General features: G+C 37.1%; 5 protein-coding genes and 2 pseudogenes across 6 annotated transcripts; 5 read left to right on the forward strand and 2 right to left on the reverse strand.

Moving 5' to 3' along the window:
- The first annotated feature begins 20,640 nt into the window (after positions 1-20,640).
- Positions 20,641-22,254, forward strand: LOC143632216 (WRKY transcription factor 22-like). The gene is made up of 3 exons (XM_077100786.1): positions 20,641-21,038; positions 21,408-21,518; positions 21,819-22,254. The coding sequence occupies exons 1-3, from the start codon at positions 20,641-20,643 to the stop codon at positions 22,216-22,218; spliced, it is 909 nt and encodes a 302-aa protein (XP_076956901.1). The 3' UTR covers positions 22,219-22,254.
- A 2,257-nt stretch (positions 22,255-24,511) lies between these two features.
- Positions 24,512-26,705, forward strand: LOC143632217 (probably inactive receptor-like protein kinase At2g46850). Its single transcript, XM_077100787.1, has 3 exons — positions 24,512-25,306; positions 25,395-25,478; positions 25,615-26,705. Exons 1-3 carry the CDS (start codon positions 24,514-24,516, stop codon positions 26,703-26,705), a joined length of 1,968 nt encoding a protein of 655 aa, XP_076956902.1. The 5' UTR covers positions 24,512-24,513.
- Positions 26,706-26,799: 94 nt separating this feature from the next.
- Positions 26,800-30,810, reverse strand: LOC143632218 (3-methyl-2-oxobutanoate hydroxymethyltransferase 1, mitochondrial-like). The gene is made up of 5 exons (XM_077100788.1): positions 30,359-30,810; positions 28,800-29,006; positions 27,914-28,060; positions 27,640-27,693; positions 26,800-27,093 (listed from the first exon to the last, which is right to left on the reverse strand). The coding sequence occupies exons 1-5, from the start codon at positions 30,770-30,772 to the stop codon at positions 26,854-26,856; spliced, it is 1,062 nt and encodes a 353-aa protein (XP_076956903.1). The 5' UTR covers positions 30,773-30,810; the 3' UTR covers positions 26,800-26,853.
- A 481-nt stretch (positions 30,811-31,291) lies between these two features.
- On the forward strand, positions 31,292-37,821 carry LOC143632233 (uncharacterized). The gene is made up of 11 exons (XM_077100800.1): positions 31,292-31,357; positions 32,482-32,749; positions 34,047-34,183; positions 34,271-34,442; positions 35,478-35,716; positions 35,802-35,902; positions 36,256-36,328; positions 36,405-36,473; positions 36,554-36,661; positions 36,731-36,856; positions 37,617-37,821. The coding sequence occupies exons 1-11, from the start codon at positions 31,292-31,294 to the stop codon at positions 37,809-37,811; spliced, it is 1,554 nt and encodes a 517-aa protein (XP_076956915.1). The 3' UTR covers positions 37,812-37,821.
- A 3,247-nt stretch (positions 37,822-41,068) lies between these two features.
- On the forward strand, positions 41,069-42,357 carry LOC143632235 (late embryogenesis abundant protein Lea14-A-like; annotated as a pseudogene).
- An 18,133-nt stretch (positions 42,358-60,490) lies between these two features.
- Positions 60,491-90,778, reverse strand: LOC143632236 (U11/U12 small nuclear ribonucleoprotein 59 kDa protein-like). The gene is made up of 8 exons (XM_077100801.1): positions 90,633-90,778; positions 62,015-62,252; positions 61,840-61,923; positions 61,682-61,747; positions 61,475-61,547; positions 60,955-61,343; positions 60,680-60,720; positions 60,491-60,542 (listed from the first exon to the last, which is right to left on the reverse strand). The coding sequence occupies exons 1-8, from the start codon at positions 90,776-90,778 to the stop codon at positions 60,491-60,493; spliced, it is 1,089 nt and encodes a 362-aa protein (XP_076956916.1).
- A 5,828-nt stretch (positions 90,779-96,606) lies between these two features.
- Positions 96,607-100,489, forward strand: LOC143632220 (delta(8)-fatty-acid desaturase-like; annotated as a pseudogene). Its single transcript, XR_013153491.1, has 3 exons — positions 96,607-96,729; positions 99,010-100,382; positions 100,426-100,489. The product of XR_013153491.1 is annotated as a delta(8)-fatty-acid desaturase-like (transcript).
- Positions 100,490-144,179: the final 43,690 nt, after the last annotated feature.

Consider the following 144,179-nt stretch of genomic DNA (forward strand, 5'->3'; position numbering starts at 1 on the left):
GCGATGAATGAGAAGAATGAGCTTATCCCTTCGCGTACGGTTACTGGTTGGAGAGTATGTATTGATTATCTGTGATTGAATAATGCTACCCGGAAGGACCATTTTCCATTGCCGTTTTTACCGATCATGCAGCCTTGCGTTTTCTCTTCCAGAAGAAAGACGCGAAGCCTCGTCTTATACGGTAGATTCTTCTACTCTCCGAGTTTGACATCAAGATCAAAGATAAGAGGGGTGCGGAAAACGTAGCGGCCGATCATCTATCCCGTTTAGAAGATCCGAAGAGAGAAGAGTTGCGTGAGGAGGAGATTGGTGACACATTCCCTCACGAGTCGATCGATTTTGTTGCGGCTGAGAAGCAAGGTATGACTACGCAACAAAAGAGGAAGTTCTTCCGGGATGTGAATAGATATGTGTGGGATGACCCGTTTTGTTTAAGATTGGTGGTGATCGGATTCTGAGGAGATGTTTGACGAAAGAGGAAGGTTGAGATATTCTTAAGCATGTTCATGAAGGGTTGACTGGAGGTCATCATGGTGCACATGCTACAGCACAGAAGGTGTTTGATAATGGGTTCTATTGGCCCACTGTTGTTAAAGATGCTAAAGAGTTTGTATAGCTTTGTGATGCGTGCCAAAGAACAGGTTATATTTCATCCAAGAATGAGATGCCTCAAAACCCCATACAAATTCTTGAAATATATGATGTTTGGGGCATCGACTTCATCGGACCATTTCCCACATCGAACGGTAATAAGTAGATATTTGTAGCTATTGATTATGTGTCGAGGTGGGTGGAAGCCCAAGCATTGGCCACGAACGATGCACGAGTTGTTGTAAGGTTCCTCAAAAAGTTGTTTACTCGTTTCGGTACTCCGAGAGCTATTATTAGTGATCGGGGAACCCATTTTTGTAATACCGTCATGGAGAATGTGTTAGCTCGTTATGGGGTTACTCATTGTACCTCTACTGCCTATCACCCTCAAACGAATGGTCAAGTCGAGAATGCTAATCGAGGGATGAAGAGGATTTTGGAGAAGACGGTTGGGGTAAGTCGGAAGGAGTGGTCGGAGAAGTTAGATGATGCGTTATGGGCATTCCAAACCGCGTACAAGACTTCGTTAGGTACTACACCATTTATGCTTGTTTATGGTAAGTCTTGTCATCTTCCGGTTGAGTTGGAGCATCGTGCTTATTGGGCGTTGAAGATGGTGAATGTCGATCTTATCGAGGCCGCGAGGAAAAGGTACTTTCAGATTCATGAGTTGGAAGAGCTTCGGGATGCGGCATATTCTCGATCGTTGAACATCAAAGAAAAGACGAAAGCTTTACATGATCGACGGTTGAAAGACGGAAAGGAGTTCAAGAAAAGCGATAAGGTATTATTATTTAACTCTCATTTGAAGTTGTTTGCAGGAAAGTTGAGATCAAAGTGGACGGGACCGTACTTGGTGAAAAAAGTTTTTCCGTATGGAGTGGTAGAATTGGAGAATCCGGATAATGGAACATCTTGGAAGGTGAACGGTCATCGCTTAAAGCACTATCTTGGTGGGTCGGAGGAATCTATCGAGATGGAGGAAACGCCTCTCGATCCGTCACACTGAATTGTCACACATGGATCTTGAGTAAAAACTAAAGTGTAGAGTTTGTACATTCTTTCCTATTTTATTTCCATTTTATTTTTATTTATCATTGAGTCACTAACGTTGTTTTTTGTATCTTTTATTTGTTGTTAAGTTTTAAAAGTTTTTAAGGAAAATAGTGTGAGATAAAAGATCCCCTTGAAGTATAATGAAAAGTTCAAGTGTGGGGATGGAGCAGCATGAGCCGTATACTTTTATGATTATTTATTTGCTGCTTTTATATATTGGTTGGGTTGGTTGGTCTGGTTATATACTTTGAATGATTAATATCTATCAAGTTGATAAGATGAATGCTTAGATATTGTGTGTATTGTTGCTGTTTCCGTTTACTTTGTTGCTGAGGGAAAGGAGATACTGGTTGCTGAGCACGTTCGGAGTTGAAGGGCATTTATGGAAGAAAACTTTAGCGTCATACTTCATGCATACTACCAGCTAAGTCTTTTCCTTTTTACTTTGTTTTTATATATTTAGTTTTTAAAATTTTTGCTTTGTTTTGTTTTTATTTATTTTTGTTTTTTTTAGGGTTTGTTTTGTTTTTAAATTATTTGAGTCGTGTTTCCGTTCCTACATTGAGGACAATGCAAATTTTAAGTGTGAGGATGGGAATATATATGGTTTTTTTCGTTTATAAAAAAAAAGTTTTGAAAAATGTCCCTTGATTTTGTTTCTTTTTGCGTATAAATGAGAGATGAGGATACTTATCGAGAATCAGTTTTTCAAACTACTAATAATAAGATATAATTAAAGAACACGCACTTAACTTGGGATGTGTCGGTAGGCTCAGCCTTTTGAATGAAAGGGCAGTTTGATAGTTGGTTTTTAACGATAAAATATGATTTTTAGTGGGATACATGTTAAGTCTGTATAAAATATGAGATGAAAGGTCGGGCCATACTCAAGCCTCATTTTTAGTTCGATTGTAGAAAATTATGAATTTTAAAGAAATATAAATACGCTATCATACGATGCTTGGATAGGTTTAAACGTTAAAGTATACCGTGTAGCATGTGATATAAACTTAAATCTTGCACTTCTAGTTTTAGTGGTTAACACTTCATAGGCGTATGATTTTATAGCCTTAAATCCTGTGTTGATGGGATGCCTCGGGTTCGGAAACCACGGGTCTTTTTACGGTTGTTCATCTGGGTATCTTCGGATATTTAAAAATCATAAAAGCTTTTAAGCATAAACCCGCAGTTTACTACCATTACACTCACTTACATCAATTACAGTGAAGTAAAATCTTGATGATCCAGTGATCATCCCGCTGTTAATCATACGTGGTCCTATTACTTGTGTCCCATACCGTTAAGAACAGGATCAACTAGAGACACGACGTATGTAAGCCGACGGATGGAAACTTGTAAAATCACGTGTGGTAACGGGTCCGGGGCATTGCTTGATAACGGGTGTATGTCATGTAGTGGGGAACACTAGCTAGTTAGTTGAATAATTGAACCTTAATCGTATCTAATGGCTTCTTGGGATACTTTGATGTTTAAATTTAGGTGGATAAACAATATCCTTGATCATCTTAGCTGTTCATGATAAATGTGCAACAATGTTTTAATCTGCTATTATGAGGTTTAAGTCAAGTTGGGTTGGTTTAATCCGGTAAAATCTAAAATAAAGCGGGTCTTGACTGTGGGTTCAACTAGATTATACACATAATAATAATAATAATAATAATAATAATAATAGTTGGATCTTACTTGTCCCGGTAAAGACAAAGGCATGGGTGTAAGTGGACAACAATATCGGTGATCGCAGTTTTTGTGTTGTTCTAAATTTTAAGATAACCTATATGTTTTTAAGACTGTATTTCTCCGATTCTGATCCCGTCGCAATGAGACTTTTTCAGGGACGAAAAAAGAATAAGTGTGGGGATATTTGATATAACGTTTAATATATGTTAATCCCGTGTACATTTTATTTAATATTTTATTAGTTTTATTCGGTTTTGTGTAAGATTTGTATACTGCTAACATATTTTTATATTTTAGGTTTCGGGTTTGAATTCCGGAGAAAAGAGGGCGATAAACGAGCAAAAACAAGCCGAACCGGAGAACCGAAGGATCAGGAAACGAACTGACTGAACCAGAAGAGAATCGGACCGGCTAGGCCAGGCGCCCCCCCCCCCCCCACACCTGCTGGGGCGCCGCGCGACCGGGGTGGTCAGGCCCGTCGCGCGGCGTGGCGGCCTTAATGTCAGCCAATCTCCAGAATGTTCCATGAGTTAACCGTCTTAATGTATTTTTGGACACATGTTGCATATATAAAGACCCCTAAACTCACCCTTAAACATACCCTGAAGTTCCAGACGATTTTGGTGAGTTCCATGGAGTTCGAGAGCAGATTTTGGCAGCTTTGGAGTCGAAAAATCAGCCGCTGTTGCGCGTATTGGTTGAAGATGAAGAACACGGGTTTTATCTTTTGTTTCTTTCATTTTCGTTTATTTTGTGCCATGAATTCTTATTTGCTTGTTTTGTTTAAATCTAAGATGCTAGGCTAAATTGCATTAACTGCCTAGGTTAAGATGAACTTACTTTGATATTTTGATTTGACTTTGGGATTATTATCGTTATGGTTTATGGTTTAGTAAAAGATTTATTTATATTTGATTGATGCGTATGAATGCTTAGGATTGTTTGATAAGTTTTATTCAATAGTTTTCCTTGATTATTGTTTGTCATATGAAAGGATTGCTATTAGGTCAATTACTTCGTGTTTTTGATTATTTTATGATTAATGTCATGATAAGGTCATAGGAATAATATTGTCAAATAAACCTAAGTGTACGGCTAACCTAAATCTGTAAAGTGCTAGGTTATTGATAAGTCTTTACTATTTAATCTTGCTAGATTTAGTTCTTCGTAAGGAGTCGTCTAGGGTTGATTATTTATTATTGTTTATGAAATCAATTAAATATAGTAAATTTCCTTTGATTTCCGCACTGTAAGGTAGGATTTCATTATAAAGGAACTAAATTATAAATAATTGGGTGACCGTAAGGAACTTGATTTTTAAAACTGGTGTGCGTTAAAACTTGATAGAAATCCATAGTTGTCTCTTGAAAAGGGTCAGGGGTCCTGTTCGGGTTTTCTTTTAAAGTGTCTAATTTACGATTCCAGTCCATAACTAAATATTTTCCCGAGTCAATTCATTACTGAAATTTAGGGGATTCTAGCCTAGGTAGTTTTCTTATTACCATCTTATTTTCATAACAAACTTTGCTTTCGTTTAAATTACTTGTTTTCTTAATTAGTTTTTAATTATAGTATTAAATTAGTATTTTAAATAAAAACCCCCCAAACAAATATAATTAATAAGTCGTGTTTTGTAGTCGAGTCTAATTAGCTAATAAACGTAATTTGGAGAGTCTCGTGGGTTCGATATCCGGACTTACATAGCTTTACTAGAGTCGATCGGTTCACTTGTCGGTTAGTAGTTTTGTGGAGTTTTAGAGAGTCTAAAGTAATACTTCGTGTTTATTTTTAGTTAATAAATATTAAACTACTTCAAGCACATCACACACCCTAACCTAAGGCGGAAATGACGAGGCGTGATCCGATTGCTCAGAGCTCAAAGATACTATCATGAATATAAATGACAATATCTAATTAATTATTTTATTTCAAAGAATATACACAATATTCAAATATAACAAAATATTCCCAATAGATAAATATGATTTCCAAACAAACTTAAGTGATGATTTTCTTTGTTAAATCCTAAGGTCTTGTCTATGTGTCCAAGTTCAATCTTCAATACAAAGCAACCTGCATATGCGTAGAAAATAAAAGAGTTTGTCAACAACACATGTTGAGCTAGATTATCACCAGATTTTCACACAACAATAATAAATATGATAGATAAATGAAAAATGATAAATGTTAAATACGCAAACCAACCTATGTGGTAATAATCAATCAAAGTTTAACAAACCATATACACAACCAAAGTCTTGCTAGTGTGCCAATGAATCGTTGCCAAGCGAATCAGACATTGATTACGATGACTAAAATTGTCGGTTTACCTTCGCCAAGCGAATCGGACTCCGGTTTCTAAGATGGTCGTATGATCATACTAATGAGCATCCTAAACAAGGGAATACGGTGGACCTCTCCGAAAATTATAGAATATACAAATAAGAAAATAGCAATTAGCAAATAGCATTTAATTGATATACACACAATGATTATGTTTGCGAGTTTGGGTATATATATATATGATAGAAAAATATGATAGGTACGCATATGTCCCCAAAACATTAGAAAACAGTAGATAAAAAGGGGAATGATCATACTCACCTTAGATTAATGACAAGCGATAATAAATGCGATTAAACGAGCTAACGAATAAGCGAGTCGTCCACTACACGTTAAATGTTACAAACAATCAGAATCTGAATCCTTGATATATGATAATACAAGTAAAAATGAACTCGTGGCTGCTGGAATCAATCCAAACGGACGTTTAGAACTTTAGTTATATTATATTTAAGATTTAAGCGAGCTGGTATTGACCAGAATCCGAACAACGAGACAGAAGTCGGGTTTGGTCAGTAGCCTTAAAATTTTGTTACGAGAATAAAAGTCTTCTGGACCGAACGTTGAATCCGACCAGAAGTATGAGAAAACGTAAAGTCAAACTAGTTGACTGATTTGCTCTTTAACGAGTTTTAAATGAATTGACCAGTCAACACCCTTCAACCATCGAAATTGATTGAAGGTTATTGACTAGGAAATATATATGAACGATTTTTAAGTTTACAACTTACTCAGTAAGTGAAAGAATCAACCACAACGAAAAGTCAGAGGTCCAATTATAAGCAAAGTCAAACTAATGAACTTGTATCTTCAACAAATAAGCAAACACCGAAGGATTTGGGGATGAGCAGAAGGTAGGATGGCTGAGAACTCTCTCTTAGGGTTAGGGTAAAGTTTATGGCAAATATTAGATGATTTGTTTATATAAATACACTAAAACGAACTAATTAAGGTTACTTTACTCGTTTAGGAAACCGAATATGTATTTAATGACTAAATCAATGAAATAAGTTGTAGATTTCGTTCTTGATCAAGGGGTTATATATATATATATGGACATGTATTTTAGTTATATTAGTTTTTCTTGGGGCTTAATTCACTCGATAATGTCCTAAAATAAGCAATTTCAGGCCAAAAACGAACTAGGAAATGATCAAAGACAAAACGAACATGTGCAGATCCTCCATAGCGCTACGCGACCAAGGAGCTTCCCTATCATGCAGCGCCGCGGGTGCAAGGGTACCAACTTTCATTTTTGACAGATTTAATCCTCTAAGTTTATGTTTTGATCAATAATTGAACTTGTTAGGTGATAGTTAAGAATAAAACAATATATAAAACATGGAGGGCTTAAAATGAACTTATGAAACTTAGGAACTTATAAATATTTGATTTTCATTAATAATCAATATCTAAAATATTTCCGGGTCGGGTTTATCTTCCACGAATACGGGTTTGAAAAATCCGAGATGTTACATTGCACTACCTAAAAGAACTGAAAATTTCACAGTTTGTTGTGATGCTTCCAAATCAGGATTGGGATGTGTAGTAATGCAACGTGGAAAGGTTATTTCTTACGCCTCCAGACAACTGAAGAAGCATGAAGAGAATTACATAACACATGATTTAGAATTTGGAGCAATAATTTTTGCCATAAAGATCTAGAGATATTATTTGTATGGTAGTAAGTTTTCTGTATTCACATATCATAAAAGTTAAAACATATATTTTTGGGTAGAAGGAGCTCAACATGAGGCAAAGACACTGGATGAAAATTCTTAGCGACTATGATTGTGAAATCCAATATCGTGAAAGCAAGGCTAACGTAGTAGTCGATGCATTAATCAGAAAAGAGCATGAGAAACCTAAAAGAGTACGAGCTCTAAGGTTAGAACTTCAAATCAATCTAATTGACGAAGTGAAAAATGCTCAGAAACAAGCAATGGAAGGAAATAGCATTGCTGATGAGAAAAGAAATGGTACCATTGATCAACTGGTCAAAGGAAATGATGAGATTCTCTGAATGGGAAATAGAATCTGGGTAGCAATTATAGGAAATCTAAGAGAAAGGATTCTCTAAGAAACTCATAAATCCAAATATACGATGCATCCTGGAAAAGTTAAAATGTACCAAGATTTGAAGAAAACCTATTGGTGGAAAGGAATGAAAAAGGACATAACTAATTATGTCTCAAACTACTTAACTTGTTTGCAAGTTAAACTGAACATCAAAAGCCATCAGGATTACTTCAACATTTATAAATCCCAGAATGAAAATGGGAATTAGTAGCAATGGATTTTGTTACTAAATTACCTACAACAAGAAGAGGTAATGACACAATCTGGGTGATTGTAGATTAACAAAATCAGCTCATTTTATATCAATGAAGGAAACTTTTAAAATGGAACAATTAGCTAAATTGTTTGTAGACAAAGTTATCTCGTTACATGGAGTTCCATTATCCATTGTATCTTATTGGGATAGACGTTTTACTTCTCATTTTTGGAAAAGTTTTCAATTAGCTATGGGAACAAGGTTAAACTTGAGCACAACAGACCATCCACAGACTAACGGTCAAAGCGAAAGGACTGTAAAAACATTGGAAGATATGCTAAGGGTATCTGTGATAGATTTTGGTGGAAATTGAGATGACCATTTACCCCTAAAAGAATTTTCCTATAATAACAGTTATCATACAAGTATTAATGCTGCCCCATTTGAAGTACTTTATGGACGAAAGTGCAGAACTACATTGTGTTGGGCAGAAATAGGATGAAAACAATTATCAAGTCCTGAAATTATACAAGAAACTACTGACAAGATAAATCAAGTCAAGTAAAAAAATAAAGACTGCACGAGATCGTTAGAAGAGTTATGCGGATCATCAACGCCAACCATTAGAATTTCAAGGTGGAGATAAAGTGCTACTAAAAGTATCTCCATGGAAAGGAGTAATCCGATTCGGTAAGATAGGAAAGTTGAGTCCAAGGTTTGTAGGACCATTCCAAATTATTAAACGAATTGGACCAGTAGCCAATCAGCTAGAATTACCATAAGAAATTACATGTATGCATGATGTATTTCATGTAAGAAACTTAAGGAAATGCTTAGCTGATGAATCATTAAAAGTACCCCTTCAAGATATAAAGGTAAATGGAAAGTTGAAATTCATTGAGAAACCTTTACAAATTGAAGATAGAAAGATCAAGAATCTCAAGCATAAAAGAATAGTTCTGGTCAAAGTGAAGTGGGAATCAAAACGTGGACCAGAATAAACTTGGGAATTGGAATCATAAATGAAACAGAAGTGTCCACACCTATTCCAATAGATCTGAGGATGATATTTAAAATAAGGAGGGGATACTATAACAAACCATAAAATTATAAAAGGAAAAGTGAAGAAATAAAAACAAGTGAATTCCATCCCACATTGGTGGAGGAAAGAATATGGAATGCTTCAACCTTAATATAAATAAGAATGTGAGTTCTTGTCCGCATCGCTAAATTGTAAAACTTGTAAGCTCCTAATAAGAAAAAGAGCTTATATGATAGTATTCTTATATGACAAATCACACCTAATGGTCCTAGCGGAGGATGCGAAGGGGAAAAGTGCGATGGGCGCAATGTGACACTTTGACGGCGCACTTTGCACTTCACACGCTCGCATCACCGCTTGAGAGCCGCCTTAATGTTTTTGAAAACTAGTTTCTTCGCGCTATGCGAAGCATTATAAGTTACCCGGAAAATCTTTTGTCCTTTGCGCAACGCGAAGAACCCTTCACACTACGCGACATGATAGTCATACAAGAGTGGCACATTACCTGCCACGTGGCCTAGCTAGCGCTGACTCGACAACCTTAATCTTTCTTCGCGCTACAGGAAGTGATTGATTATGTTGGTTCGCGCTACGTGAACTAACAAATTTTCAACTATAAATAGGATGGAGATCCAGACTTCTTTTTTCACACACTTTTCACGTCTCTCGATCTATTTCTCACATATTAAAGTATTGGTATAATACCCAAGTAGTCTTAACGATACCCTCTCTGACTGAAAAAAAAAACTTTTATACGCGAATCCAAAGGCTCTGCCTGAACAAGTTAAAACATTGTGCTATTGTGTAAAGTTTCTAGTATGATGATTATTGTTATGATTATGGGGTTTGTACTAACTTAAATATACTATATTGTGCTTAACCTAGGTGCTTAATATCAGGAGGCTTCTTAATTGTTAACTTTCAAGGTGAGACATTCAAGTGTTTGTACAACTCACATTTGCATGAGACAACTAGTTTTCCAATACTGTCATGATGATTTTTAAACGTATAAAACTCATGACAGATAGTCTAAATGTTTTCAAATATATTTTCAAAGAATTTTAATTACATTACAGTGATTAAGTGTCTGTAGACTTACGGGATGGTTACTATTGTTATTGTGGGGTTTTGTATATAAGGCTTGCCTACTGGGCTATTACACGTTACTTATTGGACAAGTGTTAGCCAGCAAGTAATATGGTCACAGTCACAGATACGGTCGAGTGATCAGTACCTTTTGGTAATTTGTAAGCAGGCAGATGTAAAAACATCTTAATGATGTAACTACAAAAATGTGTCATTTATAAGTACTCACCAATATTTGTTGCTGATCAAATATTTTTAAACATGTTTCAGGTGACTTGTTAGAGACAAAGGAATGATGTATGCGGGCTTCCAGCTTAACTAAGTGGCTTATCACCACAATAAAGAAATGTGTTTTGTAAATTAGGGTTTATCCTTATAAAACTTATGTTTGTATAAAAATGTGTTTTAATCCCAGTTATGAAATAAGAATCATTGTGTTTTTATCTCTGATTATTTTTCCTAACTACGATCCTGATGAAATATTCCCTGCAAATATTTTAATAAACACCGATACCACCACTCGATGTTCACGGCTCCCCTCCCAGGGTATAAGGGTTGGGGGCTGTGACAGTAAGGATCCAGACACATGTATAAATAACATGAATTTCAGGAGACATTTTAGGGATATATTATCCCATGTAAACTTTGGTTTCGGGGTAATTGACTCAATTAAAGAATTTTATAGATATGAGCGTATTCACCTTTGTTTTGATCAGCACTATCACTAATTTATGCTTTGAGTTACCTCGGTCCTATAGTACAATAATAACATTGTATAAATATCTAGAGTAAAAGATATAGCTTCAGATTTTTAGCATGTTTTGCATAACCTTTACCTTGATAAATCATTTATTTGTATAAAACATTTGGGCCCTTAGTCCCCTTTGTTTATTTATCATTTAAGTGTTGCATTGCTTCTTTACAAAGAAACGTACATGCTAGGTTTCTTTTTAAGAAGAAACGTTAATTTCACTACACCCTTTGTATGTACATATTTATGTTTCTTAATTATACAACAACAACAACAACCAACAACCATACCCAATATAAATCCCACCAATAGCAAAGCTGTTAGCAGGGTCTGGGGAGGGTGGGATGTAGGCAAACCGTACCTCCATCCCAAAAGATAGAGAGGTTGCTTTCAGAGAGACCCTCGGCTCGAAAACCATATGCATGGGATCAATAATAATAGAGATATTAGTTGTGAATACTAAATATGTGTTATAGTAATAATAGTGATAATAGTAATGAATAGACCAATAATAGTAGTAGTAGTGCTATTAGTAATAATAGTGATAATATTATAATGAAAGATCAATACTAGATATGTGTTATAGTAATAATAGTGATATTAGTAATGAATACTAAATGTGTTATAGTAATAATAGTTGTACTAAATATTGAAATAGATCAATAATAAAAGTGATATTAGTAATGAATACTAAATATGTGCTATAAATACTAATTTGAGGAAAGGGTATTATAGTAATATATCTCTTTTCACTCGAAATAAGGTAAAGAAACACCTCCTATGATAGAATTATAATAAAAACTCTACGTTTCTCCTAAAAGTCCTTAGCCTTAATCCTACATCTCCAAAAATTCCTATCCTCAACCATGTCCTCGGAGAGGTGCAAATCTAGCAAATCATGCCTAATCCTCTCGGCCCAAGTTAAGCCCAAGTTAATTTGGGACGTCCTCTATCCCTCCTCCCCTCTATACTAATAGTTTCTACAGATCGGACAGGAGTCGTCTTCTCTATTCTCTTCACATGCCCAAACCATCTCAATCTCCCTTCTCTTATCTTATCTGAAATGTTAGCAACCCCTAATCTCTCTCGGACAACATTATTTCTTATTCGGTCCAATCGTGTGTTGCCACACATCCACCTTAGCATTCTCATTTCAGTACCTCTAGCTTAGGCGCATGTGACTTCTTGATGGCCCAGCAGTCTGTTCCATATAACATTGCCGGTCTAACCGCGACCCTATAAAATTTACCCTTTAGCCAGTTTGGGAATCTCTTGTCGCACAAAACTCTTGTAGCTGCCCTCCATTTACTCCATCCAACTTGGACACGGTGGGCCACGTCACTATCTATTTCCCCGTCACTCTGGACAAACTATCCTAGATATTTGAACTTCGTTACCTGCGGAACCACTTGGTCTTCGATGGTGATCTGGATCTCCTCATCGTTGTTTCTCCCGCCAAAGTTACAATGGAGGTACTCGGTCTTTGAGCGACTAATCCTTAGACCTTTATTTTCTAAAGCTGCTCGCCACTCCTCTAGCCTCATGTTCAGATCTTGTTTTCTCTCAGCCAGTAAGACAATATCGTCTGCGAACATCAGCACCAACGGACCGTCTCCTGAATTGACTTTGACAACTCGTCCAAGATTATTGCGAAAAGGAATGGGCTGAGTGCTGAGCCCTGATGAAGGCCTACCTCCACCGGGAATAAGTCGGTATCCCTCAAGGGCGCATGCATACTTGTTGTAGTGTTGGCATACATATCCATAATCATCTCTATATATTTCCATGGGACTCATCTGGCCTCAAGGCTATCCCAAAGCAGTCGACGTGGCACATTGTCGTACGCCTTTTCTAGGTCTATGAACACCATATGTAGATCACGCTTCTTCTCCCTATCCTTTTCCATGAGTCTTCTTAGGAGGTGTATTGCCTTTGTAGTAGATCACCCTGGCATGAAACCAAATTGGTTCACCGTAACCTGGGTTTCCCGTCTAATTCTAGTCTCTGTAACTCTTTCCCATAACTTCATAGTACGGCTTAGTAGCTTGATGCCTCTATAGTTCCCACAACATTGGGTGTCTCCTTTGTTCTTATAAATAGGTACTACAACGCTGCTCCTCCATTGATCTGGCATCTTACCGGACTTGAAGATCCTATTGAATAAAGTAGTTAACCACAAAAATCCTTCCTCCCCTAGGCACTTCTACGCTTCGATAGGTATGTTGTCTGGGCCAACTGCCTTAGTGTTTCCCATCCTCCTTAGTGCATTCCTCACCTCTTCCTGCGTAATACGTCGGCAGAAGCAATTATTCTGTTGTTGTCTTCGTAGGCGTGTGTTGTCGTTTTCTTCTTGATAGGCCCTCTCACCGTTAAAAAGGTTCTGGAAATAGTTTTTCCATCTTAATCTGATGTCCTGCTCTTTAACTAGTACCTGCCCATCCTCACTCTTTATAAACTTCATAGCCCCTAGGTCTTTCCTTCTATGCTCCCTTGCTTTGGCAATCTTGAACATATCATGTTCCCCCTCTAGTGTTTCTAAATGTTCATATATCTGTTTATAGGCAGTGTTCTTTGCCTCCGACACTGCCTTCTTTGCCTCCCTTTTAGCCTTTTTGTATAACTCCTTCAATCCCACTCGCTCTTCCTCATTCGTGCACCTCATAAACTCCCTAAAACTTCCATGTTTGTCCCGAATCTTTTCTTGAACGACCTCATTCCACCACCACGTCTCCTTATGCCTCCCTGTCTTTCCAGTTGTAACCCCGAGAGTGTCCTTCACTACTTGGGTAATCTTTGTCTCCAATTCTTCCCACATCTGGCATGAGTCCTCTTCTGCTCTAACCGAGGTCATCGATATAAGCTTATCCTTAAATAGTGACAGGTTGTCGTCCTTTAGATTTCCCCATCGAATCCTAGGTGTACCTTTTCTCTCTCGCTCAATCAACTTATTTCTAAAGTCTATATCTGCTACCAGTAATCGATGTTGAGCCACAACTGTCCCTCCTGGAATCACCTTACAATCCCTCCACCAACGTCGGTCTCCTTGCCTCGTCAATATGTAGTCGATCTGTGTGTTTCGTCCCCCGCTGCTAAAGGTAATCAAATGTGATTCTCTTTTCTTAAAGAACGAGTTTAAAATACCTAGGTCATGGGCCACTGCAAAGTCCAGGAGATCTGTGCCAGATTCATTCCTATCACCAAACCCAAAACCCCCGTGGATGGCTTGGAAGCCATCGCTATCCTTACCTATATGACCATTAAAATCACCTCCTATGCACATCCTCTCATCCCTAGGTATGGTCCTTACCACCGCGTCTAAGCAATCCCAAAAATCTATTTTTTCCCGTTCTCCTAGTCCAACATGTGGTGCGTAAGCGCAAACTACTGTCACTACTTCCACACCTAGGACTAGTCTTAACACCATAATCCTATCATTATGCCTTATCACCTCCACAACACTATTGTGTAGTTCCTTAGCCACTAAGAACCCTACACCTTTCCTAGCCCCATCAGACCCCGAGTACAACAATTTGTATCCATTACACTCGGCCCCTTTATGCCCTTTCCATCTAGTCTCCTGCAGGCATGCTATCTGAACCCTACACCTTTTAAGCACATCTACCAACTCCAACAACTTACCACTTAGCGTTCCTACATTCCAGGAAACCAAACGCAGTGTGTGTCCCCTACCTTTTTCCTTACCTACACCCCTCCTTTCCGGACATGGTCTCAAGTAATAATCATGGCTTCTATGGTCTATGGTTTTCGCTAATCACACAATGCCAAGCAATAGCCACAAAAAAATGTAGGTCACACGTCAAACGACACACCCAAAAACACAAACGACCCCCTAAGTGGCAATAAAGAGTATGTTTTAATAGATACTATTTAGAGTTGTTGTTAATCTAAATGGTAGATTTTATTAAAACTTTAGCAACAAAATCCTATTCTAAGCTTCAATTTTAACAAGTATTTAGGTTACACAGTAATTGGTTTACAACAAAAGTGCAATGTGTGTTATCGAGGCCGGAAACGGTGGAATGTTGGTGACCGGAAACGGTCGGCCGGAAACTCCTTAGGTTACACCGTAATTGGTTTAAAACAAAAGTGCAATGTGTGTTACCGAGGCCGGAAACAGTGGTATGTTGGTGGCCAGAGACGGTCAGTCGGAAAACTCCTCAGTTTGCCGGAAGTCAGCAGCTTTCAGTGGCCAGAAAACCGAGATCCCTGTAGTTTGAAGCCAGAGGGTTGACCAACGGTGGCTGGAAAACCGAGCTCCCGGTCAATGGTGGCATGTTGGTGGTTTAAGGAGAACCTGTGATGAAGATAGAAGAGTAGGGGAGAACACTTACCTGGTTCCCGGCGGCTCCAACGATGGCGTGTTGCAGGTTTACGTTGAAAGTACAGGGAGGAGAGTTTTAGAGAGAGAGAAGAAAGACTAAATCTAAAAAGAAACATTATTGTGACTATAACCTTGGCTAATGAAAAGATATGCTTAAATTATGTTTGATCAAGGTATGGGTATAACCCCCCCCCCCCCGACTAGGGTCTAAATCAATATAAAAATACTTATGCAGAACCCCTACCTTATGCGGGTACTTTGGTGAAATGCCTAAGCTTTGAGCATATAACACTCTTACTAGTCATCGGGTATTAAGAGAGAACAATGTTAGAACTCCTACCACTTTGCACGTACTTCGAAAAACGAACACGTCGGATTGTTAGAATTGTGACATGAAACCCAAGACTAACTAGGTGATTCGGAAGATGTTTTGGGATGCTAAAATGCAGAGCCCGATCACCCTATTTAATGGCCAAATTTTGGGTCTGGTCGCATATTTCGATGGAAAATAGAACACTCCACGCATAGAGCTATGGGTTAATAAACTGCAATTGATTATTTTCATCCATCGCGTATCACGATGGATGGAAGGGTTTGGCCGTCGCAAATCGCGACGCCGCCCACTAGGGTTGTGTCATCAACCCTAAATCTGCCACATGGCTTGTTACGTGGTGCCATGTGTTGACACGTGGTTGGGCACGTGTCACACGACCGTGGTGACCACGTAGGGTATCGCGACGGTCCTGAATTAGGTCCATCGCATAGCGACACCGCCCGTGCGTTGGGTTGTGTGTGACTCCCATTGCGAGCTTTTTTCTAGTCCATCACGTAGCGCGGTGGGTCCAGAAATAGGATTTTTCATTTTTAGTCCTTGATCTTTTTTATTTTTTCAAAATTGGCCTGAAATTTTTGAAATGTTCAAAACGTACCTTTAACGAACTCGAACGAGATCCAAACTTGGAGTTTTTCAACCTTGCTTCTTTCTTGTTTTCTTGATGATTTAAGTATATCTATATGAATATGAGTTTCGTTCTTGAATTCGAGGTTAAACCGAAATTTCGAATTTGGGAAAGATAAGCTTAAGTGTGTGTATGATGGTGTAATTTGTGGTGAAATGGCTATTTAAGGTTTAAGGATGAGTATTTATACTTACAACCCTCCTTAAGCCCATTAGCAAGCTCTAGCCCATTATTAATCCCATAAAATAAAAAACTCATTAAATATTTCCCTTATTTAATATTAACAACTTGTGGTTTAGGGATGTAACACGTACAAATACACTACAAAGATTACGAGCAATAGCGACGTCGCTAAAGACCTCAGGTGCTGCCATTAATACTAATAGCAGCGACAAATCACGTCTAATGTGTTGTCACCGTTAATGTGTAATATGTCACATCTCCTTGCCTCCTTCACTATGGCAGCCGCCGCCACCACCACCATCCACCTCCAAACTTCAAGAGAGGGGGGGGGAGAGAAATTTGGGCCAGAGAGGTCAGACCAACTAATCTTCTTCTCCAACATCTAAAACCTTGTCATAAACCCTAAATCCCTAAATCCCCATATCACCAATCACACTTCAATAAATGGACAGAGATCAAGTTCGAGAGCTATTAACGAAATAGAAGAAGGTCGCTCTTGAAGGCCACCTCTACGTGTACGCGCGCAAGCATCACCAGGCCTTTACATCGGTATCCAGAACAACGTCGATGTTTAATCGGCGTTAGTAAAGGTTCAGTTCAAACAAATCGAATTGATTCTCGATAAAGTCGATATGGGCGGCCATAAGGAAGAATTAGAACTTGAAATCTCAAATTCGTTCCAATCAAATCCGAAATCAAAGCAGAGGAATCTAACGACGAAGCGGGCAGCGTCAAGCAGCAGTGCGTTGGCTCTAGTGGTTCTGTGTAATAAGTCCATGTTTCCAGTTAGGGTTTCATAAACCATCGCGGAGACTCCTATTGCGAGGTGAGCAGACAATTTATTAAAGACAAATGTATATCTCTCTTACTCCGAAAGTTTGGAACTGGGTGGGGGCAGTGGTGGTCAAGGTGGGTGGAGATGGTATGGGCGTTGGTGGTGGTGGTGTGTGTGTGTGTGTGTGTATTGATATATAATGCTTTTGACACATAAGCAGTCCAAGTCATTGTTTTTTCTATATAACCAGCCATATATATCTTTAACAAACTAACGGAGTTAGTAAAAAGCTTGGTGAAGAAAAACAGGTTTGAAGTTGAGACTGTCGTGATATATTTATGATGTTGATTTTAACGCTGACCAATGAATTAAAATTAAGATCGTTAAAATCCAATATTCCTTATCTATAATATATATAAACGAAAACCCAAAAATCCTATGTGTCGCGATGTGGTCGCTCCCCCCTTTTATGGAAGCCACCAGATTTCTTGATTTTTAAATGGAGGCCTCTCATTGATTTAACCCAAATTCATGGGTATGGGTCTTACCAAAACCAGATAGCTCTTAAACGGGTTATATCATCTCATTAAATTAAAAATTAATCTTACCAATTATTTGATATGAAAATCCTACAAAATAGGAATATACTAAAATTTAATATCCAATTTAAAAAAAAGATATTATTTATAATTAATAAAAAATTTTATAGTAAAAAACATAAGCGGGTTATGGGTCACCAAATCCAGATAGCTTTTAAACGAGTTATAACATATCATTTATTTATGAAACCCTTTTATCGTCAAACCCTAAGTATATTATTAACTTTCTTACAATAAAGAAAATTAAAATCCAAAAAATAAATATTAAAAAAAAAAATGTAAAACAACCATTCTCTCAAGCCATCAGATTACTTTATTTGTAAATGAAGGCTTCTCACGCATTTGACCTGAATTCACGGGTAAATGTCTCACCAAACCCAGATAGCTCTTAAACGGGTTATAAAATCTCATTATATTAAAAAATAATCTCATCAAATATTTGATATGTAAATCTTATAAAATAAGAATATACTAAAAATTAATATCCTATTTTATTTTAAAAAAAATATTATTTATAATTAAAAACAATTTTATAATAAAGAAAATAAACGGGTAATGGGTATCATTAAACACAGATAGCTTTTAAACCGGATTATAACATATCATTTATTTGTGAAACCATTTTATCATCAAACCTCAAGTATATTAATTATTAACTTTCTTACAATAAATAAAATTAAAATCCAAATATACATATATAAATATTAAAAACGAATAATGTAACAACCCCATAATACGGGAGATAAAATCTAGTATTAGTATATTTCCAATGAGCGGAGAATGTAAGGATAATTTAAAAATTAAAAAGATCCCACATCGGACCGTCACGCGTTTATAGTAACCATTTAGCGTACGGCTGCTAAGACGAGGTGCCCATTTTGTCTTAATTTAAAAAGCTTTATTCATGTTTTTATTTTATTTTGTCGGCAAGTGACAATATTATAAAACTACTAGAATACACGTCGTCACGAATCAGAATGCGACAAAGGAGTGAGATTGTCAAAGTGTAAGGGGCCATTTTGACTTTTTAAAAATAACTAATAAGTAACCCTTTGACATTTTCAAAAGTCAATCTCTCTCTAACTGTACAAAGACAAAAATACAGGCCCTAAAAAATAATAAATAAATGAAATTACATTCATTGTGATGTTGATCTTGTATTATTGCATTTTGGTGTTTGAAGTTTTGCTTTTTGAGTTTTAACACGAGTTTTACATCAACTATGTGCTCTTGTGCCGTTTCGCGTTTATTTGTTTATGAATACAACTAAAACTATTGTGGAGTATATAAGATGTTATTAATTCAAGTATTTATGGGTAGTTGCATTTATTTACAAGATGCTTTAGTATTTGTAGTTGTTTTTGTGTGGAGCAAAATTTTCTTCTTTGCCCTTGTTTACTGTTCTATAAACGGACTAAATTTATTGGTATATTTCTAAAATGGCAGGGGTTACTATAAGCAGTCTATTTTAGGATGCCAAATCAAATATTAGTCTTGTGCATTTTTTTGTATAAAAAAATATGGCAGTCAAATTTAGTAACAAACCAGTTAAATTTGTCATCTCATATTGTGTAAAAAAAATAGGAATGGCGGTATTATATTCACAACAAAACGAACTACCAAATGGCGAGAACGAAAACAGAAGATTATAACTACAAATTTAAAACATAAAAATATCACCAATTGTTCCAATCAACTCCAAGTTTTTTTCAATCTCAATATATACCACCCAAAGAAAGCTTCGAATCTTTATGTTCTTCATGATTTGAGTTGGGCTTGCGTTATTCTTGTTAAAGATCTTGTCATTCCTTTCTTTCCATATACACCAAATCATAACCTGAAAGATAGCTTATGCTAACTTGATTGTTTGTTATCTCGCCCCAACCATAAGTGGTAGTTCCACGTATCACTACAAGAGAAGGCAAAGTTGGAAGGAAACTTGCATCATCGAGTTATATGATGCCATACCGAATCCGCCCTAAGTGCTCGGCCATCTTTAATTTGATTATGGAAGAAAGTAATATAAAAAGAAACTATTTAAACTTTAGAAAATAATAGAACTATTTAAAAGCAAGATTTCTCCAAACCCAAGCTTTACAACTAATTACTTATCAATAAATATTTTTTTTAAATATAAGAGCCCTTCAAGTTTAGTAGGTTTTAAAGCCTTGATTTTTGATAGGTTATTGAGTCGCCACTACAAAATGGTTCAAATAGAGTATTATAAACAGATAATAGGAGCGTGCATAAGTTTTTAGCACATATATTAACTAAGACATCTAGATAAACTTTGCAATGATTATTTATAATCATCCTCGCAACTTCTTTATCGTTGGCTTTTGGATATTGCTTTGATCCAACTCTCAAGCTAGACTAATAATGAATAACATCCGTCGTATCTACTGACAATTAAAAAAAACATAATTTGGTATTAAGTTGTGTGACTGGATGTGAGAAAATTACAATCGGCAACTTATTATGGGCCGAATTAGTTGACATCTACAAAAGATATTACACATTTCGGTTTACATTCTTACCAACACAAAAACATAATTTCCATGCTTAGAGTTTAAGCACGGGTATTACACTCTAAGCACAGGTATTACGTTTTGTAAACTTAAAGTGTCAATATGAAAGAACCAAAAGGTATAGTATTGATTTGTAGCAATAGTTAAAACCTTTGGACTTAAATATTATTTGTGTAAAAGGATAAAGCAAAAGAAATCCCAAACCCTAATTCTTGTGAAGGCCAGCTGCCTCTCTCTCACAAATACACGCTTTGATTTTCATTTTATTCTACTTTCTATATTTATACTAAAATCCAAAAATAAATGTAACAACTTTCTATATCATATTCTTATTATCATCTCACACATCCTTTCTTCTCTCACTACAAAAAGTCAGCGCCTTCCTTTGTCTTCATCTTCCTCTCCTTTTCACATGGATGCTGATTGGGACCTTCATGCGGTGGTCAGAGGCTGTTGCTCCGCCACCTCCACCACCGTCACCACCGCCGCCACCACCACAACTGGGCACCTAGATGATTATACTCCACAAAAGTCAACGCTTTATGCACAAAATTTTAATGGTTTTTTCCCAGATCCATTCATGAATAATCTTTACAACTACAATATTAATAACCTTGACTTTCAAAATCAAGAAACACCACCACCACCACAAAGTTTTCAAATATCACCTTTTTCTTTGCTAAGTGGACATCAAGATCCACCATACAACCGCCAGAAACAAGATAATAAGTTTGAGGTAAAGCAGCAATCTTTGGGCATCTCTAGATGTACAACTGCTCATGCACAGAGTAAAGCAAAGATCAAGAAAAGGTAAAAGGAAAAAAAATATATTGCTTTTTTTAGCTATTTTTCTTTAGTTTCTTTACAAAACATTTGTGGGTCTTTATTCATTTCTATAATTATAAAAAACCCTTGAAGCAAATTGTTTTTCAAGCAACATTTATATACTTTTTGTGATATTTATAATTTTACATACTTTTTTCTTTGCTTTTTGGAGAGTATGTTAATGAACAATATATATTGTGTGAAACTACCCACATGCAGTAAAATAAGCTTTTTTTAGTATATTGAATTCTTGATTCATTATTTTTCCATAATCTTTAGAAATTGTAGAAATAAATGCTTTGATTATAATGTTTTTATGTTTAATGATTGTATTTTTGTAAAAATATTTTATAGGAAGAATCAGATTAAAAAGGTTTGCCAAGTGCCAGCTGATGGATCATCTCCTGATTTGTGGTCATGGAGAAAATATGGTCAAAAGCCTATCAAAGGATCCCCATACCCAAGGTTTATATTCTCATTCTCCCCATTTTTTAAAGTATTTTTGCAACCTTTTATTTATATCTTTTAAAATATATCTGCAAGTTTAATTTATATATTGTTTAGGCTGACCTATATAATTATATTTTAACATGAAAAATGTATAAATAACCACACTAATAATTATTATGCTATATCACATTGTTATACTGTAATAAATAATAATAATTACTCTAGTTAAAAAAATATAGTGGAATTATAATTTAACTCATTTATCATGGTCAAATTTGTTTGTATTTGATCCTAACATATATTCGTTTTTAATAGGGGATATTATAGGTGTAGCATATTAAAGGATTGTTTGGCCCGAAAACAAGTGGAGCGTAACAGATCCGACCCGGGTATGTTAATAATCACCTACACGGGCGAACACACCCACCCGATGCCGACTCAAGTTAACTCATTAGCCGGAAGCACCCGCAACAAAACCGCCACCACTTCCGGTGACGATAACAACGGAAGCAAACCCACACCGTCACCGCCAATTTCACCGGCAGCCGGCATACCTCCGGCGACAGAAAAAATCGACGAAATTGAGACCGATGATGATAACAATTTCGATGCATTCGATGGGTTGGATGAGCTTGTTGGTTCGGATGTCGGTGACATGTTTCTGTGGCTGTCGAATAATTTGGCGGCCACAACCACAGCCGCCGGCGGGAGTTGACTTTTAGCTTTTGACTTTTTTATTTAACTTTTTTTTTTACTTTTTTATTTATTCGTGTTTTTTTTTTTTAATTCTGACAAAGTGAAACATGAATTTGACATGGAAAAGAGGGGGTATTTCTTTTTGTAAGTGATGCAGGCTTTTGTCATAGATGATGATGTTAAAAGTATTTTCTTGTTGTACAAAGTGCATCAGCTGTTGTACAATGTGCAGAGTTTGTTGTAAAGTGCGTTTACCTCTTTTGGTAAATAGGGTATGTTTTCTTTTTCCGGATCAAACCATAAGTAGTATTTATGTAATGTGACAGGAGAGAATAAATAATTAAACTTTGGCACATGACACAAGCTACTGCCCCAACTCCACAGCCCAATAAATGGCCCAACCATCATAATTCAAGCTCTAAAACACCCATCTTTTGAAGAACTCGAAGCCCACCTGGTCTCTCGTTCCACCTGACTCAGGCTCGAATCTTATTGGGTTTCAACGGGTATTCCGAACCAAATACAAACCCGATGGTCAAATTGATCGACTTAAGGCACGAGTCGTTGCCAAGGGTTTTCATAAATGACTAGGAATATTGATTATGCCGAAACCTTTTAGTCTCGTTGTTAAACCCGCTACTCTATGTCTCCAACTAGAGCCTTCGTCAACTTGACAACAACAGTGTTTTTGGCTCCTTTCCAGAGGATGTCCAATGTCCATATGGCCCAACCCCCGGGTTCATCATCCGACCTATCCTCCACATGTTTGCAAATTAAACAAAGCTATTTATGGCCTTCTGTAAGCCTCACGGGTATAGAATGACGAGCTCAAAGCCTGGCTTGACTCTTAACATTTCCATCCCACTATCTTCGATTCTTCTCTTTTTATTTGCACCTCCGGTCCATCTCCCATCTATATTCTTGTCTATGTCGATGATACTTTAATGACTAATCACCGACCCATCTTTTCCTATCATGAGACTAGTTCGATCGGGAAATTCGGGATCGGTACTACCGAGCACATCCCCAAAGGATACTGCCTATAATTCAAAGGCAAATTGGAAATAAATAATCCAAACTTTTGTGTATTGACCGATAATAATTCCAACTTCGAAAATCAGTATCAGCGGTCCCAACTTTCAACTATTTTTGTCTCAGTGGTCCTCCATTAAAAAGCACTTAACACCGTTATGTTTTTTACCTAAGTTTCAAACAAATATTTTAGAGCTTTTGATCGGAAGAACGATACGATTCAACCGATGTAAAACTTATCTCATCCAAGCGACGAAACAATGTGTCAATTCGGATGTCTGAATTTCCAATTAACAAAAATCAAGTCATTTGAATCACCGTTTCGAGATAAGTTTTACATCAGCCGAGTCATATCTTTCTTTCAATCAAAAGCCCTATAACATCGATTTGAAACTTGGGAAAAAACATAGCGGTGTTAAGTGTTTTTTAACGAAGGACTATTGAGACAAAAATACTTGAAAATTGAGACCGCTGGTAGTGATTTTTAAATTTGGGATTATTATCGGCCAATTCACAAAAGTTGGGATTATTTATTTCCAATTTACTTAATTCAAATCATTTTTAAATTATGTCTCAACATCTCACACAGGGAATGATCACTATTATATATGGAATGATTGATGAAATCCTCTATTCAAATTGTACATCTGTGTTATATCAGGCTTTTAATTAGTTTTTCATCGTATTTATATTCTGCCCATTGTAAATGAAAATATTATTACAATTCATCCCTCGTAAGCTATCAAACCAAAGTTTGAATCTAGCTTCCACTAGTTTTCTGTCTTTTAACTTTTTTGAAGGTCACCCGCCACCACAATCGATTATTAATGTATTTCTGTAAGTTTTCCAATAACATGTCCTAATTACCAAAAAAGGATCGAGAATAGTCTATATTCGATTTTAACACGATTTTGTATACCAAAATCTATTTTGTTAACAAATAGTACATTCCATAAAAAAGGCTAATTCACACGTCTTTTGAATCATATGATAAGTTAAATAATAGATAAAAATCCTAAAAAGTAACCCAAATCTCGAAAATTAAGGCTTCAAATCCAATAACTAAATACTCGAGTCATGAATAAATGTGTCCTCAAGCTCACATGGCGATGAAAACCCATCACACAATGCAACCCGGTACACCGTTTTACAGACCATATTTCTCCATCTCACCTTCCAACATAATATTATTATATAATATGTCAACATATATTCATATACAACATTTATATATTTATATGCATATACTAGAATCTTGACATTCTTCAATAGTATTAACAATATGATCATCATCATTGTTTTCTTATTGCTGGTGGTGCCACCAGCTGCGAGTGGCGGTAGCCGCAGTTGCCCGCCCGAAAAATGCGGAAGCATTGACTCTATACCGTACCCGTTTCGCCTAGACAACGGTTCGGGTTGTGGGGATTTGCTTTCGGATGCTTTTTGGCTCTCTTGTGTTAATTCAACTTCATTGTTTGTTAGTATTGGATTATATAAGTATCAAGTTCTTCATTTTTTCCCGGATGGTGGCGGTTTGTTAGTGGCTTTCGGTAATGAGAGTGCTCGTTATTCGTCGTTGTGTCAAAGGTATTATGATCTTAGGTTGTTTAGGTTTCGGGCGAATGATTATTTTGGTATATCAAAGGATAATGTGGTTGGTTTGTATGGGTGTGGGGATTCGTCGTTGTGTCGGAGTGATTGTGGTGGTTGTCGGGACGCTAACACCACCACTACCGCCACCACCTTTGCAGATAGCGGGTGTTGTTACTCGTTGTCTAAAGATCGTGGTGGTGTTTGGCGGGTGGGTGATAGTTTCACGGTTTTCGAGGAGTTCGGATGCAAGGGTTTCTCTTCCTGGGTTGGCTCAGGCTCAGGCTCAGGCTCGAGTTTGGACAAGAGTGATATGAAGCATGGTGTTAAGTTAGAATGGGCGGTTCCCAGTTCGTTGATCAAAGACGTTTGTGATTCAAATGCTCGAATTGTTAACACGAGTTCGGTGATTTTTGGTATGAGGTGCGAATGTGTTGATGGGTTCATAGGCGATGGGTTCGCTAAGGGGACCGGTTGCTTGAAATGTGAGTCGTTTTCTTAGTTCTTTTTGCGAATTTTAGTTTCCAAAGTTGATTATTATATAGTTTAATGCAAGTTTTCATACTTATATAGATTGTGTTAGGGACGGATCGGTCGTGTATGGCAAGACGTGTTATGCTAAGCGACACGGTAGAGGTAAACAGATGCTTATTGCGGGTACGTACCTCGTATATGAATGGTTTTTTGAAAATTCTATCAAAGCCAGCTAAACTGTACCGTAAACATCCCTAGAATATTCTATATGAATACCGAATTACTGATGAACTTAATGTGGCTACCTTTTAACATACAGGAATTCTCACATTAGCCCTCTCGCTCGTAACATTAATTGCGTTCTTCTGCTTATTAAAACGCCAGTCCAAGCCAGGAACCGCCGATCACGATCAAACTCGAAGCCAAAACAGTGCTTCACTAAAGAAAGCATGCAGAACTAATTTATTTACTCACACGGAACTAGAACAAGCCACAAAAGGATTCTCCGATGATCAAAAACTCGTCAACATCGGGCCCGGGGGCACTATCTACACGGGCACCCTTACAGACGGGATCGAGGTAGCCATCCACAAAGTACATTGCACAACTGAAACTGACCTCATTCATGTTTTGTCGCGTATCAAGGTTCTATCAGAAGTTTCCCACACAAACATGGCCCGTATCCTCGGCTGCTCAATCGACTCGGGTTACACCCCACTTGTGGTATTCGAGCACCCGGGAAACGGTACGCTCGAACAACATTTATGCCAAGCTAGAATCGATGGTAAAATCGGTCTCGAATGGCATAACAGATTAAAAATTACTGCTCAAATATCAAGTGTACTCGCATACCTACAAACCGAGATCTTCCCACCCGTGTTCCACCATGGTCTACAATCCGGGTGCGTTTTGTTAGACCATGACATGTCGGTAAAGCTAGTCGGGTTCGAGTTATTGGACCATGGTTCAGACACATGCAGTTCTGGTTCCGGTTCCAATTCCAACGCCCCATTTTCAAACAAAAACGACGTGTACGCTCTTGGTGTGATGCTTTTGGAGATTTTAGCAGGCCGAAAGTCGGCTGACCTCGCCACTGTGGCGTCAAGGAAGATTAGAAACGGGAAGGTGGAGGAAGTGGTGGACCCAATGTTGTACTACCACGAACAACCACTGTATAGAAAAGAGCAGATGGGCATTGTGGCGGATGTTGCCACCCGGTGCTGCTTGTTTGGCGGTGATGATGGACGGTTGGGGATGCATGATGTAGCGCGAGAGTTGGTACATGTAACAAAAGAGAGCGCTGATCATGTCGGTAGTAAAAGGGGGCCTGCAGGGCTAGAAGAAACGTTTTCTAATTCGAGTCTTTTGCAGATGATATCATTGTCACCGGACTCGATTTATGCAGCATAAGTGTAATAACATTCCAAATGTTTTTGAGATTATTGTGTTTAAATGCTATTATTCAAGATAATGTGAATGTAATAATAACTGTATAGCATGAAGTTTAACTCCACAAGACTGGCATTCTAACTTAAAACTAATGCTACAATTCTGCAGTTTAAATCTTCTTACATGCCTCAAGGTTGTCAGCCGCCTCTGCCGCGGCGGCGGCAGCCTTATCCAATCCCATTTTTTGCAGTTCCTTCGAAAACCCATCAACCTCGGCCTGATTGATTTTGTACGGGCTGTAGGCCACCCCTGGAAATGAACGGTTTTCGACTTCTTGCTTGTAGTCTGATAAAGCTTTGTTTATTCCTTCGCCTATTTGAGCAAACTGCTTGCAGAACTTTGGAGTAACCTATAAAAATAATGATTGGCTCATTAAAATCTCGAATCGAGACAAGCTTTAACGAATGAAGCTCGCTTAATAAATGAGCCTGAGCTGCATATACTGAACTTGACTAGGCTCCTAAGCCTATTATTAGCCTATTATTTATACAAATATAATAATGCTTATATAATAATAAATGTCATAATAATATTACTAGTTATTAAATGTATAATTATGATAAAAATAAGTAAATAATATATCATATTATTTATATAAAATTACAGTTATATAAAATATAAAAGAAAATTATATATGCAATACAAAATAATCAAATAATAAACGAGTCGAACCCGAGCTGAGCTCGATCATTGGATATAGAGCTGGAGGCGAGCCAAAGTTGATCTGTGTTGAGTTAAACGACCCTAACTCGAGCTCAAGTTTGGCTCGTTCACACCCCTGCTATACAAACACACAATTGTAAGCTGAAAACTTGTCAGAAATGGCAAGTTGTTTGCAACTTTCATAATACGGAGTAAAACGAATCAAGAATATAGTTTTATATTTGATGCAAACCTTTGCGTGATGTGGATGCTGCATCATTCCCAAGAGATCATGGTAAACAAGAACCTGCATCAATTAATAGATAACAATGAAGAGCATCCATAGTTATTGCTCAAAGGTTATTTTATCCACACGCAAATTTTAATAACATATACATTTAAAGAAGAGAAAATCACAAATATATTAATTTTCTTATATGTGTTAAACTTATATAACCATTTTCTAGTTGTGCAAGGAACTTAGGGTTTATAATCAAATTAATCTATCATCAAGAAAATATATGAACCTGTCCACTGCAAAAAGGGCCCGCCCCAATACCGATGGTGGGTATTTGAAGAACAGAAGTGGCGGCTGCAGCCACTGGTGCAGGCACACATTCAAGAACAACAGAGAAACAACCGGCTTCCTGTAATGCTAGTGCCGTCTCCACAACCTACAGGTCTTATGTCATTTGGAATGTTTACATGTATCAAAAAGAGGTACAGTTTGACTTTTGAGGTCAAACATGGACTTTTCTGGCTTCAAAATTGATATGGCTTCTTTTAACTTCGAGAGAATGTATGAAAATCTGCCAAATTATTTAATGGATTATCAAATAGGAATATTTTTCTTGCAATATGACAACTGGAAAGTCAAAAATGGTTGACTTTTAAAGTCAAACATGCACTTTTCCAGCTTCAAATGATATGTGGCTTCTTTGATCTTTGACAAAATGTTAACAAAATCCACTAAATTATTTAAACAAATTCTACATATGGGAATATTTTTCTTGCAATATGAACAACAACCCGTGTCAGATTCTAGGAAACTGAAAACAAAACGTTTGACTTCAAAAGTCATATTATGCATCCTTTCTATAATGTCAAATTATAGCCTACAGAACAGATAAACATCTATTCAATCACTTGATCAAAATACATTTATACGTCCCAAAAGCTGGTATATTTGACTTTTGCGAACAAACGATGTTTTCCGTCATAGAATTTTGACAAAAAATATAAATGTCAAGTACACTAATCTGTGAAATAGATTCTACAACCGCAAAACGTTTAAATTATTATTAATGAGAAAAGTCGAAAAGCCATATCAATTTTTGACCACGGAAGCCATAAGTTTGACCTCAAAAGTCAAACTGTACCTCATTTCTTTATATCAGATGACAACTTGAGGACCTTGACAGCACTGAGAACATTCCTCCCTTGAGGTCTAAATCCACCAAGAACGCTAATGGCTTGAGGGGTCAACCCTACATGCCCCATTACTGCAATCCCGGCTTCAACAATGTGTTTTGCAGCCGAAATTCTTGACGGTGCACCCCCTTCCAGTTTGGTTGCATCCATTCCGCCTTCTTTTAATACTCTGACTGCTGTATCAACGGCCTGCGCGGAAGAAAAATAGTGATATTAATTATTCTTCATATGAAATACAAGAAAATCACTCAAATGTATAAATAATAAGGAAACCATGGTTTTGACTTTTCGGGTTCTTTAAAGCTTGGCCTTGACCTTGACACATGCGTATTAAAGATTAAAGATTTGATGCTATTAAAGATTAAATGAAAAAGAAAACCATGATTTTGACTTTTCAGGTTCAGATTTTGGACTTTTAAAGCCTGACCTTGACACTAGCATTCGACTCTTTCATGTTTTATTGATGTTTTCTCTTAAGCCATTAGATCTCTGAGTCAACTCTAGTATATTACAATAGAAATTTACAAAAGTAGTCATGGCCTCTATTGTCAAATCAGAACAAGTTTACACATCCATGACAATGATCTGGAGTATCACTGAGGTTTCGTATGTCATGATGGCATACGCTAATCTTTGGTCGTGTATCTACTTTAACTCACCTAAACCCTAAATGTTTTCATTATATAACGTGAATCAATACACAAATAACAATACACATACGAGTCTATACAAGATATAGTGTCATGTATCACATCAGTTTGAAGTCATCATTAATGGGAAAAGGCATTATACGTGATTAAAACACAATCAACCAAACAATTATTTTTGTGATTTTCTCGTATTATTTCGACCTCAAAAGTCAAACATACCGAATTCAAATTCAAATATCACAAGAGCGGACCCTATGTCTTTGTCAGTGGTCATATCTGTCTTTGTCAATCAAATGGCATTCAACCTATATGACCCACTTGACCACTTTTTTCCCTATCAAACAAACCATATAACACGCTAACAGTGTCTGGATAGTGCGTTTATGTTCTAAAGAATATGTAACTTTGACTTTTTTGGTCAACAGTCAAACCAACAACCAAACCTTAAATAGATTCATGAAATACTTAAACCTTTGGTCATGTCTCTACCTGAACTCAGCTAAACCTTAAATTAAATATATTCATTCTATAGATGAATCTATGCGAGATATGGTGTCATGAATCACATTAATCTTACATATAGTCAAAAATGCAGTTTTGCATACTGAATTCAAATCTCACAAGAATGGGTCCAACTTGCTTGTCGGCCCATATGACCTTTTTGGCCCTATCTCTTTGCTAGTCGTCACATCAGTCAATTTCTTTGTTAGTCAAACACATAATACAGATAGTACAATACTATTATTCGGCCCTAATATGGCCCACATGATCATTTTCGCACTAGTACCCAGTATACTACCATACGACCCGTTTAACTACTTTTTCACCCTGTATTCCAACAAACATACAACTTTGACTTTTTTAGTCAAAGGTCAAACCAAACCACACTACCTGTTGAGAACTAGACTCATAAGTCCCAAACGCGAGATCCCCAACAAGCAAGGGCCGTTTCGCCCCTCGCGCAACGGCCCGACAATGCACCAGCATCTCCTCCAAACTAATCGGCAACGTGGTGTCATGACCATGAACCACCATCGACGCCGAATCACCCACAAGCGCAATATCAATCCCGGCACTGTCCAAATGCACCGCCGACGGGTAATCGTAGGCCGTCACCATCGTAATCGCCTCACCTTGCTTATGTTTCTTCCGTAGGCTGGTTAATGTCACTCTCTGGTCAGGATTTTGAGGCTTTGGGCCGCCGTAGACGGTGCTTTCTGGTACGTTGCTCATGAATTGTATGTAAGCGGAGATTTTGGAAGTGGGTTTTGGTTTTGAGAGTATTCTGTTGAAGATTGCGGCCATTGGGTGGGTGGGTGGGTGGGTGGTGGAATGGTGGTGAGTGGTGGTGAAGTTAATTTAATGTGGTGGAGATTACTAATTTGATGTTGCAGGTTCTGAAACATGAGAGCTAACCCTGTGTTCCCAAGTTTAAATTAAAGATAGAAGAGAAAAATGGGAAATTAAGATAGAAAGGAAAGGAAAGAAAAAAAAAATGATTTCGTGTTTCCGAGTTTAATAAAAAGAAGAGAAAAGGAAAGAATATTAATTATTTTATGTGTTCCCGAGTAGAGAGGAATAGAAAATAAATTTACATTTTTACCAATTTTGTAGGTTATCTCTTTTCTCCTCTCAATTTCTTTCCAATTTGGAAAGAATTGGAAAGAAATATAAATACACTAAAAACCTATTGTCTTCATTTTTCTTCTTTTCTCTTCTTTTCATTAAAAAAACTTTGGAACACCAATTTTGTTTATTTCTCTCCAAATCTTTTCTCACCTCTCGTTAAATTAAACTCTGGAACACAGCATAAGTGTTATGTAGATGTTGGTGGGCTACATAGGTTTGGTTTGGTTTGGTTTGGCTTTGATTGGTGAGTTTTCTAGTTTGGTATTTAAACCAAGTATAATCCAAACAAAACTCTAGTTTGGCTTTTAAAAATATTCTGAAGTTGTTTGTTTTTTTTTTTGGAACGACAACTAAGTAATACCGGGTATTTCATATGTGGCTCTCACTGGCTAAATGTAGCCTGAGCCGGCCACAAGTCCGGACGGACGGAGCCCCTCAGTTTGTTAGGTTAATGATTTTTTATTCACCCTTACCTTCTATTTTCATTCACAACCCAACCGGACCTAACTATTTGTTAAAATATTAATTTCTTTCTCATCCACCTATAAACCTAAATTTTCAACTCTCATTAACAACCCAACCAAACCAATTTTCTTTTATTATAAAATATAATTTAAACTTTAATATAAAGTAAAACAATATAATATAAACTGAGAATTAAATATAATCGAATCCGTACTTGTTCGTGCAACAACCGAACCTTCAATGAAAAAATAAAAAATAACCGAACTCGTTTCAGTTTTAGTGTGTTATGTTTTAAGTATGATACTCTAATTTTACTGTGTTTTATTAGCAACATGCTTGCTTGATATTTTATTATGTTTTAAATATAAAATAAGAGGCCAAGTAATACAGTTTCTCATTTAAAATTGAATTAAATCAAGTGTGTTGTTTGTGTCAGACTCAACCGACTGCCGGTCGGTCCAACAACTAAGTTGTGAGATATTATTGAATTTCCTTTTTTTCTTTAATCATTTGTACTCAACCGACTAAGTAACTCCCAATGGGAGTGATCTAAACAAACAATCATTTAATTTTTTTTTGTAACTGTCAACAAATAGGGAGTTAGGTACACTGTACAGGGTGAGTTAATGACAAAAGACACCATCAGCTGATCCAACGAAATCGTACGAAGACCTTAAGTTTCTCAAAGTTATTTTTAGTTTTAGGGAAACCTCAACCGTACGAGGGCTCACTGGTGGTAAAATCGAAAGCCTTAGAGATAGAACCGGAGATCATACTTCCTTCGTTATGAAAATGAGTCAGCTCAAGTTATGTTATTTTAAATTAAGCCTTTTTACCTAATTTGATTCGAGGTTTTTAAATAGCCAAGTAGAAATAGAAACACGATAGGTATATGAAACTAATAATAAAATAACAACTAGTCCCGTGAAATTGTAAAAAAGTCAAAACGGATAAGTGACAGGTTGACTGACTATCAGTATTACTCAAACTCTTCCACCTTCCAACAACTCGCCCTAAATCTAAACACTTGCATCATCAGATTCAGATCCACCATGAACCACCACGTCACCGGACCTTGGTACTCCGTTCCGGACCTCCGTCTTCGAGACCACCACTTCACGGTCCCACTCGATTACTCCCACCCTCAGTCTCCTAAGATCTCCGTCTTCGCTCGCGAGGCTGTTTCTGGTCATTCACTGCTTTTATTTATTTATTTAGGAATGAATAATAATAATAATAATAATAATAACAATAACGTACATGCTAAGTGATTTCTAAGTTTGGTGCTATGCTATTAGTTAATTAATACCTTCTGGTACTTGAGTTTCTTCATTTTTACTCTTTGGATTCGTTATCATACGTGTTAGTTGAAAATTTAGTCACTAACGATTAATACGGATTAACCGGATTGAATTGTGTATGTCATTTTTCATAATTATGCACACACACAAAATTTTACATATAATTTTTCTAAATAAGTATAATCGTTTTAAAGATTTGACCAAATTTGTTAGGTTTTGATCGAAGTTTGACCAATTTTGACTGGTAACAATTTTTGAGGTCTGATTAGGATTGTAAACGAACCGAACATTTAGCAAACAGTTCGTGAACTGTTCGACGGGAAGTTCATTTACGTTCATTCGTTTAGTTAAATGAACAAACATGAACAGAGGTTGTGTTCGCTTATTTGTGTTTGTGAATGTTAGGTATTGTGTTTGTTTACCGTTTGTTTATGTTCGTTAGTTATAGGTTTCTTTTATATTTTTATAATAGTTTATTTGTAATAACAAACATAACATTTAAATTTTATAATTTTATTCTTTATGTTCAGTTTGTTTCGTTAGTGGTTTGTTTTATAAAGTCATGCTTTTAACTAACAATAAATCTAACTTGTGCTTCGTTGGCATTATCAAAATAAAACCGCCGATTGGGGGATGATAATGCTTATGATTATTATTATTATCTCAAGTGCTTAACTTTATACTTAGTTAAGGTGATTATGTCAAATGTTTTGGATTAAGAACGTTATATTTCTCTTTTTTTCTTAAATAGCACATTTTCATTTGTGTTCGTGAATTGTTCGTAAGCAAGTTCAATTCCTTAACGAACGAACACAAACATGATTTTCCATTAGGTTAGCGTTCATGAACCGTTTGTGAACATGTTTAATGCTAAGCGAATGAACATGAACAAGGCTTCGTTTAATTCGGTTCGGTTCGTTTGCAGCCGTACCGCGCCTAATCTCAAATTTTGCAACACAACTGATCTTACTTTAACTACAATCCCAAATAGTTTGACATTACATCAGAGTTTTCTTATTATTCTAATTATAAGTTGAATTTTGTGTAAATTCATAAGTTCTATGTGAAAAACTTGTTGAATCTTGATTTTGATATAAATTTTGAAGCTTGAACAACTATTAGAGTGACAGTGTGACAATTAGGGTTTCAAGTTTTGCTTTTTACATAAACTGATGGAAGTGCAGTTGGAAAGGAAGATCAAGATATGCCATACCTGTTATACTTACAAGGTGGACCGGGTTTTGAATCACCAAGGCCAACTGAATCTAGCGGGTGGTTGAGTAAAGCATGTGAAGCACACCGTGTTATTCTATTGGATCAGGCATGTTTGCTAAACTTTTACTATTAAATAGACACGTTAATATGTTAGTTTAACTTATTTACTCTCTTTTGATGTGATCAAATGCAGCGAGGAACAGGGTTGTCGACTCCTTTGACCACATCATCTATGCTTCAAATGAAATCTGCACAAGAGTTGGTTGATTACTTGCAATACTTTCGGGCTGATAATATTGTGAATGATGCTGAATTTATTAGGAAACATCTTGTTCCCGAAGATGGTCCTTGGAAGGTTTTGGGTCAGTTATAATAACTGTTTTTGTTCTTAATGTTTATTTTATATTTAGCAGTGTAAATTGCACAAAGAAGTAATGTGCTTTTGTTGGATTTCTATTTGGGGCGCCACACTTTGTTTACACTCACAAAAGGCTTGAACTTTTAAAAAGTTTCCGTCCAGGGCATTCTTGTAACTTAACCAGCTTCTATCTGGAAACCGCCACGTCAGCAATTAAGTCAATATGGTTGTCATTGCCATGACACCATGTTGACAAGGTGATCTGGCCAGCCAATACCCCCCTAACAAAATTTTTAGTAATTTGAATCTTCTTATTAACATATTCTAAAGTTTTATGTTTTCTAAAATGGGTAAATTTGAACAATACTAATCAAGTTTTCCCAGTGTCCCACTAAAGTCACTCGAAGTTTTTGTTTTTCCAATTTACTTTCATTAGGTGTTCCAATCCTTTGCAATTATTTTTATAAATTTTAATGTTTATGAAAATTAAGTGAGCTAAATGAAACGTATATTAATATTTGTTACCATTTAGTGATGATTTTTTTTTTCCAATTTGACTTAAGTTTTAACAATTATGAAACCTGGTTATTATTTAGTGAATTCTTTTCTTCACTGTTATCTTCTTCTTCAAGTTAGTTGAAAAAAAATATCACTTACTAGAAATCAAGATTCATATATGTTTCATGGGTTTGGATCAAATACAAATGGCTTTAATCCTGAGAAGTGTACAAATAACTAGAGTAATTATGTTAACACTAGAGTAATTATTATTACACTATAACTTTTGAACTAGAGTACTTATTACTACACTATATTACGCTGGATTTGAACATATAATGAAAGTTATGTGACTTTAGATAAACAAAAGATATCTGAGTGACTTTAGTGGAACACTTGGTTACTAGTTGGTAAAGTTTTCCCTTTTTGAAATTGCAAATTAAGTGTGATTAGAAAGCTGACCATGGCTAATCGCCATTTAGCCGGTGGAAGTTATTGCATTAAAGTTTACACTATGTATTAACAACTATCTATTTCCATGCATAGAGTTTTGGTGGCTTTTGTGGAGTAACCTACCTCAGTTTTGCACCAAAAGGGCTGAAAGAAGTCTATCTAACAGGTGGAATCCCGCCAATCGGTGATGGATGTACAGCAGAGGCGGTGTACAATGCTTGCATCGGTCCTATCATCACCCAAAATGAGAAATACTACAAGAGATACCCTCAGGATATTGAGATTATTCGTGATGTTGTAATTTATTTACAGGAGTCCGAGGGGGGCGGGGTGAGTTTTATAAACAATTCTAAAACTTTTTCATATTAAAATATATATCGCATTGTCTCTAATCGTGTGTTTTTGTATATTATAGGTTCCTCTTCCATCTGGTGGTTTATTAACCCCTCGAGGCCTACAACTCCTTGGACTTACAGGCTTAGGGTCTAGCACGGGTTTTGAGCGCTTGCATTACTTGTATGCCTTTATTAACTCACTTCTGTTTCTTAATACTCTTGTATGTCTCTATATAAGCGCATTGTTTGACTTATTAACTGATTAACTGTTAATCAATGAGTTCGGTTCGGTTTTTTTTTTGGATTTGCCATTTGGGCTCAATAAATTGGCCCCAAAAAAGTAATGAATTTGAGCCTGAAACTTTGGGTGCGTAATTTTTTTTTAATTAATAATTAGTTGATTACTGCGCATTTGGGCCTAAAAATTTTGGGTTAGGCTCGGTTATGCCAGTTATTTTGGTCACGAAATGGTTTTTCTTGGTTGCATGTGCGGCGTGCGCCCCTAGTTTTTTTGATGCCGTGTTCTTTGTTTAGGTTCGAAAGAGTGTGGGACCCGGCCATCTTTCCTGGAGCAAAGAAACAAATCAGTTATTACTTCTTGAACGCGGTAACAACATGTTTCCTTTCGTCTCTACCTTTTATGCCTGTAAATAGTTTTTTGCTGACACGTCACTCATGTACAGTTTGAGGCGTGGCTTTCGTTTGATACAAACCCACTGTATGCTCTTTTGCACGAGTCTATATATTGTCAGGTGAGTGCACAAAATAAACAAAATTCAATTTATTATTTGATAATTTATTGTTTTAACTTTATCTTGATTGTAACGCAAAGGGGGCTGCATCACGGTGGGCTGCTCACCGAGTAAGGGTAGAACATGAGCATAAACTTGATGCTGTAAAGGCTGCTAAAGAAGGCCGGCCTGTTTATCTCACGGGAGAGGTATTCAAGAAAACACTTTTATTGCAACATGTTTAAATTTAAAGGCATTTGACCGTTTGCTTGGTTCAGATGGTGTTCCCATGGATGTTTGATGAAATTCATGCTTTGAGGCCATTTAAGGAAGCGGCTAATTTGTTGGCTGAGAAGAAAGATTGGCCTCCTCTGTATAACAAATCAGCATTGAATAAGAACACGGTATGCATTTTCTAGGGATAATTTCTTCTCTCTCCCAAAACATGGTGCAATATCATGTTTATCCAACAATAAAAAATCATAATATCAAATACGGGTGTTCATTACTGCTCGAACTGTCCAGCCTGAACTCCAGAACCACATTAGACAGTTTGAGATCCAAACGGTTCGGTTTTGACTATTTCTGGTTTGGAACTTGGAACCGGTTGTTTAACTTTCATTATTTATACATGATTTTTTTTTTCATTTTTGGAACATATAGTTATATGTATGTGTTACAATCATGAACTATTTTTATCATTTTAAAAGCCGATCTAGCCGACCCACCCACCACACCGGATCGGTTTGGTTTGTTGTTTCCTGAAATCGCAGTTAGCGGTTTGGCCTATAATTTTCAAAAAGACCGGGCCACATAGGACCGTGAGAACACTCCTAAATTATCAAATATTCCCATTTTCAAATTTATGACATTCATATCTTTCCTTTAAAACTTGCATTAGGATATGAGAATTTGGAGTGTCAGGAGATAGAGAAGGGTATAATGGTCATATTATAAAATGTATACATTGAATGAAAGTTAGTATTTTGAATGGGTGCCTTTGATATTAGTTTTTTTTGTTAAATATGACATTATGATATCATGCAAGTTTTCACTTTTCGGGAGTACATATGAAATTGCCAGGTTTTTCTATATAAAAATGTTTTTATATATTTTTCTGGATTTTGATTTCTGAATTTGATGTAATTTTGAAAAACTGGACAGGTGCCGGTTGCTGCTGCAGTTTATTATGAAGATATGTTTGTTAACTTCAACCTGGCAATGGAGACGGCTGCAGAGATAGCAGGCATTCGGCCCTGGGTAACTAATGAATACATGCACTCGGGTCTACGTGATGGCGGGACTCATGTTTTAGATCATCTGATGGGATTGTTAAACGGCAAGAAGCCGCTTTTCTGAACCCAAGGTTTTGACTTATTTATCCGTTTTTGCTTCTAGTTAAATAGTTCCATACTAGTCGGATTTCTAGTTGGATCGTGTGACGCTCCCTTGGGCCAAGTTTTTTACAGTAGAATTTTGATGTTCTGTTTGAGTTCCATACAGGCTTGTATTTGTGTTTTGCACTTCCGTTTACATATCTAGGGTGTAAATGAGTTGTATAATATATATTTGCTATTTTAAATAAAAGTTATTATATTTATATTGCTCGTTTAGGCTTGCGAGTCCAGTCAAGCTAGGTGTATAAAGCTCAAGCTCGAACTCATTAAAGCCCAGCTTGATATGAGCGCAAACAAATCTCAAGTAACTAATGAGCAACTCATCTCGTCGTGCTTGTATCCTTGAGGTCTTTCTAGGGATTTAATGATACGTAAGAAGTTGCGGAGAGGTAGCAAGTTCTCTTCAAGAAAACATGACTAGTGAAGCTATCCAGGGATGAAACTCAAACAGGGAAGTTGAGACCAATGGAACCGGGATCTGGACCGGTTAAAATTTGTTTACTACCGCTTTTGGCCTTGGGACTGTAGTCTATACGGACTTGGGATTATGTATTTTGTAACTACTAGCTTGGGGTGTTGGGTTTTAACCAACTGGTTGTGGGTTCTAGTTTCACTTGTAACATGGTATAAAAACTGGTGTATAAAAATAAGATATTAGCCGTTTAAAAAAAAGTATTTTGTAGCATGTCGTTTCTAAAAAATCTAACAGAAAGACTTAATATATAAATCAATTTTTATGTATATTCATATAACAATAATATTTAAAATGTAAACATGTAATACTTTTATAGGTAATAAATAGTATGGATGAGTTTGTTACCATACCGGTATCGAATTTCCCGATTTGAAATTTTCCAAAAATTTGATACCGGTACTGATACCGGAAATCCTCAGTTTGGTATGGTACAGGTACCGGTACCAATAACTTAGACAGAAATTCGGTAAATACTAGTGCCGGTGCATGGTGACATTTGTCCATCCCTATTTCCCTAGGTAATGGATTCGTTTAGGTTCACACTGGTTAAACCTTAGGCCTCTAGCTCATTTCCTCAAAACTCTAATATAAGCATTAGCTTGACTCATACTCGTTAGGCTTTGCTCGATTCAAGCTTTTACCCTTAATTATCATCAAATGATCTGATTGTCCATCTGGATTAATATGAACTTAAGGGTAAAACCTAAACTTAGCTTTGTGGTGAGAGCATCGTCAATGGGATTCGTTGAACCCCACAGAAGCCAATCTGGACAAGAAATGGCTAAGATGAAATATATATATGACGTGCCAGAGAGAGGGTTTCAGTAAAAGAATCACTCGTGGGGAGAATAGTCGAAGAAGACCGTGCTTTTGTGAGAGGGGAAAACGAGAGAAATGACTCTTCATTCGTGGGAGGAAAAAACATATTGGTTCCTCAAGTACCTTGAGGATAGCATCCAACATGGAGGAGAGTAGCGGTCGTAAGCCCCCAGGCATATGCTTAGACCATTTACAACCAGCGTTAAAAAAACATCTAATCGGTCTTTCATCGACGGGAGGCTAAGGACTACCTATTATGAAGTGGGTCCTTGGTTGGTTTTTGGGTATTTGGTCTGCGACCACATATGGTCTCCGAGGAGGGTCTGTGATGGAAGAGCATCCGGCTCATTAAATCGGTCCAACCCAAATGTTTTTTGTTATATATAAATAGTGCAATTAGGTTTATTGTTTAGATAACTGCTTATGATGAATTAAAAAATTGTAAGTTTTTTTAAGCTTGCTGACCTAATCATTCTGTTTTGGTTATTTTGATCAACACCATTTTATTCTTAAGCCATTTGGGTAAAATCATTGAATCAATATCAGTCTAGGTATTTATTTATATTCTTTCCTTTTTTTTAATATAAATAAACACAAGTTCATGTTTTAGATTTCAGTATGTTTGAGATTTATTTTATTAAAAGTAAAATCGGGCATAGATAGTTCTTTTTGCTTCTAAATACATACAATGAATATATGCATATTTGCTGTTTTATTAGGGTTTAGGAGACTTATGAAATTATAGAAAGAGTAAGAAAAGGCAAATAAACCAGATTTATCAATGTTCTTTTTATTTAACTACTATGTACAAGTTTTTATTTAGTTCTCGAAACTTTATAATACACGTGATTAATGGAAAAAGAAAACGAATATTGGTTTTTATTAATCTCAACTATCTCCTTTTGGTCATTGCCGGTCCCAACTAACGAATTGGCTATTGGCTGCTGACGGTCTCAACTTTTAAGGTATTTGTTCCCAACAGTCGCCAACTAACGAAATCCTAACATCGTTAGTTGCAGGTCGCCGGAAAAACGTTTTTGTCGAAAAAGTCACATTTTTTTCCCCAGAAAACACCACCCGAGCATTGCCGCGAACCACCACCACTTGAGCGCCACCAACCGATTCCGACGATGATTCTCGGGTTATGGCGATCTAGTTAATTAGGGCTTTTACTAGAAAACGGTTCCTAAAGGTCTGATACAAAGTTACAAAGATATTTGGGGCAAAAATGTAGAGTTTTCCAGGAAAAAAAATGTGAGTTTTCCGGGAAAAAGCGTTTTTCCAACGACCTGCAACTAACAGCGTTAGGATTTTGTTAGTCGGTGACCATCGGGAAGAAATAAGCTAAAAGTTGAGACCGTTAGCGGCCAATTCGTTAGTTAGGACGGACAACGACCAAAAGACGATAGTTAGGATTAATAAAAACCAATATACCGGAAAAAAAACATGTCCTAAACAAGATATACACCTATATATGTTAAGTGTCAGATCTTTTCAAAACCAATTGCATGTTGAGAATCATAAGAGAGATGTTCATTTCACTTCAACGAAAAAAAGTAAATACCTAAAAACATTATGACAAATGACTTTGTATGCATAAATATGCATACTATAAATGTGCAGCCAGTGTCTTTGACTGATTTGAGACTTTTGAGTGTATACATTTAGGAAGGACTATCAATATTGTGTAACACATTAGTTTGTGTATATGTTTTTAATATCGATTGATATAAAGTAACAAACTTTTGTAATTCTAATTTATAAAGCAACACGTGTCTAATTATCACCATCCACATCCAAAAAATCAATAACAAACATATATATATATATTCAACAACAAACAATCACAACCAATTCATCATCTAAATCAACCAACTCATACCTTTTCATTTTTTTTCTCTAATTCCATAATCACCACCGGAGAGATGGCTGGATTGGTAGACAAGGCCAAGGAATTCGTGGCGGAGAAGGTCGCCAACATGAAGAAACCGGAAAGACGTCGATTTGAAAGACATCAGCCGCGAATGCATCACCTACAAAGCCGACGTCAATGTCACAAATCCTTACAGCAATGCTATTCCTATATGTGAGATCTCGTATACATTCAAAAGTGCCGGCAGGTTCGTCTGTTTTGTTCATGTTGTTGCATGCATATATGAACGTTGTGGATTCTATACATATTTGCAAATGTGTAGATCGAATGATCGATAGATCGCAAATGAATATGATTAATCCAGACAAATTGATCATGATTTTTTGCTTTTGATCGATGCGTTTATTATATATTCATTCAGATATGCGATCGTTAATGCTTGAGTCCGCTATTTTTGGACAAAATGATGATGAAATCAATGCATCATTCTTCGAATATGACTGATTCAAACGAATGAATCACGATTATTACTTTTGATCAATGCCTAATCCTTTCAGTATGATTAGGCCAAGAAACAAACAGAATGTTCAATGAACTGCTCACAAGCAGTTTGGCTAGAAGTTTGTTTATGTCCATTTATATAATGAGCATGAATAGTGTTTTTTGTTTATTTTAATTAGACGAATGAACACGAACACATGTTTCATTCTTTAGTTACGTTCATTTACGTTCGTTTATTTCCGTTTGTTTATGCTTCGTCTATGTCCATTTGTTTGTGTTTCTTTAACCAATTCAACTATGTAATTTCATAATTTTTTTTAAAAAATATTGTACACGCACTGGACTTCATTTGGTGTTTGTTTATGAATTATGTTCATTTGTGTTTTTTCGTTTATGTTCATTTTTGTTTTTCATCTACGTTCGTGTATGTTCATGAATTGTTTGTTTATGTATAAATAAAAACCAAAAATCCAAACAAATTAGTCACAATTATTACTTTTTTATCAATGCGATTCTAATATACAATTTCAGATCCGTGATTATTTCAAATGTGCTATTTTTTATGAAATCATGGTGATTGCCGAAGGCTCCATCCCGGACCCTGGCTCGCTAAAGGCGAATGGCAACACGATGCTAGACATGGGGGTTAAGGTGCCGCACAGCGTTTTAATAAGCCTTATAAAGGACATTGGTGCTGATTGGGATATAGATTATGAACTAAATATCATTCTCACAGTTGATCTCCCAGTCGTTGGTAACCTCAACATCCCGGTGAACAGCGTTGGTGAGATTAAACTACCTACGCTATCCAGTTTATTCGGATCTTCAAAGACGGTTTAACGATTAATGAGAATATCCATTATGGATTTCATGGCCATATGATACTAGTATATGACTATACTATACGTATACATATACGTTTGTTTTTAAATACTTTACAGTGTGTATAAATATACTTGAATTCCAAAGGATGATATGTAACAAAAATAATTCTCTTCTTCCTTCTGTTGGAAAATCTTGATCGAACACATAAACACGAGATTGAGCAAACTCGTTCGGCTCTTTTATTGTTAATCAATGAAAAGCACACAAATTATTATAAGCCCTAACCGTATAATTATACTAAACTCATTCACATCCTAACCCAACTCAAACTCTATTTTAATAATGGGATTTTTACATATACCCCTTGTTAAGAGGCCTTATTACATATTTACTTAACCCTTGAAAGTTAATTACATTGTAAAGCCCGGAAATTTTCGTTAATCGGCTTGATTGTTTATAAAAGTTTGTTTAAAAGGGGGGTTTCATCTTTCTAATTTAGGGGCCTTGTAGTACGTTTTAAAAGTCCATTTATCCATCCTTTTGCTCACGACATCACCTCTCATAATTTAAAGGACTAAATTTGTATGTAACACCCGCTAATTTCGTTTGGTTGTAGGGTTTGTAAAATATTTGGGATTTAATCTTTCAACTAGATGGGCTTTTTAGTACTTCTTAAAAGTCCATTTACTATCTTTTGGTTCAAGTTATCACAAATTGCAAATGGAAGGGCCAAAATTGTAAATTCCTAAACCTAAAAGAACTTGGCCGTCCCCCCCCCCCCCCCTCACTCTTGCAATCGGCAATTCATGCCGCCACCACCACCATCGATTTTGCTTCACTCCAGCCATAATCAAGCCTTCTCCCAACTAATTCCAGGTTAGTACCATGTCAAGGAACTTCTTTTTCACCATTAAATCGTTTATTGGACCCTAGAGATGTCATAAACATGTTGAGGTTTGAGTTTTGATGATAACGGTTTGCTGACAGATTCGTACTCGCTTATTGTTTGGTCTGTAACTCAATGATAATTGATTGTTTTTGATCGATTCTTGTTTCCATGATGTTATACTTTGAATCTAGCTTCCAGAAAGGTTGGACGAGATTTGAATGGTTTTTATGATTATACAAAAATATAGGTCAAAGCTGATTCAGGGAAAAATATTCTGGTCTGTCTTTCCGACACCATCATTCCCTAATGGCAAAGCCAAATGGGTTTGTTCCACTTCTGGAACTTAGTATTATGAGTTTAGGAGACAACTCAATTGGCCTTGAATAATTTGGGTAAATGAGTTGAGAGAACCATTAAAATACTTTTTGTTGCGCAATCTGCTAACCTGTTGGTACCTATCTGCAATGAATGAATTATTGTGAGTTTTATATGCATGATTAAAATATAATAAAAATTGTTTGAGAAACATAATTCATATATTCTACTATGGTAAATTTTGTAGAATTTATTTCTAAGTTTTACTTACTAAATAAAATCCGTTTGTACATGCTATAATCAGTCTTGCAAACTGCTTGATCAGGATTTGAATTATATAACAAATGCTTGATGTTTTGATCATGGTGTGGCATAGGATGCATGTTAGAACAACTTGGAACCTACCAACATTAATTGAAATCACCAACGAGTCGTCGGGTCAATTTTGTGTTTGTGTGTCCATACGTGAGTCTTAGAGTCTTGTGTTATTGAACACACTCTCATAACATAAACACTTGTACTAGGTATCTGTTAACGAGTTAAGTGCATTCCTTTGACTTTTAAGAAAAATCTATCACACACGACACCAGGTGAGTGCATAATGCCCATTTTTACCTTTTTTACGTTTTGGGCTAGCATACACACCTTACTACGATTTTACTCGTTTAAATTATTTGGACGATATTGTATAGTTTTACCGGTATTTGTATATTTCTAGAATTATGTATAAGTTATATCCTATGCCTAGGATATTTGTAGTTTGAAGATATTATTAGGCCTTGTATTAATTCCTAGACTATTCATTATTTATAGTTTACGCGTGATGATATTAGTCGGTTGATCGATTGGCTAAGATTTTTATTATTGATAGTCTACGCTTGAGGATATCATTAGGCTCGTTTATAATTATATATTTATGAAAAATATATATAATATCGATAGTCTATACTTGAGGGCATTATTACGCCCGTTTATAATTATATATTCCTGGAAACTATATATTATTTATAGCCTACGCTTGAGGAGATTATTAGACTCGTTTATAATTATATATTTCTGAAAAATATATATTATATCGATAGTCTATGCTTGAGGGCATTATTAGGCCCTTTTATAATTATATATTCCTGGAAACTATATATTATTGATAGCCTATGCTTGAGGATAATATTAGACTCGTCAATAATTATATGTTCCTGAAATTATATACTAAAGGCTATGCTTAAGGATGTTATTTAGTTGATTGATTGTTTAAGATGTATGTAGACATGTCTATCGATGTGTATGATTTTGATAAACTGTGACCGGGTCAAATATATTACTCGAGGAAGACTCGGGGTGAGGAGGCCCGTGCTGCATGTTTATGTTGAAGCGGGTCAAATATATTACTTGAGTCCTTAACTTTGTGTTTCGTGACTTGGGATGAGGAGGCCCGCCGTCTTGCTAAACCGTGATCGGGTCAAATATATTACTTGAGGAAGACTCGGGGTGAAGAGGCCAATATCACGTGTTTAGGTTTTGTTAAACCGTGACCGAGCCAAATATATTACTCGAGGAAGACTCGGGGTGAAGAGGCTCGTGTTACGTGACTATGTTTTATTAAACCGTGACCGAGTCAAATATATTACTCGAGGAGGACTCGGGGTGAGGAGGCTTGTGTTACGTGATTTTGTTTTGTTAAACCGTGACCGAGTCAAATATATTACTCGAGGAAGACTTGGAATGAGGAGGCTTGTTACGTGATTTTGTTTTGTGACCGGGTCAAATATATATCTCAAGGAAGACTCGGGGTGAGGAGGTCCGTGTTGCATGTTTGACCGAGGAAAAAATTATTTATTTATTTATTATTTTCTCTAAAAGTTTGTATTATTTACTTATGAATTCCTCTACTATTTTTATATTTATAAATTTCAAACTGATCTATAGATGTTTATCAAAGCGTAAACTCACTCAACTTAAGCTGACTTTGTGTGTATGTTAGATTGATTTTCAGATTGAGAAGTTGGGGACTCCTGCTTGGACGTGCTCGAGATTACCTGGATGGTTGAAGGCATATCTAGTCGGAGAATTAATAATGCAAACTGTTTTCTTTTCATTTATTATTACACTTATCTAAAATTTTGATTTTTGGGCATATTTTCTGGTTTTGGGATTTGGTACTTGGTTATTTTTCCGCTACATGTAACTCTTGACTGGTTTTTAATAAATCGAAATCGTTTTGACTTTTATGTTTGAAAATTTTGGATATGATGACCAATTGTTTGACTCCCGGGTTTTGGGGTCTTACATACATATTCCCCCCTACTCACATGAAATTATCCAATTACCCTCTTCTATTTCCTATTGAACAACGGATCTCCTTCGGTACTCCTCCCTTCGCAAATCCTAGACATCGTACTCACCTATCGAACATTGCTCTCCTAAGGCGACGATCTGCAGCACAACATCGAACACACTGTTTAGGAATCCATTGCTTGGGATTTTCAATTTGGCAATTGGCTGTTTCCTCTCTTAACGATTTTATCAAGTTCATCCTCTTTGTATATGCAATTTCATATGAACTTTGTTTGCTGAAATCGATACAGCTCTTAAATTAGTCGAGCACAAGGTTTGCAACAAACATGTAAACCTAGTATTGTTTTAGGTATAATTATAACAAACATGTAAAACAATTGTGAGTGCCCCTAAAACGGATTCAATTACCATCTTAAAGGTGTAATTATACCAAGAAAGCTTGGGTGGGTAAAAAATCGACGAATCAAGTGCTAGGACAAGTCAAATAATTAAAGGCAAGCACTAGGAAGAATTGAAAGTCAAAATTGGGTTCAGGTGCTAAAGGCACGGGAAATTAAAGATCATAAGTAAATAAGGAACGAGGATGAATTTAACCATGGAGATCAATCTCGAAGGACAAACAAATTAGATACAAAAAAGGGGGTGAAGCTATAAATCCGCTATATAGTAATAATTTTAAGAATTTCGAAGGTCTGCAAGGATTTAAACGCTTAACAGTTTGACATTAGGGGGGGGGGGGGCATTGTATGAGATTTATAAGTGTGGAATTATCAATAATTTATGATATGAATTGAATTGGGGGTACCAGGTTTTTATAGGATCATGTGGGGAATATTGTGAAAATATGTAAAGTGTAGTTCTGTTTCATTGTATGTCAGCTCCTCGCTAAAACAACTTTGTACTTTGTTTATTATGAATGAATTTGTGTTGTTAGTAATAGTAAAACTATTAAAAAATATATATAGTTCACTATTAATAGCTGCAGTATTGCAAATAAAGAAAGGCTACCACAATTGTTTTAGTTTGTAGATATGATGAATATATTTGGCACTTTTTTTTTTCATTTTGGCGTTCGTCAAAAAAGAAAAGAAAAACTTTAAAAGATTTCAAAAGGTGGAAAACTGGTGGCTGAATTTATTAGCTACAATTAGTTTTAGAACCCATGTATTACACGGAATTTGCCAATGTGCAAATTAATACAATAAATTATTTGAAACAAATAAAAAAGACTAAATAGAATTTTTAGAAACAATACAAATTTTAATTTTTAAAAAAATACACAAAGGAGTGGGATCTTGTCAATAATAACATTAAGCAGTGTCTTCGAAAGTTGCAGATGGTCACTTTACTGCAGCAATAAAGGTGTTATGCTCATCCGGTGTTGCATCATACAATTCTAATACCACAAAGGCTTTAGAGGCTAAACATCTGTACAAGAAACCCTCAGCTATGTCGAACATGACATATTTCGAGCCTCCTCTTATGGCAGAGGTTGATAGTGTCTTTGGTTGCATTAAATCGTTTCCTAAAGGAACTTCGTGTGGAAGGGACGGTTTGAGAGTGCAACATATTTTGGATGCTCTTTGTGGAGAAAGGTCGGCTATTTCCATTGACCTCATACTACAGTAGTTAATTTATGGTTAGGATGGAGATGCCCGTCTACTTTGGCGGAGTTTGTCGCGTTAGCTCCTCTCACATCGCTTTTAAAACCCGACAACGGGATTCGACCTATTGCAGTGGGTCCTATACGGAGGCGCTTGGTTTCTAAGGTTGATATGAAAAGTGTTGGCAAAGAAATCACCAAACACCTTAATGATTTCCAGCTTAGAGTTGTCGGGTGGTGCGGAGGCCATATTACATAACGCCAACTGGCAATGTTGCAAAAGTCATTATGCGGACCCTAGGCGGCCGGCTTGGGAGTTTAGAGTAGTCGGAGTACTCAGGGAGCACTCAGACATGGTATATAAAGAAAATTAATTGTTGGACATTATATATTTGTCAAAATAAGCATAATTCACTTCAAAAGGGTACTCTAGCTGACTTGGCAACTTTTGAATGACTTTTAACTGACTTTTAGAGAACCCTAGCCCGCCTGGCACGACTCTTGACCGCATAGCCCAACTTTTGTCCGACTTTTTACCAACTTTTAGAAATTCATAGCTCGACTAGCACGACTTTTGACCGCCTTGCCCGACTAGTTCAACTTTGACCGCCTCCGACTAATCCAGGCCGACTTGGAAAAAGTATCCAAGGTAGGGGTCCGAGGACTGACTAGTCGCCGACTAGTCGGCCTTGGAATTCGACTTTTACAACACTGCCAACAGGATATTGAGTGAACGCCACACTGATGGGTCTCTTGCAACGCTTACAGTTGATTTTTTAATGCATTTAATATGGTGGATAGATCGGCTTTACTTCACGAGGTAAGGATCAGATGCCCTTCTGTTTCCTGATGGGTGGAACTTTTATATGGGCAGCCATCAAGACTATATCTTGGGGATGATCATATTTGGTCCACCACAGGGGTTCAACAAGGAAACCCATTAGGACCACTTGTTTTCCCCCTTGTTTTACACCCCCCCTATACATCAGATTCGAGACAATTGCAAGCTTCTTCTTCTTCATGCTTGGTATCTTGATGATTAGACTATCATTCGAGATTTAATGGAGGTGGCTAAAGTGTTGGATATCATTAAGGTGACGGGTCCAACTTTGGGTCTTGATACGAATATTAAGAAAAGTAAGCTATTTTTACCTTCTTGTGATGGTACAAAGTCTCATGACGGTTTATTCCCTGTTGACATCGGAAGACCATTATTAGGGGTAAAGCTTCTTGGGGAAGCTGTTGGTAAAGACACCAGGTTTATTAGGGGGTTGGCAAAGTAGAGAGCTACCAATGCTGTTGATTTGATGCGTCTTCTCCCAAAACTTGGTGACCCGCGGAGTGAGTTACTTTTGCTTCGATCATGTATGGGTATTGCTAAACTTTTCTTTGGTTTTAGAACATGCTAACATGTACACATGATGGAGGCAACGTTGTTTTTTGACAAGGGATTGCTTGAGGCGATTGATGTGCTAAAAGTAGTTTAATAACTATTAACTAATTTAACTAAAAATAAACACTAATTAATACTCTAGACTCTCTAAAACTCGACTAAACTACTAACCGACAAGTGAACCGGTCAACTCCAGTAAAGCTAAGTAAGTCCGGATATCGAACACACGAGACTCTCTAAATTACATTTATTAGCTAATTAGACTCGACTACAAAACACGACTTATTAATTATATTTGTTTGGGGGGTTTTTATTTAAAATACTAATTTAATACTATAATTAAAAACTAATTAAGAAAACAAGTAATTTAAACGAAAACAAAGTTTGTTGTGAAAATAAGATGATGATGAGAAAACTACCTAGGCTAAAATCCCCTAAATTTCAATTATGAATTAACCCGGGAAAATATTTAGTTATGGACAGGATCGTAAATTAGACACTTAAAAGAAAACCCGAACAGGACCCCTGACCCTTCTCAAGAAGACACCTATGGGTTTCTAATAAATTTTTAATGCACACCAGTATTAAAATCAAGTTCGCTTATGGTCACCTAATTAATTATGATCTAGTTCCTTTATACGAAATCCTACCTTACAGCGCGGAAATCAAAGGCAATTTAATATATTTAATTGATTCAATAGACAATAATAAATAATCAAACCTAGACGGACTCCTTACGAAGAACTAAATCTAGCAAGATTAAATAATAAAGATCTATCAATAACCTAGCACCTTACAGCTATTTAGGTTAGCAGCACACTTAGGTTTATTTGACAATATTATTCATATAACCTTATCATGACATCAATCATAAAATAATCAAAAACACAAAGTAATTAACCTAATAGCAATCATATCATATGACAAACAATAATCAAGGAAAACTATGGAATAAAACTCACCAAACAATCCTAAGCATCAATATGCATCAATTTAATATAAATAAATCTTTTACTAAATCATAAAAACCATAACGTAAATAATCCCAAGTCAAAACAAAACGTCAATGTAGGTTCATCATAAGCCTAAGTAGTCTAAGGGTTTAGCCAACAACCATACTCAAGAACAAAAAAAAATATGTTCAAACAATAAATTCATGACAAAAAATAATAAGTTCAAACCGACTAATAATGATGATTGGATGAGTAGGTGCTGAACCCTTCTTTCTCTAACTTTCTTGCGTCCCAGCCAATCTGCCTTTGACGTCCAGGGGCTGCCTTCTCTTTCGTAAACTCTCAAATTCTGCCTCCCATTCCTTTTGCTCGACCCCTTATATATATGTTAATTATAGTTCTTTTATTTTTTCTCCAAGTCAAGGTAACCGACTCTTTCTTTTGTGGCCCTTTAGCCCACTCCAGCAACGTGGCCCAGCAGCTTAGCCAAGATGTTTATTTAATTTCTCATTCTCTTCGTTTTGTTTTGTTTTTCTTCTAAAACTGCATACAAACAAGAAATTTACTTGAGTATCATATTCTTTAATATAACTTATGGTTAATTTTTTTCTTTTCTATTTCTTACTTATTTGTAGATCCACAAATCCATTTACCCATTAATTGTAAATAATCCTTCATGCATTTTCCGTAAGTTTACATTTTTATATTGTTGTCATATTATTATTATTATAGTTATAGTAAAAATACTCTATTTAGCTCGTTGACTTTCAAAACCTTTCAAATATATGAAATCCATATATGAACCAAATAGAGTAACTTTCAATAAAAACATGGCTCAAATGTGTTTAAAGTGTAGGAAATATTTATATAAAAATATATATATTTTAAGCCACATCAGCGATCGAGGACATTGTAGTTTGTGGAGGTCATTTCTTTGGAGACCTCCAATGGTGACTTGCTTTCTTACCCATTAAGATCAAGAATAGGGGTTTGGGGTTGTATTTGTCAATTAAGAGGCTTCCTCCTATGCGTTTGTGGCCTCGAGAGCCCACTCGTGGGCGCTTCAGGATAACATTTTGCGAGACAGTGATATATGTGGAATGGATTCTGATTATTCTTGTGCTTTGGCTTGTCTTCGTGATATGATTCAAAGCGTCGATCTTAACAGTTTTACTAACAAAAAGACCGCCCCCTCTAAAGTCCAACTTGCCTGGCGAGTGCTCTTTTTAGTAAAATTATTTACGACATAGAGTCACACTTTGACATGAAAAGTAGACAAAAAAAACCATTTTTGAGTGTCTATGAGCACCGCATGCTTAAGATTTTCTTCTTGATATCCCTGTAGATGGATTAGGCTAGCATATGTCTCCAGTGACGTATCGTACTATCTTTAAGTATCGTCTCATGATTCCTCTATTCCCGTTTGATGAGATATGTCTTGTTTGTCATAAGGCGTGTTTAGACTCATATGGGAAGCACGCGGTGCATTGTAAAGAGCTACCGGGGTTCAAGTACCGACATGATCTGGTTAGGGATGTGCTCTTTGACATATTCAGGCGGGCCAAAATTTCTGTTAAGAAAGAAGCACCTGTGATGACTGACCCGTCGAAGGGAAGATTATCTCTTCGACCGGCTGACATTTTAATGTTTGGATGGATAGCAGGAATACATGCGTGTGTGGATTTAATAAGGGTTTCCCCTCTGGTGGGCTTAGAGAGTAGTGGTTTGACAGTCAGTCAAGCTGCTTTAAAAGATGTTTCAGGCAAGGTGACTAAACATGAGAAGGCGTGTCTTGACAACCAACATGTATTTATTCATTTTGCTTTTGACACTTTTTGTGTCCTCGCGTCTGAAGCTGTGAAGTTACTTACCCGAGTCAACAGGTTATGCATAGTAATGTTATGACTCCAAGATCAGCGAATGTGGTTTTTAAAAGATTATGTTTTGTAATTCAAAATAGGGTAGCGGCGCTGCTTGTTGTCCGTTTGTCTTCTGTTTCGATGTAATCACTACCTTGCTTATTACAATTAAAGTATTAAATCAATTTCTTTTTAAAAAAATGATTATATAAATCTAATAATATACAAGTATTCATTTGGGTTTAAATTGGGGAAATATGTAATTGATGCTTTTAGGATATTCTTATTAGTTAATTAAGAATAAAACAGTTATTTAATTAGTTGATTTTAATGAAATTGGGAGACATGTAATATATGTGGTTTGTGAGGGGAAATATGTAATTGTGATATTTAAGGGTTTGACAAATATGTAATAAGAGAACTTAGGAAAGGGATATATGTAAATGCCCCTTTAATAATCACATAAATCAACTAGATGAGGCTTGTTAATTCAAACTAGCAGTTATCCCTGATTTAAATATAAAAGACCATAAATCATTCTTCAAGAATTATAGCGTGTCTTGATCTAGGGCTATCAATTTATGACACGGACCTGTTAACACGACACGACACAGGTTTTAACAGGTTTCGTGTTTTAAACAGATCAACCTATTTAAGACATGCTTAAATTCATGTCTTAACAGGTTAAAGACCTGTTATCATGTTAGTAACTCATGTAGTTTTTTTATTTAAAAAATAAATATAATATACTCCTAATGCCCTAAACCTAAAATCAAACTTACATACAACATTTCACTCATGCCCGTCAAAACCGGATATTATATTTTTAATGGATGTTATGATTTCCTTTTATGGTTTTTTGTTTTAAGTACGTTATAGATTTGTGGTTTTTTTTTCCTTCAAAGTATGTTATTGGTTTGTGGTTTTTTGTTTCAAATATGCAATGGATTATATATTAATTAAGACTTTTATGCTCATTTTGAAAATTTTTGTTTCATCACCCATGTATTATTCATTGTCTTTAAGCATGTTCATTAACCGGTTAACCTGTTACTAAACATGTTCGTGTTTGGAAAAAATGACACGATTAGTTAACGCGTCGTGTTCGTGTATAATGCCACAGGTCACCGTGTCTTACCGCGTTGTGTCTTATCATGTCGTATCTGACATGTTATGACAACCCTGTCTTGATATTTATCTCCTTAATTCAAGATTAATGTCTTCACCTTTCACCCACCATGAATGTTTGATGACCACCATTGTACAACTACAATATGCATCACCCTCTACCACCGATACACACGAATCTACACCCGATAGAAACTTCGATTAAAGTCACAGAAACGCGTTTATACACACACAATCGAATTTATGTCCCCATTGGCATCTTTCTTAACTCTATTATTATATTAATTTTATTTTTTTATATCATTCTTTGTAAAGTCAAAAATGATGATATGTTCATGTGGTTTTCCAGCAATACTTCATATATTGTGTTAAACAAAATATGTTTCCAACTTTAAAGTTCATTTTCTAATTTGACTCAACTTTAAATAACGCGTTTATACACACAATCGAATTTGTGTCCCCATTGTCATCTTTCTTAAACATGTCCATGTTCGTGTTTGGAAAAAATGTCCCTGTCCGTGTTCGTGTTTGAAAAAAATGACACAATTAGTTAACGTGTCGTGTTCGTGTATAATGCCACAGGTCACCGTGTCTTACCGCGTTGTCTTATCGTGTTGTATCTGACATGTTATGACAACCCTGTCTTGATCTTTATCTCCTTAATTCAAGATTAATGTCTTCACCTTTCACCCACCATGAATGTTCGATGACCACCATTGTACAACTACAATATGCATCACCCTCTACCACCAATACACACAAATCCACACCCGATAGAAACCCCGATTAAAGTCACAGAAACACGTTTATACACACAATCGAATTTATGTTCCCATTGGCATCTTTCTTAACTCTATTATTATTATTATTATATTAATTTTATTTTTTTGTATCATTCTTTGTGAAGTGTTAAAAATGATGATATGTTCATGTGGTTTTCTAGCAATACTTCATACATTGTGTTAAACAAAATATGTTTCCAACTTAAAGTTCATTTTCTAATTTGACTCAACTTTATATAACTTTTAGTAGGGATATGGGTAATTTGATTCTTAGTTTAATAAAGATAACTTCTTGTCTGTTGAGGTTGATGGCAATTTTGATGCTTTACAATACGATTAGATTAAAAGTTCATTTTGCAATACATGTTATTCGAAATTTGCGTACGTTAAATGTGAATTAACATTGAAATGTAGTGCATCTTTTTAATAACGACAACTCACATACTCTCCAAATCTACTCCTAAATTATACATACATGTCGACCACGTGACTCAAAACTCTCAACCCCTTGGAAAAACAAAGTCTTATCGAACACCTTAGTACCACTAGACTAAAAGGCCTTGGGCAGTGAAATGCATAGTATGTTTTCATCAAAATGTTCGATATACCTCTTTTTGGTGCTTTTCTATTGTTTTGTTTGCATGCTATGTTGGTACTGACCAGCTAGGATAATGGTTGATCATCTAGATGCAATATGTAAACGTGAGGGTTATTTGGTAGCCTCTTAATGATGCTATGAATTGGTCAGATGTAGAATGTGATTGGTTATACCTCTTAATGGCTCATAGAGCCTCTTAAAAGTTTCAGATGTTGAAGCTACCTCTTATTGATTCACCACTAGATTACCAAACAACTACTTACACATAAAGCATAGGACAAGATATCAACTTGATTCGCATTGTGGAATGTGGAGTATAACAGGGAATATTTACAAATAAAACGTAAATCTAAGAAAATCATAACAAATCTTATAGTTAAAGGTAAACTAAACTTTACTGGATCCGACCCCACCCGACCCATTTTCTATATTTTTAACACAAAGTATTTAACGGTTTTTAGTCATTAATGACCTCTCTAACTATCAATTAATGATGTAGCTAGCTCATCACCCCAACCACCTCCACCCACACCTCTTCTTTCTACCTACAGATGGGCCACCATCATTCACCACCATGTCACCGCCACCAATGTCAAGCGCCTCGCAATACTACATCACAAACCTCAGTCTTGGCAATGCAATCGCCATCGCCTTTGGCTTCTTAATCCTCTTTGCATTAATCGTGTCTTCTTGCATGCATATGTTTCAATCACGGGCGTACTAACCGAGACCCAAGAATAATAATCGTTGGCGGAGGTAGCAATGACAACGTCAACGAGATTTGTGACGTTAGACTGGATCAGTCGGTGATTAATTCGTACCCTATGTTTCCATTCTCGAAAGGAATTGTCAAAGATATTGATCCGATGTGTGCGATCTGTTTATCCGAGTATAGAGAGACGGAGATGTTGCCAGATTGTAAGCACTGTTTTCATCAGAATTGTGTTGGAGCTTAATGCGAGTTGTCCAGTTGTCGGCGGAGGGTTTTCCGTTCTCTCAATACTCCTCCGATGGTCGCCACCTGAGTTGATTTGCTAATTGTTATCCAAGATTACTTGCTAATATTATTAGGTTCTGACGGTGATTTTATTTGTAAATCCAGATTGCTATGGAACTTCTATTTTAGTTAATTTCATTAGATTTATTCATGAATTGTTCTTTTCATGATGATTTTCTTCTTTTTTAGGCACATGGCGGATGTAAATGAGCCGGGTCCTTCTCAATCTCGAGCTTAATCTTAAATTCTTGCTCATCCAATAAATGAGTTTGTGACCAAGCTTCATCTATCAAACTTTACTAGCGTCACAAACGACCAAGTTTTATATATAATAATGATTATAAGTTCTCTATGAATCATAATATATATTGTTTAATTTTTATTATTCATTGAGCACCAAATAATAAAAAAGAGAACCTTAGTTGCAGCCATAAACGTAGGATAACTTGCTACATTCTTATGCTCATTCTTATGTTCTTGATTCACTTGCCTACAATTAATCATGCTAAACTGATATTCTTATATTCATATAGACTAGGTATATAAAACTTGAGCTCTTTATTAAATGAAGTTCAAATTACTCTCCACCTCAAACTCAACTAAACTTAAGTTCAACGTGAATTTTAAGCTAGCCAATCTCAAGTAGCCCATTAACCACTCGGCTCAAATAAAGTCTCTCTCGGCAAGTTTCTTGAGGAGATTCAAATACCATTATCTAAGTTCCATAACTTAAAATCGCCAATTTTTAAAGACTGATGATAGAGTCTAGAATCTAGAATCAAACAAACGATTCGACTACTGAAACATAATAACCCGATTCGAGATGGAAGGTCTCTGATTACCTAATTCGAGATGGGAAGTCTCCGATACAAGGTTAAAGAAAACCTAATATTTTGATAATGATAAACATTCACACCCTCCTCATTAGAACAAAAGATATAAATACAGAATAATAACTAGCCCTAAACTTTAGCTACCTTTTGTTAATAGAATAATAACCGGTCCTAAATTTCAGCTACTAATTAACCCACCATCTCCTCGTTTAATAACTGATTTGACCAATATGGGATCGTATCAGATTATCAATGCATCACGTCCATACAAACGGCTTGTCCTCAAGTCAAAAGTTGATAGTTGTTCCAAGCATTATCAATCAATCATACCCAGTGGAAATCCCACCGATATCAAAACTGTAAGTAGGGTCTGGGGAGGGTGGGATATAGGCACACCGTATCTCTCTCCAATAGAATAGTGGCTTCCAGAGAGACCCTCAACTCTAAAATCATATGTATGGAAGAATATAAAAGGCAATCAAAGTTCCACAGTAATATAATTAATAATAACATATATTGAAATAATAAGAATAAAATACAAAAAAAGAAACTACACAAAATATGAAAAGAAAATAACATGATGGCGTATTCCAAGAATAAGGTAAAGAGAATACCCTAAGGTATTACTTTCTCCATAAAAGTCATTAACATTAATTCTACGTCTCCCAAAATTCCTATTCTCAACCATGTCCTTAGAGAGATTTAGGTCTAGCAAATCATGCCTAATCCTGTCATACCAAGTCACTTTAGGTCGGCATCTACCCCTCCCCTCTTATAATAATGTTTTCTACGGATCTAACAGGATTTCTTGTTTGTCTTCTCTCTTCACATGTCCAAACCATCTTAATTTCTTATTTTGTCTGATATGTTAACTACCCCTAATCTCTCCCGAAACACACCATTTCTTATTCGATCTAACCTTGTGCCAAGCGATTAACCATTCAATTATAAGCTGACTCGCTTCATAGATCAATCCATAAGCTAGAGTATATTGTGAAGTCCCTGCAATTTCCTTGTCTTTTGCATCTACACCCCACCTTGATAACTGTTTGATTTTAGTGGTTTGCTTCTTATCATGTGTGTCCCTGTAATTGCAGTTGGTTGTTCAGAGTCGGTATCTTTTCCTCTTCCCCTAATTCCAACAGTTTACTTGTTAGTAATTGCCCATGCTTCGCATAATCAGATACGCATGGAAGGATTTTATGAGTGAATTGCGATGACTGAGTAACAACTGATAAGTTAGGTTTGAAGGCAGTTGTTGCTATTGGGTTTCTGTTGGGCTTTGTATGGCCAACTTTGGACTCGGATTCAAGGACCAAACTCATGGCATTAGGTTCATCAGATTTAATTTCCAAAATCTGATGACAATTTTTTTGTCATAATAGTTTACCATCCCGCCTCTTTTTTCAGCCATTAAACTGTCCTCCGCCCCCATGTTCTTCTCGTCCTTATCTGCCTTTTCACAATAGCTGCCATCTCTTATCATCTGGACTTGATTTCTGCAACATCACCCCTTAATCGTGAGAGTATGGTGTCAAGCTTAGAGACGATGGCTGCCAATTGAGCAGCGATTTGATCGGACGTAAGACTACTACCACCGCTACCCCTGGTTTGCATCATTCAATCAATCAATCATACCCAGTATTTCCCACAAATAGACTAAGTTATCATAAGTAGAGTCTGAGGAGGGTGGGATGTAGGCAAACCCTACCTCTATCCCTAAAGATAGAGAGGTTGCTTCCGGCGAGACTCCCAACTCGAAAATAGATAGATATACAGATAAACTACAACCCTATGATATTAGTCAGTTTAATTCAACATTTCATTATAGCTAACTAAAAACAAAACCACTATAGAATTTAGTAAATAATAATAAATAGAAAATAATAATTCTAATAGTAACAGTAATAAAGATTAATACTAACAACGGCAGCAATAATAATAATAATAATAATAACAATAATAATAATAATAATAACAATAAATGTTATAACAAGAAATAGCCTCTCATTCTAAAGGTCTTTAACATTAATTTTACGTCTCCAAGAACTCCTATCCTCAATCATATCCTCAGAGAGGTGCAACTCTAGCAAATCACGCCTAATCCTCTCATCTCAAGTCAATTTAGGTCCACCTCTACCCCTCCTCCCCTCTATAATAAGACTTTCCACTGATCTAACGGGAGCCGTCGTCTATCTCCTTTTTGCATGTCCAAACCATCTCAATCTGCCTTCCCTTATCTTATCTGATATACTAGCCACCCCTAGTCTTTCCCGAAAAACCTCGTTTCTTATTCGGTCTAACCTTGTATGCCCACACATCCAGCTTAACATCCTCATCTCTGCTACCTGGTTTGCACCATTGTTCCTTTAAATGTATTTCCCGGCAATGGAACCAAATGATGGAGTCTAGAATCTAGACTCAAACAAACGATTCAATTACTGAAACATAATAACCCGATTCGAGATGGGAGATCTCCAATTACCCAATTTGAGATGGGAAGTCTCCGATATAAGGTTAAAGAAAACCTAATATTTTGATAATAATAAACATTCACACCCTCCTCACTAGAACAAAAGATATAAATAATCACCAGTAGAACAATAACTTGCCTTAAACTTTAGCTACCCTTTATTAATAGAATAATAACCGGCCCTAAATTTCATATACTCATTAACTCACTATCCCCTCTTTTAATAACTTTTAATAACTGATTTGACCAAGATATGGGATCGCATCAACTGCCAAGGTGTTATCTCTAAAGGTACCATCTTTGTAACACAATGTACAAATGCTAATAAGATCATTACGAAAAATTTAACAGAAATAAATAAATGTTCACCGTTCAGCTAGCGGCCGGTACACTGCTGTTTTGGTTCAGAGCTGTTAGAAACTGTTGGCAGCCACACACCGTAACGGCTTATGAACAGAAGTGATCTGGTGGATTCAACAGTATTTTAACACACATCTATACACCTAAACTTCTGCTTGTAAATGCATGTAACTAAAGAGAGGCGAGAGATTAACAAAGTGGCGGTTGTCATTTGAGTTCTCCGGCATGCTTCGTCTGTTTTTCCAAGCTAGCACAAATCTGATATTAAAACCTAAAATAACAAAACGGGATTAAACCCATATCAAAACTGTACATATACAAAGCTGTGATATGATACGGTAAGAAAAAGATCTATGTTAATATCATGTAATCATAAACTTATATGTATCAACCCAGTGTAAACAATGATATATGTAGCACCAAAGTTTTATAATTGTAATGCTTGTGTTAACCCTGGGAGGTAATAACAAACCCCTTATGGATGCCATGTTAGAAAAAACAAGGGAAACAGCTGTCATTCGTCAGCTTTCCCTCTATTAAAACTATGCTCACATTATGAATATAAAGAGAAAATATTTTAAATTATATTAATTTTTGACGGAAAAATAATAGAAGCGAGAATTGGGATTGACATGTAATGTACAATGACCAAAAAATTTCTAGACGCATTTGAGTATCAGACTATCAGTTGAACATCAGCTTCGTTTTTAAATGACAATAGAACAGAAGAATCAGCTAGTGCCTAGGGGGATAGTAAAATCCGAACCTAACGTGAAAATAATCAAGATTTGGGTTTTCGTGTCCAGCCCATTTAACAAATAAGGTGTTTGAGTTGACATGTTTAACCCATAATGGGTTGTGTTTAGTCTCGGCCTTGTTTGATTCCATTGAATTAAACACGTTGACCCGTCAACTCGTGTTAGTGTCAGAATATAAATTCAACAAAAAATATTTAAAAGGTCAACCCTTTATGACCCATTTAACCCATTTACTACAACCTATTCAATCCATTTATAAACTGATTACAACCGTAACCATATGACTCATTTAAAAAATGGATTAACAACCCATGTTTGGGTTGGCAGGTTAAAGAGATGAATATAGGGGTTTCTGTCAAAAGTTATATACTCTTATAGACAAGTATCCTATCAAGTAAAACTACTTTGGATATCAGGTCCATTAACCAAACACAAACACATGCAATTTGAACAACTAGTTCGACTCTTCTAGTATTAGCATAAACCAAAAAACAAATACCACACCAAAACTGTTCAAAATCACAAAGATCCCAATTTATACTACAATCCTAGTCCCTAACCATTATTTCTAACTCATAACAATTTATCTCTTAATAATAAATCAGCCATTCCGTTTTATCTCTAAGCTTTATCTTCTTTATCTATAAGGACTTTATTCAGTTCACCCCTTGTACTTCTCGGTTGTCCATACTAAGCCCGTGTTCATATGTGATATCAAGATTATATCCTTCAAACTATACCTACATAAAATACATTAATGGCTCACATAGATGTTCATTGATAGGCACAAAGATATTGTGTTGACAGTTGCTAAAGCATAAAATAAAAAACGCATACCAACAATACAGCATCTGCTACCAAGTTTAAACAGTGTGACGCAAGTAATATGAAGATCATCAGGGTTTCACAAGATCATATGTCATCAGCTGGAGGGGGTGGCTGAACCCAATGACCAGGTATTCGACTGCAAAGCATGCCAAATCAAATCAATAATTTAAGCTACAAAGAGTTAATTAGTATCTATGTATGAAATTTTCTAACGCTCTAGGGAAGATGCTTCTGGCAGATTTAAACTGCATTATTAAAAAATAGCGTGCTTGCCTTCCTCCAGGTCTTATATATGCATCCCACGTTCGTCTGACCTGTAAGAAAAAATATCATCTAAATTAACCATTTTATTTATAATGGTTGACAGAATAAGTGTGGTGCAATAGTCATTTCATAAAACCGCTATCTGGCCAGAGACCATCAGTGTACTTTTTTTCCAAATAATTCCATAGTTGCACTCAGCTAGGTAACAGAAATCATAATGACGCTCAACCCAAGTTTGATTTTTAACTAACAGTGATAAGTACGATAAAAATTATAAAACTTACCTCGATTAATGTTCCCATATCAGTATTGCTTCCATGATAATAGTGATAAAATTCAAGTGGTAAACTTGCTGAATAATCATATCCTCTTGTCGAGCCCGCAACATTAGATCTTTGATTCCCGGATTCCATATCAATGACTGCCGTTGAGCTACCTTTTGCTTCAGTCTCGGTTATCTTTTCCTGATTTATTTTATCTCCACCTTCCATATTAGTTTGATCTTCTGGATTTATAGCATTTGCACCTCTTGCGTTTCGAGATTCCTCAGCAGTGACAATGGCATCTTTGGCAGCACCTGTGTCAGCAGCCGCCATTGCTTGCCGCTCCTCTTCCTCAACTGCAGCACGAATTCTCTCCATAAATTTGTTGTCCTCATCTGGGAGAAAATGGCCTGCATGATTATTAGAAATGTTAATGGCTTTCACATGTAAATAATCTTATTTGTAAATATATATTAGTGAGTTTGTGAATGATGCGTTGATCATATGAAAGCATTGTTATTTAATAAAATCTACTGCAAACCTTGTTTTGTTAATTTCTGGATCCTGATGGACCGTAGCTCTTGCAACTTCTCCACAATCAACAGAAGCTCAAGCTGAAATAGAGAAAATCATCATCTAAACAAACTAGAAAAAACATATGTTTTTTATATAACTAATAAAGCATCAGCAGCTAACAGCCTCGTGTAAACAATAATTAGACTACAACTGTACATTACAAGATTATCACCTCAGATTCTAATCTCCTTCTCTCCTCATTAGCCTTTTGCTTTGCAATTTCCTTCATTTTCTCGACCTGCGAACAAATTTGCCCTAATTAAATTTCAGATCATGAAATAAATAGCAAGATTAACAGAAAAACTAAGAATATGAAACAATCACTATTACCTTACGCTTGGCAGTTTCCTTTGCAATTTCCCTAGCCCTCCATTCATCAGCTTCTTGGTCAACTTGGTCAAATCGCTCTCGTTCCTATTGTGGAAACTCATAGTTTCACAAACCAGTACCACAACTAAAAGACAAAAGGAAATGAAAGAAAAGAAAATGCAAACCAAGGCATCACCTTTGCAAGCATTTCACCGACACGCTGTCGCTTTCGTTTCCGCCAAAGTTTGTTTCTTTTGTGTTTTTGGATTTTATTTGACAATCTAACTGCTGCAGATTTCTCCTCCCATGGTGTTTTATAATTCTCTAAAAACTTAGAAAACCTTCCAATAGCAGCTTCATTTGCTCTGTCATCTGTTCCTTCAAAACGCTGCTCGGTGCCTTTCATTGCAATAAGCATCTCCAACTCTCTCTCCCTGCAAGACACCCTAAATCTTAGAGATCTATCACACCAACTGTATGATAAGGTAATTTCCAATTTCAAGTTGATCCTATCTTATTCAAGCTATCACAAATTCACAAACATCTCAGTTTGATTAGTTTTTTAACATCATTGTTACCAATAATACATATTACATCCCTAAAGATACGTAAACATCAACTATGATTCAAAATGTTATGTGGCAAAACAAACGGGTCAGAAAACTCAACTATAGTAGGGGTGTTAATTTTTAACACAAGACTCACGTTTTTAAGCTTACTCTAAATTCCTTCGGGTCAGTTTCAGGTCAACCCGTGGGTTGGCTGTATAATATAAATTGACAACAAATGTGTTTTATGTCATAGCTTAAACTGATTGGGTATTCCATGCAAAGATTTAGAAGATAAAAGAGAAATATGAATTATGACAGTTTAAACGTAATTGTTTTATATACATTTGTATCTTTGGTTGCAAATTTGTAAATATTAGAGTATAAAAATGCTAGAAAAACCAAAACAAAATATCGGGTTAAGCGAGTCACGTACGCGTGTCGTGCTCGAGTCAATGTGCTTGACACGATTATCTGGTTATAGCTTAAGAACCGTTGGCTAGAGATGAAACTGATAATTTAAAATTGGGGGCAAATAACTGGTATCTTTGAACTTCAATGGAGTGCAATTTCACTTCTAGACCAAGAATTCATGCTTTCAAAGACCTCCAAATAACAGCTTAAGAACCTTTAGCTAGGCCTCTAAACGAACTGAAAGTTAGGTGAACTGTTCGTGAACCATTTGGCAGAAAGTTTATTTATGTTCGTTTATTTAATAAAAGAACGATTATGAACATAAAACTTGTGTTCATTTAATTAAACGAACAATCATGAACACATGTTTCGTTCGTTCATTTATGCTTGTTCCGTAGTCACATAATTCGCTAGAAAGTTCGTGTATTTCGTATTGGACCATTTTGTTCTCAATCGCCATGTTGAGTTGACTGGTGTCGCATTTCTAATCGATGTCGAACAGGAATCCAATTAGCTGGTTCGTCGTTTCCGGTTGAAATTGAAATCGATTGTACAGGATCGTTTTCTAGCGATCGGATTTTAATATAATCGATCCAATCAATTTGGTCGGCAAATAAGGCAACTCCTCGCTTCCAATCGTAAACGATTTTTAGGTATTCAATAGACGATCAATTTACAGCCGACCTTCCACCGGTTTCCAAATACAACCAATCAATTTACCGAAATAAATCAGTTTATAGTTTAGAGCAATTTATATTATAAAATATAAACTCATCTCGATCAATTTACAGAAATAAAATCAATTTATATTTTGGCCAATTTTATTTTATGTTATGGTAACTTGAACTTTGGAATTTAGTAAATTCTGTTTTGAAGTGGAAACATCGAACTGAAATGAACCTACCCCCTAAAAACCAAATACGCCTCCACTAGCGAATTGCATTCCCGTACAGGAGCGAACCGCAATCTATGCGACTATGGTATGTTCATTTGTGTTTGTTCATTTATGTTCGTTTATCTTTGTTCAATTATGTTCGTCAACTGTTCATTTAGATTTTAAACAAACGAACATAAACCACTAGTCACCGGTGGCGCCGGTGGAAACCACGGCGGCGGTGGAATCATTGGCCGCATCATCATTGTATTTGGATTCATTCATACAAACAATTAAGTATTCGATTATTAACCTGTTATGAGTCATGTAATTCAGCTATTTGGGTAAAACCCTAGCGGTTGTTGGGTAAATAGACATTTTATAAATGACAAAATGATAATGCACTTATTCACCTTGGGTTAAGTTAGAATTATAAAAACTTACTTTTTGCGAGAACTCTAGAAATACATTCTCAACCATATGTTTTTAATTAAATATTAAATTTTGTGGTCTATAATTAAAGTTAATAAAAAATGTTAAAATTTTCTTACACTTTCTCTCTCCTGAAAACATATATATAAATTACTAAAAAAATGTAAAAAAAATAGCAAAACATTTTTTTTATGTTTTCGATGTTTTGTATTAAATGTAACAACATATATTACATGTTACAAAAAAAAACGATGTTACATAGAGTTTTCACGTGTTTTCTCAACTCAAGAGGGTTTTCAAACTATACTTCTCCTATGCACCTTTGTGTAGAATATTTTTATCTTTTAATAAATGTATTCGTGAGTTACTCGACACTGGTTTGTTACTGGTTTCTCGAGTTTAGTAAACGAAAGAAAAGAAAATTTTTAAGGAGATAAAAGGAAATGAGACGTGCGATGGCAAAGCTACCTTATGGAGTCTTTGGAATAATCGTAACGAGAAGGTGTTTAATAACAAAGCTTCTTCGTTTCACAAAGTCATGAGGATATTAAAGATATTAAAGAGCTAGCTTTTCTTTGGCTTTCAATTCGCTCCGAGACGTCTTTTGGGGAATGGAGGCTTTTGTTCGGTTTTAACTTGGAGGTTGTGTGGTGTTGTTGATGTTTTATTTTGTATGTTTTGCTTGGTTTGTTTGCTGTTGTTTCCCAGCCTCTTGCCGCCCCTTTTTTAAAAAGTTATAATAACGTAAACTTTATCGTTCGGAAAAAAGAAAAGGAAAATAAATGAGGGAAAAGAAAAGATAAACATTAGATCATTCATAATGAAACTTCATTCTTCTATCAATATATTTTAACTAAAATACATATTATTTCATAAATTTTACGTTTTAAAGACACCATATATCTGATTCCCTATATATACTCATAAAGTCATACTCAATTATAAATACAAATTTTCACTCACAACAACATTAAATAAAGGATACACTATGAATAATGATCATCTATATATGGTGGTTTAGCTGACTTTTCCATATAATTTGAGGTATGAGGATTTGGTCTTCAATGTGGGAGTTAAAATGAACAAAATCACATAATTTTTTTTTGTAACATGGTATGGGGAAAAAGACGAAGAACCCATTATAAATTTTGTTCGTGTTTTAGAGTTTGAAAGAAATTAAAAGGGAATTGAAGAATTTTGAAGGAAGTTAGAGCATTCTCAGCCTGTTCCCTACCATATATTCATATATATCATATAATTACACTAAAAATCACTGTATTTTCTCTCTACTGTTCAATTAAATAATACTTTTTATACCTTTATCATTATCTTTTCTCTCTCGTTCACTCACAATCACTTTCAGAAAATATCAAAAAATTATACGGTGTGAACAGTGAAATCCCAAATTTAACTTTCCCATATAACATTTTCTCTCTCATCTACTCACAACCACTCATAACCATACCATTTAATTTACAAAACTCCCTCACAAAAATATAGAGAATAGGCTGAGAATGTCGTTAGGAGGGGCAATTAATTTATCTTCAAACCCTTCCATTTTGGAAGAAAGTTATGGAAGAAAATTATTAAAAGTTTTTGTTATTATTATTTTCATTTTCTTTCTTTATAGCAATCATAACCCGTCTTCCATCCATATATCTATCATTACACTAAAAATAACTATATTTTTCTCACATTTTTAATTAAATAATATTTCTTATACCTTTATCATTACAGTTTTCTCTCTACTCTACTCTACTCTACTCACAACCAATTCAACAAATATTAAAAAATAAATGAGGGCAAACAAAGTTTCCCAAAATTTACAAAAAAATCACTAACTTTTTTCTCTCCACCACTCACAACAACTCAAAACACTATCCTATAATTTGCAAAACCCTTTCACAAAAATTTAAGGGATGAGTTAGGAATGCTTGGGAAAACAATTGTTTTACAATTTTTTAAAATTTCTATTTCTCTCCTTAAAAAGACTCGGGAACAATTCGTTAAAGCTCAAATTATCCCACGCACATTTAGTCTATCTATTTATCTATAATTGCCTACCAAAGAAATCTTATGTGTCACTCCCAGCTTGTTCCCCACCCCTCTCAAGCCATCAGATTGCTTGATTTGTGATTTGAGGTTTCTCATGCATTTGACTCGAATTCGCGGGTGTGGGTCTCACCAAACCCGGATAGTCTTTAAATGGGTTATAACATCTCATTTGTTTGTGAAGCCCTTTCATAATCAAGCAACAATTTTCACAAGACATGGTCTCACCAAACCCGTATAGCCCTTAAATGGGGGTTATAACATCTCAATTATTTGTGAAACACTTTCTTCATCAAACCCTAATTTAATTTTCTCTTCTTTACATATTCTCCGTCGCCGGTCTATCATCTCTATCACCGGTTAACTTCCAATTACCACCCACCATCGTCAGCCTCTCCTCTCATACATCAACCACCATCCATCAACCGCCTCTTTTTCACAAGACAAATATTTTGTGTTCGTGTTTGTTCGTTTAAAAAAATTAGCATGTTCGTGTTTGTTTCGTTAAAAAAATCTACACATCTCAATTGAAAGATCCCAAATGTTAAAAAATATAATTAACATAATAAACTAATATATACGTATTAAATTAAAACAAAACTATGTTAACAATTAGTAATCAAATAAACGTTTACTGAACCTGATTGTTAGCCTCCTACAGGACTTAGAATTGGACTTAAAAGGTCGTCACTGCCTATTATTACATATAGTGGAGTGCTAAGCAATTTGAGACCCATAAAGCCCATGATTAACCCTGCTTAATAGGCCGAGGGTCCATAAAAGCCCATCAGTAGAATGGATCTTGAAATCTTTAAGAGAAGTCTACTCCTTGTTAAGAAAACTAGTGAGATTATCCTGCGCTTTGTGACGCGCATTTGATTTGCATAAGTTTGGTTCAAAACATAGATAAAAAGCACGCCGAGTGTATAGTAAAAAAATCGCATAAAGTTTACGTACGTTTTTGTATCGTAGTATTTCGGAATCTCATTAGTTAAATATTATAATTAGCAAAAATATTAAGTTTAATAAGTATATATAATATTGAATTCACCGTTCTAAAAGTTGTTTTGTTAAATGATACAAATATACTAAATGTTAAATTCTGTTATCTTAACGTCTTCGTTATTAACATCTTCGCTATGGTTTGTACCGTAAAAAAATTTTATCCAAAACTTTAAGAACTTACATGCAAACATGATCGAAAGAGAGAAAAATGTATCATACAAAAAACTATATGGACTAAATATGCCAACGTGAAACTTCTACTATAAAATGTAAACATAATCAAAAGGAACAAAAAGTATACCATCCAAAACTATAAGGAGTATATATGCCAACATTAAACTTTTACTATAGCAAATATGTTTGCTATTATATATAGTATAATGTCGTTAAGGAAAGTTGTGACAAGACTTTTGTTTATTAATACAATGGCAGTGATTATGGTCGGTTTGTTCTCGGTTTATTAAGTTTGAATTTTTCTTTTCGATGTCAAAACCAAGTGAATCGAATTCAGGTATTAAATGGAACCGAAGTACAGATTTGAATATGGTTTGTGTAACACCGCGAAAATTTTCAACTTAAGTTTTTGTCAAAGATGTCAATATTCAAAGTTCAGGGACTTGAAATGAAATTTCTGAAACTTTTACTCTTCGCGCGACGCGAAGAATATGGTTAAATACTTCGCACAACACGAACTTGCCTGGAACACAATTCAACGCAGAGCGGGTTCGCGCTACGCGAAGTTGTTCTTCACGTGACACGAAACCTCGTTAAGTAATCAGGGACACGTGTCCAACCACGTGTCAACACGTGGCATCACGAGACGCGCCACGTGTAAAATGGCGGTTGATGGCTGTTCGCGCGACGTGAAGATGCTTCGCGTCTCTTCGCGCGACGCGAAGGAGGCCAGATTTCACCTATAAATAGGTGGTGTCGGGTTTGAAGCATTTCACACCAAAATTCACCTTCACTTTCACACACTTAGTATCGGAAGCGTGCCCGATCGCCGTAAAGTTCCATGGTTTTGTTTTCTCGTGATACATGCAAGTAAAGGAGCTCTGACGCCTTGTAGATCAATTAAGCGAGTTAGAAACAAGATACTGCCAATCAAGCAATCGCTCTTACCATAGTGTTAAGCATCTCAAGTACTCACTAAGGTAGGATCTAAGTTTAAGTTATTTCAATTATATTATAAATAGCTTAGACTCAGTCAAGGCTATGGTCCTTAACCTTGAAAAGATTTTAAAAAGCATTCAGAAAGGTTTCCAAATAAACGATACTTCGATAAGATGTAATATTCTACAAAAAACTATATTTTGACGGGCATGTAGTAACTGGAAGGGGATATCATTAGTAAACTATTCTTGCCTAAGGTAAGTAATTCGTACAAATCCCAATCAACCGCGGGACCCGTTTACTTAACTGGAGAAGTTTGCCACGACTCTATTAGGCCAAAGCATGCTATACCAAACGTCACACAAATACAAATATTATTTCAAACATTCACAAACTAATCAAGGTTAAAACCAGACTTAAGGTCTGCAGTCTAATCAAGAAACACCAACAAGGTGATCGTTCAAACCTATTTGTTTATAGGTTAACAATCATTCACAATCAAGAAGGTTTATCAATCACACCGACGGTACAGATGAATACGTTAAATCTTTGCAATCAGTCAAAACAGATTTATACTCTATAAGATGAACAGGTTGTTTGTCTTAAAGAGACGGTAAAACGTTTACATGAGATAACGTGATCTCTAAAACGTTATAATACAAATTAGAGAATAAAAACAACTCAGACCGAATACACATGTATCTGGATCCAAACATAACAGTTCAGCCTATACAGTCAAAGGCTACGTGGCAACGGGCTAACGGTCATACGTGGCTCGGAGACTTGTGTGTGTAGGGCAGTGTTACAAATACCGGGTATAACAATATATATGTTGAGCTTGTCAAGAAAACTACATTTGTATTATGATTGTTATTTAAATATTTTTAGAGTCATAAGATTCACCAGCACATAGCTGACGTATTTTATTCCCCATTGCAGGTTACTAAAATTAGCCAGGATTAGAGTCGTCAAGAAGATAGAAGTTCGCAACGCATGATGGCTCAAGTTTGTTATAAAATCCTTGTAATATTAAAAACAATAGTTTGTAAACATATACTTGGGTATTTGATTCCCAAGCAAATTTTCAATGAAAATTAATATTATAATAACTTTAAGTCTTCTGCTAAAATTTACCTAAAACTCTGATAAATTTACAAAATAGGTATCAACTATTGGTCACACTTCTAGGCTCAGTTTTGGGGTGTGACAGTTTGGTTTTTTGTTCATGGACGAATATAATATAATATAATATAAAGTCCAGGATCGATAATCAAACACCAAGTAAGCGAATAACTCTCGTTTATATTAATTAGAAAATATAACTCAAAAAATTGATTACAACTATCAAATCCTAACTCGGTTTGACTCTTGATGAACCATAACTTGGTTGCATCTACTTCATAATCTTTAATGTCTAACCTAACTCAGTTTATATAGACTATCCTAACTTGCTAGTTAAGACATTACCAAATATAAAAAAAACCCTAATTATTCTTCGGTTGGGCCTTATACTTGGGCCAAACAACAATTGAGCCAACATAATACTGAATCGAGTTGGCTAAATGACAACACTTAAATAACCATTATTTCATACGTGGCTTATCGATTCAAACCAATCACATTTTTTGAAACCGAAAACTCAATTCGGTTTTAAAAAAACCAAACCGAATAGCTAATTTGATTCGGTAATAAATGACGATTTAATCGATTTGAAACCACATAGTGAAGCCTACCCCTCTTAAAGTAAATTCATTTTACAAATTGTTTTAACAAAAAGTTAGGGATGAAAAAGACAAAAGAAATAAAAAACATGTTTTGTCATCAAATTCGGTTTCTCTCTTTATGGCGTGTATAATCAAAAACATGTTTTTTTTTCCTTCCATATTTTAGTGTCATATCATGTCGATAATTAATTGGTTTCAATCACTTGAATAAAGACTATACCAAGAGACACCCAAATGTTTCGAGTGCGAGGAATAGCAGTACAAGTTAACTCCATAAATTTAATATTTATAATATTGAAAACTATGTCAAAGGTACATATAATAATTATTAAATTTACTAAAATTGCACTCTAAACATTTATTAAAAATCTTTAATAAACAAGCATAAATAAACAAATATTAGTGAACTTAAGCATATTGTTGCCTGATGACAAAGCACAAATGAAACAATTGAACTCCATTGAAAGTGATTTACATGACTAAAATTGTGATGTTAAGTGAAGAATAATGATTAACTAGGCTCTCCCGTGTTATACACGGTTGAAAATATAAAAACAACAGCATAAGAACTTATAAAATAAGATACTTATTTTTTTAAACACGGGTCATAGTTCCTAATCCATAATATTTCAGCTAGTATTTAAACTAATAATATACCAACACACATTTAATCTACTAATACAAAAGGAACATATGGTACAAATTACATGTAGACTGATAACCCACAACTTTAGCCTCCTTTGTGAATGAGCAACTTTGTATTGTGAATCGATCTCTTAGACCTGCTTGGCTGCTACAAATTCGAATTACTTATAACAAAGGTCAAACTGAAAAAAAGAAGATATATAGTTAGCAAATTACCATGTAGAAAAAAAATTAACTTTCGAACTAAAAAGTCTAACTTTTGACTTTAAAATGTCATATTTTGAGTTCAAAACGTAAACATAATACATGCATTTTTTAAAATCGAAAATGTGTACAACATCTTTTCTTTTGCTTCACACAAACATTACCTTAATAAAGCGGTAACTGAGAAAAAAACCGAGGGCATGAGAAAAAAAAAGCGCATTTAAATAAAAATATTTAAAATATATTATGTATATGAATAATATTATTATTATTCAGATAAACTAAATAAAAAAGCTATTATATACCGTTTAGTATCATTTTATTAGTACCAAAAGTTCTAAAATAGTTAAGATTTATAATTTCAAAACTTGAACAAAATATTGAATGTAATTCCTTTGACTACTCCTAGATCTAAGTTTCAATAGCACTCCTTGCATTTCTTTTTCTCATATTTTATCTTCTCATGTTCCTACCTAGACAATGCCGAAGCGCTCACCTTGGAAAAAGATGCATATTTATTAGGCATCACCTGAAAAATGGGTCTAAGCGCAAGAAGCGAGGGCTTTTAATAACTATAGATGAGCCGCCCGAAGTCGCTTAAGGTATCTTTTATTTTTCTGGACTGAATAAATATCAAAACATGGATTATGAGTTATGACCATATTCTTATTTTTCTTTATATATTTATAGGTTATACTTGTTGGCATGGAACTATGGAATGATGATTTGGAAGGCATGAAACTATGGGATGGTGATATGGAAGATTGCTTTTAATTCTTAAAAGGTTTGTTTAAGAAGATTGTATATTTTGAATGAATGGGTTAGTGTTTATTTTGAATAATGGATCGTATGTTATTTGCTTGTTTGTTTGTATTTTGAACGATGGATTGTTTAGCTTATTGGATTGGAAAACTTGAATTTTTTGAGATGTTGTATGCTTTTAAATTAGTTTTTTTTCCTCAGATTTTTCGAATATCCGATTCACTATCCGATCGGATATCCGAACTTCGGATATCCGGATTTGAATACCCCATTTAAGAATTGTTTTGGATCCAAGATCCAATCCATATGAATTAACAGAAAAGGCAAATCTCTTATGATACACCAGATCCGACTCGGTTATTAATAGAGTGAATAAATCTGCCTTTTCTTGAAACTATTGCATGGGAACAGGTTCATCTTTGAAGTATTTTTGCCTTCCAATATTTTTCTATTGGAGTGTCCCTCATTCCTTTTATCGAGCATAATGACGCGAATCGGGCTTTAACGAGTTCTAATATGCAACGCAAGCAGTCCCTCTTTCTCAGTCCGAGAAGTGTATTGTTGGAACTGGATTGGAAGGCCACTTTCTTGTATTTAGCTATTGCATTCTCCAAATTTGGAGAACACTGTTGCCCCACTCTAGCTAAACTATGTTGTCTTAACCGGGTCCACGCTAGCTTTCAGAGTTTGGCTTGGGCATTCCTTGGGAAAACCATACCGTCGGCTGCCACTTGACAGACGTCATGCCACCACAAGAGCATAACTCTCTGGCGTAACACACGATGGGACGAAAACTCGGGTGGGCTCGAGGTTTAAACTGACAACTTTTGTACAAGTTCTAGCTCAAATCCTTCACTGCCTAAATACAAGAAAGTCGACGTTCTAAAAAAATAGCTGGTCACATATGGTGCTGCCACGTGTCAGTAAAATAATAAGGTTGGATCTAGCTATCTCAGATGGCTAATCCAGTCACCAATTACCATACACTTCCACTTCGTTGCTTACGTGGACTGCCACTAGAAGAGAGGAACCTAATCCAACCATCTGATGGCCGGACACCTAAACCCCATTTACTCTATTGTCAGACCTAAAAACCTTTCTTTTTATATTAAAGCTACTAATTTGAAAAAAAATAAAATCCAACTATAAATACATAATAATTCATGTTCATCCCTAATTAAATAGTCAAATACTATACAAGAGTCTAATCGTAAGTATAAAAATTATGCCTTTTTATCATACTAGGATAAAATAAACACAAACCTAAGCAAATAATTTGCTTAAAAACTGATTTCGCCAAAACACTCAAACGTTCGTCGAATAAGCATAAGCTCCCATAAGAATACTAACTCGTTAAACTTCATACAATAATGGTCAGAGTATAATCATACATATAAAGTTATAAACCTTGGTGCTGAATCATATTTAAAAGCATACTATTATAAGTACATATTCTTATTAAAACTAACTTTGCCCAAATTTTAAAAGACTAAAAGCTCACCATAGTGCATAAGTTTATCGAACAACATTAAATCATTGAACTTCCTACATGAATCTTAAGAAACAACCCAAGTATTTATTCTTGTTACAAGGCTAGCGAACTTTTTGTATGTGTGATTCTCTAGCAAAATGTTTTGGTTCCTCATCGAATCAATCATCATTTATCGAAGTTAATACCAACACCCGGAATTGAAGTTCACCAAATAGGGATTGGAAAACTTGTCGGTTCTTATATCTTTTTGTTATCTTGAAGCACCAAAGAAAATTGTAGCATTTTGTGATAAGAGGGTGTAATTAGGTCATATTATATTTTTCTTTTACTTTTATAATCATCACTTTTATTGGTTTATTTGAGTTATTTGGGAATTCTCGATGTTATTGGAAAGGTTAAAAATCTATATAAAATTGTAGCTTAACACTTTAATACGATTCTAATTCATAGTTTGAGTGAGGCTCAGGAAACAATTTAATAATCAATGTAGATCAGAAGGTGTCATATTCAAACCAAGTTGACATGTTTCCTTCAGGAACTCGGAGAGAAGATACGTGTTTCTTTTATAGCCATGTCACACCAAGTTGATATGGTCGTATGAGGTGATATAGTATTCATATACATAGAAACACGAAAAATGTGCATTACAAGGTCATATCCAAACCGAGTTTGTGCGTTTTCTTCAAGACATCGAAAAGGAGATCGATACACTCAATGTTTATTTTTTGGAAATGTTAAATAGTTATAGAAATGATGTGATCTTATATATTGAAATATATCAAGAATTAAAATCATTTATAATCCACGTACGTTGTGTTTCTGTAATTGTGAGAGTGGAGATGTTTGTGGAGGACACCATCTGAGACCATGTACGTTGAACTAGACATCTAGAAAGACTTGGTCGACCATTTTACTTCTCGAATACAAGTGGCTGTCATAGACTCATATTCACCCCACTTGTGACAAATATTTAATATATATATACAATTATGAACTTTTAAGTTGTATATACTGCTGTACAAGTTGTTCAGTGCAATGTTGGTTGTACAATAAGCTCTTGAAGTAGTACGTCTTTCTCTATCTGCATTCTACCTACCTCACCCTAGTTTCCTCTTTCTCCTTCTCTACCAATGTCACACCCGGCCCTGAGCGGCGGAAACAGCCGGGCGCGCGCGAGTGGGGATTGATAATTAAGCACGGGCCATTGCAAAACATTCAAAGATTTTCATTGCGCATGAAATGTTTAATACAAATGACATTGTTTAAGATTACATAAAAACATCCAAGTATAAAAACTGTTGAAGATTTCCACGCCATATCCCCTTGCGCGGCGGGTACAACCACGCGCATCGAAGGGATAGAACTAAAATCTTCCAAAAAGCTTGTTTTAGATGTTCAGCGTGTGGTGCTCTAAGTGTGACTCCATGCGCTACCTAGTTATCTCCTGAAAGACACGTAAAAACATTTGAATCAGTATAAACTGAGTGAGTTCACAAGTTTTAGTAACTTGATAAAATCATTCTGAAACATTTCTGGCAACATCATTAACATCTGCTTGGTAAAATCGTATTAACACAATTCTGACAATATTCTGATAAAAATCGTTCCGCGGGTTACGCGTGAACAAATTCTGGATATGGTGCTCGTCTATGTAAGTGGCGCAGCCACTACGAGCTAAAATAACGTAAAACCGTCCCGCGAGTTACGCGCAGACGTTTCTGGAAATCTATGCTCGTCTATGCAAAGAGGCATTGCCCCTACGAGCTAAGGATACTGTCCCGCGGGTTACGCGCGAACAATTCTGAGAAACTGTGCTCGTCCATGCAAAGAGGCATTGCCCCTACGAGCTAAGGATACCGTCCCGCGGGTTACGCGCAGACGTTGTGCCGGAAAACAAGGCGCTCGTCCATGCAAAGAGGCGCGACCCCTACGAGCGGGCTCAACCCCATAGTACTGCCCCATGCCAGGCACTCGTCCATGCAAAGAGGTGCGACCCCTACGAGTGGGCGGATCAAACCAGCAGTCCCTACCCTTAGAGTTCCAATGGTAAAGTGATTACTTACTCGAGTTCTAGCGCACATACAATGAAAACCTTAGATAACCGTTTGCATTGCCCATCATGCAACATAACTTAAAACACATAATCGCTTGCATAGCTTGTAAGTATACCATGATAAAACATTATTTAAGTACGTGTCCCTCGCCCCGAAAGCAATTTAAAAACAGTGAAAACAGTGAAAATAGGGGCTGTGAGACTCACCTGAGGTTCTTGTTAAGGGATTAATCGAGATTCGGGTTTTCTTGGTGTTGGCCTCGGAATCGAAGGTCTAGTAACAAGATTGGAGCTGGAAACAACGGATGCTTGGGAAAGGATTAGTGCAAGTTTGTAGTTCTTTGAAGTGTGTTTTGGGTGATAATTTAGGCTACAAATTTATAGGCAAGCTCAAGGGAACACAATCCCTTGCTTTAGGGGATTAAAATCTTTTCATATCTAAATGTAATGATGATAAAGTATGGAAGTTATTATTATTTACTTAAGAGTGGAGTGGTGGATAAAAGATTTTGATTTGATTTGGACAGAACATGCAGATCTGGGGTTGGTGAGAATAGGGTGGCTGACAGTTGACTTTTCATGTTACAGTGTGCTTTTTCAGGTACTTTTGTCAGTGTTCAGTAAAAAGTGGAAAAAATCTCTGAAACACGCTACTGTTTCCTTTCGGGCGGGAGTAATCTCCTTAACTGGAGAATAGACCAAGTGTTCTGCGCGTATAACTTGGTGCGCATAGCTTTCTGCGTATAGGACATGTCTTTGCTGCGGGTAGGTGCGTAACCTTCTCGCAGTTAGGGACGTTTGAGTTTCATTTGTAGATTCTCCAGGTGGTCTTGGTATTTCAACATAGTGATCAGTCATGTTGAAGTCAATTCCATCTTGGAGCTTCAGACAAACTAGCTCTCAACGTTCCCGCCATGCGGGTAGGTTAGTTCCCTTCCGCACGCGCATAAACGATGTAGGATGCACCCGCCTTAGCATCATGCGGGATGGTCAACCCATAGACAACATAATGTTTAAGTTACATGAAAACATAAAGCCAAATCATTCACGCATGGCGCATATAACATATGCTCACGCTGGTTCTTAACATGGTGCGCTCGCGCAGGTTGCACATAACAACTGCACGCGCTGACTAACATGGCGCGCTCGCGCAGGGCGCACATAACATATGCACGCGCTTAATATTTACAATCACCTAATTATTAGGTTGATTACTTAGCTTATGGGTTTGGGAAATTACCGGTTGTCACATTCTCCCCTCGTTAAACGAATTTCGTCCCGAAATTTAGGGGACGTTGCTGGCAGAAGCCATGTTCTGAAAGAGGTGTGGGTATTTCATGCGCATCTGATCTTCTCTTTCCCAAGTGAATTCAGGCCCACGCCTCGAGTTCCATTGAACCTTTACTAACTTGATTTTGCTCCTGCGTAACTTTTGTTCTTTCCAATCGGTTACTGCTATAGGTTCTTCTACGAAGTGCAGCTGTTTGTCGATGTGAATCTCTTCCATCGGCAAAATTAACGTTTCGTCAGATAAGCACTTTTTGAGGTTGGACACATGAAACGTATCATGAACTCCACTGAGTTCGGCGGATAAACGAAGTTTATAAGCAACCGGACCGATCCTTTCCAGGATCTCAAATGGTCCAATGTAGCGCGGATTCAACTTTCCTCGCTTGCCGAAACGGGGGACTCCTTTCCATGGAGAGACTTTCAATAGTACTTTATCCCCTACTTGAAACTCCAATGGTTTCCTTCGCACATCTGCGTAACTCTTCTGTCTGTCGCGCGCTGTCTTAAGGCGATCCCTTATCTGAAAAATCTTGTCTGTTGTTTCTTGGATCAATTCAGGACCAGTCATTTGCTTGTCACCCACTTCAGCCCAGCACAGTGGGGATCTACACTTGCGCCCATACAAAGCTTCGAACGGCGCAGCCTTGATACTTGTGTGATAGCTATTGTTGTAAGAAAATTCAACCAATGGGAGATGAGTATCCCAGCTACCTTCGAAATCGATTGCGCACGCGCGCAGCATATCTTCCAATGTCTGGATTGTTCGCTCGCTTTGCCCATCCGTTTGAGGATGATAAGCTGTACTCATATCAAGGCGAGTACCTAGAGCTCCTTGTAACGATCTCCAAAACCTTGATGTAAACCGACTATCTCGATCAGAAATGATGGACACTGGGACTCCATGTTTTGAAACTACTTCTCGAATATACAATCGGGCTAACTTTTCCATCTTATCGGTTTCCTTGATCGGCAGGAAGTGCGCTGACTTAGTTAGCCGATCCACAATAACCCATATTGTGTCATAACCCCCAGGTGTCCTTGGCAGTTTGGTGATGAAGTCCATAGAGATTTGTTCCCACTTCCACATGGGAATTTCTGGCTGTTGAAGCAACCCTGATGGTTTCTGATATTCAGCCTTTACCTTCGAACACGTCAGGCACTTACTGACATACGTCGCGATGGCGCCTTTAAGATTGGGCCACCAATACAGTGTTTTAACATCTTGGTACATCTTGTCTGCGCCAGGATGTATGGAATACCGCGTCTTGTGAGCTTCGTTCAATACTTGCTCGCGCAATCCTCCCTTGAGAGGGACCCATATGCGGTTAGCGAAATATAGATTGCCGTTCTCTTTCAGTTCCAAACTCATAATCATTCCCCCAAGGGCTTCGTTTTTAACAAACTCTGGTTTCAAGGCTTCTTGCTGAGCGTCTCGGATGCGGGTAGAGAGATCTGCGTGAATGGTCAACCTTAGAGCCTTGACTCGTAGCGTTTTTATTCGCTCCTTCCTACTTAGCGCGTCTGCCACCACATTCGCCTTTCCAGGGTGGTATTTTATTTCACAATCATAATCGTTCAACAATTCAACCCATCTTCGTTGCCTCATGTTTAAATCCTTTTGATCAAATATATGTTGAAGGCTCTTGTGATCCGTAAAGATTATACACTTTGTACCATAGAGGTAATGGCGCCAAATTTTTAGCGCGAAGACAACCGCTCCAAGTTCCAGATCATGCGTTGTGTAGTTCTTTTCATTGGTCTTAAGTTGGCGCGAGGCATACGCTATAACTTTGTCTCGCTGCATAAGGACACATCCGAGTCCCTGGTGTGAAGCGTCGCAGTAAACGACGATGTCATCCGTCCCCTCTGGTAAAGATAAAATTGGCGCACTACATAACTTCTGCTTCAACATTTGAAACGCTGCTTCCTGGTTTTCGCCCCAAACAAACATCCTGTCTTTCTGAGTTAGCGCGGTCAGAGGTAGAGCTATCTTGGAGAAGTTCTCAATGAAGCGTCGATAGTAGCCAGCTAGTCCTAGGAATTGCCTCACCTCAGTTGGGGTTTTTGGCGCTTCCCAGTTTTCGATGGCCTTGACTTTGGAAGGATCAACGTGAATTCCTTTCTCGTTTACAACGTGACCGAGGAAGTGAACTTCTCTAAGCCAAAATTCGCACTTGGAAAACTTCGCATACAACTTTTCTTTCCTTAGCAATTCCAAAATCAATCTCAGGTGTTGCTCATGCTCGGCCTTGGTCCGAGAGTAAATCAGAATATCATCTATAAACACAATCACAAACTTGTCCAAGTATGGTTTGCACACACGGTTCATCAGATCCATGAATATAGCCGGCGCATTAGTTAGCCCGAAAGGCATCACTAAGAACTCATAATGGCCATATCTAGTTCGGAAGGCTGTCTTTGGCGCGTCTTCCTCATGGACCCTAAGTTGGTGGTATCCTGACCGTAGATCTATCTTCGAATAATAACTGGATCCCTGCAACTGGTCAAATAAGTCGTCAATCCTCGGTAAAGGGTACCGATTCTTGACTGTCAGCTTGTTCAGCTCCCTGTAGTCAATACACATTCTGAACGAACCATCCTTCTTCTTTACAAACAGTACTGGAGCTCCCCAAGGTGAGAAACTTGGGCGAATGAAACCCTTATCCAATAGTTCCTGTAACTGATTGGATAGTTCTTGCATCTCAGATGGAGCTAATCGATAAGGCGCTCGTGCTACTGGCGCAGCTCCTGGGACCAAATCGATGCGAAATTCGACTTGTCGCGGCGGCGGTAATCCGGGCAGATCTTCAGGAAAAACTTCTGGAAATTCGCGCACTACCGGTAAGTCTTCAATTCTTCGCTCATCTTTCTTCTCTACTACATGCGCCAGGAAGGCGTAGCACCCTTTCCTTAGGCACTTACGCGCCTTTAGGCACGAAATCAGTTTCGTCGCAACTCTGTAAGGCCCCGAACCCGGTAGCCCTACTTTAGCGTCGGATTTACTCATAAACACAGTTCTTCAATCAGAGTTTATTAAAACTTTTCGCGGAATATAAAACATCAATCATTTGTTACAAAACGTTAAACTTTTTCTTTGATACCATAACACAAAACTTTATATTTAAAACATCTTTACTTCTTTCTTCAGATGCCAGCCGTTCAATCCATGCCGTGTGTCGTCCTCATGCTAACTCTGTAATCAGCTCACCTGCGTGCATACTAAAAGTCAGCTACGCTGAGTGAGTTCTAGTTAATCGAACGCCATACAATACATACACATACATACATATCCGTAGATACATATCCATACTTCACTAGTTACCCTTCTGTTCTACATACGCACTTACTACCATACATACACACATATTTATAACCACTAACCTCAGTCTACCGTGAGTACGTTCATAGTCCGCCGTCTATACCTGTACTCAAGGTCGTGAACACGTAAAAGGTCCGCGGTCCTTACCTATGTTCACCCTTTATGGTACGTGCAAGGTCCGCAGTCCTTCCCTATACCATCCTACATCCACAACACGTACAAGGTCCACAGTCCTCCCCTATGTTGCAACCTAAACCATAGCACGTACGAGGTCCGCAGTCCTCCCCTATGCTACCACAATACAACTACAGCACGTATAAGGTCCACAGTCCTTTCCTATGCTGATGCCTATCTATAATACGTATAAGGTCCGCAGTCCTTAACTACGTTGTCGTCTATTATCTGTAACGCGTATAAGGCCCACCGTCCCTATCTACGTTTACGTCTATCATCTACTTTACGTATAAGGCCCGCAGTCCTTAACTACGTTTACATCTATCATCTACTTTACGTATAAGGCCCGCAGTCCTTAACTACGCCATCACCAGCCGAGTCTATGTCCGACAAAAGCTAGAGGGATTTGCCATCCTAACTTACTATGTCGAACGTAGAACTCACATACCATTCGTGTAACTGCATACACCTACTTCACATATACAATAATTACATCATAGCATAAGAACACCCTAGGCGTTCTTTACATCATTCATTTAACAACCATACCTCTTGTCGATACGTGCAATATCCGAAGATCGTTCACGCCCCGACAAGTATTCATTTGTAATGTTCATACATCTTCGATGTATAATATTCGTACCTTTATTTTTGACCTGACAGTACGCGCAATATCCGAAGATCGTTCGCGTACCGACAAGCAACCATTCATATCCATCACATATATCACATATGGCATACACTTATCACTTAGGATAAATGTATTAACAACACATCGAGTATGCACACAGCCCCGAAAACATAACACATAAATGGGGCTAGAAACTCACCTGAATACTGTTACGCTCTCCGTTAATAGTTATTCCCCTCTTGAGCTGCGCACGGCTAACTGTATAATATTTACACGTATCAATTAGCTACTACTACTTATGTTGCGTTTCTATCTTTATATGACCCACAACGAACGGGGGTCCGGGGGCAGCGCCCCTGGTAGCGGGGTTCTAGGGGCGGCAGCCCCTAGCGGGGTCCAAGGGGCAGAGCCCCTGGCTGGGGTTAAGCTGCCAGGTCAGCTTGGAAAAATTTTATTTTCGATAACTGCCTTAACACATTTTCCATTAGGTTTTAATTTATTTTATAGACGAACTTCGCTTCAGGCGAAGTTAAACCTTAGGCGAACTTGGAAACAGCTTGGTTCTGGCTTGATTCGATCGAATAGGAACACGTTCGATCGAATAGGAACACGTTCGATCGAATACATCACGTTCGATCGAATAGGAACACGTTCGATCAAACAGGAACGTTCGATCGAATACATCACGTTCGATCGAATAGGAACACGTTCGATCAAACAGGAACACGTTCGATCGAATAGGAACACGTTCGATCGAATACAACACTCATTTGATCGAATACAAAACTCATTCGATCGAATGAGTTGGAGACCATTCGGTTGCTTCCCTATTCGGTCGACTGGACTTGTTCGATCTACGCATTCGATCGAATGGACTGATTCGATCGACTGGTTCGATCGAATGAGTCTGATTCGACTCCTTCAAGCTGGGCGACGGAGAAACCCACGGGTTTTCCAGATTTTCCAGATTTTTGACCCAAAATCGAAGTTTTTGACATGGAAATGCTCGGGATTGAAAGGGCTATCGATTCCTAGTACTTTTAAACACAAAAGCTTGCATTTTGACACCAAAACAAGGCGGTTTTTGACCCGAAAACTCAAGTTACGAAAATGGGAGTTTTTGCTCGATTTGAGGTCGGAAATGGTTATGAAAACGGATGATTTTCGAGGGGGACTTACCAAAAACGATTAGGAACAAGATTGTGGACTCGGATTTGTGATTTGAGAACTTTCTCTCTCTAGCTTCTCTCTCTAGAAATGAGAGTGTTTGGGTGGGTGTAAGTGAAGGAAGATGGTGAAAATGGTGGAAGTGTCAAGAACTTTCGTTTATATACTACGGGTTTGGTTAGGCTCGGGTTGGCTTCCTACGGGTCGAGACAGGCCGAGTTCATAAAATAACTAAGCCCAAGACCCGTTCCTTACTCGACATTAAATAACTAAAACGTGAAATTACTAAACATAACTTTCTTTTATTTATCAATATAAAAATTTTAGGATGTTACAAGTCTTCCCTCCTTAAAGAGGTTTCGTCCCCGAAACCTAACTTATTCCCTATAAAAGGAAAACTTCTTACATTTACACGTTTTATAGAAATGCCTTCGCTTTCTGAGTTACCCTTCCTACTTCCGACTTTACAGCCATCGAATGGTGGTCATGTGTTTTAGCTATTTAAGGTAGCTTGTCCATGAGACCCTCGATGCACCAAGACTCATCTCATCCTTCTAAGGGTTTCGATTAGTACTTTTAACACTATTGTCTAAAACAACATTTCACCATAACATAATAATCATTCTTAACCAAACTCAAAATAATTACACGCCACAGATAAACCTAAGTTTTTAGACCTTAACACAAAACAAGTTCTTAAGCAAATGTAATTTAATAAAACCATTGCATGAGCAATTATTCCTTCATCAGGTGTTCCTCTCTGCAGTTTCCCAAAGTCTTCATCCTTTCGCACCTACCGCCCCTGATTCCTTGCAATCCCTAGCCATGTGGTCAGCTTTTCCGCATTTGAAGCACTTTGGACGATCAGGGCATTCTCGAGAATAATGCCCACTCTTTCCACACCGATAGCACCTGTCTGTCCCAGTCTTGCATTCTCCCAGGTGTACTTGCCCACACGTCTTACATGCATCCTTGTTCCCAACCTTGGCCTTCCTCTCATCAGTTGTTGTCACCATCTCGCCAGACCGCTTAGCAGAGGTAGCCCATTTCTTCTCCTTCTTTTCCCCCACCACCACATCGTCCTCAGCCAGGTCAGCATAAACCACTTCTGCAAGTTCAACAGCAGAGTCAAAAGTAGCAGGTTTATTTGCCCTGACCAACATGCGGACTTTTTGTGGCAATCCCCTCACATAACATTTGATTCTTTTGACCTCATTGTCAACCATATCAGGCACCAATCTAGATAGTCGGCTGAATTCAGTAGTATACTCACGATGCGTCATCATACCGGCCTTCAAATTCAGGAACTTCATCTCCGTCCTTTCAACCTCTGCATCTGCACAGAACTTCTTCATCACCAACTCTTTCAGATCGTCCCATCTCAACGCCTTGATCTCATCCCTAGTCTTTCTCTGCTCCACACTTTCCCACCAATACATAGCTTCTTCCACAAATGACTGAGTAGCATAACCCACAGCTTGGTCGGGAAGGCATTCGCTAATGCGGATAACCTTGTCCATAGTGGTTATCCATTGGAGAGTAGCGATTGCGTCTCCCAACCCAGTCAGCTTCGGCGGGTCGCATCCTTTGAAGGACTTATAGTTGCACCCACCTTGTCCTCTTCTCCTATCATCGACTTTCACAGACTTATCCTCGCTCGAGGCCCCTCTTTCTCCTTCCCCAACCTCCTTACCATCACCCCCTGCCCCTTCAGCAGTTCGCTCACGGCTTCCAGCAGATCCTTCGGGATTCAGGTTCTTCACAGCAGCAACTACAGCTTGAACAATGGCTGCTTGAACTGCAGGGCTAAGTTGAACTTCTTCATTGTTGTTCTGGTCTCCTCCAGCTGCGCTTCCTTCATCTTCGGTGTGGGAAGCTTCTTCTACCGAGGGTTGCCGGACAAGACGAGGCCTGCCACGACGTCCTGTGCGACCCCCAGTTCCCACCAATTCTCCAGCTCCAGCCATCCGTATTCTAAAAGGGAAAAACACAAACATCATCACTCAAGGAACTATTTAGTACAAGGATAGTAAGGCTAACAGGTAATAACAGTGGCCAGTTGTGATTAGCTGATCACGTTACCTTCCGTGTCCTATACACTTCCCTTTATGAGTCTATTTGTGCTGGTTCTACTTAAGCAGTTTTGTCAAATCAAACAATCAATTATTCCTATCCCTGACGTTCACGTATCTTTTCTTTCTCATTAACATATATCATTTAATCATACACTTTACCTTTACTGATCTTGCTTGAGCGACACATGGCATTCTTGAACTGGCATCTTCTTTCTTTCTCATTTTAAATCTCATTCTCTGTTCGAGTCTAAGCATGTAGGATGCTTAAATCTCTCGAACTTATGCTCTGATACCAACTTGTAAGGCCCCGAACCCGGTAGCCCTACTTTAGCGTCGGATTTACTCATAAACACAGTTCTTCAATCAGAGTTTATTAAAACTTTTCGCGGAATATAAAACATCAATCATTTGTTACAAAACGTTAAACTTTTTCTTTGATACCATAACACAAAACTTTATATTTAAAACATCTTTACTTCTTTCTTCAGATGCCAGCCGTTCAATCCATGCCGTGTGTCGTCCTCATGCTAACTCTGTAATCAGCTCACCTGCGTGCATACTAAAAGTCAGCTACGCTGAGTGAGTTCTAGTTAATCGAACGCCATACAATACATACACATACATACATATCCGTAGATACATATCCATACTTCACTAGTTACCCTTCTGTTCTACATACGCACTTACTACCATACATACACACATATTTATAACCACTAACCTCAGTCTACCGTGAGTACGTTCATAGTCCGCCGTCTATACCTGTACTCAAGGTCGTGAACACGTAAAAGGTCCGCGGTCCTTACCTATGTTCACCCTTTATGGTACGTGCAAGGTCCGCAGTCCTTCCCTATACCATCCTACATCCACAACACGTACAAGGTCCACAGTCCTCCCCTATGTTGCAACCTAAACCATAGCACGTACGAGGTCCGCAGTCCTCCCCTATGCTACCACAATACAACTACAGCACGTATAAGGTCCACAGTCCTTTCCTATGCTGATGCCTATCTATAATACGTATAAGGTCCGCAGTCCTTAACTACGTTGTCGTCTATTATCTGTAACGCGTATAAGGCCCACCGTCCCTATCTACGTTTACGTCTATCATCTACTTTACGTATAAGGCCCGCAGTCCTTAACTACGTTTACATCTATCATCTACTTTACGTATAAGGCCCGCAGTCCTTAACTACGCCATCACCAGCCGAGTCTATGTCCGACAAAAGCTAGAGGGATTTGCCATCCTAACTTACTATGTCGAACGTAGAACTCACATACCATTCGTGTAACTGCATACACCTACTTCACATATACAATAATTACATCATAGCATAAGAACACCCTAGGCGTTCTTTACATCATTCATTTAACAACCATACCTCTTGTCGATACGTGCAATATCCGAAGATCGTTCACGCCCCGACAAGTATTCATTTGTAATGTTCATACATCTTCGATGTATAATATTCGTACCTTTATTTTTGACCTGACAGTACGCGCAATATCCGAAGATCGTTCGCGTACCGACAAGCAACCATTCATATCCATCACATATATCACATATGGCATACACTTATCACTTAGGATAAATGTATTAACAACACATCGAGTATGCACACAGCCCCGAAAACATAACACATAAATGGGGCTAGAAACTCACCTGAATACTGTTACGCTCTCCGTTAATAGTTATTCCCCTCTTGAGCTGCGCACGGCTAACTGTATAATATTTACACGTATCAATTAGCTACTACTACTTATGTTGCGTTTCTATCTTTATATGACCCACAACGAACGGGGGTCCGGGGGCAGCGCCCCTGGTAGCGGGGTTCTAGGGGCGGCAGCCCCTAGCGGGGTCCAAGGGGCAGAGCCCCTGGCTGGGGTTAAGCTGCCAGGTCAGCTTGGAAAAATTTTATTTTCGATAACTGCCTTAACACATTTTCCATTAGGTTTTAATTTATTTTATAGACGAACTTCGCTTCAGGCGAAGTTAAACCTTAGGCGAACTTGGAAACAGCTTGGTTCTGGCTTGATTCGATCGAATAGGAACACGTTCGATCGAATAGGAACACGTTCGATCGAATACATCACGTTCGATCGAATAGGAACACGTTCGATCAAACAGGAACGTTCGATCGAATACATCACGTTCGATCGAATAGGAACACGTTCGATCAAACAGGAACACGTTCGATCGAATAGGAACACGTTCGATCGAATACAACACTCATTTGATCGAATACAAAACTCATTCGATCGAATGAGTTGGAGACCATTCGGTTGCTTCCCTATTCGGTCGACTGGACTTGTTCGATCTACGCATTCGATCGAATGGACTGATTCGATCGACTGGTTCGATCGAATGAGTCTGATTCGACTCCTTCAAGCTGGGCGACGGAGAAACCCACGGGTTTTCCAGATTTTCCAGATTTTTGACCCAAAATCGAAGTTTTTGACATGGAAATGCTCGGGATTGAAAGGGCTATCGATTCCTAGTACTTTTAAACACAAAAGCTTGCATTTTGACACCAAAACAAGGCGGTTTTTGACCCGAAAACTCAAGTTACGAAAATGGGAGTTTTTGCTCGATTTGAGGTCGGAAATGGTTATGAAAACGGATGATTTTCGAGGGGGACTTACCAAAAACGATTAGGAACAAGATTGTGGACTCGGATTTGTGATTTGAGAACTTTCTCTCTCTAGCTTCTCTCTCTAGAAATGAGAGTGTTTGGGTGGGTGTAAGTGAAGGAAGATGGTGAAAATGGTGGAAGTGTCAAGAACTTTCGTTTATATACTACGGGTTTGGTTAGGCTCGGGTTGGCTTCCTACGGGTCGAGACAGGCCGAGTTCATAAAATAACTAAGCCCAAGACCCGTTCCTTACTCGACATTAAATAACTAAAACGTGAAATTACTAAACATAACTTTCTTTTATTTATCAATATAAAAATTTTAGGATGTTACAAACTCCCTTTCTTTCCCCTTGGATCATCAAAGTTTCTCCGTTCAACAGTGGAATCCGAACCTGCTTCTCATGACAAACAATCTCCGCGAGATTCTCGACCAACCAATCCATACCTACCACAATATCGAAACTTCCCAAATCTATTGGCAACAAGTTTATATTGAACTCATGACCTCCCATGACTAATACACATTGCTCAGTCCTTTCATTCGCGCATAACTGCCTACCATTGGCTAGTTCTATAGTATAAGGTTTGTCTAGCCTACTGGTCGCTAAGCCCAGGGAGTTTTTAAACTCATGGGGTATAAAACTTAGGTCAGCGCCAGTATCAAATAAGACAGATGCATAATGACCGTTAAGCAAAAACGTACCGGTTACCACATTCGGCTCTTCCTTTGCTTCACCCGCGCCGATCACAAAAGCTCTCCCGCGAGCTTGGTTTCCTTTCTGTGGGCAATCCCGACTGAAGTGTCCAGGCTTCCCGCATGCGTAGCAGCTGTCGCTCGATCCAGCTTCTCTGATGCGACAATTCATCGCCTTGTGTCCTGGTCTGCCACATTTGGCGCATTCGATTTTTGCGCTTTCACCCTCGTGGTGATACTTGCATTTGCTGCACCATGGGCGAGGCCCGCTGTATCCTTTTCTTGATGGTTCCGCGGCTTGAATCGCGTAAACCCTTGTGCTTTCCTGCTTCTTGGGCGGTGGCTGTTTGAAGTCTGACCCTCGGTGGGAGTTCCATTTCCTCTTGGAGTCGGAGGTTCGCTGCTCGTTCAAGCGGGTGGTCAACATACCCGCACGAACCGTATCCCTTGTAAGGGTGATGGCTCGCGCAACCGCCTCGTCAAAGGTCGGAGGTGCGGCGGCGTTGAGCGGGACTCTAACGACAGGAGGTAACCCAAAGATGTACCTCTCGATTTTCTTTTCTTCTGTGTTTGCCATGTCTGGCACCAGCTGGCAAAGCTCGTTGAAACGATTGGTGTAGGCATCGATATCCGTTCCTACCATGGTGTGGTTCCAGAATTCTTGTTGCAAGCTCTGAATTTCTGCGCGAGAGCAGAACTTTCTCATCATCATTTCTTTCAATTCTTCCCAGGTCTTGTGAAGAGCAACTTCTCGCCCCAAAGTCTTTACTTGGAGCTTCCACCAAGACGAAGCTGCTTCTTGGAACATGCAGGTCGCGTAAAGGACCTTCTGGTTTTCACTACATCCGCTGATGGAGAGAACGGTCTCCATCTTGTCAATCCAATTGTAGAGCCCAATGGCTCCTTCGGTGCCTTTGAACGGCCAAGGCCTACAGGCCATGAATGTTTTATAGGAGCATCCTTTGTTCAAGGCTCCGGATTCGGGTTCTGGGGTCTCGTTCTCTTGGCGACCCTGACTAGATTCGGCCTTGCTGGCCTCATGCGTTGCAATCGCCTGCGCGATTATTTCTGCGAGCTCCTCGGGTGTCATGGTAATTCCCTTGGCTCTGGTTGGAGGCATTCTTTTCATAAAAAGAAAATATAACAAACTTAGCGCATGTACTCAGAGCACATAATGTTCTTATCTCTAGACAGTGACCCGTGTTCCTAAGTGCGTGTGTGATTTTTCTTTTGAACATATTCTTTTGAAAATATTTCATGCGATTCCCCAAAGGTTATAGTCTAGGTTAAAAACTTCTTTTCCTAGTTCGCTATAACCAGTGCTCTGATACCAATCTGTCACACCCGGCCCTGAGCGGCGGAAACAGCCGGGCGCGCGCGAGTGGGGATTGATAATTAAGCACGGGCCATTGCAAAACATTCAAAGATTTTCATTGCGCATGAAATGTTTAATACAAATGACATTGTTTAAGATTACATAAAAACATCCAAGTATAAAAACTGTTGAAGATTTCCACGCCATATCCCCTTGCGCGGCGGGTACAACCACGCGCATCGAAGGGATAGAACTAAAATCTTCCAAAAAGCTTGTTTTAGATGTTCAGCGTGTGGTGCTCTAAGTGTGACTCCATGCGCTACCTAGTTATCTCCTGAAAGACACGTAAAAACATTTGAATCAGTATAAACTGAGTGAGTTCACAAGTTTTAGTAACTTGATAAAATCATTCTGAAACATTTCTGGCAACATCATTAACATCTGCTTGGTAAAATCGTATTAACACAATTCTGACAATATTCTGATAAAAATCGTTCCGCGGGTTACGCGTGAACAAATTCTGGATATGGTGCTCGTCTATGTAAGTGGCGCAGCCACTACGAGCTAAAATAACGTAAAACCGTCCCGCGAGTTACGCGCAGACGTTTCTGGAAATCTATGCTCGTCTATGCAAAGAGGCATTGCCCCTACGAGCTAAGGATACTGTCCCGCGGGTTACGCGCGAACAATTCTGAGAAACTGTGCTCGTCCATGCAAAGAGGCATTGCCCCTACGAGCTAAGGATACCGTCCCGCGGGTTACGCGCAGACGTTGTGCCGGAAAACAAGGCGCTCGTCCATGCAAAGAGGCGCGACCCCTACGAGCGGGCTCAACCCCATAGTACTGCCCCATGCCAGGCACTCGTCCATGCAAAGAGGTGCGACCCCTACGAGTGGGCGGATCAAACCAGCAGTCCCTACCCTTAGAGTTCCAATGGTAAAGTGATTACTTACTCGAGTTCTAGCGCACATACAATGAAAACCTTAGATAACCGTTTGCATTGCCCATCATGCAACATAACTTAAAACACATAATCGCTTGCATAGCTTGTAAGTATACCATGATAAAACATTATTTAAGTACGTGTCCCTCGCCCCGAAAGCAATTTAAAAACAGTGAAAACAGTGAAAATAGGGGCTGTGAGACTCACCTGAGGTTCTTGTTAAGGGATTAATCGAGATTCGGGTTTTCTTGGTGTTGGCCTCGGAATCGAAGGTCTAGTAACAAGATTGGAGCTGGAAACAACGGATGCTTGGGAAAGGATTAGTGCAAGTTTGTAGTTCTTTGAAGTGTGTTTTGGGTGATAATTTAGGCTACAAATTTATAGGCAAGCTCAAGGGAACACAATCCCTTGCTTTAGGGGATTAAAATCTTTTCATATCTAAATGTAATGATGATAAAGTATGGAAGTTATTATTATTTACTTAAGAGTGGAGTGGTGGATAAAAGATTTTGATTTGATTTGGACAGAACATGCAGATCTGGGGTTGGTGAGAATAGGGTGGCTGACAGTTGACTTTTCATGTTACAGTGTGCTTTTTCAGGTACTTTTGTCAGTGTTCAGTAAAAAGTGGAAAAAATCTCTGAAACACGCTACTGTTTCCTTTCGGGCGGGAGTAATCTCCTTAACTGGAGAATAGACCAAGTGTTCTGCGCGTATAACTTGGTGCGCATAGCTTTCTGCGTATAGGACATGTCTTTGCTGCGGGTAGGTGCGTAACCTTCTCGCAGTTAGGGACGTTTGAGTTTCATTTGTAGATTCTCCAGGTGGTCTTGGTATTTCAACATAGTGATCAGTCATGTTGAAGTCAATTCCATCTTGGAGCTTCAGACAAACTAGCTCTCAACGTTCCCGCCATGCGGGTAGGTTAGTTCCCTTCCGCACGCGCATAAACGATGTAGGATGCACCCGCCTTAGCATCATGCGGGATGGTCAACCCATAGACAACATAATGTTTAAGTTACATGAAAACATAAAGCCAAATCATTCACGCATGGCGCATATAACATATGCTCACGCTGGTTCTTAACATGGTGCGCTCGCGCAGGTTGCACATAACAACTGCACGCGCTGACTAACATGGCGCGCTCGCGCAGGGCGCACATAACATATGCACGCGCTTAATATTTACAATCACCTAATTATTAGGTTGATTACTTAGCTTATGGGTTTGGGAAATTACCGGTTGTCACAACCAACAATATGCTGAATCATGTTCATGGTCCTCATCAATACCACCGACGCCGTCTTCCTCCTCCGGAACATAGCACAGTCCGCCTCTATTTCTAATGTCGCCGCTTTCATCAAAAGTGAATGATGCATCTGGCAAAGCTGAAGGCATATACTTGACAATAGATAAAACATCAATTGAAGTAACCCAAGAAATTTACAATCAAAGTGCTATTTTTTTATTTGTTGATTAGCTTTGTTGTGTTGTTCTTACAGATTGCATGGATGACTAGGGTTTAAATTATGGTCAATTATATCAAACATTCATTCAAAGTTTGGTAATCTACACATATATATTTAAGTTTTTACAATAAGAATTAGCTACAACCCAGAAGTCGATAAAGCATGTATCTAAGTGTTTACAATGTCCTAGTGTTGTACTGTTACAGAGATTACTTCAAAGTTGGTTTTGAAGTTAAAGAGGATTCAAGGTCCTATTGTATAAAGAGTCTTCTACGGGTGACACGCATGCTAATAAGAGTTCATTTTAGATAGAAGTGGCAAATTTTCCTATGCATAGGTTATTTGTAAAAAGTTGCTGTTAAACCGGAGTCCAAAGTTTGTATAACAAAAATTTTAAGCATGAAGAATAAGTTGTCCATAATTTTCAACCTATTTGATCCGTTTTGTTTTAACTACGTCGTTTTTCTGATAAAAATATGTTTGATATAAGTGGTAAAATGAACCGGTGGAGTTGACCTGAAAGACTTTTTGTTCAAACTTCATGTATTCTTTAAATAATTGTAGTTAAAAAGAATCCAATGTGAGTTATGCGTAGTTTTGCCTATCTTTCTCCCTTGCTGTGCTGCCAAGATGATCTATAATTGGTAAATTGTAGCATCATAAACATTTCATTAACTACTGTGGTGTAACATACAAGGTTGATGAATTTTAACAATCGTCTTCAGCGCTTAGATAGCTTAACTTTTGGCCTGGCATACTACAACCCGGCGTAACGCACGGGTCTACCATTCTAGTAATAATAACAAAAAGCATATTCTTTCATATGAAATCAATATGTCTTTTGGAACATGTTTGCGATTGAGTTTGAAAAATGTTTATTGACTTATTAGTATTTTCAAAAGCCAATAAATTAAAATGTGTTTGGCAATCATAAAAAAATCTTTTTTATTTTAACTATCTGAAAGGGTTAAAAAACAGTTTTTCAAAATCCCCAAATTCTTACATTTCAAAATGGCTTTTTGAAAAAGCCAATAAGTATTTTTCAAACTCAACCCCAAACATGCTCAATCGGTTAAGATTAAGTAGGCAACAATTTCGTAATTAATTGAAATTTACTAATGACGGGAAGGGGTGCATGAAAAACATCATCCACCCTTAAGAAGGTAACAATCTCGTTTTAGTTAAATATCTAATAACATATGTGACAAACGATGCATTTTATACCCATTTAATTGTTCTTATAACATGAAATGTTCAAATCTCTATACTCACATGCCCTGCAGCCCTACGCGTTAACATAGTACGTTTAGACCCTTTTACGCGGACTGTTCGACAGGAAGTTCGTTTATGTTCGCCCGTTTAATGTTTTGGTTACTATGTTAAGTGTTAAGTATTTTTGGATATCATGTGGTGTAATTCCAAATTTATGATTATTCTTTGTGAATTAATAGGTAATCGTTTATGTTTGTTTGTCCATTAATATTCATTAGTGTTCGTTTGTCCATTAGTGTCGTTTAAAATGACAACGAGCGGACACAAACGGACATGGACAAACTCATTTCTTAATGAACTGACACAAACACAAATTTTCATTCGGTAGATTGTTCGTGAGCCGCCCGTTTACTCAATTCCTTAATGAATGGACACGGATACGAATTTTCGTTCAATGGAGTGTTCGTGAACCATTCGTTTATCTGACAAAAGTTTAATGAATGAATATAGACAAGATCTCGTCCAGTTCAATTCGGTCCGCTTTCAGCCCTGCCTACAAATACTAGGCGGCGAAGGATACGGTTCGAGTGGATAATGTCATATATTGGAACTAAAATATTAACATATATAAATGATTCATGATATATGTCAAATCACGAGTGTGACCAGTCATTTGAAGATGCTAACAAGAAGGTTTTGCTTAGTCATGATGTTAGAAAAAGTAATGCACACTTAGTCCGTCGCAAACCATCACAATCCGTCGCGATGAAATTCATCTTAAAAAATTTCTCTCCCATGACTGAGAAATAAAATGTACACGCGTTAACTAATATTCAGGAACAGCGTCCATTAAACAATCACATTTTTTGTAGATATTTATTCGATATTTTAATATTTTATTATATTAAAGTATTATTATGGATCATGTATTTAAATACTTTAAATACTTTGTTAATGTTATCATTATATGTTCAAGTGGATCATTAATATATATCAAGGCATGATTAGCATAGTCAATTCATAAAGATCTACAATTACAAGCACTATAGGTAACATTATGAGGTCTCTAACGAATATTATTTTTCAGTAAATTCACGTTTAACTTAACCCGATTGCTTCATGACCCAAACTCGAGGGTGATGTCTACAATTAGTTTTGCTGTTTAATCACTTATCGGTGTGTTCGTATTCAAATTCAGTTTAACTCAATCCAACTTGTATATTTTAGTTCATGTATAGTTTAACGATTTGCATTTTAGTCCCTCAAAAAGTAAGGAATTTGAGTTTGAACACCCATGCCTAGTATTGCCAAAATAATTATTCCTTAACGGAGTGCTACAATGACACCCATTGCTTTACTTAGTTAGGTAGTCATTGCTCCGTTATACCCCTAGCTAAGCAAAGGGAAGTTTCCCATTAAATAACAAAAAGGACTTTGGAATAAAACAAAAAATATTAAAAGTTTAAGATTCTGTAACTGATTTATTCGTAAGTTAGTTGCAAGCTGCATATGCTTATATTTTAAATTGTTGTAAACCTTAAAGTATGTCAGCTTGAATCCTGAGCTCATCCGGGTTTTCATCCTACCGTGTGTTACGTCAGAGAGTTCTACTCTTGTGGTGCCACGATGGCTGTCAAGTGGCAGTCGGCGGTATGGTTTCCCGGGAGAACGCCCAAGCCAGACTCTGAAGCTAGCGTGGGCCCGGTTAAGAAAACATTGTCTGGCCAGAGTGGGGCATCGGGGCTCTCTAAATTTGAAGGGTATGGTAGCCTAAATATAAGAAAGTCGCCGTTCTAAAAAAAGATGAACTTATATACACTAATTTAAATAGGTCTTGACAAAGGTTGAACCAAGGGAGGCTTTTCGAAAAAGTATAAAAAAACAAAAAACGAAAAAGTGAGATGAACCCTCTAAATTGTAATCGGCTAAAAATAAAATGTTATTTTTCTCAAAAGAAAACGTGTATTTGATGAAGGAAAACATTATTTGTAATTGGTAACTTAACTTTATGTTATACGTAAATAAAAAGCAATACGGGCACTTTTTAAGAACAAGATAAAAGTGTTTCGTAAAGAGAAAATGAGTTTTTTTTTATATTTAAGAAAAATGTTTATGTCAAATCAATAAATTTTGTTTTCGTCATCTTTGTGTCATCTTTGTCGCAAGAAATATATCAATTTAATTTAACACCTTATGAAAAGTATGGAAATCAATTGCTATACAAGTAGCTCAAGGATTTTTCACAATTAAAAATAGTACTTGCATACTTATAAAGTTTACTCGGAAAAATTTCGACATATTTTTACATAAAGTAGTAATTGGTTTAAAAGAATTATTATTTAATTGCATCATTAAGAAAATATATATAGTCAGTGAAAGTAATGTGTATATAATTTTAATAAATAGAGAAATAAGTTTTTAGATAGCCAGAAATAATGTTGGTAGCATGTAAGGTGTTTTTAACCAGAAAAATGTGTTTTGTGGGTATGTAGAATCCCCACAAAGAGGGAAAAAATAATGTAACACATGGGTGGTACCTGGCCTGAAACTCCACTTGCGTCTACGCCTAAAGGTCCATATGTTTAGATAAGGAGGGTCACCTCCCATTATCAAAGAATATAGTTATAGAGTTTTGGAATAAAATAAAAACCTATTTAAATTGAAAAAACTTTAAAAACTTATTTTTAATTATATGTTTTTAATTAAAATTTAAAACTTATGATTTACAATTAAAATTAATAAAAAATATAAAAACAAAGTTACATTTTCTCTCTTTTAAAAAATATGTTAAAGGTTTAAAAAAAATGTAAAAATTACGGAACAATTTTTTTCCGATGTTTTATATTAAATGTAACAGCATATATTACATATGTAAAAAAAACGATGTTGCATAGGTATTTTTACGAGTTTTCTCAACTTAAAAGAGTTTTTATTCTATACATACCCTAAATAAGTGATCCTAGAGCATAAGAATTCATATACACCATCATCGTGTTTAGACGTAATGACTCTGAATTAAAATACGACTTCACAACTAAACAGGCTCCAAAAAAAAGTAATTCATGAATGAATGATTTTCTTAGTAGTTTCCACTCGAGCAAATAAAAAACAATGAGTTGTTTCTTTCTTTCTTTTTAAACAGGCAATATTTGTTTGTACTAGAAGACAAATGACAGATGTTACATAATCCATGTTTATCTTCAAAGTTTTGTTTCTAGTAGGATAGATTTTGAACTTTTGCTATTCAAAAGGGTATTACCGTGACTTTGTTGTTCGTTTATATTTCACTTTATTGTAATTGTTTATCGGATAAACTCACAAATTTAAAGTTAAAAAAGGTGAGGGAGAATACTTATAAATAAAGGGCACTATTAGTGACAGGTTATCCACGAGTTGAGTCAGGGTGAGTTCAAGCTTGAACTCGATATTAAACGAGGCAGCTTAGCTTGAGCTTGATGTTAAATGAGCCAAGCCATAACCCGAGCTTGGTTCGAGCTCGACTCGGTTACAAAAATGAGTTCGGGTCATTTCAAATCAATTTTTTTTAGCTAGTTTTATCCTAGCTACGAGGCATGCGCTTTTTGATTCTTAGTTTTTATTATCATTTTTTAAGAACGACGACTTTCTTGTGTTTTAGGCTAGCACACTCCCAAATTAGAGAGTCTTGTCGCTCCACTCTGGCCAGACTATGTTTTCTTAATCGGACCCACGCTAGTTTCAGAGTTTGACTTTGACATTCCCCGCGAAACCATATCGTCAGCTTCCACTTGACAGTCGGTGTGCCACCAAAGAGCAGAACTCTCTTGCGTAACACACGGTGGGACTAAAACTCAGATGGGCTAGGGATTCAGACTGACAATCTTGCACAAGGCTTAACTCAAATCCTTCATTGTCATAATCAACCAAAAGTGACATAAATAGAGACCAAACTTGGTCTGCACTGGAAAACCCAAACCTTTTTACCACTAGGTCATAAGTGATGGATTAGTGTTTATTACCATTTACAATTTTATATACATGCTTCAGAAAATAATAATAAATATAATTAGTTTTGAAATACGCAGATATACTAGAAAACCCTTATAATCCCCACTTGAGATCTCCAGCAGAGACTCAAGTATGATCCCTACTTTTGCTACTTTGGATGAATATTGGCAACGAATAATTTAAGCTGGGCCCTGTGAGGTTGTCAGTTCAAATCTCGAGCCCACCCGGGTTTTTGTCCCACAGTGTGTTATGCCAGAGAGTGCTGCTCTTGTGGTGGCACAACGTCAACGACTGTCAAGTGACAACCGGCGGTGTAGTTTTCTGGGAAACACTCATGCTAACTTTGAAGGTTCCGGCTAAAACAATATTGTCTAGCCAGAGTAGGGTAACGGATATCTCATAGAATAAAAAGAAAGTCGGTTGTTTCGAAAGAGAAAAAAAACACTACATGACGTCGTCAATTCAACTCACGCGGACCGTCCCATGCCACCCATTGATTTCTTCTCCCTCCTCCTATATAATATTCGCCATTCTACCGTTACGCTTCAAAATATCCTGAGATTCTCACCAACATTTTCTCTCTCCGTCGCCGGACATTTCCGTTTTCCGGCGTTCAGGCGAGGATTTGAATGGCGTGTGAAGATCCCGCGATGGTTTCTCCCTCCATTTCCGTCCTTGAAGGTTAATTTAATATTTATTTGCTTTTACTCATCATACATGCGTGTTTCCTTTATTTTATTCACACGGATTAGCATGTTAATTTGTGATGTTATATTCCGATTTAACCGTCTCGGAATCGTGATTTTTGCAATGCCGGTGTATTGAGCATGAAAACCTAATTAGAATTAAACGATGCTCCTCTGTTTTCGTTATATATATGTTGTGAATTTGAGAACCAGTTGTTGCTAGACTCTGTATCGGTTTGGATCAGGATCTGAGATTTAATCTTAATCGGATTGCCTAAAATATTGTTTTCAGCTCCAATCTGGATCGGATCTCTTGTTTTTCCCCTAATTTGGAGCTAATATACATACCTCTATTTGATCCTATCAAAAATGCTAAAATATGTAGATTAGGCATTTATTATAGCTGAATTGATTCTGCATTTATAGACATTAATTATAGAGATCTGATTTTTAATAGTATGCATTACTTATAAGCATTGGTTATAGAGATCTGATTTAACAATGCAACTAGGCCAGTTGGTGGTAATATATGTCATGAACCGCAGTAGGGGTAACGAGCCGAGGTCGACTTACTTTGACTTACAAGAGCTCGAGCTCAGCTTGTGACTCATTTTTTCAAGCACAAGCTTAACTCATTTTGTTATTTCTTTGTTAAGTTATATACATTTTTAATTATTTTTATATATTTTGAGAAAAACTTTAATGAAGCTAAGCTTAGCTCGAGCTCGTGTGAACTGCCTTAAAAGAGCCAAAGGTCGGCTCGAGCTTGGCTGTACAATGTGAAATTATTATACGACAATGTGAAATTATTATACGAATCTAAAGAGTTAAACTTAAAAATACACTAGGCTCGTTCAACGAGCCTAAACTATCTTTCTATTCAAGGCTCAAGCTCGGGCTCGTTAACTAAACAAGCTTTATTTGAAGCTTGGACTCGGCTTCGGCTCAATAAGGTTTGGCTCGTCTTGAACTTTTTATCGATTCAATCTCAAGTAGTTCACGATTTCTTATCAGAATTTGATACGATGCATATATTAGTTAGTTGAATTGAAGGGGTAATCGAGTGCTTTAGGACCATGAATCCATGATGGAAGGAATCAAGTAGTCATGCTTAAAAAGTTAACCCCTAGAAAACTTCGTCTGAAATAGTCATTTTCAAAGCTTTGCCTTTGTTGTCTTCCTATTTGTTTACTAATTTATTTTCCCGGCTTACAGTTTTCCAACTTCAAAAATATCTAATGCCGTCTGGTTTATAGGATATGCACATGTCTAACATGACTCCACGATTCCTTGTCTGCATCATATTTTTAGTAATATATTATCTTCTTTGTTCATTATTTTATGCACTAAAGTATTATACTTTTGTCTTGGCGTTTAATCAGTCCCATGGGTCTATAAGACATACCTCTTTTCTTGACTTTTGTATCATCTGTCATACTTATATAAGTAATATATATTTTAAATAAATAAAGGGAAAAACAAGTTTTGACTAAATATTATTAAAGCTGCCATTGGTATTATACTATTATTATTATAAACTACAAATTTGAAACGATGGATCGTGTTTATTCTTATTTTATTATTTTAGTTTCAATTATCTCTTTTATATACTATAAAAAATATATCTCTCTAACTCATTTAATTTTTATTAACTACATTTTTCTTTAATAACTTGCGTTTGTTAACTTTTTTAAAAAACTACGTAACGGTTGTTATTGATTTTTTTTTTCTCTCAACATTGCAATAAATATTATTAAATAAAAAACAGAGTTGCATCTGAAAAAATCTTTCTTTGAGCACGTGTAACGTGACGAACTTAATTGATACCGACTGAACAACATCGGTGACGATATCACAATAATTGGAACTGGTATCAATATTAGTTTTTATGCTTTTCAATAGATGTTTTGGGTTACAGGATACAACTTTTGTGTAATCAAACAGTTGCAAATAAACCTTTTATATTTGTAATACACATAATTTTTTATGCAACTGATACTGCATGAACATTGATACCGTTACCTGCATTCGTTTATGTTGACAATCGAGTATGTTGCCATATTTTTCAGTATATTTTCATTAATGGTTATGTTTGTAACTTTTATGTGTTTAGGTTTAATACTATTGTAAACATTATTTGATGTTTTGCGCCTATATGGAATGCGACTGTTTTTTCTTTAACTAATAGTCGTTAACTATTCATGGAATTATTAATTTTACCGTTACACATATTTTTGTTCTTGCTTATACTGATTTGTATGCCACTTTTTTTCAGAGTTGAATCCAATGGCTGACAAAAAGAAGTACATAACATCAGAAGAGTTGAAAAAACATAACAAACCTAGTGATCTATGGATCTCAATTCAGGGCAAAGTTTACAACGTTACAGATTGGGCTAAAGAGCACCCGGGTGGCGATATCCCATTACTAAACCTCGCGGGTCAAGACGTAACCGACGCGTTTATCGCGTTTCATCCCGGTACCCGCGTGGAAACACCTAGACAAACTCTTCACCGGGTACCACTTAAAAGATTATCAAGTTTCAGAAGTTTCTAGAGACTACCGGAAACTCGCTTCCGAGTTTGCCAAAGCCGGAATGTTCGATAAAAAAGGTCATGGCGTGATTTACTCGCTTTGTTTCGTGTCATTACTGCTTTCTGCGTGTGTGTACGGTGTATTATGTTCCGAAAGCTTCTGGGTTCATATACTTTCGGGGGCGATATTGGGATTAGCGTGGATGCAGATCGCGTATTTGGGTCATGATGCGGGTCATTACCAAATGATGGCGACCCGTGGGTGGAATAAATTTGCGGGTATATTTATCGGGAATTGTATAACCGGTATCAGTATCGCATGGTGGAAATGGACGCATAATGCGCATCACATTGCGTGTAACAGTCTCGATTATGATCCCGATCTCCAACATTTACCAATGTTAGCGGTCTCGTCGAAGCTTTTCAACTCGTTGACTTCGGTTTTCTACGGTAGACAGTTGACTTTTGACCCGTTAGCCCGTTTCTTCGTTAGCTACCAACATTACTCGTATTACCCGATCATGTGTGTGGCCCGAGTCAATCTTTACTTACAAACAATATTATTACTCATTTCAAACCGAAAGATTCCTGACCGAGGCTTAAACATACTCGGAACATTAATCTTTTGGACTTGGTTTCCGTTACTCGTTTCCCAATTACCAAACTGGCCCGAACGCATCGCATTTGTGCTCGTTAGCTTCTGTGTTACCGGTATCCAACACATTCAGTTTACCTTAAACCATTTTGCAGCTAACGTTTACGTGGGCCCGCCAAAGGGAAACGATTGGTTCGAGAAACAAACGAGTGGGACGATTGACATCGCGTGTTCTTCTTACATGGACTGGTTCTTTGGTGGTTTACAGTTTCAGTTGGAACATCATTTATTTCCTAGGTTGCCACGGTGTCATTTGAGGTCCATATCTCCAATTGTTCAGGAGCTTTGCAAGAAGCATAACTTACCTTATCTTAGTCTGTCGTTTTATGATGCGAATGTTATGACGCTTAAGACACTTAGGACCGCAGCTCTACAGGCACGTGATGTTACGAACTCGAACCCACAGAATCTGGTTTGGGAAGCTTTTAACACTCATGGGTGAGTGAGTGTTTTTTTGTTGTAGCGAAACGATGGCGTTTGATTCGGCTTTTTGTTTTTGGAGTTGTAAATTTGTTTTGGTGTTTTGTATTTGAAGACAGTCTATAATTATATTTATTGCTTTACCAGCATTTCAAATCAATCATGAATTATTATAGATTTGACGGCTAATATATGCGTTATAGCGATCCTTGCAGATGATCAGTCAAAATGGTTTTGCAGTCAAAATGGTTTTGCGTTGAAACGGGTCATTCTTAGTACATGTACAAACGGGTTGGGCCAGCTCAATACTGTCGGAAGGAGATTGTTGATTAATTTTAACATATGATACCAATTCTACATGTCCCAAATTAATCTACCACAAATAATGGGTTGTAATACTTGATGGAGATGATTCATTCCTTTGAGTGTTTGATGAAGATGATGCCATGATGATGATCAAGATTAAGAGTCTAATTGCCCTTCAATTAAGATGGATTGAATTATGGTGTTACATAATTTTGTCAGAGTGATTGTGATCGCATGAATGAATGAACATACGTCGTATCTAACAGTTAATTAGGGCAACGACTCAACAATCCTTTTAACCACCATATTTATATATTAACCCCTTAAAGTATTAACTCTCATCAAATTAGATACCTTTATTATGGGGCTACACACATTTAGTCCATATAAATGTCAAATAGTCAAAAGCCACATAAATATTTCTAACAGAGATTACTCTCAAAATCATTAGCTGCTTATTCCTCATCCATGCTCGTTTATTTTACGAATTCTGTTACAACGATTATTGCAACTATAAGCCTCCTACTTACTAACAATGATACATAACCACTCTACTGTTTAATACCTAACAAATACTTGGTAGTTCACAAAACCAGACTAGAGGCCAAACCTGATTGGTTTTAAATCTAGTTTGCACAGAGATTGGATTATAAACCGGTTTATAGAAGGTAAAAAAATGATAAATCGGTATTCTTGTACTGATTTCAAACTTGCTGATCAGATCAGATTGGGACCGGTTTAATTATCGTTTTCGGATCGGATACCTTGAGGTAATGCAAATTTATTGGGGATAATAACTTACATGTGAGTACTAGCCACTAGATTGGTGGCTACTCATGTTGTAATTGTTTTTCTTTCGGGTTTCTAGATTTTTTTTAGTAGTTTTTTCTTCTTCTTCATATTTTTTGAAAACTCCGTCTGTTCCAAGAAAAAAAAATCTAGATTGTAGGCACTTCTAATTTTGCATTCATTAGTATGACAGATAGATAATCTTAAAATATATATAAATGAAACTTTTAAAACCTCTCTAGTTGTTTCTCATATTTTTTTAAGTCATCAGAGTGCTTTATTTATAAATTGAGGTTTCTCGTACATATGACCCGAATTCACGGGTATGGTCTTACCAAACCCAGATAACCCTTAAACGGGATTATATTAAAAATTAATCTCACTAAATATTTGATATGAAAATCCTATAAAATAGTGATATACTAAAATTAATATTCATCATTTAATAAAAGATATCTATCTATAATATATATAAATGAAACCCCTAAAACCCTATGTATCGTGATGTGGTCGCTCCCCCCCTTTTATGGAAGCCACCAGATTGCTTGATTTTTAAATGGAGGCCTCTCATTGATTTAACCCAAATTCATAGGTATGGGTCTTACCAAAACCAGATAGCTTTTAAACGGGTTATAACATCTCATTAAATTAAAAATTAATCTTACCTATTATTTGATATGAAAATCCTATAAAATAGGAATATACTAAAATTTAATATCCAATTTAAAAAGAAAAAGATATTATTTATAATTACTAAACAATTTAATAGTAAAAAACATAATCGGGTCATGGGTCACCAAATCCAGATAGCTTTTAAACGGGTCATAACATATCATTTATTTATGAAACCCTTTCATCATCAAACCCTAAGTATATTATTAACTTTCATACAATAAAGAAAATTAAAATCCAAAAAATAAATATTAAAAAACGAAAAATGTAAAACAACCATTCTCTCAAGCCATCAGATTGCTTTATTTGTAAATGAAGGTTTCTCACGCATTTGACCCGAAATGGTGCTAAAAAACGACGAAACATTGCTTCAATTCGGGTGTTTGAACTTACAATTAACAAAAATCAAGTCGTCTGGATCACCGTTTCGAGATAAGGTTTACGTCAATCGACTTGTATCCTCTTTCCGATCAAAAGTCCTAAAACATTAGTTTGAAATTCGGAAAAAAGTATAACACCGTTAAGTCATTTTTAACGGGGACCATTGGGGGCCAACTTTTTAAAATTTGGGACCGCCAGTGGTGATAAAATGAATAGGGATTATTATCGGCCAATACCAGTCAATAGGGATTAATAAAATCCAATAAACCTAAATATTAAAAACGAATAATGTAATACAACCCCCGTAATACGAGGGATAAAATCTAGTTATTTATAATTAAGAAACAATTTTATAGTAAAAAAATAAGCGGGTCATGAGTCTCACAAACTCGGATAACTTTTAAACGAGTTATAACATCTCATTTATTTGTGAAACTCTTTCATTATCAAACCCTTAGGACGCGTTCGTTTCATAGAATTCGTGGGAATTCAAAGGAATTGGAATTAAAATCCCATGACATTGCGTGTTCGTTTCGTTGGAATTGGAATCTTAATTTCCTTTTGATGCGTTCAGTTGTCAAGGAATTGGAATTCAATTCCTTCAAATTTCTTTAAATGATGGGATTCTAAATCCTTCCAAAATGTGGAGGATTTCAAGTGAATTCGTTGGAATCTTTTCTCGAGTCTTTTTTTTTTTTTTTTTTTTTTTTTTTTTTTTTTTTTTTAACGAGAACAACGAATAAAATACTTTGGTTTTTTTTACTTTTTTTGTTTTCGATTTATATATTGAGTTATAATTTTTTTATTATTATTTTTGAATATTTTTTTGAGGGGTTTTTGATCTTAATAGGAAACCCCTAAAAAAATCATTAAAAAATCATAAAAAAAATCATAACAAAAAATATAAATAAAAAATAAAAAATCTAAAAAAAATAAAATGTTTCCGTCGTTATTCTCGTTAAAAAAAAAACTTGATTCTAATTCCTTTGTCAAACGAACACACCAAGAATGGAATTGGATTTCAATTCCTTCAAATTTCAATTCCTATTGGAATGTTCAGATCCAAATCCTATTCCCTTCAATTCCAAATCCTATGCAAATTCCAATTCCAATTCCAATTCCATTAATTCCGTGAAACGAACGCGCCCTAAGTGTATCATTAACTTTCTTACAATAAATCAAATTAAAATCTTAAAATATATATAAATATTAGAAACGAAAAATGAAAACAACGCCGTATGAGAGATAAAACCTAGCAGATTAATAAATACCCCGACTAACCAAATTGTCTATGGCCAAATTATAAACAGGTTTTTACGACTTTTTATAAGATTTATATTATTATTGCTATAACATTGGCCTAGCCCAGGCTTTAGGGTTTACATTTGTATTAGTTTACATACTGTATTGTTGATTGTGAATGATAGAAATCAGTGTTGGAAGATTAAGTAAAGTTTTTGTGAATGAATGTCTTAAAAAATTGAAGTGGTGAAACTTTGTCCCACATCGGTTGAGGAACAAAATTGAGAATGGTTTATAAGGTGCCATTCTCACTACACATTTGAAAATTTGTGATATGTTTTACTATAACTCCTACCCGCGCGCGCGGGGGGGGGGGCAAATTTGGGTTTTTAGACTAAAAATCTATCGAACTCGTGCGTGCCTGCACGTCCCGCGGACACGAATGCAGCTCCGAAAACCTGAGCCCGCGTGAGGCGATTTTTTGCATTTGTTTTTGAGATATTGAAATCGTAACTGCTGGTCAATGGTCATAACTAATTGTTAATGGTGTCATTAATAATTATTCTGTAACTGTTTATTATTATTATGATTTTCAGTTACATATTCTGCACTAATGACCATTATTGCACTTTAATGGTCATTATTGAGAGTTGAATACAGTTATGGGTTTTATCACTACAAAACCATGCCATATGCAGTAGTTTTAGACACACCGAAAAACACACAGCTCTCTCGTGTCTCTGCAGCATTATCCTTGATTTCATTTCAGGCAAGTCGTCAAGTCCGGCAGCACACTATGGCTGTTTCGAACCGGCGTACCCTGGGAACAGACCGCGAATCTGTTTAAGGGAATTGTGTTAAACACAAGCCCGGTTCATCGTTCACGTTTATTACTTCTGGTTTATTGTTACATGTTTAATACACGAATATCCAACAAACTTAAGCAGATTACTAATTATTCCTGTATTTTTCGTTTCTGAATGTCCTAGTCCATGAACACTGTCGTCTCCGCCATCGTCACTTCTGCTGTTGCCGTCACAGCAAATTTGGTTGCGCCACTGCCTAATGCAGTCGCGTCTTATGCTGAGAAACCGGAGAAATTCACCAGTGTGAATTTCAAACAGTGGCAGCAAAAGATGTTCTTTTATCTGACCACGTTGAGACTTGCTAGGTTCTTGACTGAAACCGTTCCCCATGTTGATGAAGGGGAAATAGATGCTCATTCGATGAGCGCTGTTCAGGCTTAGAATCATTCGGATTTCTTGTGCCGGAATTATATTTTGAATGGTATGGTAGATGTGCTATACATGTGTATTTTTGGACTTTAAAATGATATACTCAAAAACTGTCATGAGCCAAGTCCAAGAGTTGCAAGTTATTCTTCATGATGTTCATGCGGAAGGAATGTCGCTTAGCGAGACATTCCAAGTTGCGGCTATGATTGAAAAGCTACCACCAAGTTGGGTTGCTTTCAAGAACTATCTCAAGCATAAGCGAAAGGAGATGACTCTTGAAGATCTTGTCATTCGTCTTCGTATTGAAGAAGATAACAAAATGGCTCTAAAAAGGATTACTGGTCCTAGAATGGCAAAGGCCAATGTTGTTGAACATGGTCAATCTTCAAAGAGTAATAAAAAAGGCGGAAAGAAAATTCATGGGAAAGGGTCCAACCTTGGTCCTAAGGGGAGAATTGGGAAGAAGAAAAATTTCCAAGGAACTTGTTATAATTGTGGAAAGCAAGGCCATAGGGCCAATAAGTGCAAGCTTCCAAAGAATGAAAATGCTCGACAAGTGAATATGGTTCGTGAGGTTGAAAACCTTGTTGCTATGGTCACAGACCTCTCGATTATGGTCACCGAAGTTAACTTGGTTGGGCAAAATAACAAGGATTGGTGGGTTGATACGGGGGCTACCCGTCATGTGTGCTTTGATAAAAGCCTCTTTAGCACTTTCAAAGAGGTGACAAATGGAGAGAAGGTTTTTATGGGAAACTCCGGCACGGCCGAAGTCAAAGGCGAGGGGAATGTGATCTTGAAGATGACTTCGGGAAAGGAACTTACTTTGTCCAATGTGTTGTATGTTCCTGAAATTCGTAAGAACCTTGTGTCAGGGTGGCAGTTGAACAAGTTTGGGTTCAAATTGGTTATTGAGTCGGATAAGGTCTTGTTGACCAAAAATGGTATGTATGTTGGTAAGGGCTATGCCCTCAATGGTATGTTTAAACTAAATGTAACCGTGTTTAATGGAATGAATGAGAACACTACTAGTTCTGCTTACTTTCTTGAGTCTTCTAATGTTTGGCATGGTAGACTAGGTCATGTTAACTTTAATTCCATTCGTCGTATGATTAAACTTAATTGTATACCAACATTCGAAATTGACTCAAATAATAAATGTGAAACTTGTGTCGAAGCAAAACAAACAAGATCATCATTTAAAAAGATTGAACGATTCGTCGAACCCCTCGAGATGATCCACACCGATATGTGTGATCTAAAAGCAATTCCTACTCGTGGTGGGAGTAAGTACTTCATCATGTTTATTGATGATAGTACAAGGTATTGCTATGTGTACTTACTTAAGAGTAAGGATGAGGCTATTGATAAGTTTATCTTGTTCAAAGTTGAAGTTGAGAATCAACTAAATCGGAAAATCAAAAGAGTAAGGAGTGACCAAGGAGGTGAATATGTTTCACCTTTCGCTGATTTGTGTGAAAGAGATGGAATCATACATGAACTCACGCCTCCTTACTTCCCTCAATCAAATGGCATAGCGGAACGGAAAAACCGCACTTTGAAAGAAATGACGAATGCCATGATGATAAGTTCTGGTGTAAGCCAAGACATGTGGGGGGAAACAATCTTATCGGTGAATTATGTCTTAAACATGATACCCAATAAGAAGAAAGATGTAACTCCATACGAATTATGGACTGGAAATAAACCATCATATAAATACTTGCTAGTATGGGGTGCCTAGCCAAGGTAGTAGTAACTCCACCGAAACGGCTACTAATGGGACCCAAAACAGTGGATTGTATATTTATAGGATATACTCGTCCTGGTGGTGCATTTCGTTTTCTTGTGCATGATTCCAAGAACCCTGGAATAAACAAAGGCACCATACTAGAATCCAAGGATGCATAATGGTTTGAACATATGTTCCCATGCTTGGATAAAGGAAAACCGAGTTCCTCTATTTCGGTTGAGGAAATTTTTCTAGTAAACGAGGGTGCAAGAGATGAACCTCGAGAACAATCTGAGATAGAGGAAGTCGAAATTAGAAAGAGTAAACAGCAAAGGACTGAAAAATCCTTCAGCTCTGACTTCCTTACCTATATGGTAGAAGATGAACCCCAAACGTACCAACAAGCGGTGAGTTCCTCAGAAGAACCTCAGTGGAGGGTGGCCATCAAAGGTGAGATAGTATCTATCTTACAAAATCATACTTGGGAACTAGTGGATCTTCCTCAAGGATGTAAACCACTAGGATATTGATGGATCTTCAAGAAGAAGATGAAACCAGATGGCACCATCGATAAGTATAAGGCAAGGTTGGTGATCAAAGGATATAAACAACGAGAAGGTTTAGATTACTTTGATACATATTCTCCGGTTACGCGAATAACCTCCATTAGGTTAGTCCTTGCCATTGCCGCCATTAGAAATCTAGAAGTTCACCAAATGGATGTGAAAACAGCTTTCTTGAATGGAAATCTGGAGGAAGAGATTTACATGGAACAACTTGAAGGTTTCATAGCCATTGGGAAAGAAAAGAAAGTTTGCAAACTTGTAAAATCCTTATATTGATTGAAACAAGCTCCAAAACAATGGCATTAAAAGTTTGATCATGTCATGCTTGAAGCCGGGTTCAAAATCAATGAATGTGACAAATGTGTATATGTGAAGGACACATCAGATGGATATGTCATTCTGTGTCTATACGTAGACGATATGCTCATTGATGAAAGTGATGACAGAATCATAACGTCCACAAAGAACATGTTAAAGGCAAGATTTGACATGAAAGACATGGGTTTTGCGGATGTGATTTTGGGAGTTAAAATCACACGAACCCAAAATAGACTTGTTTTAAGTCAAGCCCATTACGTGTTGAGAAGTTTAATGCTAATGACTCTAATGTAGCTAGAACTCCCATTATCACGAGTCAACATCTAGCTAAGAATAGAGGTGAACCCATTAACCAGTTGGAATACTCAAGAATTATCGGTAGCTTAATGTACCTTATGAGTTGTACTAGACCAGACTTAGCATATGCTGTGAGCAAGCTAAGTAGATACACGAGCAACCCAAGTTCAATTCATTGGAACTGTATGATTCGGTTGCTTTGGTACCTAAGATACACTCGGGAATACGGGTTGCATTATAACAGATATCCGGCAGTTATCGAAGGACATTGTGATGCAAATTGGATATCTGACACGAATGATTCTAGAGAAACAAGTGGGTATGTATTCACAGTTGGAGGTGCTTCTATATCATGGAAATCGTCTAAGCAAACGGTTATAGCTAGATCCACGATGGAATCAGAATTCATCGCCCTAGATAAAGCGGGCGAAAAGGCAGAATGATTACGTCAATTTGTTGAGGATATACCAAGATGGCCTAAGCTGGCATCAGCCATCTGTATACATTGTGATAGCTAATCGGCAATTGGCAGAGCTTATAGCACAATGTATAATGGTAAGAACAGACATATTAGAGGTAGACATAATACGGTACGAGAACTAATCTCTACAGGAATTATCACTGTTGACTACGTGAAGTCAAAGGATAATATTGCGGATCCGTTAACAAAAGGCATAAGTAGAGAGTTAGTTCAGAAGTCGTCCATGGGAATGGGACTAAAGCCCTTGAAAAATTAAAGGTTCATACGAAGGAAACCTAACTCAACAGATTGGAGATCACAAGAATTGAGTTCAATAGGAAAACCTAATTGTATGAATTAATGAGGTCACTGTAGGGGGGGATAACCCTACGTATTTAAAAGGTAGTTTACTACGTGGTTGGTAAACTTCCTAGTCCATTCCTAAAAGTGACAAGTGTGAGGCTAAGCCTATGGCTTTTAATGATTTGACTAAGGTAACCATACATGGTGAATCACCTATGTGAGAGAGAAGTGGGTCGCTTCGAAGGGTATTGTTGGGGCACAATACTTAATGGCTCTCGCAGAACCAGGCTCATGTTCATGACCATAACGAACATAACTATGAGAACTCGACTTTGTTAGGGAGAGTCTTGTGTGAAGTGTATTGTCGTCTACACAAACGACAGATGAGTTCAAAGACATCGCTGTCTACTTATAGTCAGTGGGCTAAATGCGCTTCAAAAGCAAAGGTTCAAATAGTAACATCTACGTATTGTATGCAAGATTCAACTGTTGAAATTTAATCGAAATAATGTTGTTTTCGACCTCCATTCATGTGGGTGTAGGGCCCTGAACCCCGGGAACCCCACAGTCGATAATCATTCAAAACGCTTGTAAAATAATTAAGCTTAAAAACAATTCTTTTCATTAAAACAAACGTCTCAGAGTATAATTCAGCGGAAAACATAAATAATAAAATAAGTTCCCAAAACCTGGGAATTTTGCCCAAAATCAACATAGTTATCTTTAAATAAAAACTTTTAATAATAAATGTTTAATAGTAAAACTTCGGTTCCCATATGCCCTTCACCGTCCAAGTAGCTTCGTGCACGTCCAAGCGATAAGGCATCCTCTTTCTAACCTGAAACTCACACTAACATGCACACAAAGTCAGCTTGAGCTGAGCGAGTTCAAGTTTTAAGTAAATAACATCAGTAGTAATAATTAAGATAGTCAAACCAAAAGTTTTAAAAAGTAAAAGGGTACATCCATCAAATCCTCATTACCGAGAACTAAACATCCTCATACATACTTATACAAAATGTATATGTAAACATCCATTCAATTACATCTCTATATATATCACAGTATATATATATATATATATATATATATATATATATATATAACATCCACGTATAACATCAGGGTCGAGCAAAGGTACAACCCAAACACGTAACATCAGTGCATGCAAACACAAAGTAGTTATACACAACATCAGTAGTCGAAACGACTACAACATCGCCAGATTTAGGCCAAGTAATAATGTATATACAAACATATATATTCAACATCCCAAGGCCTACCATACGCTAGCAAGCCTATAAATCTTTTAAAACATTTAATCCAGTAGGAAAACACTTAGGTGTGCATGCTAGCCCAAAAGTTAAAAGAGTTAAAAAGGGGCATCATGAACTCACCTAAAATCAAACGAACACCTGCAACGAGCTAGGAAATTCCTAAGTGCACGATCACAAACAAGGGCCTGTAAATTATACACAACACATTACTAGACTAGACCGTAAGAACACTCTTGCCTAATGGGCCATTCAAGCCAAACACTCTGGCCCAAGGCCTAACAACTTGTCCCGAGGCACAACACTTGGCCCGAGGCCCAGCACTTGGCCCGAGGCCCAACAACTTGGCCCGAGGCCCAGCACTTGGCCCGAGGCCCAACAACTTGGCCCGAGGCCCAACACTTGGCCCGAGGCCCAACAACTTGACCCGAGGCCCAACACTTGGCCCGAGGCCCAACAACTTGGTCCGAGGCCCAACACTTGGCCCGAGGCCCAACCCTTGGCCCGAGGCCCAACAACTTGGCCCAAGGCCCAACCCTTGGCCCAAGGCCCAACACTTATCAAATCGAGCCGAATACGCGCGTAATAAACCGTAAAACTATTAGTTAAACGAATCAGCCCCGAATGGACTAAATTTCATTTTAAACCTTTTCATTCATCAAGATTATGTCACCCGAGTTGATAGGGTTGAAGGTTCCTTTTTACAACTCTTACTTTAACGTTTAAACGAAAATTCGCGCACCGCCGACTCGATTGACGAAACACTAACCACGACAGCCCCGAGCATCAAAAAAACTAATTTTTCCACAGCCCTTAAACCCCCCTAGGGCTGTATAAACTGATTCGGTCGGTCACCCGATCAATTAACGCATCAAACTCAACAATTTGCAATTCTACACCCGCTAAACCCTAGTTTTCAAACTAAAATCGATTGACCGACCTAAACACCCCCATTGGCCATGAAATTATAATATGATGTACATGTCATACCTAGCGGGATTTTGATGCAAAAAACTCACTCGAAACAGCCCCAGAAAAGCTCAATTGGGCAGCCACCCGGTTAGCCTACAACACGACGTTTTTCGATCAATACGCGCAATATGAGGACCAATTAATGTGAAATAGACTTGGGGAATCGTAGTACATACCTTGAATTGAAGTTCTAAGGCTTAGCATTGGCTGAAAAAAAAATCGTGGGTCTTGGCTCCCTTCTTCCTGCCGATCGCAGCTATGGAGGGGGGCTAGGGTTAGATCATGTTATAGCATAAGATATTACACTCTAGTCCCTCCAGATTGAAGTGTAAGGAAAAATGGAAGGAATAGTTAGGTTCTTTAACGTACCGGGATAACTTAAAGGCTTCCGAGAAACGTTGGTTAAGTTCCGAGAGTTATACATACTCTACAAGCTTTAATCTTGAAACCGGAATTAACGGGTGTTACAGCGGGGGATTGTTGGAAGATTAGGCAAAGTGTTTGTGAATGAATGTCTCAAAAAATTGAAGTGGTGAAACTTTGTCCCACATCAGTTGGGGAACAAAATTGAGAATGGTTTATAAGGTGCCATTCTCATTCCACATTTGAAAATTTGTGATGTGTTTTACTACAACTCCTACCCGCGCGCAGGGGGGTGTGCAAATTTGGGTTTCCGGACTAAAAATCTATCGAACTCGTGCGTGCCCGCATGTCCCGCGGACACGAATGTAGCTCCAAAAACCCGAGCCCGCGTGATGAGATTTTTTGCATTTGTTTTTGAGATATTGAAATCGTAACTGCTGGTCAATGGTCATAACTAATTGTTAATGGTGTCATTAATAATTATTCTGTAACTGTTTATTATTATTATGATTTTCAGTTACATATTCTGCACTAATGACCATTATTGCACTTTAATGGTCATTATTGAGAGTTGAATACAGTTTTGAGTTTTATCACTATAAAACCATGCCATATGTAGTAGTTTTAGACACACCGAAAAACACACAGCTCTCTCTTCTCTCTGCAGCATTAGTCTTGATTTCGTTTCAGGCAAGTCGTCAAGTCCGGCAGCACACTACGGCTGTTTCGAACTGGTGTACCCTGGGAACAGACCGCGAATCTGTTTAAGGGAATTGTGTTAAACACAAGCCCGGTTCATCGTTCACGTTTATTACTTCTGGTTTATTGTTACAGGTTTATTACACGAATATCCAACAATCAGTTGCAACGCTTTTTTTTTCTAACTAATTGGTTTTTATATTGTCCTACTTCTCTGCCGTAAAGAACCTTCACAGCCAAGTTACACTCATAGAAGCATGAAGGGGAATGGATGAATATGTAATAGTTGGAAGCTGCACTTCTTAGAAATTATTGGACGCTCTCTTCATTCTTGTATTACCTTCCAATCACTCATGATGATCTGGTTAAATTCATCACCTGGCAACGTTTTTTTTCCTTAACCCTTCATTTTAATACACTTTCCGTTACGTACTATTATGTGATTATTAGATACATCCTTTTACTCCAAAGTTGTCACTTGAGTTATTAATTTTTTTCTGTCGAGGATCCAATCAGAAACCTATATGAATATTAGAATTTGATGAACTATACATTTGTTTGGAAAACATTAATGGCTAAATTAAAACAATAAAATGCCTTAGACATTGTGGCATGCCCTTAGTTTTATGTGACCGTTTGTGGCTTTGTTCCTCCAATGCCTTAGAAGGTCTTGTTAGAGTTACACTATGCAAGGTCTTGTTAGAGTTACACTAGATTTCCATGTAGTCTAGTTGATCATGATGTCTTCAAAAGTCGACGAAACGGTTGGAAAAACATATGCAATGTAACCCGCTCCTTAGCACATCTAGCAACTTGGGCAAGCATAAATACTTAAGGGTCAACACGAGGCTGGTTAATTCATAATGTAGTAAAAAGTAGTATATATAGTATATGTAGTGTGACATTCGTCAATTTTTGATTTAGATTTGTATTTGTAAACCCGGCTCGTTGGGTCATTTCGATGTATTGTTTATTACTAATAAAGTGTTCCCGACATTTATGTTCAATGTTCGTTGTTATTCAATTGTTTATAAATTTTTCCAATCCTTAAACGTTAATCGAGCCGTGCGGGTTAAACGCGTAAATAATCCAAAACCAAAAACTATATAATTTAATTATAATATAAAGTTTAGGGTTAAAAGTGTAAACTTTAAATATTTATTATTAACTTAAAAGATATTAAGTTTCATTTAAAATGTTTATGAAACTTCAAGGGTGTAATGTGTAACTTTCATTTAAATTATATTATTATTATATTAAAATATAAAAACCCAACCATTTCCCTCCCCTAACCCCACGTTTTTCCGGCGGGGCCTCCGTCCACCGGAATCCGGCGCCGGAGGTGGCCGCCACCCCCTTAAAACCTATTTTTAAATCAAATAAATTATATAAAATGTTTTATACATCGATATTATATCCTAACAACCAAATTCATTGCGTTTTAACACCGTGTTTAAACCCGTGATACTCGCAGGAATTTCCGGAAAATCAAATCAATGTTATTAACGCGTAAACGCTCCCCTTGTTAGTATAAATAGGACCCCCGTCTTCATTACAACTCGCTCATTCCTCTTAATCCCCCTCTAATACACTGATTTTCTGTAATTGGGAGCTTTTCTTCTTAGTTTTCCGACGACCTCAATCTCGGGCAATTCGTAACAATAACAGGTAATTGTAATATGCTTTTAGTTAGCAATGACACAATTAACAAAACCCTAAAGTAATTTTAACAAACATGGAATAGAAACTGAGATTGAATTCTAGGGTTTTGAGATGAAGAAGTTGAAGTTAACAAGTTATTACATATATTTTTCTTATACCTAAAACTGATTAGATCCCTAGTTCAACTGGTTACACATTGGATTCGTAAACCTCAAGACCCAAGTCAGTCACTTAAATTTTTAATAATGGTTTTATTTATTTAATTATCTTTTTACTTATTAATTAATCTTTTTAATCAATTAAAAATCAAAATAAATTTATAAAACCCTTTTTAAATTAAATATAAATTATGTAAATTAATTATAAAATATATCTCACCATTTCACACTTAAAAACCGGGTTTCTTGTTTTCGTAAACCGTAACTAAAAATCGTTTACTAATCGTAACGTAAACTTTGATTTTCTAAAAACCGTTTTGTTAAAGCAATAATTTTATTTTCAACTTATAAACACTAGTTTAAGTGTTTTGAACGTACAAACTTCATATCCTCGTCGTTAAAATACTTATATCATATTAATAAACCGATTTTCCGTTAAAACATAAATAATAATCAAATAATATAAAATAATATAAAATATTCCTTATAAGTTATACAATAAAACAATCCCGTACGATTATCGATTAAGTCTCGTTTTTACCTAATTTAGTTAGTGCGGGTCGCTCGTTTCGGCTTTCGTGACGCGTTCGATTCTTTACCATTCGCAACGCTTTCGGGTTTTCCTTTTACCTCAATTTATAAGGTGAGTTTTCACAACCCCTTTTTAAAAGTTTTCATATTTTGAGGTGGCATGTGTATTTATTATCAAACTTCAAGATTTACAACTTTGCTCAAACTACAATTCGTATCATGGACTTGTATGCTTACTTGCTTATTTGTTATATACGTGGATTTCAAGTGGTTGCCTCAATAAGTATGATCATACGCCCCCTTGCACTCAGGTCCATTTGTATCGAGTGGAAAAGGGACCTCATATCCAAGTACGTTGGTAGCCCCAATTTGAAAGAACCTTCGTTTGTTCTTTACACTCAGGTCCATTGCATTGAGTGTAAAGAACCCTTACTTACGCATTTTACGAGTTAATGGAATTTTATGGTTTTTATATAATATATATCAAACTGTGGAAATCTCACACATCTATATTTATAGCTGACCCTATTTTATAGTTTATATATATGTTACAGGTACCGTGATTAGATGATGAAATATTGGAAGACACTAAGTTTATTTAGGGTATTCAAATAAATGGATTATTATTGTAATTGTTTGATTTGGTTTGTTCATGTATTCAAACTTGTGTTACATGTTGCTTGAAATGAATTATTGTTATTATGGTCACAAAATAGTGTCACGTGTGTTTGAACAATCTGTACGTGACACTCGGGCGTTTCTGCTTAAGCCGGGGTGTTACAGACTGGTATCAGAGCCGTGGTTATAAGATAGGACATTAGACGTAGTGTACTAGGTAGCTATAGCTTAATTGTTTAAATGCTTAGGTTGCTTGATAGAAAATTATGTGGGCCTTTACTTGATTGTTCGAATACACTTATTACTATTGCACTACTTATTTCATTTACGCCTCATGTACACAAAGTACACATAAGTCCAAGGCTTATGCCTAAAAGCAAAGATTTTCAAAACTTTCAAATCAATTTTTACTATGGTGTTCTGATAATTCTCTGCATAAAGATGATTCGTCATGGCGGGTTTGTAGTAACTGGAAGGGGGACGTGCTTGTTTCCCGAACTCTTGAAACCAAGGTTCATGTAACCTAAGGATAAGCAATGCGCATATATCCAATCAGACGTCGGACTCGGTTGCTTACCTGGAGAGTTCGGGAAGGGCATGAAACTTCTTAGGCCAAAACGTACCACACCAAACGCCATACGAGTCACCACTTTATGTTTTCAACCGTGATTATGTCCTCTTTGTGATAAGGATGTGGTTGCATCCCTTAGGATGTCACACAAGTCATGGTGGTTCATGCAACGTGTGACTCCGACCCTCAATGTTTTACAATGTGTTTTAACCGAAAGTCTGTCAAGTCGTGGTGATACATGAATACCCAGCTTTTGGTTCGATTTATTTTCGAAATTTCGATTTTTGTGCTAGAACATAAGAGTCCATGGTGGTTCATGAAAACTCTAAGTTCCTCACAACACTCATTATATTTATGGTTTTCATATTTTAACAAACTTTAACAAAGAATTCTTTTCTTTATATATATCATGCACTATTCCGAGTCTCACGATTTCCGTTACCCTTGTTTGCAGAATGGCTTCCCGTAACCTTAAGCGTCGATCATCTGGAACCTCTAGCCGCAAGATAACCTCCCAGATCACCAAGCACCTGACAGCGGTCCTCCCTAATATCATGACCCAGATGCACCATAACATCATGGCTAACGTTAACCCTCCTCCTCCCCCGCCTTCAGCTCCTGTTGTGACCTTCAAAAACTTTACTGATGCCAAACCTAACAATTTTGATGGAACTCAAGGTGCCACTACCCAATTCGCTACAGGTGTTTTCGAGAAAGGCGCTCTTACATGGTGGGTCAAGGAAAGTCGACCCGCGGTGCCGAAGCTGCCATGGCCTTGACATGGAGCGAATTGAAGGATCTCATGATGTAACATTCATTATTTTTCAAACCCGAAACCCGACCCATTTCAAATTTTCGGTTTTGTTTATAAATATATATACCTCAAGTTTCGTTTCATGTATTTTACGTGTCATTCGCCATTTCTATTTGAGGGGTATTCGTAATTGCTAAACCGACCTATTTTGTCGATTCGTATATTCGTGGTTAACATTCGTCGTTAATATAATCTACACGCGAATTTACGTTTATTGTACGTTCGTTTCTTATTCATTTTGTTCTAATAATGAATCTACGAAATTTAAAGGTCCTATGTTAAGGAGCCATAATAGTACATTAAATATCCAATTTATAAATTCTCATCACGTTTAGTAACGCATCCTAAAGTACAAGAATTCAATTCGTAAATTATATTTAATGTTAATATTAAAACATTCTAAAGTACAAGGTCCATTTTGATAGCTAATATTTTAATTCTGATTTAAAAGATATTGAAACTTCAGGGGCCATACTTGTAAAATAAGATTTAAAATATATTAAAATAATAAAACCATCACCACCCAACCCTCACCCTTCCCGTTTTCCCGTCTGAAGTCCGGCCGCCGGATTTTCGGCACCGGCGAACTCAATTGCTCCCTTAATCCTCGCTCTTTGACCCTATTATTTAGTTTAACGACTTTATCATTCAACATTAATCGATAATCAATATAATAATTGCGTTATAATCACCGGATATAACTATTTATTACCGTGACTATCGCCGGAAAACGGCCTAACAGAAATTAATGTAATTTAACGTCTTACGCTCCAATTAGGACTATAAATAGGAACCAAACATTAGTCTAAACTCGTCCACAACCTCTAATCCATCTGTTTTACTCTATACTTCCCGTAATCATTTATCCGAGATCCGTATTCCGGCTATCGAGGTTCACCGTCAAATCATATCGATACCAGGTAACTTTTATATTGTCTTGATTCATTAAAAGCCGACAAATAAAACCCCTAAGCTAATTTAATCAATCATGGAACGGATTTAAAGAATTAGAATCTAAGGTTTTATGGTGAGGAAGATAAACTTAGGCATAAAGTTAACTACTTTTGTTTCTGTATTTAAACCAAACTTGTAACTTGGTCTAGTTGTTGAATGCCTTGGTTTCTAAACCCAGACCCGGGTTCGAACCCGGGCCAATGCACCTTGCTTGGTATTTTTTTTAAAACCATTTTATTTATTATATAAAAATCAAATAAAACTTAAAAATCATAATAAACCAATAAAAATCATTTATAGATTAAATAGAATTTTTATAAAATATAAATTATCATTTTCAACTAAAACCCAACTTTCACCTTCGTTAAAACTAATTTATTTTCTTTCTAGTACTTTACGAACTTTAAAATTCGTTATCTTTAAAATTCTTAACATAAATACTCATCAAGCTATTATTCTCATTTAAAAGTCGTACATTGTAGAACCGTAACTCTCGCATTAGTATTAAAGTTATAATATCCGTCAAAATCATTAAAACTAATTTATGTTTCCGTTGCTTTAATAATTTTATAATCTGTTACACCGTTAAAATAAGTTAATTCCGATATTTTACATTAACTCACTTAGATTCAATCCGTTAGCGTATAATTCGTAAGCTTAAACAGTTAACTTATAACTCGTAAACATTAACTCGTTAGCTCTAAATTCGTTAACTATAATTCGTTAGCTTTAATCCAATAATAGTTATTCGAGATAAGAATCCCCATTTAAAATCTGTACCTCGAAATTATCGTAACTTTCATATGAATGTTAATATCATAATATTAAAATAATATAAACCACTAAAATTCCGTTAAGCTTAAAAATAATATTAATTAATTTATGAAAATAATATTAAATTAATTTATGCCTTAAACTAATAATTATTCCCAATAAAATTAGACATAATAATCCCGTTAGATTGGTCGTTAAATTTCATATATATTTGTATTTATTTTATTTATAGTTCGAGAAGTTCAATCATTTCGGATTCTTTAACATACTTTCGGTTTCTTCGGTTTCGTTAAACGCGCTTTTGCTTTTATTACAAGTTTATCTTCGCATTTGAGGTGAGTTTTCACAACACCTTTTTAAATGTTTTCATATTTTGGGGTAGCATACGTATTCTACAAAACTTCAAGTATTTATAACTTTGATTACAAACTACAATTCACTATATGGACTTGTGTGTTACTTGATTACTTGCTCGAATTTACTTGCACGTGGTAGCCTCAATAAGTATGATCATATGCCCCCCCTTTGCACTCAGGTCCATTTGTATCGAGTGGAAAAGGTCCTCATTATCCGAGTACGTTGGTTGCTACCAACTGGAAAGGACCTTACTTGCGCAATTACCCGAGTACGTTGGTTGATACCAACTGGAAAGGACTTTACTTGCTCGTTTATCACTTGTCCATTAAATTGTATGATTTTTATGTATGTACATAAAACTGTGGGAACTCACCAGCTATATTTATAGATGGCCGTATTTTATACATATGTTACAGGTGTAGAGACACAAGGAATGAAAGTTAGAAGACATATAGCATGCCTATAGGATATTCAAAGAAACAACTTATCATTTGTTTATTTATTTGTTACAACTTGTATTATTTGATAAAGTTGTGTTACATGAAAATTTAAATGAAATAATGTTAATATGGTCACCTAATAGTGTCACGTGTGTTTGAGCAATCTGTACGTCACACTCAGGCGTTTCCGCTTTAGCCGGGGTGTTACAATGACCCGACAGTTTTGTCCCCCAAATGAGCTTATGAATTTGGAGGCTGAGTTTTGGAACCTTAAGCAAGAGGGTGGTGAGCACTCCGCTTACACCTCTCGTTTCAACGAGCTAAGTGTGTTGGTGCCGCATCTCATCACCCCTGATTCGCGCGCCATTGAAAAGTACATTAGGGGACTACCGAGGCAGATCCAAGACAGTGTTTTCAGTAGTTCGCCTAAAGAAATTGGCGACGCAATCAACCTAGCCGCAACATTAACCGACAACCATGTCAAAGTTGGGACTTTGACATTGAAATCATCCAAGAAACCGATTGATAAACCTGCTATTGAACCAAAAGAAACCAAGCTTGGATCATCCAAACCCGCTTACTCTTCCACCCATCACCGAGAAAGAAAGCGCAAGAACTACGCGCTAACCCAACAAGCCGCACCTCAAACCCAAACCAACCCTGCAACACCTTTCAAGAAACCCTATAATTTCTCGCACCCCCTTTTTATACGCTTTTACATTTTGGGAGTAGCATATATATCCTATCCAACGCAATTGATTTTATACTCAGCTATGAAATTGCAATTCATATCGTGGACTTTTGTGTTATGTGCTTACTTGATTATGTGCTCAGCAAGTGGTTGCATCAATAAGTATTATCATACGCCCCCCTTTGCACTCAGGACCATTTTGTTATGAGTGGAAAATGAACCCCCGATCCGAGTACGTTGGGTGTTGCCAACTGGATAGGACATTGCATGCGAAGTAGTTTAATTATCACAAGTTTCATGGAATTGCAAGGTTTTTATATATTTATTCAAACTTGTGGGAACTCACCAACTATTAAGTTAGTTGACCGTATTTTATATATATGCTACGGGTACAAGCATTAGAGGATGATACTTGGAGAAGACACTAGACTTAGGTTATTTAAAGAAGTGGACAAAATACTTAGTTGTATTTATATTTTCATGTATTTCTTGTTTACAAACTTTTGTATATGAAGTTTAAACCAATTAATGAAAATATTGTCACTTAATAGTGTCACATGTGTTTTGAGCAATCTGTACGTCACACTCAGGCATTTTCGCTTTAGCCGGGGTGTTACAATAATGGACTCCATCCTTTTTGCAACACTTGTCTTCGACACCACTCGGCTAATACCGCTTGCCGTCAATGCAACCGTTGTAACCGTTTCGGGCATTTTAGTACCACTTGTCGTGAAACCACCATAGCGGCTCCCCCGCGGGCTGCTCAACCAAACCCTCGCCCCGCACAATTTGCTCAGCCCATTAGCCAAGTGCGGGCCTGTTATAACTGTGGTGACCCTGGCCACTTCCGCAATGCGTGTCCACGACTCATGCACGTGAACTCGCTTCAACTGGCCCCAGCCCCACAATTCCAGCTTCAAGCTTATCAAGCATACCAAGCGATTAAGCCACAAGCTCCAACGTTGTTGGCTAATCAAGCTCAAGCTCAGCCGTTCCTAGAAATTCAAGCACCCACACCCCAAGAGGGTCAATCCGCTCAAGCCGTCCAAGCTCCCCAAGATAATCGTGGGCGTGCCTTCATGATGAATGCCCACCAAGCTCAACAAAATGGTGATGTGGTGAACGGTACGTTTCTTGTAAACGACCATTTTGCATCTATATTGTTTGATACCGGTGCCGATATGAGTTTTGTGTCTTTTAAATTTGAGTCCTTGCTTGCTAAACCCTGATATAAACTTAAAAGCTCGTACACTGTTGAAGTAGCGAATGGTAAATCCGTGGCGATTGATTCCGTTATTCGAAGTTGCAAGATGAATCTTAATGGCCACACGTTAATCGATCTCATTCTGATGCAATTGGAAAGTTTCGACATCATAGTAGGCATGGATTGGTTGTCCTCTCAACAAGCCGAAATCATTTGCTTCGAAAAGATCATTCGTATTCCGATTGCCGATGGTCAAACGCTTCGTGTTATTGGTGAAAAGCCTTCTCATTCGAGTCTTAACCTCATAACTTGTTTTCAAGCCCAAACATACTTGCGCAAGAAGTATGTAACGTTCGTGGCTCACGTTGTTGAAAAGAAGGAGCGAAAGATTGAAGATATTCCGGTTGTTCGTGAGTATCCCTAGGTGTTCCCCGATGACGTTTCTAGTCTTCCTCCAGTTCGAGAAGTTGAATTCCGCATTGATCTCGTGCCTGGTGCAACTCCGATTGCAAAGGCTCCTTACCGTCTTGCACCCTCTGAGATGCAAGAATTGTCCACCCAGCTCCAAGAACTTTCGAACAAAGGGTTCATCCGCCCTAGTTCGTCTCCATGAGGCGCACCTGTTTTGTTTGTCAAGAAGAAAGACGGTTCCTTCCGTATGTGTATTGACTACCGCGAGCTCAACAAGCTTACGGTCAAGAATCGTTACCCCTTGCCTTGCATCGACGATCTCTTCGATCAACTTCAAGGAGCTTCTTGCTTCTCCAAGATTGATCTTCGTTCAGGTTATCATCAACTACGCGTGCATGAAGATGATATACCCAAGACCGCCTTTCGGACTCGATATGGACATTACGAGTTTAGGGTTATGCCCTTTGGGTTAACTAATGCACCTGTGGTATTCATGGACCTCATGAACCGCGTAAGCAAGCCATACTTAGATAAATTCGTGATTGTCTTTATTGATGATATTCTCATATATTCTAAGTCCAAAACCGAGCATACAAAGCACCTTCATTCCATCCTTGATCTCTTGAGGAAAAAACAACTTTACGCGAAGTTCTCGAAGTGTGAATTCTGGTTGAACAAAATTCCATTCTTAGGGCACATAGTAAACGAAAAGGGTATTCACGTTGACCCCGCTAAAATTGAAACCATTAAGAATTGGAAAACTCCAACCTCTCCTACCGAAGTTCATTCGTTTATTGGTTTTGTGGGTTATTATCGTCGCTTAATCCTTAATTTTTCCAAGATCGCTTTGCCCTTAACTGCCTTGACTCACAAGAAAAAACCTTACGTGTGGGGACCAATGCAAGATGAAGCATTCCAAACTCTCAAACGTATGCTTTGCGATTTGCCGATCCTTGCTCTTCCCGAGGGTAATGAAGACTTTGTTGTCTATTGCGATGCTTCCAATCAAGGCCTCGGTTGTGTCCTCATGCAACGAGGTAAAGTCATCGTTTATGCCTCACGACAACTTAAAGTTCATGAAAATAACTATACGACGCATGATTTCGAGCTCGGTGCTGTTGTTTTTGCGTTGAAAATTTGGAGACATTACCTTTATAACATAAAATGTGTGGTATTCACCGAACAAAAGTATAATAACCCAAATAAATGCAAGCATAGCTTGGTAAGAACACTTGGATGACTCGCATGTGCTACATATTAGTCGGATTAGATGTAACTTATTATTCTTCTTATTCGTATTATTTTATGATTATCAAAAGAAAAATTTGTAGGTACAGCCTCTATTAGAGATATACTTGACTTGGAGATTATCTTTATAATAACCCAAATTCTATTATAACAATAATAATAATAATAATAATAATAATAATAATAATAATAATAATAATAATAATAATAAAAAGGAAATAAAACGGAAGATGTTGAACAATGGATGATTACAAACTAACGACAAGCACATTTTTTTTCAATCCTCATCTCATCACGCCATCTGCTTATTTTCAAACTTGCCGGATTACTTGGGATAGCTCAAAAGCCTCGTTCTCTCAACAACGACACCTGCTATAAATTCCCAACGAACTCCTTTGCACCCTATCACCTGCCCTCATATCTCGCCTATCTCCCTCGTGGTGACTTCACCGTGTTGCTGCTACGAGTGGCCGCCGGGGACTCCATTGCCATCAAACTGTCTCAAACCAATAGTATGCAACCCCTGACCTCCTAGCAATCCGATTTGTTCCTGTTTCGCCATATTAATCCCGACGACATACGCCACCACCGTCGCGCGTCGTGTACTGCTATCCTCATCTCAACCTCCGATTTCTTTCCAATTCACATCAGGTAACAAGAATTATTCTGTCTCATTACTCCTTCAATCCTTGTTCTATAAAATATCGATCCGAACAATAATTAATGTGTTCCGACCGCATGAACAGCTTAGTTTCTATTTGGAGAACCGTCTCGTTTTCGTGCATTGCCAACTTCGTTCGTCAATAAAGGTAGTCGTCCACTCCCTCCCTTCTGGTTCGCATGTCTAATTAAGTTGTTCGAATACGCCTATGATTCGTTGATTTGTTCCGCGATGAAAAACGTTGTTTAAATGGAAACTGCACTTGATTTTTTTATTATAACATGCATGTAGAAAAGAAAGGAAATTAAGAGTTTGTGTGGTATGTTTTTCTTCTGGTTGGTTGTTAAAAGACTTGCCAACCATATGAATTTATTGTAGTGTTGGCTAAGTTAACTTAAGATTTAAGCTAACTAATGGGAACTTGGATATTTTAATAAAAGAATAAAACTTAAAAATTTTGATTGTTATAAGTAAATTAATAAATAATAATTCAACTTCAGTTAGTTAGTTATTTATTTAATTTTTTTGAAAGCTTTAACGATCTTAATAATCACCGAAACGAGCATATGACTAAACACGTTTATTTTATATGAATTACTGAAGTGTCCCCTGAGGAAAATCAACGAATCATCCATCGTAATTATTTTCGTATATCTAAAATAAAATGTAACCAAAACGTAGGTTATCGTAGGACGTGCGGACAACTTAGATCTTTTTTTTTTTACTTTTCATTGCCTCATTGGATAAGGTACAGTTTCTGTTTTTATTTCCTCTTAGTATTAATTATATTCCGTTACTTCGTAGTACGGTTTTCGATTTCTTTCAATCATAGTATTAATTCCAATCCGTTACTTTGTAGTACGAACTTTTGGTATTTTATATTTAATACCCCACATTTGTCTCTGTTGATATGACCCAATTGGCCTTTGGACATTTTATACATCGTCGTCTCATTATTATTTAGTTTTGTTTTATTTAGATTCGTTTGATCAAAGTTCTTATTATTTAGTTTTGTTTTATTTAGATCCGTTTGATCAAAGTTCTGGTTAGTGAGTCTTCTGCATGCAATAGACCTTATAAACTTGTACTCATTATTGCATGTTCTTATGGATAATAATATGAACTTTTATTAATATGTTATATGGTAGTTATACTGCCTTTCACGTTTAGTACTTTGTTACCCGAGCACAACACTTTTCGTGACTGTGTGTTTTAAAAGTTCACGGCGTCTCTAACTAGTACTTTGGCCGTTTAGGGGCGTATGGATCGGTCTTAGTTCAGTTATATGTTATATGTCACACGTTATATGTTACAAGTTATATGTTATATGTTTTGGCTCTGGGTACTCCTTTAATTACGCGACTTATTTTTTTGTAACATCAATTTTCGTGTAAGTCGGTCACCGTTATATGTTTAGTAATACGTTTAGTATCGGTTTTTGTCATATGCTCTAAAAGTATCAAGTTTCGGTATCATATTTATTTTGGTTAAGATAAATTTTGTTACTATTTTGCTTCTATTTATTCGTCTTATCGTCATTACTATTGTTCTTTCCGTTACTGGGCAATTTTTGGCTCAGCCGTATTTTCTTGTTTGTGTGTGTCTTATTTGTTGACAGGTAATTCGGGGAATCCGGGAACTCAGTGATGAGAGTAAAATAAAGTTCAAGAAGTAAAGACTTTAAATATTTTTCGTTTATCTCCGAATTAAATAAATTTGACTTAGGAATTTCTTTCGGTTTGTTTTGACTCGTTGGTTGCCTTTGGATACTTTTTATTTCTTTTAAATGGATTGTGTTTGGTTTATGATATCTGTAATAGTGACACGCCAGCCTGCTCCGGGTTGGGGTGCAACACACTTTTGACCAAAAAGGATTTGAACATGCGGCAACGACGATGGGCTGAATTAGTTAGCGATTACGACTGCGAAATTCGCCACCACCCTGGTAAAGCAAATGTTGTAGCCGATGCCCTTAGTCGAAAGACCCATATGAAATCTATCTTGCTTCATAGCGTGATCGTCCAAACTGACCACCAACTTCCAATCTTTGAAGCCCAACATGTCTCGTTCACTGAGGGTAATATGCACGACGAAATGTCCTATGGCGCTGAGCTTCAACTCGAAACTAAGCGTGATGGTTTGTTGTATTACCTTAATCGTTTGTGGGTTCCCAATCGTGACGATCTTCGTACTTTCATCATGGACGAAGCTCATAAGTCGCGATATTCCATTCATCCCGGTGCGGATAAGATGTATTTCGACTTACGGTCCACATTTTGGTGGTCCGGCATGAAGAAAGACATTGCATTGTACGTCGCAAAGTGTCTTACTTGCGCTAAAGTTAAGGCCGAGCATCAGCGACCATCTGGTTTACTCGTGCAACCGCATATCCCGATTTGGAAATGGGAAGATGTGACCATGGATTTCGTGTTTAAACTCCCAACCATTCGAAACCTCCATGATGGTATTTGGGTTATTGTTGACCATTTGACTAAGTCCGAGCATTTCATTCCGATCAACGAAAAGTTCTCGGTTGATCAACTCACTCAGATCTATGTTCAGCATATCGTGTGTCATCATGGTGTGCCCTTGCGTATTATTTCCGACCGTGATAGTCGTTATACTTCTCACTTTTGGTCATCTTTGCAAATCGCGTTGGGAACTCGTTTGGACCTTAGCACCGCCTATCACTCTCAAACCGATGGGCAATCCGAGCGAACGATTCAAATGCTTGAGGATATGCTTAGGTCTTGTGTTTTGGATTTTGGTGGAAACTGGGATTCTCATCTTCATTTGATCGAGTTCTCCTACAATAACAGTTTTCATACAAGCATCGGTATGGCTCCATTCGAAGCACTCTACGGTCGTAAGTGTCGTTCTCCTATTTGTTGGAATGAGATTGGTGAAACCCAAATCACCTGGAAACCGTGATAGTAGCATATCATTAAAATCTTGAACTACGTTTTTTGGTGCGAGTCTAGCTCATTCTATTAAAAAAATTCCTTCTCTTTAAAGTTCTTAAGTATTGAAGGATAAATAAATTCTATAAATTTAGAAATAGGATCAGCATAATCTATAATCAGAAGATAATGAAGATGAAAAGGAAGCCTAACAACAAAATAAAATTTTGTAACGAAGATCGTATGACAATATCTGCCATGGTGCTTCACAAATAGACATATATTGGTAATCATAATGTTCTTTAATTAAATCAACTATTTGCTCACAAACATCTTCTTTGTTAGAGTTTCACTATATGGACTTTTGTTAATATATGTAAACAAATATTTTATTGATCCATTAAGATTACAAAACTCAACATTTATGTGTGCCTAATATCCTTTCAAAAATAATTGGTTAAATTCAACAACACTTCTTAACACTAGACTTTTCAACAAACGCTATAGAATCACGTCTTCTATTTATATGATATCCATCCGAAACAATGAAGTATGATTAGTAAGATTTTTGAGAAACTTTTTAGAACACTTCTTATCGATCATGCATGGACAATTCATATTTCGGGCACCACATGGTTCATGCTTCATAAATTCGTTGACAAGTCCATACATTTATGAATCTTCGTCTTGTCTAGAATCTCGGCACAAATAAACGGATGTATCTTTTCAACGTCAGGAATCTTATAATCATAATTCTTAAATAAAAATACATGAGCATGATACAATCCATGTTTTTGGAACTCAATAGTATAAACTACAAAGAAAAATAATATTATCAAAACCAACATTATTAAAAGTATATATAAAAATATATGACATTGATTAGATCATTAAAATAATGAGTTAACTTAAATAGTATATAGCAACATGCATGCTTGAACTTTGTCGAGCGGTGACTTGTCCTTCAAGTCTTTAACACATGAATCAAGTTTAATTTTTAACAGTATAAACAATATATCAGACATGTCTACATGTTTATTGTTTTGGTCCTTATGAAATCCTTTAGCTTTAGGCAGTTTAGAATTACAAGTTATTGTTATGAAAAAGTATGGTATCTAAACCACTTATAAAGAGCCATAGCATCTAAATAGTTTTGCATCATGTAACGTGCATCATCGGTACTAGATAAAGGCAATATTACACTTTGTCCGGTTTTGATCATATAAAATTTTCCATCATTGTGTAACTTTATAAAATTTTCATATATTTCACATCTGGGTACTTTTTGTTGGCAACGTACAAAGAAAACCCTCTCGCTTTCAATCATTGTGTAGGCATCAACTAAGAACTATTGAAAGATCCTTCTTGAGTTTTGAATCAATAAAATATTATTGAGTATATCTTAAAACTGTATGCAAAGAATTCCCTCATTAGACTGTTTATTTTTTATTTTAAAATAGATCTGAAAAATGTTTTTATGGTCTTAAAAAATATGATATTGTTCAACTTCTTCACACTTCATAACTTCCTACCAACACCCAATGTCTAACACCACCACCACCACCATCTGCCACCACCACCGTCCATCACCACCACCACCCACCGTCGCCCACAACCATCGTCCACTACCACCACCCACCGTCCGCCACCCACCACCACCACCGTCCATCACCACCACCACCCACCGTCAGCCACAACCACCATCCACTACCACCATCACCACCCATCGTCGGCCACAACCATCGTCCACTACCACCACCCACCGTCCGCCACCACCACCGTCCACCACCTACCACAACCGTCCATCACCACCACCCAGCACAAACGTCCATCACCACCACCCATCGTCCACCACCACCGTTCAACGCCTACCACAATCGTTCGCCTTCAATCGTCCACCACCTCCCACTTCCACAATTCATACACCACCACCAATTATTTTAGCAGTCTACAGATGTTAAATGACTTCTATCTACTGTTATATGTGTGATAGGTAACTAATTTTCAGCTTATGCAGACGATATCCAGTTTATAAAACAAACATTATTATACTTCAGACCACATTTTCAGTTGCAGACATGAAATCAGATTGTAAACAGTTTTTGTCTTAAAAAACAAACAGCAACCTTGTAAAATGTAAAAGTATAGGGTGAAACAATTAACTAGTATTGAATTTGTGGCCCATGTAAGAATAAAGATTGGGCTAGAGAAGCTCAACAGTTGTTGGGCATTTTGAAACCCGGTACCAGAATACCGGTTAAAACTTGCAAAATGTATATATTTGTTTGAAACTTACATTTTATTTGCATTGTTTGCCTTATATGAGAATTCAAATATTTTTGAAAATTAAAAGAGCCCATATTAGAAGGTTGAAACATGATTTACAGGTCAAACTCAAAATTTACCATTTATGGTTGAGAGCCTATAGAAGAGGTTGAGAGCAGTAGCACAACAACGTCAATAGAAACAACATTGTAATTCGTCAACAAGTGTTGGTGTAATTGTGGATCTTATAAACAAGTAGAAACAACAGTGACATTGGTCAAAATATAACGTTTCGACCACATAAGTAAAAGTTAAGAATTAAATTCTAAAAATTATCTATTTTGTTGTCTATCACACAACTTTAATAACTATTGACAGATTATTCAAAACATGAAATTATATAATATTAAATAAATATCACACGTATAAACATAAATAAAAGAAAAATGTATAATAGAAGTTACTATAAAAATTATAAAGCCGATAAAACTTAAAACCTTAAACCTGACACCATAGTAAATTGTCTTTATCTTTGTACTACGCAGACAAAAAAAACAAAAAAAAGTTAAAACAAAAGACAAATAAATAAATAAATATAATTGTCGCGTTGCTTGTTTTAGGACCCATCCACCCTACCAATTAACCTCAAGTTCATTGTTTTTAACTTATTGGTTGAACATGCACATGTCGTTGAAAAATTATTGTTTTTAACGGGCCACAAACAAAAAATTACTAGATATTTTGTAAAGGGTGACCTAATGGCAAAAGACCACTGTCAGCTGGCTCAATCTAGCCGTACGAAGTTTTTAAACGCCTCCAAGTTATCTCTAGTTTTGAGGAAAACCCACTCGCCCGAAGGCCCAACGGTGGTAAAACTCGGATTCTCTTAGGATCGAACTGGTTATCAGTAATCTTTGGTGGTTGTGGCTTGGACTACAACATACAAAATAGTCTATTTTATTGCTTGAGAAATAGTGGGTGAAGAAACTACTTTGTTTATCCATTTAACATAAAAAAGGTTAAAAATATGTGCAAACAAGAAAGAATCAAATGATTATGAATTATGAATGCTTTTAAGATGTTAATGTTATTGAAGAGAAATATGTAAGAATCTATTTTAAATATAAGGGTAAAGTAGGAATTTAATAAGTTATTTCAATGAAAAGGATAATAAATATATAATATATATGTTTTTGGAAGGAGAAATATGTAATAAATTAATTTATAAAAGGAAAATATGTAAATGCCCCTACCATAAAATTGATGAACTTTAAATAGATTAAAATAGGCGGCACCACACTGATAGAAGCATTTGATAGAACCCCATTTAATGGGTTAAATAACCTATTAATCTCCAAGAACGAGAAGAAAAGAACAACTGATGAAATTTCTAGCAATTTTATTAATCAAACCAAAGGAATAGTTTAGAGGAAAACAATTAAGAAATTTAAACAATAAGAAAACCTAATATCAAACAATGTAAGAAAACTATATATAAGATTAAAAAAACGCCATTGATTATTTTTTTTTTCAGCAAATGAGCTTTCTTTATAATCAAAAAAATTTTTATGGGTTATTTTCCAAGTAGATTCCATGAGATCTTTGTCACACCCGACTTGCGTTTATTAAGGATTGCTTCAGGAAGTAATCATCCTTGACAACCGTAGTACGCACACCTGATGGAGGTTCCTTTGACACGACAATGGTACGGCTTTCTTTCAGAGCAGAGACATGGAAAACCGGATGAATCTTAGATGTGGTAGATAATGCTAGCCGATAATTCATGTTACCCATCTTCTCCATGACCTAAAAAGGCCTGAAAAATCGCCTAGAAAAATTACAATGTAGGCGTTCGAACCTGACGATGTTTGTTAGCATATTGTGCTATAGATTACCGGTCCTATTCCAATGACAGATTAAGGTTGGCATTGACCTTTTTGTCTTCAATTAGAGAGGAATCGACGAACGCCGTTCTAGCTTAACGGTCACCATATTCATGGATAGTTGTGGATAGACAGCACAAAAGGAGATCATTTGTATAGAAAAAAGGTAGCTCGTGTTACACCAAATTTCCGTTAAGTACAGGGTACGAGACTATGTTTTAGGATGTTGATGAACGAATTCCCTTACATATGCTTCAAAGCAACGATAAACGACCTTTGTTTAAGCATCGTTATCAGTGATACACACTAAAGCATAAAATCTTGGTACCAAGTTGTTTAAAATTGGTTTTCATAATTGGCTTAAAAATATTGGGTTGCGATCCAAAACGATGGTTTTGGCATACTATGTAACATGTAAAATTTCGTGAGAACTAAGGAAGCAAGTAAAGTTGCGTTGAAATTTAGTGATAGGGGAATGAATCATGCAAATTTTCTAAATTGATCGATGAGTACCCAAATAGCTGATTTCACTTGCAATAATAAAAGTTATGTAATAAAGTCCCTATCGAAATGTCCTCCTAAATGTTCGAAAGAATCAAGGGAGGTTGCAATAACAGGTAAGGTCGGTGATCTAAAGAATTTTGTTGTTTGACACATATGCAATTGGCGAATGAATTCGGAAATGTCGGTTTTAGGTCTGATGACGAAAAATAATTTCATCCTTCAGTGCATTGCTTGAACCCCCCAAGTGGCCACTCAAGGTCGAAGCATGAAATTCCTCCAACAATGTTTTCCTTAGCATAGGCAAACTAGGGATGAACAATTTCCTTTAAATGTAAAGGACTGCATCACGAATGGAATGGTTAGGTAATAATATCGGTTTTGTGCGGACTTGTATCATCTATGCATTGCTATTCTCGTCGGTTTGATAGTAACATCACAACTCCTCCAACCACGTAGCCACAGGAACCGAAATTATAAGGAGAATCTCATCATGTACCTGACTTAACACATCAACAGCTTTATTGTCTTTGTTTGCTTAAAATGGAGCTCATATTCTAAGCCTAGAAATTTGGAAAACCACTCTTGTTGATCGAGTGCATGGATTGTTTGTGTTAGGAGATACCACAAAGGTATGGTGGTCTGTGAATACCTGTAGATTTCGACCTAATAAGTATGGCCTCCACTTTTTGACGACTTCGGTTATATCCTATAATTCCCAGTTGTAGCCTTGTAGGTGGATTGTGTTTGCATTTTAGGGTCAAGCTAAAGAATGAAATAGGTCGGTCTTTTGTGATAAAATGGTGGTAATGGCCACATCAGATGCATCCATTTTCAAATCAAAGGTATGGATAAAGCCGGAAGTGTGTTGATAGGGATGCCATTATTTGTTTAAGAGCTATGAGGAGCCGCTTGTTGCTGTTGTCTGTTGAAATTTTGGTAGCTTAAGAATGTTAGTTAAAAGTGAATCGATTTGAGCATAGTTTTTGACGAATCGACAAAATAGTCTGTTAAGCCAAGGAATGCACGAAGAGTGGTCATAGATTGTGATGGCGGCCAATTTTGGATGGCCTCAAGTTTGTATGGTTAGGCTTTACCATTGTCAGCCGAGATTATGTTGCCTATAAAAGATAATTCGTTCAAGCCAAATATACGCTTACTTGCTTTGGAATGGTACTGGTGAGAATGGAGCGGCAAAATAGCCCGTTAAGCCAAGGAATGCACGAAGAGTGGTTATAGAATGTGATGGCTGCCAATTATGGATGGCCTCAAGTTTGTATGGTTTGGCTTTAAAACTATCAACCGAGATTATGTGGGCCATAAAAGATAATTCGTTCACGCCAAATATATGCTTACTTGCTTTGGCATAGTACCGGTGAGAATGGAGTGACAAAATAGCTCGTTAAGCTAAGGAATGCACGAAGAGTGGTCATAGAATGTGATGGCGACCAATTATGGATGGCCTCAAGTTTGTATGGTTCAGCTTTAACACTGTTCAAAAGATTATGTGGCCCATAAAAGATAATTCGTTCACGCCGAATATGCGCTTACTTGATTTGGCATGGTACCGGTGAGAATAGAGTATATAGAACACACATTAAAGGTTTTTGTAATGTGGGTCCCATGAGGCACTATAAACGAGAATATCATAGAAGAAAATCAAAGGTGTAGAGCATCAATGTCTTGTTGGTTGGACCGAACGGAATAACCAAGAATTTGTAGTGACCATCGAAATGTACGAACCACCGTTTTCATACATATTCCAAGGCTACAGAAATTTGATGATATTCGGCCTATAAGTCTATTTTGGAGAATATCTTCGACCCGTGCAATATGTCTCGTAATTCATCTTCCATAGGGATAGGAAATCGATTGTGTATAGTGATTTCATTGGAGGGCTTGATAGTCCACACAAAATCGCCATGAGTTATCCTTATTTTGAATAAAGAGAACCGAGGAGAGTACAGACTATTACTCTATTTAATGGCCCGTTTTGGAGCATCTCATGTATTAAGTTGGTCACAATATGTTTATGAAAGTGCGAGTATCGATAAGGTTTGACATTGATTGGTTTAGCATCGGGTAATGTTAGGATTATGGTAATGTTCACGAGGAGGTGTTAGGATGTTGGTCTATTGAAGAGGCTACAACAGGTTCGCAATAATTGGTGAGTATGTGGGTATACAAGTGCAAGAGTGATGGTACAATTTTATGGTTTTGGCGTGTTTTGAAAAACCAAGGTGTGTAATGATGCAATCGTCTTTGAGAATTAGGTACTTGGGGTAATTACAAAGTTAAGGTGTTTACCCGTCAAAACACAATCAGACCCGTTTACCTTGAATGATACTTTTGAGACAGAAAAATCAGCAAAGATTGGTCTAAATGTACTTAAGCACTCTATTCCCAGCACAATGCCTACTGATGGTTGGTTAAAAGTTAGTTCATTTTGTATATTAATTAGTTAGTTTTCGTAAAATAATCGAACGAACTATGGTACTTCAAGCATTGTGATGTGTTTTCAGGACATTGGAAGCTATGGAGCTTAATGAGGATATTTACAGGCTTGGAACGAGGATCAAGAAGTGAGAGATTGGAAGTGCACGCATCACGAGGCAGTCAAGAAAAGAAAATAATTAAATCTGAAAAATTGCGTCTTCGCGATACGCGAAGATGCAAGGAGACAACTTCGCGATACGCGAAGTTGCAAGATCCAGACCCCGACTATTTTGTCCTTCGCGATACGCGAAGGAGCATGCCTATCATCTTCACGATACGTGATGATGCTCAAAGTCGGAAAAAATTAGGGTTTGCCTTATATAAACCCCTTAACCTCCCCATTCGGTTTTTCACGACTTCCAAAGGCAGAAGAGGTGTTCTAGGGCGACTTTCATCCATCCCGAAGCTTCCGGTTTGTCCTACGATCGTATATTCATCAAGATAAGTGCTTTAACGATTATGTCGATGTCCGGCTAGTCGTGTGTGTTCGTTTTATGCTAGTTTTTTGTGTATTTTAACTTCTGACCGGATTCATATGCTTAATGTTTATGAGCTTGATTGAGTTATTGCCTTAGTCTTGCTTAATTCTTGATTGATTATTTAAACAATTTGTGTTTGGGATTATTAATTAATACATTATTTGTTTTGTTGTGTTCATCAACATTTAGGGTTTAAGTTCTTGTGTCATTGACTAGTTATCATCAAATATTGGCTCTTAATTGGTTTTAACAGACATAAGTTGGTAATTAGGTAAACCGAGTTCAATTGTGTCATCAATTCGGTTAGGGTATCGTTTGACATCACAATCCAACTACTAGGTTTAGTAATTACTGCGTAATCAAGATAATTGAAACTGGGATTAAGTTGAATGTCACATTAACCGAAACTAGAACGAATACTTTTCATTAATATTATTTACAAATTGATTTTAAGTAATTGTTAGTTTTAATTAATCTTTTTCTAAAACCGCTTGACATCGTCTGTCTGCCTTAGTTTAATAAATAATTTAGTTAAATATTAAATTAGCACTTTCCTTGAGTTCCTATGGAGACGACTTTACTTACCCGTACTTATTATAGGTATTTAAGCCTTAAAATTAATTGTTTGAGTAGACCGAGACAGCCTACGTCAAAATGGCGCCGTTGCCGGGGACTCAACGCGCTTAGTGCTAGTTTAGTATAGTTTAGTTTAGTTTAGTTTAGTTTAAATTAGCATAATTTAGTTTAATTTTTAGTTTAATTTCTTTTCTTTGTTGATTTTACGCGGGGTGTGCTTGGTTGTTGTGTGCAGTTAATTTTTCAGGTTGATGCATACGAGATTTGCTCGAGACAAGGAAGTGTTGCAGTTTGATCCTGAGATTGAGAAAGCCGCGAGAAGAAACCGAGCAAAACAGAAAAGGGGTTAAACTTCGAGGCCGAAAGAAGAAGACATGAATCGTTAGGAAGAAAACCCACACCCGGTTCCACCTGTGTTTCAACCCGATGATCTTAATCCGCCGCACAATCGAGAACAACCCATTCCACAAAACATTCCACAACATCTTCCACAAAACCCACCACTCCATGACCTACCACCATTAAACCCACCCATTCACCAAAACCGAAACCCGAGAGCTCAAAGAAGATATCAAATGAGAGATGATCGTTTAATAAGGTCTGAACCACCGCACAATAGGGTCGAGTTCGAGTACAATCGGCGGAGGGGATTTGACGATTTTGATGAGTTCGAGGATGAAGAAGAGATAGAGGATGTACAAGGGGGTCAGTATTATAGAATACAACAACAACCCCCTCGAAACCGAACACCCGAACCCGTTCAACCACCAAGAAACTGTCAAGCCCAAAGAAGACAAGAGATTCCCGAGCCGTAATTTCCCGAGTACGAGTTTGATGATGGGGTCCCGAGGGCATTCGTTCCACCGCCCGTTCGGGGGGTTCAAAGCCACTTCATTCCACAAGTGGCCACGAACCCGCTTCCCATTGTGATCCCGGTTAGAGAAGGAATAACGTTTTCAGTAAGACAAAGTAACCTGACCGGGATGACTACCTTTCATGGGAAAGCATCTGAAGAGCCATACCTACACTTGAGCGAGTTTAATGCGATTTGTGCCACCATCTCGAGTCAAGGGTTCACTGCTGATGAAGTCAAGCTAGTTGTGTTTCAGTTCAGCCTTAAAGATCTAGCGAAGCAGTGGTTCTTATCTTTACCGTCAGCAAGTATCTACATGTGGCAAGATCTAGCTCAGCAATTCTTAGACGAGTATTACACACCGCAAAGAACTTCCGAGGCCCGAACCTCCATCAGAAATTTTCAGCAGGGGCCAGGTGAGACCTTTAATGAAGCATTTACAAGGTTTAAGAGGTTGTTGAGAACTTGTCCGCATCAAGGGATTGCACTGTGGGAGTTGATAAGCGCGTTTCATGACGGGTTATCGAGTGACGATGTGCGTGATCTTCAGTCAACCACAAATGGGTCGTTTTTTACTAATGATGAGAATGAAGATTGGCAACACTTAGAGAGGCATGCAATGAATTCGAAGAGGTAAGCTCAGTCGAATCGCATGGTGAAAAGGGCGGTTGTGAAAGCCGTGGATAGTGGTGAGTCAGATGATCGTATGGCCAAGTTGGAGAGAAAATTGGATCAATTGATAGGTGTGGGAGTGAAAGAGAAAGGCAAGTCAGAAAAGGCGCATCCAGTTTGTGAGGGTTGTGGTGGAATAGGCCATGTAGTGGCTACTTGTGGGATTGTGTTGGAAGACGAAGAAGAAGAGGAAGAAGAGGAGGTGAACTTTGTTCAGGGTGAGAAGAGGTACAATAATAATATGAATTCAAACACCTATCACCCGGGCCTCCGAACCCACCCCAACTTCAGTTACGGAAACCCGAACACGCAACAAAACCCGAATTTTCAAGGTAATTCCCAAACGGTAAGTTATCAGTCAAATCAGCGGTAGTATGGGAATGAGAGAGGTAATGGTCAGAACGGTTACAATCAAATGGAGTTGGGGGGTTATAACAAGAGTTATCAGTAGGGTCAGCAAAGTCAAGGGGCGGCACAAGGTCAAGGAAGTTCTTCGGGTGTAAGTCCCGAATCTGGATCACTACAATTATGATATCAACAATCTAGGTGTTGGTGCGGAAATCCAACGCTAGATGATTCAAGAACACTAACAAACCAAACACGTAAAACACACAAATGGCTTCAAAACACACGTTAATATTAACGTCGGGTGCTTAAGCACTAACAGTACAATACTCGTCTATGATAACCCTTAGATGGCCAAAATCACACTTGAATGAACAACCCATAACCCTATACAAAGACATCTATATATATAGGGAACTAACCACTCAAGCCTAATACTAACCAAAAGCCCACCGAGATATTTGGATCTCGGTTTACATACACAGCCCAAACAAAACAAACAAACTAAGTACAAACCAAATAACTAGGCCCAACAATCTCCCCCTTGGTTTGTAGCTTGTTTCTCAATCATGCTCCATATAGTCGATGTCGGCGTCTTTCAAACCACCAGCCCAAAATTTGCATCGGATAATAGAAGCCACCATGCCTGTATATTCTTTTGCAGCCGGTTCAAAAATCGGGTCGGCAATTATCTGAAATGCACTGAGTGTCTTGATGTCTTTCTCTCCAAGCTTCAGCAGATCTCGTGGGTCAACAAATCTATACTGCCCTTTGCCCTTCTGCAGACGTACAACCACGGTAGCAGTTTCACTGTCATACATCCAGAATCTCATATTATCCAGAGTACCATCTGGAATAGCTTTAGGCACAGGAATTAGAGTGACTTTCTTTGTAGAAGGCCACATGACATTGACCATTGTCTTTCCTGCCTTTGGATCCACGACCCCCCTTAGCTTTCTTCAAGAACGAGTCTGCAGTTGGCATCTTTGAAAAGCCTTGATCAACTTGATTTCTCAGAAAGTTCCAGAAATCCCTACCACGTTTATCATTTTTTGGATTGTGGAATGGGGAGTGTATCAAATCACTGAGATCCACCTTAGTCCAAGAACCAAAGTCTTTCATCTTATTATAGTATTCAGTGGTCCCGGACTTCCGTTTAACCCACCACATGTTCTTTTCAGCATCAAAACCCCATGACACAACTCCAGAACGATCTCCATACTTATCCGAAAAACCCTTTTGAAGAGTAACAACGAATCTGTCTGGGTGATCAGATGATTCAACATTCTGATTGGAGTTTTTCATCACCAGCAGCTTCTTCTGAATTCTATCCGACTTTTCTTTGGTGAGTGGAGGTTCAGATAGATACTGTTTCAGCGTCTCAGATTCATCTATACTTTCAGCCTGACGAACAGTAGATCTACCACTTTGATTAACGTTGGGCATTTTTGAGGTTTTATCAACACTACTCTTGAATTCATCTCCAAACTTCTGAACAAGTTTTTGTTGGAGGTCTAGATAAACGGCAGTTAACTCTCCCATGTTGGACTGAAGCTCTTTGATCTTGGAGTCTTTATCAGAATTGTTGGCTTCCAGCTCTTGAATTCACACATCTTTCACACCAGAATCTTGTTCAAGTTCAAAGACTCTACGTTGAAGAGCTTGCACATCAACGGGAGCATCTTCAAGAACCACTCCCTTGCCTTTATCTTGCAAATATCTTTCTTGCATAGCCAGAATCTGAGCAACCTTTTTGGAAACATTTGAGTTTGACTGACCCAAATTGGACGGGCCAGAAGATCCAGAAGCAACATAAGTGTATGGCATAGTAGCCTCATCAGTGGATGGAATATCTGACTCAAAATCAAAATCAAAATCAAAATCAAAATCACGAGCAATGTCATCAAGCATCTGATCTTGAGTCAGTGGCTCTGCAGTGGATAAACATGGTTCAACCCGAGTCTCTGGAGCTTGTGACTCAGGTTGTGATTGTTGCTGTAGGCTAGTGGTTGTTGTTGTTGCTAGTGTTGTGGTTGTTGTTTCAGTTTCACGAACCAGCACGCCCGATCTCGGATCTTTCTTTCTGCGCTTTCGTGGAATGAGATCAGCGGCTGGTTCCTCAGGGATATCAACTTCTTCATTTACAACAACTGCTTGAGGAGGCTTCAAAGTGGTTGACTGTAATAATTCTTTGAAGGCTTCAAAATCCCTTAATTGCTCATTAGTCAGAGCAATATCCTTTTCACGGTGTTCTGCCTCTTCTTCTTCCTCTGAACTAATCTCGAATGCAGCAGACTGCCTTTGAACAGGTGTCACATGTTCATCAACAATTTAAGCTGTAACTGGTACAGCTTCAATCTTAGCAAATTTACCAAACTTTTCCAGAGCATTGAGGCCCTGATATACAATCTTGGAGCCTTTCCTGGACTGCTTCATTAACCCAAAGGTGTTGGGTCCCATTGACTTCATATCCAATGTATCAACAGATTTGACAAGGTTGGTGTAGTGAGAGTCAAAAATCATTTGCAGAAATCTGGGATACATGAGGAACATCTCTTTCTTCTTCCCTTTCAGATTGCTCATCATTTCATTAAAAACGAACTTGGAATAGTTATAATTCCAATCCATGATCAGAGCAACAATAGCAGACATCTGAGTATGACTGATCTCGTCAGATCCCCCCTTTCTTCCTGACACACATGTGAAGAACGTGTGTATCAAGAACCTCCAGTATGGGTGAAATAGTTTCTTGATTGCTGGAGGATAAGCACCCTCATAACCCATCCTTGTAAGAATCTCAGAGACGGCAGTAGCAGAGTATTCTGTCGGGTGATCAGGTTGATCACCAAACAAAAGCACATCCCTTATAATAGTCTATGTGATGACGACCGGCTTATTCTGCACTTTGGAGTCTATCGACACAACTCCATCTGCTCCTCGTGGATTGATTGAGGCATTATTCCAAAAATCAGTGATCATCTTTTTGCAAATGACAGGGTTTTCTCGTAATGCGTGAGAAATCCTGCAAGTGTTGAGGCCGACAATCATAGACTTGAATTCCTTGTGGGCCAGAGGTGGATCAAACAAATGTCCAACTATGTTATGTGTGTCCACAAACTTTAACAGAGCTTGATCAGCCATTTCTGCACCAAACGAATCAAGTTAGTAAATACAAACTTGACTATAATTATATTTTAAAGCAAATTAGTCATTTTTAAGACATGAGGGGCCAATGATGACAAGATCACATTTGATGGGCCAATAGAAAAATATAATAAGAGTGTCACAATTGATCTCGGTCCACAATCAGTTTTCTGTCAACAAGAGATTTCGGTCTAATAAGGTTTTCTGTCAAAAACAAGTGTTTTTCTGTCCAGATTGACCGAGAACATGAGTTCTTGGTTAATCCCAACGTATTCTGTCAATGAAAGTCAACCGAGAGCATGAGTTCTCGGTCAAGACTGGGAGATCTCGGTCAACGAAAGTCAACCGAGAACTCCTTGACAGCTGGGGACAGAGAACCCTTTGGGTTTCTTCTTGGAATGTGTGTCGTTTTCTCCAAGTCACCGAAATCTCCATTAATCCTGCAACGCAACCGTGTTAACTTCCAACAATTAACCCTAAAACAATTCTCCAAGTCAATGACGTCTTAAATCCTTGCATCTCACAAGAGTAAGCAGTTTAGAGATCACTCATTACCTGTAACACGATCAAAGGAGCACCAAATACAATAGAATGCGATTAGCTTATGTTTGTGTGATTTTCGGCTGAGTAGTTTGAGATAATTTGAAAGTGTTATTGAATGAATGAGAACAAATCTGGGATAAATATTATATATACCCAAAAGAGATGGGCCGAGAACCCACAAACAAGCCCAACCCTTTGTTTCAGCCCAAAGACATGGAATCTCATACTTGATAATCCAGTCTAAAGCCCAAAGTAATATAAACACATTGAAAACGACCCAGTTAAATCACATGTTTCGAGGAGAGTGATTTCGATATAAAGCAAATACAAAAAAAACATAAAACATAAAGAAAACAAGAATACGTTTTGAGATTTTTGCAGATGGGATCAAATTTCAGCTATTTAAAATGAACCACCTTTTATGAAAAGATCCGAACATGAGATCATATTGATTAAGGTACTTTCACAATGATTCATTTTCAGCATTATTGTGACATAGTGAAAAGGTTGCTAGCAGGTAATTTTCATGATTTTCATTGCATTAGTGATATGATTAGATTCGATTAGGCATAAGACTTACATGGACATCACTTATGGACCTCTGATGCCCCTTATCTATTCTCAAGGCGTATTTGTCTTTCCCCATATCACCCCAAGTTGACTCCAACCCCTTAGTACTTGATCAAAATACCTTTCTTTGTACAAAACGATTTTAAGCTTTAAGGTTGAACGTTGCACTTACATGCCATCCGGACTTACAAGCCTTACATTCAGGGTGTTTAGGACTTATTTGAGTGTCCCACCCCTGTAGTTCCCTGAGACCCCTTTAAGCTTTTAGAAAACACTTTAATGATAAATTAAATAATAATATATATATATATATTTTTGGTATGAAATATAACCTTTTTGGCGATCAAGATACTAATGGGCTCGTGTATGACTGGGTAATTTCTTTTCTGCCTATCATTCAGAGAGATGTGTCTAGGGACATGCAAATATTTTCAAAATGACTCTCCACAATAAGTTTAGCAGATTTAGTTTATATCACTTCAAACTTTTAATTATCATGAAAAGCTTACACACACATCAATAACTAATCAAAAGCCTTTTTAGCCTAATAACTTCACACGTTAGGCACTCAAAATCAAGTTATCTATCATTTCTCAAAGGTTGAATCAATTTTCATTTGAAAAGCTTTTAGCTGAATAATAATATCACTTCCCAAAAGACAGTTTTGAGACTCGATCACCCCAGTCACTCTTAGGTTTCAGGTAAATGGCTACCCCGTATGTCCACAAATGGTTAACAGGACCAAACACATATGAAAATACATGTCCTTCCAACTTAGAGTTACCGACATAATTTTAAGTGAAAGAATTCAAAACACAAAACATATCACAATCGCCCAAGATGCTTTCAGTCTTTAGACAAATGGCTATCCTCTGTGACTCTACAAGTAGATCACCGGACCAAACATATGCAAGTATATGTTTTTCAAACTTAAGCAACCGACATAATTTTAAGCGAAAATGAAACTTACACACACAAAAATAATTTTTTTTTATGTATGTTCAGTTGCCCCGGTCACTTTCAGTCCTAAGGTTAATAGCTATCCCGTGAGTCAAGAATTGATGACAGGACCAAACGTATGAAATATGTCCGTTGAACTTGAGTAACCGGCATGATTTTAAGAGAACAAAATTTTGATTTTTTTTTAATTATTTACGCACACAAACTATTTTTGGCTTTTTGATTTTTCTCCCCCTAAAATTGTACAGATCAATAAGATATGTACGAGTTTAGAACACCATTACTTACAGTATCCTTCTGTGTGATCTTTCCTTTTTCTCCACCCACAAAGGACACATACCCACCATTAAAAGTTTGAATGTTGTGTAGTTGGGAAATGTCTCCTGTCATGTGCCTAGAACAGCCACTATCAACATTCCACGGTCTGATGATATTCCTCCATAGCTGATCCTACACAAAGTGCAGAATTAGTTAGATTTTGGCACCCAGTCCATTGTGACACTGGCTACACCTGACTCATCTACACTAGTTACGGGCTGCCATGACATATCTTCTCGATTATCTAACATGGAAGAAGAAACCTTCTTTACCGGAGACTTAGGTATCCATTTATACTTACCATTAAAGGATTTGCTGTTGTTTGTACGAATGGATGGTTTAGTCTCTGGTTTGCGTGTAAGGGGAACAAACGAATTTGTTCTCCCGACAGGCCGAAATTTAGAAATCGAGTTAATTTTTGAAGTAGAAACATGGTTTCCACCCCTTTTCCGAGACATGTTAGGCTTGGTCTGATGAGGACTAAACCTGCCAGATTTGTTTCGGTTCCAATCACAGTTAGAGGGATTAGCCGTATGATGCCTAAATCTTTGCCTGTATGAATTGTGAGGCATATAGGGCATATTCCTCTGATAAAATCCATAATATGGAACATATGGACGTTGTGGACAATTTCTGGCAATATGACCGGGAGTGCCACAATTAAAACATGTTTGTCTTTTTATGTAAAAATCATTTTGGGCAACTCCTTGTCTGGACTGGATGTGTGGACCAGTTTGTTTAAAATCGCGAGAGCCATGTTTCACATTGTGAAACTTATCACCTTGTTTGTCATTAGAGCATCCCTCTTTAACAAATTTTGGTGGTAAATAGTTGTTGAATTTTTTAGGTTTTTCAATTTTATTGGAAACTACATCATCAGAATTTAAAGTTTCAACTGAATCAACCACATAAGAATCGTCGCATTTTAAAATAGGGCCCACACAAACAGTCAGAAAAACAGAATTCAAAGCAGGTAGTTTTAAAGTAACATCAGAATTAAAGTCTTTATTAAACGAAACACAAGCTTCATCATCCTCATCAGTCCAATCCTCAAAAATTAATTTCTCTGCACATGAAGTAAACACGTTAGTATCATTCACTACTCAGGTGGATGCACTCACATGATTAGATACGTCATTCTTATCATGTTTACTGTACTTCATGTCCTGTACCTTTTCTTCCTGTTCTTTGGTGACAGGAAGTTGAACATAGTTGTCATTATAAGGTGGAGGTACCTTGCTGTATCCTAATCCCTCACCTTCCTTCTCCTTCCACCATAATTGATTGTCAATCATTGAATTGACTACCTTACTGGAACCCTCAAACTTTTTAAAATCAAGTTCAGCTCTTTCAACTTTAGCATTTAAGTTCAAAATTTCCAATTTGGAGGCTTCCAGTTTAGCAGTTAATTCAGCAATTTCCTGCTTGGCATCTAGGTGGTGACAACACTTTATACTGAATTCAGACTTAAGCTTAAAGAGATCATTTTTATATGCTTCTATTTTATCTAAGAAGGATTTTTCATTTTTCTTAAGTTTAAAGTTTTCTGATTTTACTCTTTCCATGTCTCTGATCAAGTTATCATTATGAAGTTTATATAAGTTGATTTTATTAACACAATCTAGAGAACATGGTTGAAAGCTTACCTCAGATGAGCTGGAGGGAGTGAACGCCATGAATGCTAATTGAAGTTCCTTGACTTGCTCCTCAGCAACGTTTTCCTCTTCAATGTCTTCAACATTTGCAAAATTTGCGGTCTGATTTCCAATGTTGAGAGCAACCATCTGATCCTCCCAAGAGAACTGTTGAGCAATCAATCCCCTTTCACCATTTCCCGAACTCTCACCAACATCTCCCCTAGCATTACCCACTGGAACCAGCGCCCTTTCTGTGTTTCCTTCATTCGCTGGGTTAGTACATTCACGAGCAAAATGACCCGACTCGTGACAGTTATAGCATCTCAGAGTTTTCTTGTTAAAACCCACCTTCTGATTATTAGGCATTTTCCAATTTTTTCTACCAGTCCTCTTAGTGAATTTCTTGGCATGAAACACTGCCATGGCGATTTGCCAAGCAATATCCATTTCCTCAACATCATCAGGGTAAATCAGATCGAGTTCAGCCGCCACAACTGGTTGAACCAAGTCTCCAGCTAGAAATGCATTATAGCAGTTCATGAACCCTGCCATTAGAGCTATGTTCTCCTGAGTCTCTTTCATAATGGAGGGAAGCTGGCTTGAGTTCTGACCTTGAGCAGCGCCAGCAGATAAAGGTTGGGCGGACTTGGTGAAGAAGATTGGAGCTTGTTGAGGCGAAGTAGAGTAAGACTGACCTTGAGTGGACTTAACATCTGAAAGTTTCCTTGGGTTGGAGGTTGTTGAGTGGCCTTGAACATAGAGAAACTATCTTGAGAAATAAGAGCATTGTTGGAGGCAACGTTGTAACCAGCTGCACTGTAAGAATTCGCATGGTTTATTTCATGTTGCTTGTCGTCCATATCACATGCCTTGATAGTAGCCATCATCTCAGATATAGACATTCTGTTGAGATCTTTAGTCTTCTTGATAACAGCAACATTCATATCCCAACTCTTTGGCAATGAGTTTACCAGTTTGTTGTTTATCTCTG

The sequence above is a fragment of the Bidens hawaiensis genome, unplaced genomic scaffold (assembly GCF_021521415.1).
Source record: "Bidens hawaiensis isolate Kalapana, Puna unplaced genomic scaffold, B.hawaiensis_p1.1 tig00006386_1, whole genome shotgun sequence".
Taxonomy (NCBI): domain Eukaryota; kingdom Viridiplantae; phylum Streptophyta; class Magnoliopsida; order Asterales; family Asteraceae; genus Bidens; species Bidens hawaiensis.

Bases quoted from the DNA above. Each gene is read 5' to 3' on its own strand.
- LOC143632216 (XM_077100786.1), top strand. From the start codon at position 20,641: ATGGATGCTGATTGGGACCTTCATGCGGTGGTCAGAGGCTGTTGCTCC. The intron at 21,039-21,407 runs GTAAAAGGAAAA...AATATTTTATAG, and splicing joins AAAGCAAAGATCAAGAAAAG to GAAGAATCAGATTAAAAAGG. The intron at 21,519-21,818 runs GTTTATATTCTC...CGTTTTTAATAG, and splicing joins AAAGGATCCCCATACCCAAG to GGGATATTATAGGTGTAGCA.
- LOC143632217 (XM_077100787.1), top strand. From the start codon at position 24,514: ATGATCATCATCATTGTTTTCTTATTGCTGGTGGTGCCACCAGCTGCG. The intron at 25,307-25,394 runs GTGAGTCGTTTT...ATACTTATATAG, and splicing joins GGGGACCGGTTGCTTGAAAT to ATTGTGTTAGGGACGGATCG. The intron at 25,479-25,614 runs GTACGTACCTCG...TTTAACATACAG, and splicing joins TAAACAGATGCTTATTGCGG to GAATTCTCACATTAGCCCTC.
- LOC143632218 (XM_077100788.1), bottom strand. From the start codon at position 30,772: ATGGCCGCAATCTTCAACAGAATACTCTCAAAACCAAAACCCACTTCC. The intron at 27,694-27,913 runs GTTCATATATTT...TAATTGATGCAG, and splicing joins GCCCTTTTTGCAGTGGACAG to GTTCTTGTTTACCATGATCT. The intron at 27,094-27,639 runs GTTTGCATCAAA...TTATTTTTATAG, and splicing joins AGCATCCACATCACGCAAAG to GTTACTCCAAAGTTCTGCAA.
- LOC143632233 (XM_077100800.1), top strand. From the start codon at position 31,292: ATGTTGGTGGGCTACATAGGTTTGGTTTGGTTTGGTTTGGCTTTGATT. The intron at 31,358-32,481 runs GTATTTAAACCA...AATAACAACTAG, and splicing joins TTGGTGAGTTTTCTAGTTTG to TCCCGTGAAATTGTAAAAAA. The intron at 36,662-36,730 runs GTATTCAAGAAA...TGCTTGGTTCAG, and splicing joins CTGTTTATCTCACGGGAGAG to ATGGTGTTCCCATGGATGTT.
- LOC143632236 (XM_077100801.1), bottom strand. From the start codon at position 90,778: ATGCCTTCAGCTTTGCCAGATGCATCATTCACTTTTGATGAAAGCGGC. The intron at 62,253-90,632 runs GTTGTGACAACC...GGTGTCTTGCAG, and splicing joins CATGATTCAGCATATTGTTG to GGAGAGAGAGTTGGAGATGC. The intron at 61,344-61,474 runs GTTTGCAGTAGA...ATAATCATGCAG, and splicing joins CCAGAAATTAACAAAACAAG to GCCATTTTCTCCCAGATGAG.